The sequence below is a fragment of the Clarias gariepinus genome, chromosome 12, assembly GCF_024256425.1.
Source record: "Clarias gariepinus isolate MV-2021 ecotype Netherlands chromosome 12, CGAR_prim_01v2, whole genome shotgun sequence".
NCBI lineage: Eukaryota > Metazoa > Chordata > Actinopteri > Siluriformes > Clariidae > Clarias > Clarias gariepinus.
Window position 1 is genome coordinate 12,372,506 of NC_071111.1, and position 120,100 is coordinate 12,492,605.

A 120,100-nucleotide genomic window follows, 5' to 3' on the forward strand; every position below is an offset into this window, starting at 1 on the left:
AACTCTATTATACTTGCAGTCTCGGGCAGGGCTAATCTAGTAAACTCAGGATGGAGAGGTTGGCTTGCTCTCACATTGTCCAGCCTGTTCGGTGAGCCTTGGGGCATTCTTTTTCTAGTGCGCATTTCATCTTTACTTATTGGGGACTTAATGGTCGGAGAACTGTCTGACATGTCCCCACGGACGTCGCATCAGGAGCACTGACCTCTCCTCCTCATCTCACTTCACTAATGTGCCACAAGAGCAATCACTGACCTCCTGAGCTCCATGGATCTACAGACCTCTGGGTCTCATGGGCAAAATAATGAAAACTCTCAGGTCTTCTGAGGTCTGTCTCAGCTTCTAAGGTCTGCCCCATGTCTGCAGATGGAGAAAGATGTTGATCATCTGACTTGGAAGTGCAAATGTGTTTCTTCTTCTTGAAAGATGCCTAAGGGTATTTTTTAAATAATTGTTGCATTATAGAAACAAAATTTAACAAAGAGATATTCCAAACCTGGTGGCAGAAAGCTGAATGAATATGACCCTACATCAATGTACTCAATTAAAGCCATTGAAGTAATCTACTTTAAATAATAATTATTTAACATGTTTAAAGTAAAAAAGAAATAAATAATAATAATTTTAAAAAGTACAAAAAAAGGCAGCAACATCTTTAAATCTTTAATCTTATTAAAGTTCTAGGAACAAAAAATATACATTCATTAAGTTTTCTTGCAATTCCAACCCCAACTCTTTCTTCCAACACAGTCTTTGGATGTTTAAGGGCTCTTCTATTAAAAGGTAGTCTTTTTAGGAATTTGATGTACGATTCCACAGAACTCATAAGGGTGATGGATCTAATCAGTTTTTCAGTAGTGCCATTACACCATTCTATTACCAGTAGTGCGGCGCTGCACTATTACCCTATATTCACACTAGCAAGCCACAAACTGCATGTGTTGCTTGTAATTTGTCACTTGTGGAAGTGTAGTGACAACTTAAATGAAAAACCGAAGTAATGTAGGACTGCAAGCGGCATCCGTTTGGTCCAAGGCATAATTTCTGCCATGCATTTGCACTGGTGGCTTCCATACATTATTACTCAATAAGTAAATTGAATAATTGCAAAAAGTTCAATTTAAATATAGCTTGTGACATTATTTCTAAAACGTCACACATACATAGAAAATTAATAGTTGGCTGTCATTTCCTAATGTAAATTTAGCATGCAACAAACTTGTATTGTAGGTTCAGTTGTCTCTCATGTTTTGTCTAGTTAATGTTAATACAGCTCACATTTGTGTGTATTATAATATAAGTGTTTTGGTTTATTATTTAACCATAAAATAAGCGAATCTGGCAAATATTGTCTAGTGTAGCAAGAGAGATGTGCACTGGGTTAAATGTTTTAAATTATCAAGCTTCTTATTTATATACTGACCCACATATGGTGACCTTGTGGTCTTTGTGTCCACAACCTAACAAAATCTGCTGTTTGTCACACACAAGTGGTACTTTTTAATGAGGGCCACATCTATGGCTCTTTACCAGCTATGTCTGACCCAAGACCATGGGTGAACGTGGACCGCTATGGTTTTACTGCATCCCACAACTGATAACGTTATGTCAACACTTTGTCTCCTTAGTATCTGCTTCTAAGTCATTCCGAAACCTCTAAAACTGTCCATGTTGTGTTTCGATATTTTATTACTGATAGTTAACATGAGCATGAGCTTCCACCAACGTGCTGACAAGTTCATAAGTCGGCTCTGTTCACGCTTTGTTCACGGCTAACACGAGCTACGTGTAAATCTAGCTAGCTTCTAACACAATGTTAAATCCCAAATCCCTCTCTAAGCCCTGAACAAGGGCACTACTTGGTGTGTGGAACAAGGGATCCTACACCCTAAATAGCTTTCCCTTAGCTTTTACGCTATTTGGGGGAAGCACAGTTATTTCGCTGAGGCTATTATAAATTGGAGACATAAGGACAACCTTGAGATGAGATTTACGGGACTGTCATCCACCTCTACAGTATGTTTTATTCGCCTCACCTTCACCACACCCATGACATATTTATTTTTGTGATTCTTGTCATTAATGTTACTTTTAAGAAGCATTAAGGTAAGGGCTTATTTGAAGGATGTACAATTGCTGTTATACCATCAAGTAGAACTAATATTTTATTTAGTTTCAAAATAAGGTTGATAATGGAACTTATTTCAGTACAATATAATGTTTATATTTGACAGCATGATTTTGTTCCATGTTTAGTAATGACGGTAGAAGCTTTTGACTCAGTTCTAAAATTCATGAAACGTGAGCTAGCGACACTGCAAGGAACCCAATACAGCATCTTAGAATGTACTGAATGTATACACACTCACACCCTTGCAGAGTCCCACACCATATGATCTATATATGATTTTAATTCATGCCGGTGGTGAAAAAATCATATTGTGAAACGCATTGTCCCATCGGAAAATAATGTAAATGCAGATAATCTATTCCAGCCATCCAAACATATTACCAATGTTACCAATTTCCAACACTATAATCATATTTTTGCATATAAAAGCAATCAAAACATTTCAAAAAGACATGCAAATTAAGTACATCTATCCTACTCTAGAACTTCATACTCCAGTACATCTATCCTGAAAGGAAACTATGCTAATTCTTTCCACCTGTTCTTTATTTTTCTATTCATTCCGAGGCATTTGGAGATTGTGTCAGCTTCAATAGACTAAGGCCAACCCTGTGAGGATCCTGAGGCATCCAGAGAAGGACCAGCTCCAGCTGGATTCTGCTTCATGATGGTTGGAGCTACACATCCTGCTCCTTTGCTTCCAGTGATCCAGACCCAATCTGCCCTCTGCACCTGCTGACTCATCCCTGTGCTGAACTGGACTTCATGTTATTTTAAATAACATCTGTTATATTGAACTTTCAGCTGCATAACACACATGATGTTATATAATTTCTATCCTTTAATCACCCAAATGAGGATGGGTTGAGTCTGGTTCCTCTCAAGGTTTCTTCCTATTGCCATCTCAGGGAGTTTTTCCTTGTCACTGTCGCCGTCACCCTTGGCTTGCTCATCAGAGGCAATCTCATTATTATCTAGACACATTTTTCTCACACATACACACTTCCATAAAAATTTTTTTTATTTTTTATTTTTTTATTTTTGTGAAGCTGCTTTGAGACAATGACCATTGTTAAAAGCGCTATATAAATAAAATTGAATTGAAATTAAGATATGAAGTAAATGGACATTAAACCTCACTTAACCTTAATTTATGATTCATCTTGGCACTTGCTGTGCTTATTGACAACATTCTTGGGACCCATGGCGCCATGTCTACACTAAATCTTGCAAGAAATGCAAAATAAAAAATCCCCAAAATATGTAAGTTTGCTTTGATTGGCTTTACACTGACGAAAGTATGATTTGATCGGCTACTGGATGTGTGTCTGTCTTGGTCACTTGTATATCAGAAATGCTTCAAATGCTGGGGCAAATTCTTGCAAAATTTTTGTTCATAAGGCAGAAATTCGCAAGGTGGGATATGATTCGTATGCTGCGGTACCACTGTACCTTGATTATATTACCATTGTACAAACTTAATGGAGGACCTCACGGTTTACATTCAACACCGCTCACAATCTGACCCTAATCTCAATCTACATATTCAACTTTAACCCTTTACGTAATCCTTTAACCATTTATAAATCATTCTCGTGAGGGTCATTCAGTTATTTCTAGTTTAGCTAAAGGTGTCCCTTGTGAGAAGAGGATACTTTAGGATAGCCAAAGAGCTGCAATTCGTAAAAAAAAAACAAAAAAAAAAACATCCTACCTGTCTCAAGCTTTCCTAACCACACCCCACCTTATGAAAAATGAAATACAGCATTGAAATTCCACACTGGAGGAAAGAAAGAGAGGTGCTAAGACTTTGAAGCGCTGGCCTGTCAGTCTTTGTGTGTGTACATGTGGGAGAGAGGAGAGAGAAGATGAGTGATAGAGCTCTATTTTCTCCACCTCTCTCTCTCTCTCTCTCTCTCTCTCTCGCTCTTTCTCTATACTTCTCTACCACAGGCCCCTCTACTCTCTGCTGCTGCCTCTCCCAAGAGCCTGGGCAAAGCAGCAGCACAGGTTTGAAAAAAGTTAGGTTTGTGGACTTTGAAAAGAAAAACATCTCTCGCGCTTGAACTCACCAACAGCAAAAGCACACCTCACTCGCACCTCTGCTGTGTCTGAGGGAATCAACGCAAGTAGGAAGCGGAAGGGAAGAAGAAAAAAGCGAACACCGACATGCAGCATGGGCTTGAGTGAACATGTTTTTCCTGCTCACACCCTGTAATAAACATTTGAAATGTACAACATGATTCCCGAGGGGAAGGCCTTCTTTACTGTGCATCTCCATTTCCCCTTCTCGCTCAATATCTATTAATTTAATGCAATTTTATTTGTGTATCCCTTTTAACAGTGGGGAAAGTCACAAAGCAGCTTATATACTGTATATATAGTACTGTGCAAAAGTCTTAGGCCCCATATTATATAATATATGCATGGCTGTAAAGAAAAAAAAACAGACAAGTTTTCAGATGGAAACAAAAAAACCTAATGTGCACTCCTGGGATTTGCATAATAAAAGAAAGGAGCGGGTGTGACAAGTTACCAGAAGAAGTCATATTCTCCAGAAAGCTCAGTAAAACCTAACAGCTGTTTTCTTATAAAGCACAAATCTGTGTCTAAAACTCCTGATTTTAAACAATGAGTTTTCATTCCAAATATTGACTGTTTATTTTATTGCTCTTTATAAAAGTTTCTTTTATGTTTTCAAAATTATCTTTTGCTTATGCTATATTTTTGTATGTGCCCAAGACTTTTGCACAGTACTATAAGTAAAACAGCTGTTAGGTTTTACTGAGCTAGCTGGAGAATATGAGTTTTTCCGGTAGCTTTGTCACACTCGCTTTCTACTTTTATGCAATTTTTTTCTTTCCAGCCATGCATATATTCTCCTGTAATGATATTTATTTATTATTTTTAAGGCTGAAGGTTGTATATGAAAATACTGAATGATTTTGTACATAATTATGCAGACATGATGGACATATATAACTAAATTGGTACAGCATATAATATGGTGCCTAAGACTTTTATACTATATATATACAGTATATGATCGTTGTATATAATATTATCAGCTGTAATACGATTTGAAATAATTCCCTTCTATAGCTGGTCACTATGTAGTCAAAGAGTGCAGTTGTGTAACCAAGAAATTCATTATAGTTTAAACATGAAGTCTAATTTGTGAAGCTATAAACTGTTCACTGAAGGAGACTTGAGTGCAACACTGTTAGTGGTAATTGCAGTCCTAAAGCTACATGGCAATAAGCCATTGTAGCAAAACTCTTTATATCAATTGCCATCTTCCTGATTTCGAAGCGTATCTTTAGCCTGTCTATATGCCGCCATCCTCAGTAGCAGTGAGTGATTTCCAAATGACGCGTTCCAGAAGTAAGGCATCACGATGGATTGTTCAAGGCCGAGGGATCAGAATGGGTCATTTATTACAGTAACAGCAGAATAATGTAACAACATTATATGACTTGCTTTTAATGTAGCCTTACCATTGAGGATTGGTAAATAGAATGGAGAAGGAAAAAAAAAAGTTCTCTATCCTCTATCACTAAGCGAGAAGAGGCACCGAGGCTAGAAATCAGGCAGGCAGGGCAGGATAATGAGCCTCATCCTCTGCGTTCATTAGTGCACAGAGCTCCCCAACACCCTGGTGAGACACTTATTCCCATAGAGCCTGTCGCAGTTTTTAACAAGCATCGTCTTTGAACCTGCTTCAAATAAGGCACCTGATTTGATGAGTCCAACCCATGAGTGTATAATGATAAAATGAGAACGTGCCTAAGGTTAACCAGGTCTTCTATGATGCTGTGGACCCACTCCAATTCATACCACTTCGATTGTGTTTGCAAATCTTCCTATAAGCCTGCAGTTGAGTGGTGACTGCAAGGTTGTCTTGTCCTTTCTTCCATGTCTTGAATAGAATGTGAAGTCCCAGTGTGATTTGAGAGGTTCCTTCTAGTCTGTGGATTTACGCAGTAGACTCAGCATCTGCTTGGTCATGCTGATCAGTGGTTTTTCACTTTAGCAGCCAGCACTCTATGCAACAATGTCAGGTCATTACAGAAAAGACAGATGTACAGTACATGCTGGTTATACAGGACTAGAATTGAGAAGCGTGGACATATTAAGACAGATAGGTTTCATATTCATGATTTCAAGATTATCTAAGATGATCTCTCTCTCTCTCTCAGCTCCAGGTTCCTTGATCCTGACCTTGTTGTCACATCATGGGTGTACTCTTGCTCCATGTCAGGTGTTCCTGGGGCTTTAAGGACTTGCTAATCTTAAGGCTATAGTAATATGTATGTAGGAGTGTTTTTATCTAACATTTTCATAACACTAGTATTTCCATCCATCCATCTAGGTATCTCTGTAGTCCAACTAGGGACTGTGGAAGGCAGTGGTGACCATTGTATTTATTCCCATTTGTGCGACTGTGGCAGGACCTCCAGTCATTCACACACAATGCTATCCTTGGGTGATGAATACCCCCCACCCTGGAGATGTATCTTTTATTTCTATGATAGTTACTTAAGGGGTTGGGTTGGCAGTTTAACACCTGACATCATTCACAGACTATGGATAATTTGGATACACTAATTAGCCTAATCTGCATGTGTTTGGGAGGAAATTGGAAACCCACCAATCACAGGAAGAACATGCAAACCCCATGCACACAGACCTGATGCTGGAACCAAACCCAGGACCTGGTGGTGCAAGGCAACAGTGCTAACCACTAAGCTACTGTGCTGCCAAAACTAGTCTTTAAAAAAATTATAATAAAAACTTTACAGGAATCCACTTCATACAAGCTTACTGATTAAAGGTTTTAATTTGATAATGCAAAACCAAGAAGCCATTGGAAACCTTTGAATGAAAAGTTTCAATGTATACTAATGTGTATAATAACGTAAAATGTTTGCAACATTTGAAGACGCATTAGTTTTTGGTTTTTGTTTATTAAATTTAATGATGATTTAGCTTGCTTATATTATTTGCAAATTTTGTTTTGTCCATTCAATCTCATTCAGTGAAAGTATCTAAACTTTCCACCATCTAGCACCCTTAAAAGAACTGGTTAAATCTAGTGATAAAATTCATTACACACTGGTACCTCAGCATATGAACACCTTAAGAACTGAAATTTTGCAAGAAATTTGCCTCGGCAATCGAAGCATTTTCAGCATTCCAAGAACTGAGCTGTTGCGTGTAGGTCAGGGAGCCGTTCAAAACCTTTTCGAAAATTTCACTTACTTAATTCAATTAAATTCAATTTTATTTGTATAGCGCTTTTAAAAATAAAAAATATATATTTTTGCAAAGCAGCTTTACACAATCAAAAGAATTATTTACGTTTGTATGGAATTTGAATGTATATTAATCAAAAGGGTCAGATAGTCCCTGATTAGCAAGCCAAGGGCGACGTGGCAAGGTAAAACTCCCTGAGATGTCAATAGGAAGAAACCTTAAGAGGAACCAGACTCAACAGGGAACCCATCCTCATTTGGGTGAAACAGAAAGCAGGAATTGATTTGCATTCATACTGTGTGTTAGTTGGCAGGCGGTTCAGCATAACAGTTGATGGTAACTGATGTTAATATGGAGTCCAGGCAGTTATATACTTACTCCACATGTCTTTTCTAAATGTTTTAATTGTTTTTTTATATGCAAAAATATTATTATAGTGTTATATAGAAATTGCTGGAATACTGGTAATATATTACATACTGGTAATATATTGGGTGGCTGGAACCATGCATATGGTTCTTCAGTTTTTTCTCCTTTTTAAAAAAAATATTTTTGGAAATGCACATCTTGGGACCATACACACTGTAACAACAGAAAGTCCTGTTAAAGAGGGTTGCACATACTGTAAACCCACAGAATCTCTTAAGAAAACTAAGAACCCTTAAAATGTCCTTAGAACTATCAAAAAACCTTCATTTCTTTTATTTCCTTTGAAGTTATTTCATTTATGAAACTGTTTTGATTGATAACTGAGTAAACATGGGTTATATGTTTTTTCTCGGTCCAGAAGAGAAGCTTTAATGCTCATTAGTTGCTTCTCTTTGAGGAACATCCGTTACTAATCTCTCAGAAATTCCCTGTCTTTCCTACCTGCAGGCCTGTCAGGCTGTAAATGAAAAGGAATTAAGAAGAAATCCATACGTTTCAAACCCCCTGCAGCCCTACCCCCTGTTCTGCGTTTCCCAGTCTGCATATGCCAGACCAGTGTATATCATTAGAGAAGCAAATTAAACATTAGCTCTTCGGCTGCCAGTAGTTTGGGCTAATTGCTAATCAGCAGTAAAAGTTGCCTGGCACGGAATATTGCTTACCATAAGCTAAAGGTAATTTGCAGCTCGAGACGAACTAGGCCGGCTCGTCTGTTGTTGTCCAGAGTCCATTCCTAATTACTGCCGCAGGGTGATGACAGTCATTCAGTGGAGAGATTAAGACCGAGGTGGAAAAAATGGAAATGCACCAAAATGCAAGAATGAGCTAGAAGTGCTTCAGTCTGCTATTCTTTAATACCTCTCTCTCTCTCACACACACACACATTTCTTTTGCCTCCTGCATGCAGTTTATTACTGAGAAGGATAGATTCTCAAATGTCTAGTCAACAGCAGGGGTGGCAAATTGAGTGATATGAAAAGCTGCATCATACGTTGAGCTTAAGATGGTGAAAAGATGGATTGAGCCTCTCCTAACTAACTCAGCCCCTAGGCCTTGTCAGCTTGTGTCTGTACGGATACACACCATTTTATAACAGATCTTCTAGGGTTTTTTTTTTTTTTTTTTTTTTTTCAAAGTTTTTTAACATTGATTAAACTACACAAGCCTTAACAGTGTTGTAGAATTTGCATATGATTTTCTGATCGCCTACTGATATGATATTAATATCATCTTCTTTGGTTTTGTTCTGATCAAATGTCTATCATCTGGACACTGGGCTTGGAGCAGTAATACACACTAGGTGGGATGCGAGCGCATCGCAGCGCACCAGGTAATCACGCATTCGCACACTTCTGGGTAATGTAGCATAGCCAATACTTTTGGACAGTGTGAGAAAAAAAAACACACGACCCAGAGGAACCCCAAACGGACACATAGCAAAGATGCAAAACGCCACACGGACAATAGCCAAGCCCAGGACTGAAGCACGGACCCTAGAGCAAGCACCCTTCTGTGCCACAATGCCTCCAAGCATCTAATATGGTTCCGCTTTTATGAAATGTGACTTCTGTCATTGATTGTCCAGATTTCTCATGACCACATGTAGATAAAAACACAACGTTCATGCTGAGTTTTAATCAACTTTTTTTTTAGTCCTGTTGTTGTTCGCCCTTATGTCAGCAAACCCGGATATTCTCACGTCCTGCAGGCTTTCAACTGCAGGATTAAATCAGCACCTCCAGTTATCATAATTAATAATCACCCACCTACAGGGTCCTCTGTCTAACCTTCAAAATCCAATCCAGCTTCTCTTCTGATCCCCTTTATTGATAGATGTGCATGTAACCAGGAATATGCACTGTAAATATGTATGTACGTGTTAACTCAAACAACATTGGTGTCTTTCATCTACAGGTTTGCAGTACACAGGGAGATGAATGCACGCAGACACACATACTTTTATCTAATGTCAGACATCAAAATGTCATCCCTTGGAAGAAAGAGAGAGAGAGAGAGAGAGCGGAGAGGAGAGGAGAGAAAGGGAGGAGCCGTGGGTGTCTTACACCTCCTGGTCGAATCCCAGTACAGTTGAATCAATACGTCGTTATAGATCTTAATCACGTGAAGCGTATAATCGCCTAAAACCTATCAATTATAGAGAGAGAGATAGCTAGGCAGCCAAATCCTGGCCCGCAGCCCCCTTCCTCCTTGGATTAGGATCTGAGATTGGGTCAGGATCATAGGAGGTGCACCCTGCCCGGCCAGATAGCACATTAATGACCACTCCAGGGGCAGCTGTCTCTCCGGCTGCATGCCGGCAAAATAAATAATTAATCATTTAGGCTGGAGCTGACATAATTACCAACTAAGGAGTTCAGCGTAGGCCAGCAAGGCCAGTAACAATAGCAGCTAGAGGATGATAGTCAGAACCCTCTACAGCGATTAGCTCGGCTTTCTAAAGCCTCTGCCTTTTTTTTTTTTTTCATTTTCTTTGACCGTTTTCTATCCCTCTCACCCTGCTTTAAGTCTTCTTTACTTATTGCTCCCAGAGAAACATTCCGCACCAATAAGAAAATGAAATACGTCAAAAACTCATCCCCGGCCAGGCTTTTTTTTTTCTTTTCAAACATAAACATGTGAATGAATGCCTTTAACTCTGTAAGGTGGGCTACAATAATGAAAGCAATTTCTCGCTTCCCTGTTGAGAGAATTGTAATTAATTAGAGGTTATGGCCTACTTACTGTATCAGTGGCAAAATGTACTACCGGCAGGGGAGACGTGTTGCATGGTAGATTCAAGAATGGCATATTGACCCAGCCTGCATTTTAACTGTCTGTAACCCCCCCCCCTCCGCCATGTTCAGACACCTTGTTGCCAGTGGCGATGCAATTAAAGAGATGGAGAACACATTTCGCATGCGCGTGTCCTCCGCAGTGCTCACCAATGAGAGGCCTCCCGTGTTTGAAGTAATTTCGCGGACCTGCCTCTATTTGTTCTCCGGTCACCGAGAAAAGGATAAAAGATGGCGTACGAGTGAGAAAGGACAGGTCCTAGAAACAAACATGTCCATATTTTTTATGTACCTTTACCTCTACCTAACTGTTCGGTCCTGTGCCTCTTCCTCCAAGTCTCCTCACTGCTCTGTCCAAATTCAAATTCAGAAATATTTTCTAAGCGGATTTTCTCAATTTAACCATACTTTTAATCTTTGGCAAAAATGAGTGATGACTTCTTTTAATGGAAAAAAAAAAAACCCTGACAGGCTTAGAACGCACACCAACGGATTAGTTTCCCGTGGAGATGAGGTTTTCCTTTGTGCCGGCTCGTGTCTGTTTGATGGGGGTTTAACAGTAAGCGTTCACGCTGAAATTGGATGCAGACAGGGATAGTGCCGAGATGGCCAGGCTTCGATACAGACCCCATGCGGTAATTCTGTCCTAACAGAGCCTCATCTCCTTCTCCCTCAGGTCTGTCAGGCCTGCAGGTTTAACACCATGTGGATGAAATAGCTCAAATCACATACTACACAAGCACACTGCCATCCCATTCGAGGCTACTCTTATGCTCACAACCCGACTTGGCTCCGGAGGAATTTTCAAACACATATTTCTTGCTTGTTAGTGTATTAGATTCCACATGTGTCATTGCTTGGCCTGTTTTTACACAACCAGAGACAGCCTGAGAATAAATACCAAGGATAACTGGTGGATAGGAGCCTGGTAATGCATAAGATGAATATGGGGGCTTGTTGCGTAGAAACAGGCAGACTTCCACGATTAGCACAATGAAGGAAAGTGATGGAAGAAAATGTAGCTTGATTGCAGCACTGAGGAAATCAGGTAGCTCAAAGCCATGCCATTATACGCAGTTGGGTAATCATACTGTAAAATCAGAACCTTTGTTAAAATAAGAACCTTTATTCACAGAGTACACACAGTACACAGAACCTGGTGCAGGTGCCAACATAAAGTCCAACGGCATAAAGGGGAAACTGTAGGGCAACTGTAAAGAAAAGGTTTTTCAAGCGTCCCAGGTTTGTTAAACTCTTCTCCAATTTCACAGCGGCCATTTTAAAAAGTATGGAAGTGTTTATCATATGTATATATTATATAGGCTGTTTCTCAGGAAATATGTGAGCAGATGTACTGTATATACAGTACATTGCAAAATGAGACACATCCAAAAGAAGCCAATCACATTGTTTCTTACTGTCATATGATCTTGGCTTTGGCTGCCAAGAGTGAAATAAACGTGTTTAATGGACTTTATGAAAAACGTTGAAGCCAAGGAAAAGGATGGTTGCAGTGTGTTACTGCCATCGCAGTTACCCTGACCAACAGGATAAGGTGCTGTTGACACTGATAGATGGAATTTTACTATTGTTGAAACCAAACCTCAACACTGTTCCAAATTGTTGCCATGACTGTCTACAAAAACACAAAAAAGTCTGACTTTGCTATGCATTTCTTAATTAACCTCCACCTACATGTTATTGATACTAAATTGTATATTTACATGGCAAAAAAAACACAGTTGCAGGCAAATTTATCCATAGTGACAAACCAGTGGGAGGTGGATTTATAGCATTTTGCAAAATCCTGACATGACCAAAACAAAATTTGGACATTTGTCTTTTAAAATTTTTGCCATCTGTGCTGTTTAACATCTTTGTAACTTTAAGAATCCATTCACAAAATAGTCTTCATCAGTTTATAATACTTGAATAATAATTCATGTCAAAAGTAATAATGATGATAATTCTCATGCACAGGTCTTTTAGTAATATGGCTGTATAGAGATTGATTGTCTGGATACAGTAAGATGAAAAGATGTCCGATTTCATATACTTCAAGCAGACAAGGCACACATTCAAATACTATTTCAAATTATTCACGTTAGTATGTCATTTATATAAGTACTGTGACACTTAATAACACAACATAATCACAATACAGCTTAAATTAAAATGAAGTATACTGTATGTACAGTACACACCATGCACACAAAACATCAGCTACAAATCTAGAACTTATAATCAAATCAAAGTCCGTAGCTAGTAAAGACTAGTTAGCACATAGCATACTGTAGCTTGCATAGTAACGTGCATAAAAAAGCTACAGGGTTTAATTGCAGCTACAAACATTTTAATGTCCTAAAAACGGGTAAAGTGCTTGTCGTTAAAGGCGTAAGCCTGGACAATACTGAAAACTCTTGTCCTGAGATCTCTATGCAAGAAGTATCTTACAAACACACAAAGGTGTTTCATTTTTTGGAACAGCTTCGGCAGGTTGCTGGGGAAAAAAAAAAAACTTTGCAAAAAATATTTGCATAAATTGCACAAAAAGTTCCCAACCCTGAATTGCAGCCCTAAAAGATGATGATGATGATGATGATGATTTAAATTGTTAAATACAGGGGGCAAAACTATAATCACTCTAGTCCTTTTTAATACCTTTAACATTATGGTCACAAAGTTTCACTGTCACACTTTTAATATTCACACAGAAATGTAATCAGATTTTGTAACTCAGCTATAAGAGCTCTGGTGATTTTCCTAGCCACACTCAAAAAAATCTTTTTATATCATTTTGTTCTGTCAAGCAGATGGTGTTTCCTCTTGCTTGTGAGGATAGCACTGGTAAAAATAAAATAAAATAAAAAAAACGCTCAACCTGAGAGCTCTCCTAATTAATAACTAACAGCAACGATGGTGCAAGGTGCAGTAATATCTTGAGGATGGAGCTGAAAAAAATGCTAGTTCCTCAAATACATCAAGACAGAACCAACAAAACTGGGTTCAAGTGCATTAAACATTGACAGTGCTTTGGTATTTATGAAATCTATCTGGTAGACCTAAATACTGAAGGAAATTTCAAATTCAAGCAAGCAAATCCCAACACAGGCATGGTTCTCATGGTCAGTGCTTGCATAAACAACTTGGTCATTCCATTTGAGCATTTCTAGGGATCATTTCAGGTGCTACAGGTCTAAAAAAAAAATGTTCCTCCTGTAGCCTTGAACTTAAGTGCTTGGTGGAGGTGGACTCCCGTGATGTATTTAGAAGTTGGTGCAAAAGCAGACATTCAGGGTGTCTGCTAGTAACCTCAGCACATACTGTAAGATATTTGAAGACACCTGAAATGCACTATGAAACTGTCTCCTGGAGGATTTTGCATGCTGGGTGCTTTCTCACCTGTCAGTGCATTTGTCTAGTCCAAATCAGAGTGAAATTGATTTTTTTTTTTTTTTTTTGCCTAATTGGTCAGATTCAGTTTCACACTGCATCTGAATTAAATGGACTAGGAAAAAGAAAACACTGACTGAGAGACAAGTAGGAAGGAGGAGAAAGAGAGAGGCGGGGGAAGTCTTCAGTCAATATGTAAATAAGAAATATGAAGCAACATAAATAAATAATGTATTCAATATTTTTTTTGTAACCTATGTTCAGCATTCAGTTTTTGTCTTTAATAACTAGAAATCAGAAAACATTGCACTTCTGACCCACAACATGTTCGGTAAGCTTCTGTCGGTTGGGTCAAATCAGGCATTCTGCAAAGTAATCTTATTCCAGTGTTGTTTTTTGCACACTTTGGAATACATACACTACTATGCAAAAGTCTTAAGCCACTCGTCATTGCTTTAAATTAAATAGAATAAAAGTATAGTGCAACAGCAGCGACAGCTTAAATATTACTTGTTGATGTAACAACCTCAGCAGCAACCTCATTTCCCCTCTCGTCTGTTTCAACCATTCAGCATCACCAGTATACCAATCACCGGCCTGATCGTCTGTCATCATCTGCACGCATCTGTTTCAATTCAATATAATTCAATTTTATTTTATTTGTTTAAAGCAAAGCAGCTTTACACAATCAAAAGAATTATTTAAGTTTGTATAAAATGTGAATGTGTATGAATCAAAATGTTTCTCACTGGTTCGTGCCATACGTTAGATCTTTATGCTTGATGATTAATAGACCCCTGTGTGGTTGAACAAGCAAAAAACGTCCATCTGAAAGTGCTGAGGTACAGGGACTGGCCTGAAAATGAAATGAGAAATGAGGGACAAAAAGTTCTTCAGGACGCCTTTAGAAATATTCCCCAAGAATCCTTTAAAAATACAAGAAAATTTGGCCCTTTGAAAGCAAAATATGAAGTAGAAATGCCCAAGACTTTTACACATATCCTATATTTAAGTTATAGCATATTATAGATTTTAGATCTGTGTTTTTTTCGGTGTTTTAAAATGAATATTTCTGTTCATTTTGCTGAGCCTAAAAGTGAAGTACTGCAGGACAGAACTGGTTCGTCCGCCTGAACATGCTACTCATCCATGGCTGGAAATCCAAAAGAGCAGAACTGGTTGTACTATCCGGACGGGAGAAACGGTGTTCCTTTCTTCCTTGTCAATCAGAGCTCCAGTAGCAAACTGTGGCCATCTATGAGCTCATGTATTGGATATGAAAACTCAGCAGTCTGAAGCTTGTGCCCAGAAAACTGTGTAAAATGTATTAGAGGTTCCATGAACCTTAGGTATCTATGGCCGAGAGTAGTTTCTACTTAACTTAAGTACCATTTATGTTCTACGTATGTAAATCTTGTTTGGCTACACGTAAGTCATGTCATAATCAAAGCTGACCAGGATTGTAAACACGACATAAGCTCTCACTTTCCTAATTTCTACATGAACGTTCAAGAGAAGAATGTTTGATTCAGGTGAATTATCCGTACTTTGTATACAAACGTACTTTGTATACGTAGCTAATTATGGAACGCCTAAATGTATAATTTTAGAACCCTGTGAGCAATTGAACTCCTCCTTTATGACTTAAGCTGTGTCTCAACCAACAATAGCCCAAAAGTGTATCCAAAATAACATGCTTCACTAGCATCCTTTGATGTTCACGTGCATTTAACTGGAGCCGCTGCTGAGTTAGGAGCGTGATAAACCGCTGGGCTGAGTTGCTACTCTGCAGGTTTTTTTTAAAGGCATCAGAGGAGCAGAGAGAAGAGGTGTATTGGCTGTGCCTTTTAAATCCCTCGCTCTTGACCTACTTTTTCATTAATGGGGAGTCTGGGTGCGAAGACGAGCTGTTTATCAGGTGATGAAAAGCGTAAGGACATCATTCATTCATTCAAGGCCAGCACATGGGCCAGATAGTCTAAAAAGGACCTTCTCTTTATTTTTTCAAGAGAACTCAAAGTAAATCAAAATCCTCTTTTCAAGCAGCTTTCATATATTGGTTGTCTCGCTGAGACACAGCTGGAGATCAACACATTACAGTAGATTCATGTATAGGGAATATGGATAATGAGATCCTTATGGCAGGTGGCACGATCATCAGAAGATGATTCAGGTTCAGGTTTGTTCATGATCAAAGCAACACTTAGCATTCACACCGAGATGTGTAATGACGAATGCACTGATCATTGTGTTAGTGATATACTGTAGAAGCTTCTTCAGCGTCCATGCAGATACAGATTTGTGGATCCACAGCAAGCCAAAGTGAGGAACCGGTTGGTGAGAAGTTGGTATTGCAACCAGAGTTCGGAGCTCCTCTCCCAGAGACGTGTGTCCGTGCAGGACCCTGGCGAGTGGAACAGGTGGAACAGGAGAGAGGAGGTGAGTTTCATCTTCTCGGGCAGCAGGGAGCGGCCACGTGCTGAGTGCCAGCAATTAGAGCAGGTCCTGCTTGGCGAGGTGTGCCTCACTTCAAAGAGAATTATTCAGCTCTTCTCTTTATTTGATTACGGCCAGTCCCCTGACCTCCCCTTCTCCTGTGAACCACAATGAATTCGGCCAATTAGCGCCAGCACCTGGACGCAATTGATATGTTGTCAGAGAGCCGGGCTTGGTGTGGAATGCTTAACAGTTGCATCTCAATCCACAAATTATTCGCTAAAGGATATAAATATTTGATTTCTGTACCTTGCAGCTGCATATTGGATTTTTTTTCCCTTTTACCCCAAGGCCTGTGCATGGGCTGTTTTTTACTCCCATAAAAACACAGATGTTTTATATAAATATTTTAGATCAGTCTCTCTCTCTCTCTCGTTCTGCCCCTCATTTACTATTTGAAGCAACTATTAGTATTTTAACACCACAGGAAAGCGGCTTCATTGAAATGCAATGAAAACTGCATAGAAAAGGCAAAGTTAACTAATGGGCTCAAATTTTCAAACGAATGCAAGATTAAAGTCAATTGAATCTCCCATTGGGTTTTGACTGAAACTCTTTGAAAAGAAGCCCCACAGTGGGTTTCAGAAATGAAAAATAGGCCTTGTTCTAAAATATTAATAACATTTTATACTCTCATTATAGCAAAGCAATATGGTTTCTTGAGAAACTTATTTTAGTCCTTACCTCCCAGTGATTTGCATGCTCTCTGCATCGGGCAGGTGCTAATACACATAGCCCTATTCACACCTTAACAGCCTCAAACACCACTCTCCAGATGTATCCCACTCACACATCAGAAGGGGAAGATATCATTTAAAATACGCCATGTTCATATTTTATCTGCTTCTCCCCATCCCAACCGGCTTGCACAGATTTCTTGAGCTGAGTGGGAATTGTGAAACAGACACCGTTCTCCGTGTCTGTGAAGGAAGTCAGAATTTGTATATTATAATACCTTAGGTAATATGAATGTGTAAGTGTACTGTACCTCATGAGCTTTCCAGGACAGAGAAATTCAATTCCTTCTGAGCACATTATATTATTGTTTAAAAACAAAGACGTCTAGCATCAACTATCCCGGACTATTTTTTTTTTCCAACAAGGCGCCATGAATTAAACACATTACACAACACGTGCGCTGGGATGCATAAATGTGATGCGGATGACAAAACGAGCTCCAAAAGGGGATTGAGTAAAAAAAGTTGACTTTACCGCTCAACTTTTCCTTCCTCAAGCCCTTGGAGTCTTCTTCTCTTTAGTGAGTCTCGATGTGTCAGAAATCACGCAAAGAGCATCAAGTGCATGCATACGCACATGTAAACACACACACACCCACACAACCGGGAAAGAAGATTCAGAGCTCGTCTCTCATTCTCGCCAATGTGCGCTCCGCCCGTAATGGGGTAGAAGTCATTAAAAACATCACTGCAGGCCTAATTAAGACGGGACATCTGGTCTCTCCTCACAGAATGGATCGCAGCTGAGTACAAATAACTCCTCCATGACAAGTTGAGAGGTGTCATACATCTCAGTGATCGTCAATCAACAGGGGACTTGGGCAACTCTTTCATCATTAACGAGCGAATGCTTTGTTTCCCTTTTATATGGGAAAACATTTCGACAAATTTCAAAAGGGGGTTGGGACACAGCATGACTTCTGTCATTTTTCAATTCCCCCTTTTATGTTGCTGCCAATTAGTTGGTATATACTTTAAGTTGCCTTTGACAATGATGACTTTTGCATAGCAAGTGCCTTCTGCAGGCCTGCATTGCAAGAGCTTGGCTGAGGGCAAATGAAGACGGACTTTCGATTTCTTTTTCCAGAACAAATTGACACAATTACGGAAACGTCTAACCTAATAGCAAGCCTCATCTCCATTTCTACTGCTTTTCTGTAGATCGTACTGCTTATCCACAGGCAACAGGCAGCCTTAAACAGTGCTGATGCAGTCAGTGCATTAATATCTAATGTCTCATTATTCCATGTCAACAAGGCTGATTTTTAGCCTTTATGTAGAATTATGTACTTAGAATCATGAGGGCTCTGGCTCAGAATATCCAAAAGGCCCTTCTAGGGTATTAGCTCAGAATGCCCCAAAGGAAATGGTTCTTATTAAAAAGAGATCAAACATATATTCAATAATGCAATAAATAATTCTCATGATTTCAGTGTTTGACGCACAATGGTTGCACTGTGTAAGAAAAGGCAGAAAAGGTGAAGGATAATAAGATGATGAAACACAAAACCATTCCTCACGAAAAAAATAGGCCCCGTCAGTTGCAGTAGGATACAATGCATGAAAATAATTGGAGCCCAAGGGGTGATATTTGTTCTCCTGAAATAATAATTACTCTTCTGGACTTTGCTGCACAAACATTCTAGCACTAAGTGCGAACAAAATCCACCATTAGGTTTCTATCAATAAGGGATTATGTGGTCTTGTTTTGTTATGTTTCACCGTTATCGCACCATTATCGGCCTTGTGGTTTCACAGATTAAAACACCTTGCATTTTTAATTAACCACCTAATGACAACATTAGGCATTGAACTTGTGAAATGCTTTGTTCAGAAAAGGTGCTCTTCAGCGCTGATTGTGTGCAATTCCAATCAGAACCATATCATCTTATAGAAAGGAGACAGAGAGGTAGATAATAATGTATAAAGTAAAGGTCCATATCAAATCTAAAATAAGGCAATTTCTATGTAAATCGTCAATAAAGCAGAACTTTCGCGATTGCTTAGGGCTTCTTCCATTACCGACATGCGGTTTATTCAGAAATCGTTTAACTGCTTGATAGTGGCCATACTATCTCACCAGATATTTGCTCACCTTTCCTCTTCCATTAATGTTCCCAGCAATATTAAGCCCTCTTCCCAGCACATGAATATCTGTGCTTGGTGACCACTCAGGTTTTAGCATCTGATTATGGCGTCCAATAATTCCATCACGCGCCAGATCCGAACTACGGCTGCCCGCGATATTAAGTGTTTTATGAAGAATCACTATTGCGCTCAAATTGAGCTCTGGGATCCATTATTGATTGTCCCAGCAGTGGCCCATAGGAATATGACACAAGACGTCAGTGAATAGCATAGTCATGGTTAAAAGTGGGTACAATTCTTCGGGAGTGAAAGATTATCCTTTGTTTGCATTACTTTACTTTCTGGCTTAAGTTTAGACTTTGGATGATTAAAGAAATCTGGTGTCAGCAGTTCTGTTCTTTGACCGGGCCCGATCCACCCACGGGCTTCCTCGAGGCGTTATCATTATAAATTAACTCGTTTGATGTCATTATATCACGATATCTTTAAAAAGAACAGCTCATGGGAAATGAAACCTAAACTTGATCATTCTTATAATAGTGACAATCCAATATCAGCCTGCCCTGCCTGTGTTTTGTTTACACCATAGCGATTTTGCCAATGTAAACAGTTTGTTTAGTAATATTTAGTGCTTTTTCTGTAGTGCCATTCAATTTTGTAGTATTTTGTGTGTTTTATGACTTTCATTATGGATTCTCTAAACAATCATTACATCATTTTTATTTAAAGTTAAAATAGCAAGTTAAAGAGCTCTTACGAAGTTACAAAGTGCTGACACTAGAGACTCCTTCCATAAATGTCATAAATATCTTTTTTACATTAAGTTTTAAATATATGGTGGTATTTCATGGCGGCACGGTGGTGTAGTGGTTAGCACTGTCATCTTGCACTTCCAGGGTCTGGGTTCGATTCCCGTCTCTGTGTGTATGGAGTTTGCATGTTCTCCCTGTGCTTGGTGGGTTTTCTCCGGGTACCCCAGTTTTCTCCCACAGTTCAAAGACATGCAGGTTAGATCAATTGGCCCTTCCAAATTGCCCATAGTGTGTGAGTGTGTGTGTGCCCTGCGATGTATTGGCACCCTGCCTTGTGCCCTAAGCCTCCTGGAATAGGCTCCAGGCCCCCTGCGACCCTGAATACAGGATAAAGAGGTATAGAAGATAAGTGAGTGGTATTTTATATATACAGTGGTGGCCAAAAGTATAGGGCCAAAGTCCAATTCGATGATTTAATGGCATTCTCATTTATTCGTCTTCTATACCAGTTATACTGTGTGCAGGATCACGGGGGCCTGGAGCCTATCCCAGAAGATTTAGGGCATGAAGCAGGGTCCTAAAACGCAGGGCACACACATAAACTGGGCAATTTGGGAACGCCATTGGCCTAATCTCTATGGATTTGGACTGTGGAAGGAAACCAGGGTACCCAGAGGAATCCCACCAAGCCTTGGGAGAACATGCAGACTCCATGCAATTTAAACCCTCGACCCTGGAAGTGTGGGGCCACAGTGCTAACTATTACGCCATCGTGCCACCTAATGACATTTTTCTATTGAGTTTCGACCTGGAGATGGCCCAGGCCATGGATCCAGAAGCTGAATATCATTCTCAAATAGCCGGTTTCCACTAGTTTTTCAATTAATTATCAAAAATCTTCAGCCAGATAGGCTAGACCTAATTAGTGACATCACCTGTTTTGTGCACTGGAAGAACTAATACATGGCATATGTTCTCTTAATACCTAAATAAATACATATATAGTTAGAACAGCTGTCAGAATATCTGACATTTAAAAAAACGCATTGATTATAAGACATAATATATACAGTAACCTTTGTTTGTTTTTGTGGAAATCTGTTACGATAACGAGCAATGAAGGCTAACGATCAAGAACTCCATCTTCGCACATGCTCCATCTCATACAGCTTGCATGTACACCTTCGTACCTGCCTATAAATAGCGCCTTAAGCCTTAAATTTTCGTGTTAAATCTTTTGAGTGAGGGCTTGAAAAAGTTCAAGGTGGCAGTGGCGTGTAAACAGCTGTTCTTAATTCAAAGTGGGATTGCCGAGCCTTGCTGCTGGGTGTTGGGCTTGAGTTTCATTTGTGCCACTCACAAGTGTTAACTCTCTTATTTAAAAGTGCTGACAGCTTGAATCAAACAGAACACATTTCGGGTGCTATTGCAGAGATGTAAATTTAACAGTCGCTGTTGGTTTAATAACCACATTTTAACTACTAGGCCTGAGGGCTGGATAAATATGTGTTGCTGCTATACTTCGGAGTTTCTCATCACAGTAGAAAGCCCAAACTCAGCATATCAACAAAACTGCCCCCGCCCCACCCTAAAGAGATTAGATTCCTCTAATAAAAAGTCGCTACCAAATTAAAAAGTAGAAATTAACGTGAAAGTGTTAGACTAGTGGAACAGATTCGATTTCTAACAAAATGTTCAGTCTGTATGGGCTGTTTACTGTAACTTTTCTCAATATTTTGCCATCAGCCAAACTCACATCCCTTGCATCTTGTTGTGGGATGCTGATTTATTCATATCGCTTCCTTTAAATATTCACATGGTGGTGAACCAGGGAGATCCATTGACTGTCTCGTAAGCGCTGTTAGGAGTGATACAAAGCTGAATGAGATGGACCGGCTGTGGTTAATTATTAAAAATATCCCAATAATCGCCGTGAAGCCGTGCTAGCCTCGGAGCTGCTCTATAACCGAGACACGCTGAGCACGTCAGAGGCACGTGATGGCACACACTTAGAGCAACTAAGAAAAAATACAGAGCTTTTTAAGTACCTGGATAAAAGCACCATGCATGATGAGTGAAATGTGACCTCCATCCAAGTGACATGTGTCACCGATGAAAAGCACTTTTACCTCGATTTATACCGCTTTGTGAGCCAGGCAGACCTCATTTGGAACTCAAGGCTGCCGTAAAAAGCGTGAATAGAGAAAATATGGAATCTTAATAAAATTCAGAGGATACAAAGGCTTTTAGTGATAAATGTGCAATTACTCCACTGGAGAGTCAGGACTTGTTTAGCTTCGTGATCAAGCATTTCTTGCAAACCTGTCTATTTCATATTTGGAGGATTATACCTTTTGTAAGGATGTGATGTTTAATTTAAAGCAGACTTTTCTGTAAAGTTATTTGCTTATGTTTGCTTTTAATGCATAACCCTGATTTACTGTATGTAACAAGATAGTGGATTTTACTATCACAGAATAGAAAGAAAGCACATGTTTTAATGCGGTTTAAATGTCTAATTCAGATGACGTTCCTGTGAAATAAGTGAGTGTGAAAAGAGAACTGGTTCTTGTTATAGTAAATCCAGTTAGATATCTTGTTCAAGAGCATCCCTTGAAAGCAAAACTAATGGAATTCTGTGTGGCAGGCTGTCTGGCGTATTCTGATCACTAGAAGATTGCACTATTGACCAAATGTCAGGCACAGAGCGATGCGATGATTGAATAAAAGAGTATACATAATCGAAACCGAGAACTCTGCCAGGGCTGCCTTCTGTTGCCTCTCTAACTACACCCTGGGAAACTCTAAAAAATCATTACCCCCTTCCACCCTCCTGCTTCTGCCACACACACACACACGCACACACACAGTGTGAGAGAAACATTGACACACATGCACTAAACCAATTTTACTCCTAATGAAATGCTATTTATTTTTCACATTAAAAGATTTCATTCTCAATTTTACACTGAGCTCAATGGTCAAAAGATTGTGTTGCAGCATTCACAAAGGAAAAGCTAATTAAGTGTTTTTGGACTAAAATAAATGTTACATGAAAAAAATTAATTAAAATAGAGAGACAACGATGACAAGTGCGCCTCTTAACAAAATGTTATTTGGCATGAAATTTCGGGTTGGCCAGGTCTACAACTTGACAGGAGAATTGGTAAATTGTGACTTGAATGTTTTGCCTACATAAATTTAATTAGGGGTCCAGGCATTGGAATTTCAATGAAAATTCTTATTTATTTTGATTCAGTGGCAGAAGCCATTAAAAACATTTTTTTTACGCTATTCAATCAAATTAATTATTATTTGCATAAAATGACAAAACAAACTGTGCAATAGAGTCCCTTGGACTGTTAGCGTATCTCCACAAAACTGATGTCAGAATATTTAGTAGAGTCTAAAACTCAATTAAAACTAATTTTATATATATTTACTGTATGTAGCCAGCTATAACATGAATGAATGGAATAATGTTGATTATCAATTATACTGTATAACGGTAAACTGCTGACAAGATCATGGCTACCCAAGGCTCATCTATGCTCGCGGGGACCAAATGCCAACCTGCCCAGCCTGGTCTCATAGAAACGCCAATGCACCACAAATCACCAAAAAAAAACAAAAAAAAAAGACAACACTTTCTATGACAGAATAACATCAGGACACCCAGGTCATCACAGGCATGCCTCATAGCATGGAGCTTAGCAGGCAAAAAGTTCAAGGTTGTTGACCCGACCTCCAAACTCTTCTAGATCCCACTCCGACTGAGCACCCATGAGATGTGCTGAACAAACCTGTCCAATCCACAGATCCATATACAGTATGTACACCGTACTGTATATGGATAGCAGCACAACTACTTGCTTAAAAATGTCCTGCACTACAAGCAGATGTACAACTTCAATTTGGATAACTTTCAGCATTAGTGAATTCTGTGGATAAAGAAGACACGCCTTACACCAGTGCAAGTAGTCGCTCTGCTGTGTTTGTAGTTTTATTTCAAAGGAGCTGTGGCTTTTTAGACGCTAAAAATGAACCGCTAATTAACTTTAAAAAAAAAAAAAAAAGATTTTAGCTCATAGTCAGTGATGTAGTCGTTGGCAATGTGTCTTAAAATTTTATTTATTTATTTGTTTTCAAAAAATAAGATTAAACTAATAGAAAGCTGGAGCCCTTGGACATGATACCATGACTCGTTGATAGTGACAAGATTTGACATTAATTCAATGAATTGCAAGCAGCATTGTTAGAGTCTTTAATTAATTTGGTAGTTAAACTACCTAATGGCTATCATTGCTAACCTGTTTAAGTCAAGTACTCCATGCAATTAAACATGGGTATACTGCATAACATACAGAACACAATAAGGTTAAATGAATTGCCCAAATATTATAAAATTGTTATAAAAGCTTTGTTGTAATTGACATGTAAACCAACTATTTTGCTGAGTATGTTAGTTAGTTAGTTAGTTAGTTAGGTAACTTCTAACCATACCGTAACCGTTGCACCTGTTCAAGAGCCAGAAGAATCAGCAGGCCAGGGACCAAGTGGGCAGCATCCATTGCCCAGGTAACTGTCCATCACTACACCAATCTGTGCTTTTATCAAGACCGCCAGTCATTTCTGTAAACTAGGATTGGTGGAATTGTTTTGTTGCTGTGCTTCCCACATGGGGTGGCTTAGGTCATAGTACGCTTATGTTTAGATTAAAAAAAACAAAACAATGCACTTTTCTGTAATCAACAGCTAAATAGTAACAAGCGACTTTTTAAAAGTAAAATTAAAGGTTTTTCCATCATAAAATGTGATGAGTTGAAGTAAAAAGTATCACATACAGAAAATACATGAAAAATATTTTTTGTATTGTTTAATAACCTTTATAATCAAAAAGGTTCTGTGTAACAAAACTCAGTAGCTTTTTTTATCCTTGCTCCAGTTTGATGGCAGTGACAGGAGTTAGTTTATGATACTATATGTTCATATTTTACACTTTATTTTAATATTTAATAATATTTTCATAATAATGATACTAACTTGCACATGTACATTGACACGAACACAACGGCAAGCTGATTTACTAATTGTGACAAAACTGTTGAATGTGGAACGAAGCATTTTGTAAGATAATTTTTTTTTAAATCACACAGATTAACCAAAAAATAACATACGACATAATATTTTGACCCCATTGTGACTCAAGGAAAACATGCACAGAATATTCCCTATTAGTGAGATTTTTTTCTTTTCTCAAAGCAATGAGAAAATAATCTATTATATATGGGTGTTTTTTTTGTTTATATTTAAGCAGATAAAAGCAGATAAAAGTGTGCAATAATGAAAGTGATTGTATAAATGACAGTAGTTACATTGTATGGTTGTTTTACATCAGGTAACAAATGTATTAATTCTCTTTGGCTTTCTTTATATCTATGTATCTATTTATGTCTCTCTCTCTCTCTCTCTCTCTCTCTCTTTCTGTTGTCAAACGATTTATAATGTTACAGACAATATTACATTAAAAAAACACCAGATGGTTTTTAAAACAATTTGTTATAAAGTGTACAGTAGTCTGTATCTTGTGTAAATGACAATATAACGGTCAGAGTTTTAAAGGTTTGGGTTGACCACCAGACTGGTTTTATTCACCATGAGGCCAACTAATAGGCTAGCTTTGACTGTTCATGGAATTCTTCTGTCAAGCAAACCTGCTGAAGATATTTAGACCAATATTGGCTTTTAGTTCCTTATTAGAGGAGGAGTGTGCTGGGTTGAGCCCAGAGGAGCGATCCTTTCAACGATAACTCACACACTCAAGGAGGTTCAGGGAAAGATGAAATTCTGATTGAGGAGTAGAGAACCCAAAGGAATTTACAGTCAGATGACAAGTGTGTGAGTGATGTTTTACCAGTTTGACACCTTTGTGAACATGCTAACGATTCAGCTACATTTATAAATACATCAAAAAAAAGCGACATGAAAAATGAGATTCCTGCATTTTCCCATAGCGCTGGGCTATAGGAAAATGCAATGTGTATTTCCATTTAAAGTAATGTGTTTCCCATTTAAACAAGTACCGACATCTTCAAACCTATAAACCCTATAACCTAGTTTGCAATAATTATCTATTTAAACGATATTAATAAAATGAATAAATAGTTCTGAAGTCCTTTTCTTAATTGTGATGCCAGTATTTTTGCACCATTAAAGCATTTCTCCTTGCACCTGTGTAATTGTGGGAATGACAACATGCACCCACGAGCAATTACATCCAAATGTACTGAACAGGGGGCATTTACATTTTGTGAGCCGTGACATAACCAGAGAGGTTACAATCCCCTCTTTTGTTAGAAAAGCTCAGGTAAAGGTAAAATCTCAGGATCAATTTGCTGAATTCTCATTTACAGCTGTGAGAGGATGGCCCCATCTGTTACATGGCAGGATCCCTTCCAGCAATCTTTCATATCACTGAACACTATTAGCCAAGCAAGACGCTGGCCTAATGGACCTTCAACAGCTCATTTGTTTGAAGCAATTATTTGGAGGCTACGCGTATTTTGGATTTGAGAATTGCCTTCACCAAATAGTGGTATATTCGTTATGCAGGGAGAAGGCATCTGTGAGTGAAGGCCACAGGGAACAGCACTATAACCACAAGAACAACTCAAATGTAACAGTTGCAGATTTGCCTATAATCGATATCATAAAAGTCAGGACTCTAGAATATAAACCAGAGATTATGAACATGAAATACACACTAACATTTGACCCACAGAGATGCAAGCCCAAGACATGGAACATAAATCCCCAAACTAATCAGGAACTTACACACACCAGGTGAACATGATACATGCTGTAGTTCAGTGCCCCCATGGAGCTGCTTTGACATGGCCCCCCTCTCTAATACAGTCCTGGACGGTCGTTAGAAAATGGGGTGGTGGTCCGCTTAGAGTGGGGAGGCAGAACTATGTTCTCAGCAGTGTCGCAGGGACATCAGAGGCACAACAGGATGGCGGAGACACATCGACGTGGCAGAAACACGTCATTTGACACATCAGCACATCAATGGTGCAGTAGGAAGATGGGGTGACGCCCCCAGAGCGTTGGATAACACAGCAAAATCTGATGTGGTGCATGCGGATGGTGATATCCATCAGCCACAATACTGTCCTCAGTGTGGACAGATGGGTAGGCAAATACCTCCTCATGAAATTCAGGCACTGAATCAGCGGGATTGACACAAAAGGACTTCTTCTATTCTTTTAGCTTCTACATTAATGACACAACTCTAATAGCTCCACTGGACACACTGCCATCCCTGCCCTGGGACTTGGAGGAGCCCCACCATGGGTTAGTCCCACTGGGCACAGAGCTGGGTGACCCCTATCTAGTATATCATGACCGGGTCCTTTTGGAACCACAGACACACATCCATCTACCTCAGCTGCTGCCACATCTGGTTGATCAGAAGCCGATATTCTACATGAATCTTTCGATCTTAACATTCTGTTAAAGAAGAATCGATATAGGCTGCAGGTGCAGAAATGACTTTAATTACTCTGTAAAAGCAAACTTAACAAACACTCTCAAACTATGAACAGGGATAAAGAACATGTGAACCATGTGAACTCCATGCACACAGAGGCAGGAATCGAACCTGAACCCTGGAGATGCAAGGTGACAGTGCTAACCACTACACCACCATGCCGTCCAGACAACATATTATTATATTATATTGATTATCAGGATTACCCTAAGGAAACCCACCCAGGACGGGGGAATGGAAGACGGGTTCTGGAGGTGCGAGGCAATAGTGCTAACCACACATACATACATACACACATAAATACACACATACATACATACATACTGTACATATGTACATACATACACACTTCAATTTTCAATATCAAAGAATGTATATCATTGTACAGTATATAAGAGTGTAAAAAGGGTACATGCCTAACAAATAAAAAAAAATAAATAAATAAATAAACATTCTGTTGAAAAATGGACAGAAAGATCAGATTTACACCATCTGGTCTATTTCCAATTTTAAACCGTGCAGTTTCTCTGAACCTTTACCCACTGTAGCCTCAGATTCCTGTTCTTGGCTGATAACAGTAGACGTGCGGTGTTCCTCTGTTCGCCACAAAGTTTAGCGTATACTGAGACGTGTTTTGGGATGATTTTATACTCAGCGCAGTTGTAAAAAATATTTCAGTTATTGTGCATTCCTGTCAGCTTAAACCACCTGCAGGAGTCTGACCATTCTTTTCGGTCCTATCCCAGAGAAAAATTCCCAGAGCAGCAATTTTTTAAATACTTGGACCAGTCTGTCTGACATCTATAACCATGCCACAGTCCAAGTCACTGAGATCTTTTTTTTTTCTTAAGCTTTTAAACTTTTATGCATTGTGTTGTTGCCACGTGATTGGCCGATTAGATAATCACATGAATGAATAAGCTGGTGTACATATATATATACTGGTTTTATATACATTCTGTCACAATACTGGAAAATAAAGCTTTTCAAGTTAGTACTTTATTTTCAGTTTCAGGGTTTCTAAAAGAGCTAAGAGAATTGATTTACCTCCACAGCAGACTGTAGTGAATCCCAGTTTAATGAAATCTCTCCTTATTATGAGTCACTCTCACATGGGGCTTATAGTACTGTATGTCTCATGCACAAAATCATAAAAGGACAAGTAAAAATGTACAAGTGTTAGAGGGCAAAGTCAAACCTCTGTAAATATACTATTAGGAACGGAAAGAGGTGAGTTTTACCTCTACAAGTAGTACATGTTTAATAGCGCTGAACAAAATGGAAGTTTTACCTTGGCAGCAAGCTTACTAGTTTTGCATCCATACCAGAACCGAAGGATTTCAGTCCAGGACTCCACACACTGGCATCAAGAATTAATGAGTTCGCGATTTATGTCGAGACTATTTGCCTTCGCTCTTACACCTTCAGGTCAGTTCTTCAGTTTCAAACTGAGAAACACTGTATTGCAAGCGGCCCTGATTCGTCTGAAAAAAAAAATCTGATTTAGACTTTTCACAAATGTGTACCTGGGCTGATTAGTCCTATTTTCTGACAGGGAAAAAAATATATGACTGTTGTGACAAGCATCACGAGCCTTTCACATATACTCTGTGGGTCCTTGTCACATGTTCAATATTTCACAGAGTGTGTTGTTTATGAGGCACTCACAGCAGCTTTTGACTTGTTTTCCGAGTCGGTCTCTCACTGATCACAGACGTCTTTTTTCCCCTTCACTGATGACTTGAGTGCTTTTGAGAATATCACTTATCTGAGCCATAAGAGTGCCGAGGCACAGAGAACATCAAAATGGCTGCCTTGGATGACAGCCCCAAAGTGAACCGATTAGCGAGGTCTTTTATGGTTACACCTTTTTTTTTTTTTTTTTTTGCCAAATGTATATCTTAAATAATAACTGGAGCTAGCATTTTGCAATGAATGGAAAAAGTTCCTTTATTCTCTACTACATTAAGGTAACACAGGAAGGTTGTAAAGTTAAAGATGGGTAGATGGTTTTTTTTCCACATACTATTTTCCTGTTATTTTTCCTCCATATCTGCAGTCTGAGGTTAGACAATGAGCAAGTGATGTAAAAACACAGCCTGGCAGATTCAGTAATGCAGTCAATGGTATAAGTCCTACTCCAATTTCAAAACCGTTTATCTGAGCTGAATCGAAATGGGAAATTGCTCCCAGTTTTCTTCATAAGCGCTTTGCCTAGGATGTGTTCATCTCTGCACAGACACTCTATTCACTAATATATATATATATATATATATATATATATATATATATATCCATCCATCTAGGAACCTGTGTAGTCCAACATGGTGATATATTGGGGTAAAACCTTATAGGGTGGTAGGACCTCTGCTCAACATTCGCACACACATTTACATACTACAGGCCTAATCTGCATGTATTTGGACCATGAGAGGAAACCAGAGTACCCCTGAGAAAACCCACCAAGCACGAGGAGAACATTCAAGCTCCATGTACACAGACCCTAGGGCGGGAATCGAACCCGGACTATGGAGGTGCAAGGCGACAGTGTTAGCCACTTAGCCACCATGCCGCCATAAAGACTTGTTGGCCAACTTAATAGGAATACCTGTATATTCAATTTTATTTTTATAGCGCTTTTAACAATTGTCATTGTCGCAAACACAATCAAAAGAATTATTTAAGTTCGTATGAAATGTGAATTTGTATGAATCAAAATGGTCAGTTTGTCCCTGGTGAGCAAGCCGAGGGCGACAGTGGCGAGGAAAAACTCCCTGAGATGGTAGTAGGAAGAAACCTTAAGAGGAACCAGACTCAACAGGGAACCCATCCTCATTTGGGTGAAACAGAAAGCAGAAATTAATCTGCAGTCATATTGTGTGTTAGGTGGCAGGCAGTACAGCATACAGTAACAGTTGATGTTAACTGATGTTAATATGGAGTCCAGGCAGTTATTGGAGGCTCAGGTAGACTTGTAGGAAATTCCAGTCTTGAACTATCGAGCGACTGCAGTATACTGTATATCTGCGTAGCCAATTATGCAATCAATCAATAATGTGGCAGCATTTTAATGTATAATATTATGCAGATATGGGCAAAGAGCTTCAATTCAACTTCACATCAAATATGATATCATGTGATAGCAGTGATTTTGTCATAGTTGTTGGTGCCAGATAGGCTGGGGTGGATCATCCAAGCAGCAGGTCTACTTGGTCAGAGGTCTACTTGCAGCTCACCAGCCTCAATGTGGCTGTTCAATAACTCAATAACTTTTCACACTTAGATCTGTTGCCCATGGGATGTTTCCAGCCTGTCATCCCACAGGCATGGATAAAAGTAGGCCAGTATAGTCTTTCAGTGGTATACTGTATGAATAAGGAGAGACAAGCTACCTGCCAAACCCACAAAAACACATCCACCAATGTTATGTCATCATAAACAACACCTGTCTTCTTATTTACTGCTTTTAAAGTCATTCTGAATTGTGCCTGAAATGTACATGTTGTGTTTTGATCTTCTGTTGGTCCTAATTAATTTAACTCTTTTGTTAATTATTCACTCTTTTGTTCATCATGGCTACAAAGCTAAGTAGGTTCTAACACAAGGCTGAATCCCAAATCCGTCTCAAACCCCCGAACAAGGGCACTAAATATGCGGCATAAGGGATTCTACACCCTTCAAAGCACAATAGCTTTCTATATTTCTATTTGGGATTCAGTTCCAGAACTGCTATTCAGCTGAAGTGGAATAAGTGGTGACATAAAAAGAAACCTATGAGGTTTATAAGACCTTTGAATTACAGTACCTCCATGTTTATCCTTCTCACCATTTGGTTAAATAATGTTGGTAACATTAATTACGGCTCTACAGCCAATCAGAGGTGTCTATGAGCTCACGCAAGCAGAAGGAGCAGATAGCGCTGTCCTCCGAGTGTGTTACACCTCCCTCAACAGTGCGTGAGCGAGCAGTTCGAAAAGATGCGGTCGGCTGGCATCGCGTGGTTCGGTGGAAAGTCTTCGGCCCTCCCACCTGAGTGGTAGTAGTAGCCTTAATGTGGGAGCCCCCGAGTGACGGGGAAGAATTGGACATGACCAAATTAGGGAGAAAATCATGGGGGGAAAAAACCTACAGTACTTTCAACCTTACTCACACCAACAACCATGCCAAAGTCAAAGTCTCAATGAGATCAGATTCTTCCACTCTGATATTTCGATGCAAACTTTGTCTGAAGCTTATCTGCATGATTTTATATATTTATGCTTGCCCGATTGGATAATTGCATAAAGTAGCAGGTGTACAGGTGTTCCTAATAAAATTGTTGGTGAGTTTAAATATCTCAGGGTTAATACACTGGAACAGTTTTACCGCATTTCAATATTATGACAACCCATTATGTCTGAGGAGTGTATGAACAAACCATAGCCTCATATTGAAAGATTACACGGCTTTTTGTGGACTTGTAAAATCTTCTAACGGAACCAATAAATCTTGGTACACTGTTTCTTACTTTGGCACATTGTTGCTTTTACCTTGTAAGAAAACTTAAAACTCAGATGTTATTGAAAGGTGCAGTTCTTGATCAGAGTGAAGCTGTCCAAAAAGTGTGTGGGGTATTATACATTTCTTTCTCATTTGCATACTTCGGGAAAAAGTGCTTCCTACCTTTATGTTTAAGGTTGGTTACTGTGGAAATGGCATCTAAATTATCACAACCAAGGGTACAATAGGGTGTGATGTGAGAAGCGGGTGCCTGGTGTCCCTGGTCTCCTGAGAACACGATCTGATGTGATCATCACAGGAGGATTAGCTAACTATTCCGCTGGGACCTAACAAGCAAAGTGAGCAGCCAATTAAAACATGAATGAGCAGACTCTGTCACTTCTACACAAAGTAGGGTGGGTGGGATGATAGTGGGGGCATAAAGGCAGGGGTGAGATGTGAGGATTCACATTTTGAATGTGTATCGGCGCTATTTTTCTCCGCTGTGTTTTCTTCGCTTTTGTTTTATTTGTGTCTTAAACGACTTTGAAGCTCTAAGGAGCGAGAACCTCGTGCCTAATTTGCAGTTTTGCACAGGCACGCGAGAGGGTATGACATGAGACACTAAACGTGATTAACAAATCACTTCTTCTTAATGTTTATTCATTTGCTTATCTATTTGCTGCCCACAGCCTGACTGGTTGGCAAGACTTTACTATGTATGAGGCTAGTCACCTTAACGTGGCTAATTCTCATTATGTGCTGACATGACGCTTTGCATTTTTTTACAGCACTGAGGCTAACATGCTAATGAGGAACTGAACACCACAGTTGAGTCTGAATCAGTTCCTTGCATACCATGTTCTCAGTGGACGATGGTATTAACTGGATAATTTACTACATTATCACCTGTACAACATTTTATATCCAGTGTAACATCAACACAGTGCTACAGCAAAAAAAGTAACACGATGCACAGTGATTCTTTTTTTTAAGCTTGAACTTGATTTTAACATATTGTAGCGTTTTTACGCCGGGAAGAATGCTGGAGAGACGAGTGAGCTTATTTGCTACCCAATGCAATGGCTGAGAGTACTTTATTAAGCACACAGCATGAGCAGCACCTTCACTCAGGAGCCTACATCCAATTCAGCACTAGCTTGAACTGGAGCACATTTCACACGTCACACACTTCAACACACACACAACAGGGCCGAAGTCACTAACCCAAACACCTTTCCCCATCATGTTGAACACACCGACATTTCCGCAAAGCATGCTGGTCGTCAGCCGCCGCCCCGCCCACGCCACACTGCCCCCACCCGAGCTGTGACCGTCCCTGGTCACCATGAAGAACTTTGTTTCGGAAGCGTGGAGGCGGTCGGCGCTGGCGGTGGGAACGCCGGCGTCCTTTGGCAGGTGAGAGATGAACGCAAACGTAGTCCTGAGGCGGTCCGGCCTCCACAGAGTTCAATGTTTCCCCGGCGTGCGGCTGGCAAGGCGCAAGACGGTCCCGGTGGAGCAAAACTCGTGCCCGCCCCGCCATCCGCACCCGGTAGATGACATCGGAGAGCCGAGCTATTACCGTACAGGGGCCCACCCAGTGAGACACACGCCCGGCCGAGAGCCCCCTCCTTCTCCTTCCGGAGGAACACACCCACACCTGCTCGCCAGCAGCAAAATCTCGCCCCTGGCTGTGAGTGTCCACGCCCATTCGCCCCATAGGTGCCCCCACCCGAAAGTCTTGCAGCGGTGCCCGCGAGCGCTGGGTGGGGCCCTTCTGCCTGGCGATGAGCGGTTCACAGTTCAGCTGTGAGACCGGCGGAGCGACTGCGGGTGACGCAGTAAGACGGCTGCATGCTGGCTTGGACGGCTGATCACCACCGGAGGGTCTGGAGGGCTGCACAGGGGAAACGTCCTGCGTCGAGGGTTCTACGTCGGCTACCGGGAGTTCCATTTCCCGGTGTGCTGCTAACCTGTCCGGCTGTGGTTCGGGTCCAAGCAACCTGGCTACCCCGAAGTTACCACGCAGAGTTCCGCTGGACAAGTTAAGCACCGCACCCCATCTATGCAAAATGTCCAACCCCAAAACGCAGTCCTCCTCGACACTCCCCACTAAGAACTCGTGTGCGGAAGTTCGACCACCCACCTGGACTCGCACCGTGCGACACGCCCGTACCTTGACGCAGCCCCCAGCAACGGTGCGGATGCTGAAGGCAGGATCAGGCCGTCGGCGAACACGCTTGCTTTGCCCCAGTACTCCAGAGCGCAGCAGCGAAACAGTGGAGCCGGTGTCCACGAGCGCCCGCAGTAAGACGCCGTCCGGCACACAGTCGATGTAAAGCCCCGCGGGGCTCCCCAATCGTCCACCCGGCGCTAGTTTAGCGGCTGCTGGTGTACGCTGTCCCTCAGGCCTGAGGACGTTGAAGCGGTAGTCCGGCTGTCCCTCAGGCCTGAGAACGTTGCAGTGGTAGTCCGGCGGTCCCTGGCCTCGGCGTCGTCGCAGAATCTCGGAAGCGGTGTCGAGGCCTAGCCGCGACGGGTAGCCCTGTCCCCGGCTAGGTTCACGAACCGAGCGCCACTGAGCTGCGGGCGGTCGCTCAGCTCTTCCGCCGCGATGTGCCGCCGATATGGGCTCAGCAGGCTCAGCGCGCTCAGCCTCGCGCAGCAGCAGGACGCTTTGCCGGCTAACGGCGCACGGAGCTGTATCTTGCTCCGGCGCTTGCGCAGCGCCAGCCTCCGCCCCGAGATCCAGCGCCGGGATTTTCTGCTTCCCGCTCCGCGTTGGTTGACGTGATGTGCTCGCGCTAGCTCCGCCAGGAAAGCGCTTCTTCTGCGCGAGTAGTCGCTCCGCTACTCGGCGGCCCGCTTGGATTTTTAGAAGGTCCTCCTTTGTGCGCTCGAACCCGTTATTCTCCATCCCACTTCTGACACCAATGTAGCGTTTTTACGCCGGGAAGAATGCTGGAGAGACGAGTGAGCTTATTTGCTACCCAATGCAATGGCTGGGAGTACTTTATTAAGCACACAGCATGAGCAGCACCTTCACTCAGGAGCCTACATCCAATTCAGCACTAGCTTGAACTGGAGCACATTTCACACGTCACACACTTCAACACACACACAACAGGGCCGAAGTCACTAACCCAAACACCTTTCCCCATCATGGTGAACACACCGACATTTCCGCAAAGCATGCTGGTCGTTAACCGCCGCCCCGCCCACGCCACAATATACTAGTACTGTTTAATTATAATTGCATAATAAAAACTACAATTCATATTTAATTATATTTTAATATATTTTTAAATCAATTTTAAGCTGAAAAAATCACTGTACACCTTGGACAGGGTACCAATCCATCGCAAGGCACACTGCCACTCTCATTCACACACCTGGGCGATTTGGGAACATCAATTAGCCTAAGCTGCATGTCTTTGGACTGTGGGAGGAAACCAGAGAACCTGGAAGAAACCCACAAAGCCCAGGGAGACGTGTAAGCTCCATGCAGACAGACCCTGAGGCAGAAATTAAGTCCAAACCCTGGAGGTGCAAGGCAACAGTGCCACTAAGCCACTGTGCCGCCATATACACTTTCTTTGCCAACTTAATAGGAATACCTGTATATCTGCTTAGCCAATTAGCCAATTAAGAATGTGGCAGCAGTTCAATGTATATTATCATAGAGAGCTTCACATCAAATATGATATGGGTCACTCGACTTTTCTTTATTCTTACAGTACAGTTTCACTTTCCAGGTACAGGGTGGATAAAAAGTAATTAGGCATTAAAAATGGATGAGAGTCCATATTTGTAATACAAGTTTATTAAAACATGACTACTTTATAAGGTAATTAACAGTCCATTTCACATACTTTATTACATAGTATGTCATTTCAAATTTCAAAGTAGGCACTGGTGGCGTCAACCGGTTTCCTCAAATGGCTGGGTATGGAATGCACAGTCTCCTAAAGGAAGTCGTTTGTGATATTGCTGATAATCTCCTGAATCTGTGGCTCTAAGTCCTCCAGTGTGCGAGGCTTGGACATGGAGTGAGATCTGGACGTCTTGGAGGCCATTCATGAGGTCGGCATTGTCCCAGCCAATGTCCTGTAAAATGCTGGTCCAACCACGCACGTGCAATAAGAGGGAAATGGGATGGTGCACCATGGGGTGGTGCACCGGTAATACTAGAAATTCTATAGCCATTAAATATTGCCTAGTAAATTTTCACCCACCCTGTATTTACCAAATAATTTTCATACTTCTATATGTCCTGTGGTTGTTTACATAGGCCACACATAGGGGGTTTAAGGAGTCCCAGTTATTCCGGCTTGTGTGAAAGTAGTTCTCCTAATTAACTGTTGTCTTCAGCATTGTCACTTTCTTCAAAATTAAAAGTTCTCCAGGATCGATCAGTTATCACATCTTCGCGAAAGGTTGAGAGGCTTTTCAAGGACACTGTCACTAGCCTTAAACAGCCAGTATGGTCTGCACTTAAACCAAACGAAAAAATCTACAAAAGCACTTCAGCTAATTTTTCATTTAAATCCTATTAATATGGTCTTGCCTTAATGGCACTTAACAGAGTAATAAATAAACCCTGTTCCTTAAGTTTTATCTGTCGAATTCCAGCATCAGAAACCTATGCTTCTCAGGATCTGTCATCTTCACAAGCCTCAGTGACTATTAAGATTAATAGTGTTCATTCAGTGCAAAGCGCTTCATGTATTTATAGCATAACCTTCTGAGCTGCAGGAGCTCCTAAATGCATGTTTTGTCAACTTAATCCTATCCCCTTTCGTTTTTTTTTTTAGCCATGGTCAAAGTAGAGCTCTCTGTTCACACATTTTCGTCACCCTGTTCCCTACCATATTGTAATGAAGCCAATGTGTCATGTCTGTACCTTTATCACATGTGGAGCACCTCACAATCCATGCGTGTATGAGTCAATTATTGAACAGTGAGAATGAGAATAGGCTGAAGGTTAATAGTATTAATGAGAGAGAAGGTGTCCTTCTGTGCAGAGTTGGTTGCTCTAGTAATGTCACAGCAGAGCAAGCGGGGGTAGATGGGAGGGGAACACTTAAAGTCATTAACCTTTTTACTTTCTTCAAGCAACAACCTGCGATCATTATATAAACCATTATATATGTCTAAACAAAGAGACTTTCATAAAAAAAAATAATATTAATTAATTAATTAATTAATTAATAACGTAAAAACTTATGCTTATAGACTTACTTAAGTTTATTCTGAAACCCTGACATGCATTAAACTAAATTCTGTGTGCATGAACAGGCAGTATTTAAAACATGAACAGACTGTTTATCCAGGTCCAAAGAACGAGTCAAGACAGTATCAACTGTAATATGAGGCTAAGACGTGGCAAGACCTACAGTAGTACAGGTGTACATACTATGAGTTATAACCCAAAGCTATTTGGCAGAATATAATTCTGGCCAATTCTTACTCTTAACATGCATGGAGGAACACATTATCTCTGGTAGGGAATTCATATCTCATGCCCGGAAAGCAATAATGTTAACATCAATGTCAGTCTCTCATCTGGTTACTGTACTCAAGCAAAAAAAAAAAAAAGAAAAAAAAAAAGTAGAACATCTGAATCAAGATTCCTCGGATCCTATTGCTACAATAACTCGCATGACCTCCTGTGGTCAGATGTGCAGATATGGGTTTTGACATTCTGCTCAAACCATTTTATAACAGTGGATGTCTGCATGACAAGGTGGTGGTAATTCAAATAGGAGATGACAGGTGTCTTGTGAACTGGAATAATGGTGGGCCACATGATGCACAAAGGAACGACTTGACAGATTTAGGGACAGTAGTCACCTCTGTGACTACTCTTGCCACAGACTTGCAGCATCCAATCCTTTAGTGTGAGCTGTCCAGCAACTTTCAAAAAGCTTGTATTTTCATGTATGTTTGATATTTTCAGAGATTATTTGCATATTGTAAATATATATAGCACTTCTGCTGCTAGTAGTAAGAACATAAGAACAGCACCAATAAACAACCAATGGGAGTCCAAGAGAAAACTGAATTCCCCTGCTATCCAGCAGATCCCTTAATTTAGTTTATCATTCATAGATGTTTTGGAGGGCAAAAGGCAAACTGTAAGCACTATAATAATGCTTCTACTCTATATTGAATCATCTAAAAAGAACAGTTGTAAAGAACAGTAAAAAATGAAAACAATCATGCCATGATTTCTGGTGGTGCATAAGAGAACAGAACGCCCTCACTCCCCAACTAACATGTCCCCCACATTTTTCTTTTATTTTCCTGTTCTTTTATTAAACTACATGTTGTGTGGATGATTTCACTTATATAATGGCCACTAAAATTGATGACTTTTGATTAAAGCTTTTTTGGACTGGTCTCTGTAGTTTCTTTTGGTGTATTAGAGCACCAAATTTGTAGATAAGAAGCTTGTTTTAGAGATCCAGATCCCAGTGAAAAGTCTTCCAAACATCTTCCAAACTTCCGGACTGACCTACACTGCCGAAAGTATTCGCTCGTTTGCCTTTACATGCATATAGATTTGCATAACATCCAGTTCTTAATCCATAGGGTTTAATAAGATGTTGGCCCACCCTTTGCAGCTATAACAGCATCAACTTTTTTGGGAAGGCTTTCCACAAGGTTTAGGAGTGTGTTTATCGTTCTATCATTTGAGGTCAGGAGACTGACCTCAAACTGGTGCAGGCCAGTCAATTTCTTCCACACCAAACTTGCTCATCCATGTCTTTATGGACCTTGCTTTGTGCACTGGTGCGCAGTCGTTTTAAAACTGGTATGGGGTTGTTGTTTTTTTAGGAATTGGAAAACAGCCCCTTACTTCCAGTGTAAGGAACCCTTAATGCTTCAGCATACCCAAACATTTTGGACAGTTTCATGCTCCCAACTTTGTGGGAACAGTTTGGGGATGGCCTCTTATTGTTCCAAAACAAACCAAGGTTCATAAACACATGGATGAGCAAGTTTGGTGTGGAAGAACTTCACTGGCCTGCACAGAGTCCTGACCTAAATTCCCATAAACAAACTTCTTAAACTTGTGGAAAGCCTTCTCAGAATAGTTGAAGATGTATATAACTTGATAGAGCTGCAAAGGGTGGGTCAACAGCATATCAAGTAATAATTGTAATCTCTGTGCTGATAATATATGGTTAATCCTGTCAGTGTCATGCCATTGGGTACCAATGTGTAGCCATTTCTCTTTGAGTGCAAAAACACAAACAGATTTTCCCCCTGACTTTATCAGTTCCATTGTCCAGTGTTTTACAGAGAATATCAGCCAAATTGACCACTCGTCCTTTTCCATCCCATTTAATCCTGACAACATGTTGCTAAACAGTGCAGCTCAAGTATGTGACCTACTGCAGTAGTTGGTATTCCAGTGAATTGAGTATTTAGTGATGAATGAATATAAAGAACTGTTTATCGCTCATACTGTTTAAATGTTAAGTTGATACAGTCATACACTAATTACTCTAATAACAAGAGGAGCAGTGTTGTAGCATTCTTTGACAGTTTAAAAAGTCTGATGCTGAGTCATTAGATTTTTGCCATTTGGACTTGCACTTGGTTGGTCATGTGAGATGGTTGGTCATGTAACTGAAGCCTTGGATTAATCTTCAATAAAACTGCAACCCTTGAGAACCTCGTGTGAAAAAAAACAAACAAACAAACAAACAAAAAAACACCTGCAGTCAATCGAAACTCACGTTTCTCTTGTTTAACAAAGAGATTGAAGAGAAGTGGAAGGACCAGCCATTTAGGTTCTTGTGTTCCATGAAGGGTAATATGGAGATGTCATTGATGTAAACTGTCAGAAAACTATAAAACAGTAGGCACTTTATAACCAGATATTCCTAGTACTAGGATGTTTGCCCTGATCTGGATTGAATTATATGCATATATATGGGTTTTGTAGAGGTATGGGTAGCAGATACCTGTCATAGTGCTGATGGAGTAATAGCAATGAAACACCAGCTACCAATGCAAAGGTCCTTGTAATTAGATTAGATTAGATTCAACTTTATTGTCACTGCACATGTAGGTACAAGGCCATGAAATACAGTTAGCATCTAACCAGAAGTGCATTTTCAAAGTGCAGAATAATTTGCATATTTAAATAGTATATAGAGAGGTAGATTAAATACAATGGAAGCAAATGATTACAGGTGGTATAGTAAGGAAGTGTAGTGGTAGTGTATACCATGCTAAAGAAGTTTGCATATGTAAACATTATACAGTGAGGAAGGTAATATAATGAGTGCAAATGAGCAAATGAATTATAAGTGGGTGCAATAGGAAGGTGTTATATACAGAGGAAGAGTTATGCACAAAGAGTGCAATGATTTTGATGTATCCAGTGTAAAGATATTGTATACTTATAATAAATATAATAAAGGGTTATAAGTAACCCTTTTCTCCTTTTAACCCTTTCTTCTCCAAATATTTCTTCACACAGGTTTCAGAAACTGGGAATGAGTACAGTAGACATGATTGTGGTGATATTGCTGGTAGACAGTCTATGGGACAATCCAATGGATGATATAATGATAACTCACAATCTTTAACTTTGCTAAAAACTAGAAATTGGTACAGAGGTCTGAACCTTCCTATTTATTTTAGAGCTATGTATTTAGATTTTTCTGCAGGTTGAGGAGATTTAGGTACTTACAGTATATTTTGTGCTCCATCCACACAATTCCCCATCAATTCTCCATCACTCCAGGAGATAAAAGGGATGTGAACAGAAAACCAGGTGATGCCTAGTACCATGTGAAGCTGCGGGGACATGGTAATGAAGTAGGAAATGTACTCAGTATGTGGGAGCCCTGAGCGAATGATTAGCAGGATAGGGACTGCATTACTCTTCCTTCTCCCAGGAGGTTTCCATCAAGATAACACATGGTAGGAGGCAACGTCTTTTTGTAACAACTTAGATTGAGATTGACGATCAATGTGACATAAAGCGTTGTGTTTTGACATATATAAAACCATGCACTGGAGATACAGGAAGTTTTTTGTTTTTTTAATGAGTTTGGTGAAGTATAGACTTTATTCATCCAAACAATCTTAACATGGCTAAACATTAAAGCTAACTGATTTCAAGCTCACTTATAGTATTTGCTTTGATTTCTATTAGCACTGCTTAGCTTATAAAAAAAAATCTCTGGGCCTTTTTTTTTTTTGGTTGCGTCAGATGTATTATAGACACGGACTTCAGATACCAGTGCTTTTTGATCAACTGGTAACTTGGTACTAGTTAGAATTAAAAACAAATTGCAGTTTTATATTCAGGGCTGTTATATAGCCAGCGAGATAAAAAAGAAGCCTTCTCTTTTCTATCATATGTTGTGCACAAAATGTTTCGCTAATTGGATGTGGATTTTGACAGGGAATTTACTGGATGGCTGCTCATTTTGCACTGACGGTTCTGTCTGAAATCACAAATGATTATTGATTGGTATTCAGATGAGCACTGAGGTGGAAAAAAAAATGCACCTTGCAAGATATGGCGTTTTATGTGAAATAGATAGTCAAGAGAGAGAGAGAGGACACTGCAAATATGACACCTCGAAAACCTCTCATTTTATAGCAAGAGCCTGAATAGTATATTCACTACGCAATATTCGTACATACAACAGAATTCAATTAAAAAAATGCATTTATGAAAGTGAAATATTAATGATGCATTACCAAGAGATATGGTTCACTTGGTGAATTAAGCATTAGAAAATCATATAGATTGTTTCACACAGTACATGGACCTTAAGACCTAGGGTATATGCTAGAAAAAAAGTTAATCATATAAAAAGGACCTTTTATGTTGCCCATATGCAGAGGTTTCCATTGCAAAGTTCAATTTTATTGTCAACTTACATTCTGCACTGCAATCAAGGACTGTCTGTAAGAGATTAAAAGATATTTTCCTCTTCAGGCGGAGTAAATTGGTTTTGGATTAAGGCTGATTGATTGCCGTGGAGGTAGGTATACAGCAGTCGAAATGCTCAGTTCTGAGTGCACAAGTAATTTCAGCCAAACTACTCAAGGAAAGCATGCTGCATGGAATCGATTGATATTTTGTAGCAGTTGCCAGTATCACATTGCATTGCTTAAGGTTATCATTAAAGGCTGAAAGTGATAATATTCAAGGTTCATCTTCTTGCTGGTTTCAGGCAAATCTGTTGCAAATGTGCTATGTGTTTCTTCATATGCGAAGGTCGCCCTTTATTGACGCTATAAGTCAACGCTATTATAGATATAATGATAGACGATGTATTGGAAATGTAAATAATGCTAAGATTGCTAAAGCTAAAGCCTTAAAACTTTTGGTTCAACCCCAAGGATAACATTTACATCAGACAATCTTTTTACTCACAAATGCTTCAAATCTGAGAGTTTAATATATTAAACACCTCGACACTCATTGTACAGTATACTGGAGTGTTAGTATGGTTTTAGGAATCCTGTACAACAACCTTGTGTACATGCACATGCTGACATTTTCTTACAAGGTCATGCAGTCACTATAATGCAGCATTTGCAAGAAATAGTCATCATGCAGCATTCGCTGACCAGTGCAGGTTCTGAATAAAACCCTGGTGATTATCTAAGGTTAATAAAAACATTCTAGTTCACCCTTTCTACAAATACCGACAATGTCATGTGGAACTTACGACTGTACTGAAAGGTGCTCACTACATTTGCGCCACTGCAAGGTGTGTTAAAATTGTATAACTTGCATATAAGGTGGAGAAAGAGCATGGACACATGGAGACCAGCCATGTGCCCCATAGGTAAGGGGTAAGACATTATCAGCAGGCTGTGCCTCAAACAGGAATAATTACTCCTAGCATTATTAACACTGGAGGAAAGGTCCAGCAATACCACATTACACTTTTCCTAAATCTGGGCTACCCTCTGTGGGTGCAGATGCCACTCTAATGAATATGGACACCATCACAACCTTTTGCCATACTGATAATCAATATAATATGATAATATGTTGTCTGGGCGGCACTGTGGCGTAGTGATTAGCACTGTCGCCTTGCACCTCCAGGGTCCGGGTTCAATTTTCACCAGGTTCGATTCCCACATGGAGTTTGCATGCTCTTCCTACAGTTGGTGGGTTACCTCTTTGTACTCCGGTTTCCTCCCACAGTCCAAAGACATGCAGATTAGGCTAATTGGCATTCCCAAATTGTCCATAGTGTGTGAATAAGTGTGTGAATGTGTGTACAGTATGTATGTGCCCTGCAAGGAACTTGCATCATGTCCATGGTGTGCCCCTCCTCATGCCCTAAGTCTCCAGGGATAGGCTCCCTAAATACAGGATTAAGCGGTATAGACGATGAGTGAGAGTGAGAGAATATGTTGTCTGAGTGAAGCATGTGGCAACTTCTGCGAACTTGGCAATAATCAGGTCACCACTCCAATTTCTGCAGGAGAATATAGTGCCTGTGTGTGCACAACATAATGCATCACCTGGCTATAGTACATCATCTGGGGAAAAAACAAAGGACATGAGAGTCAAACACAGTGCTGTCGATATATAGTCGATTTGGAGACAACGAGCACATATGTAGATGATGTACATCAGGGATCTTCAACTTCAACTCCAGTCCTGGAGGCTCTGTTTCCAACACAGTTTGCTGTTTCTTCTGTTCAAACACAGCTGATTCAATTAATCTGTTAATTACAGCAGGTGTGTTTAAGTGTTGGTTAATTACTAACTGTGGCACTCCAGGACTGGAGTTAAAGCTCCTTGGTGTGCATGCTCACCTTCCAAAGATTTCAAAATTGACTATATGAGCTGAAGTCATGTATTTGTGGCAAAGCACTCTGTATAACAGGATGCATAACGGGTGATCATCCTAATGCGTTTTTTTTAAAACTATATAAGTTTTAAATTAAAGCTTATATAAGTTTTAATAAGCTCATACTTTACAGAGATATAGCCTCAATGCTGGCACAATGTAACAAGAGTTTGATTACTGCTGAAGAAAATCTCTTATGTAGGTCAGTGATAAAACCCAATACAATGTGTTGATCTTAGAATGGGCAATGATCTTTAAAGAAAATAATAAATAGTTCATCAGTGTTTCAATTTAAGGAGGCGCTGTATATGACTTTTTATTTTATGGTAACAGTGTAAGTTGGGGTGGCACGATGGCTTAGTGTTCAGCACTGTCGCCTTGCACCTCCAGGGTCTGGGTTTGATTCAGCCTTCAGGTCTTTGTGAATGGAGCTTGCATGTTCTACCCGTGCTTGCTGGGTTTCCTTCAGGTAATCTGGTTTCCTTCCATAGTCCAAAGACATGCAGATTAGGCTTTTTGGTGTGCACAGGTTGCCTGTAGTGTGTGAGTGTGCCCCGTGATAGATTGGGACCCCGTCCAGGGTGTACACTGCCTCATACCCTAAGGCTCCTGGGAGAGGCTTTAGGGCCCCCCCATAACCCTGTATACATGATAAAGCGATATAGACAATGAGTGCGTAGGTTGTGTAGGTTGGTAAGATTAGATATAGGCTGCTTAATATGTGAAATATAACAAAGTTTTTTTTACACTGAAAGAAATGCTAAATGTTTAAGCATGGACCATGTAAAACTATAATTATTTAGGCTAAACAGTATTTTCTTCCCAAATTTTGCCATATCCTTCTTTGCTTGCCTACTTGCCCAAAGGTATACACAAACACGATTTTTTCACTGCCTCATTCTGCCTAGATATTCTCACACTTGGACTAGCCTTTGCTTGTTTTGAACAAATGAATTGGCAGTTGAATTAAGTAATCTCCATCGATTCCTCCTGGTGTAATAGCGGGACCCAATTTCCTGTGCTCTGGATATTTTTTAAATCCAAAGGGCTCCCTTTAGGCCCATTACTAAAGGTGATCCTTCAGACTTTGTCAAAGACAGTCTCCGTAACTCACAGTAGTCTCCTTTCTGCCAAAAGCTAAATTTGGTCAGCGGGGTGGAAAGTGAGAGAAAGAGAGAGAGAGAGAGAGAGAGAGAGAGAGGAAGAAAGAAAAGCAAACTGTGAGAGAAGGATGACATTAAAAGCTATGCATCCCTTGCCCCTACTTGAGGGTCACCTACCTGAAGCAATTATCAAATGTAGCTCTGAGGAAAGGCTCTGCTGATCATTAGAGCAAAGTCACACTTGTCCCCCTGAGCCTTCTGGTGGGGGGGAGAAAAAAGTCAGGAAGAGCGAATAGTATGTGTAGACTATGTGTTGGGGTAGAGTTCATCTGTGGAAGCCTTCGTTTGCAGATATTTAAAGTACAACATATGTTATGACTGGAACACAGGACAGGCTCCTGTGGCTTTTTTTTTAAATGCCAGTGAGCCTCAGCAGAGGGCCTCAGTCAGCAGGAGAGGGATATAAATCAACACAATAAAACAACACATGGCATCACACCTGGATACTAACACCCAGAGTCTCTTGGCAAGTGAAATAGCATGCATGCACCTCACTCTATTCACTAGACAGTCTCTGCATAGGCACGTTTAAGTCCAAGTTAAATAAATGCTAAAAATAATAATTCGGTGGACTTAACTGAGCCCTTAAAAATAATGCAGCAAAGAAAGTCTATGTAAGTCCAGTTTTTTAAACTTGACCCATCGCTTATGTAGCAAATCTTCTTTTACTGTTTGTCCAATCACGTGCAGGGTTTGAGAGATTAGCTGCATCGGAAACGTTTTCATAGATTTATTATTTACTCTTTAATTCCTCTGATTAGTGATGTGATCATGCTTGTTCCAAGATAAATAAAGAAAGTTTGAATAAAGTTGACATTGTGCTTTGTTCCAGGTGGCACCACACCACACCTTTCAGTGTTGATTATTTTCCTATAACAGCGTGCCATGTCACATTTCATCCCTTGCTTATAAATTAAACTGAAACTCTAGAAATGGAAGAGCATTTCAGAGTAAAAGAGTTTTGTTTTTGCATTATAAAGGATTATTCATGATAAATAATTTTAGCAGAACAGTGCAATCTAGAAGCAAACATCACTACCTCCCCTTTTTACCTCTGCTATTTCATAGTCTAATGCCACAACGATATTGCAAAAACCTTAACAAAATAATTGGGATAGTTTTTACTGTATTGCCTTAACTTTTAAAAACCTAAGCAACATCTTTAGTAAAAACAGTCTTATGTTTCTATGACCTTTAGTTAGTATGTAATGATTGGAGTTTTGCGTTTTCTTCCTACGGTTAATATTTTATCTATGTTTATTTGTGAAATTCAGCAATTGCCCTTAGGCTTCCATTATAAATATCTTTCTGGTAAACTGGTAAAAATTTCTCTTCATTATATTTACACATACACTACATGCTAGGAATATACCTGAAATATTCCTTTGACAGGTATGTTATACTGTGTATGTACAGTATGTCGAGTGCTTTAAACTTGGACGTAATTAAAGTCAATTTGTGTTGCTGTTCTTGAATCTCACCGTTTTGCATTCGACAAACAGATGTTAAGATGTATGGCTTGCTGTTTTTGAATGTTGACTGCTTACAGTCAGATATGTTGTGTGTATGTGTGCGTTTGTGTGCGTGTGTGTGTGTGTGTGTGTGTCAGATTTGAAATGCAAAAATTGCACACAAACCTGTGCTCTAGGAAAGAAAGAAAAAAAAACTGCCTGGTTATGATTGGCATCAAGTGCATCTGCAGTGCTTCTATGTGACGAAGCTGTCTCGCCTTTTAAGTGAAAAAAGTGTAACATTGCAATTCCCTTAAGTGCTCCAGGTTTTAGCATGCTGCTAATTAGACAAGTAATGCGAGAGGCTCTGATTGGCATTTTAAACGCTCCGCCATCACTTCACACCGTTCACACCACCCGCCTCTCTTTTTGCATCCACCCTCAAAGTTGCCATCAGAGGAATCATTAAAAGATGAAATGACATTACAAAAAAAAGACCCTCCCCTGACAGAAGTTATCATTACCACCTTTAATCAAAAGTAAAACTCTCTCTCTCGTTCTCTCTCCTTCCTCTTGGCCTCCTTTCATCCCTTTCTGTCTTTTCTGTAGGCCTACATCTCATGCATCATCCTTCGTGCTTTCCCAGGGTTTTTCAGAGGGGAGAAGAAAGTGAGTGAAAGAGAAAGAAAACGGGAGAAAAACGAGAGATGTAGGGAGACAGGGAGAAAAAGAAGACTAAGCTCTGTCAATTGGAGTGAGTGCACTACTAAGTTTGGCTTCACTACAAAGGTTAGCAGATCTGACTGTCAATACTGTCAGAGGAATGGAGTCTTTGGGAGGGGAGGCAGTGGGAGGAGGAGGAGGAGGATACACGGAGGTGAGGAGGAGGAGGAGGTGGTGGTGGTGGTGGTGGTGATGGGGGTGGAAGGCAGGAGGGTTTGCTTTGAGAGAAAGAGATACTTTGATATTTCGGAATGTTAGAAGGGTGAATACGGAGAGCTGGAGGTTGGGGATCTAATTACCGGGCCATAATTGGGGGCTGGGGAATAGGCCGCCGTCCTCTCAACTCGCTGCAGATCAATTATGTTAAGAGAACATCTGTAAGTAGAGCTTAATGAGGTCCATTAGAGCAACATGCGCTGCCTCTCCCTAACCGGGCTTGTCAGCTCCTTGGATGAGCCGGAGAGCGCTGCTAACTGGGGACCTGCTGGAGGTGCTTAAATAGGAGAGGAGGGGAGGGAGCGAGGGAAGGAAGAAGGCAGAGAAAGGAAGCGCGCTCAGGTCGGTTGCTGCCAGCGGAAGATACGAGCCTGTTCTCGCGCATGGAGCTGGACGAAGGGGGGCTCTGAGCTCGAGCGTGATCCAGAGAGCGAGCCGCGGGAACCGAGGAGTTTGATCCGAAGCGCACGAGCTCGTCACACGCACGCGGCAACTTTCCCTCGGTACGGTACGCTTTCCTAAAGGCGCGCGGACGCACGAGTAGTACTGCTCACTGTCTATCTGTCTCTAGAACGTGTGCATATACATAATGACCTGTCTGTGCGGCTCTAGGGGGGTTCAGAGACGCTCGTCGAGATGCTACATTTGTTTTATTTTATATAGCCTATATATTTTGAGAAATATTGCGAGTGCGCAGCATCGTCTAGTGCTTGAAGCAGCACGAGCGTTAAGAAGCAGGGGATCCCGTGAAAATGCATGATACTGAGAGAAAGAAGGCTTGTGCTCTGAAACATTTCTGTTTGCTCCGGAAATGCCTCTGCTCGCTCTTTCGAGAGAAAAAAAAAAAGAAAGACTTTTTTTTGTGTCGTTTGCTTTCAGCAGGGATCCTCGCACTTTGCGTCCTTATGCATGGAGTGTTGTGGAGTGGATGGAGTGAGTGTTTGGATGGAGCGATAACATCCTCCTACCGGCTGTGTAATCAGTATGTTTGGGAAGAGAGAGAGAGAGAGAGAGAGAGAGGTGTGTGTAGTGTTATGAACAAATGCTCCGTCGTTATTACAGCTTCATATGCTGAATATAGTCATTTATCTCCATAGACATTTATCCATTTATTTTAAGTGTGAAGATTAGAAATTGTATTAATTGCTCTATTTTAATAACATATTATTCCGACTTTATATTTTTGAATAATTTGGATTATGGATGTACTGTTGGGAGAAAAAAAAACAGTGTTACTATCAGTGGAGTATGATTATCTCTATAACATTTGATTTAATTATTTTTGAAATCCACTGGTGCATCTGAACGCAGGTGATGTATAGGCACCTCAGATGCACCAGTGGATCACTGAAGATGAACGTACATGGTGTGAATTTTGCTTCTAACACACCTCTGACATTTTGCAGAGCTTGGCAATAGAAAATTGTACTTGAGTTGGCTTGCTTATTGTAAAAATTTCAGTAATGTAACAGTTTGAAGTTCAAATATTTTGTTGAAAATAAAACAGAAGGGACACCCTACATCCTTATGTGCTTATCACCGGGGAAAGAAATCTGAACGATTGAGATTCATCAGGATGATCGCATAAACAAATTAATAAAACAGATCAGTGATTTGTTGGAAATCTCTGTTGTACAATATGTCAAATCAATCCTTCTGCATTATTGTAATCATGTTTGATAATTGATGTTATAATGATTGATAAGGGTTGTATTGTATAACTGTATAATCACTTCATTGGCTGGAGTGTTTTACACACATTCCCTGTGCATGGTGTGACGATGGCACCCTCTCTAGCTCATCACTCTCAATAATTCAGATATCTTTGGTGAGTAATTGACATGATAACATGCTATATAAAAAGGAGGTAGGGTTTTATAAAAAGTTAGAGCCCCCCCACAACCCCTTTCCTATTTTCTCTCTCTCTCTCTCTCTCTCTCTCTCTCTTTCTCTCTCTCTCTTTTTCTCCTTTACACAAATGGCATGATTACGCAGATAGCTCCGCTCTGAAATAATTCAATCCATGACAAAAACCTAATTACTGGCAGGTCATATACCCTGTCAGCTTTAATGCATCTCATCAGTCATAATGGTGGTGAGGAGCATTTTTATGACCCATCTCATTACCGCTGCATTTTAGGCACAGTGATTGGCAAGAGGCCGCAATGCTAACAATCGAATACACCAAGTCTGACACCATCTCTCCCACTTCTTTTCTTTTCGCATTTCTCCCTGCTCTCTTTTTGAAGGATTTCACACTGAGACTGAGAAAAGTTTTAGTCCATTGTCAACAGCAAAAAAAAGCTAATTGTGTGTGTGTATGTGTGTGTGTGTGCACTATGAATGAGCAGGAGGCCTTATGCATCATTCTCCTTGGCAACCTGGGCATCAATAGGCGCTAATTAGAGTGTGCAGGTGTAACCAATGGGTGAGGAATAAGTAGAGTTACTTTGCACAGGGGATCAGAGGAAAGATTTAGCCCTTTGCATGACAACACTGGGACTCCACTTAGTGAAAAAAGAATCAGTAATTACTGTAGTAGAGGATGCTACAACTGAGAAATGAGAATAAAGATACTGACCCAATCAGTGGTTGCAATGATATTATTGAGACTGCTCATACACATACACACTGTACACACTCACTGCCTGACCTCTAAGGTCAGTGTGGGTGGAACGGACATGGTTTCATCTGGTCTAAGTGGTTAGATTATGGCTTGACTTGCTAATGATAAGTTCTTCACTGATACCTTGAGACAGAAAATGTTTGTTCGGTTACACGGAAAAATTTTGTTTACAATATGCATACAGCTTTTCTTTGCCTTTCAGAAATAAAGTTGCTGAACTGTGCTTTCCGTTGCTGCTTAATTAATCCACAATGAATCAATAGTACATCATCGGCACCCTTAGTATGCATTTTCTACCTGAAAATGTGAATATGGTGTATATATAGAAATAATTTAATGGACATAATTGGACCTTAAGGACCACTGATGTACCATTAAAGCTTTGCACTTTCTCAAGAAATGTTACATAAGTTTAGTATGGGTATAAATGGTGCAGGAGTGACATGGAAAAGTACACTTTGGTACCCTTATTTCTGAAAAATGCATGGTGTAAAGGTGATAGACCAGTGTTCAGTTCAACAGGTTCTACTGGAAAAAAATACTCACTAAAAGTGTGCTTTTTGTGATGTCTCCATGATTGGGATTGAAAACCCACTGCATATCAGATGGTTCTTAATAATTATGTTTGTAGTGAAATTGTGACAAAGCAGATGTTGGGTCACGACTCCACAGGTTCCTTAGTCGTTCCTGCTAATGATCGTGCGTGAACCAGTTCATGTTGATTGGCATGTCAAAACTACAGCACGCCTCTTAGGAAGAAAAACTGCACGTATACACCAAAGCAGAGCTCACGTGCACGCGCGCCAGCGCAAAGTTTCTCTAGGGAGCGCGCGCCGTCACTCCGGCTGTCTCTTATTAAGCTAACGACCTGTTTTTTTTTTTCTTTTGCTCGTCGTCTAGTTGTCTTACTGGTGAGGGATTGGCTCTGCACGATAAAACCAGCATTCGCTATTCTTCGAGACTCATTCGCTGCTGAGTTGCAAGTTGGTCTGAGCTTTCCGCTATGCTTAATCAGTGATCACTCAGGCGAAAACACCTGTAGCTTGTGTATGTGAGTGTATGTGAGTGTAAGAGTGTGTGTGCGTATGTGTCCGTGCACGCGATCCACACGGACCTCGTTATTTCCGAGCGGAAGGTAACCGTGATCTGCAGTCCGAGGTCTCGAGGTTTCGTGAACTTTTGATTATCTTGCTCTAAGGAATATAGAGTGGGAGTGTGCACCGGTGCAGATACTGAACTTCACTCTTCTGCATAAGTTGGACAAGAAGGTGAGTGAGTTGGCGAGTGGAACCAAGCTTTGTGGGGGTTTTAATTCGTGTTAAGTGTTAATGCGATAAGCATGCATTTGCTACGAATGCAATGCTGGTGTTTCATATACAGTAGTATGGTTAGAGTTTAGATGCATCACCTAAATTGGTAATAATAATAATAATAATAATAATAATATAGTTCGGATATTAAGCTTTGGTGTGTGTTTTTGACATTTTTTTTTTAGGTATGGGATTTTGCATTATTTTGTCTTTGCACATTAAGCTGTCCTTTTGCATGAAATACATTAACGTATGAAGCGCGAGCGGTTTAGTGTCATTGAGCAGTTCCTGCGCGCGCACCCCGACTCGCGCCATGCGATGTAGGGATGACGGCACGCGGAGGGGTGAAGAGAAGAGAGGAGAAGAGTGAACGCCTTTGTCGTCCACTGTCATTATGCTCTCTCTCCTCTGCCACGGCGGCTGCTGCTCCTGCTGCTGTTACTAGGGTTAATTTCATAGTCGCGCGCTGAGCTCGAGACCCGTTTTTTTTCTCCTCCAACCTCCTTGGTGTGTGTGTGTGTGTGTGTGTGTGCGTGCGCGCGCCTTTGTTTGCCGTTTTCGCGTTTCCTTTTTTCTTTCTTTCTCGCGAGGCGAAACAGGATTGTTAGCTGTAACAAAAGCGAGCCGCCCCCCATCCAGCTGCTCACTTCACGGAGAGGAGAAGGGGAAGCCCTCTCGTCGCATGGTGCTGTTTGTTGTCAGGCGCCGGAGCGGCTCGACAAATGCAGAAAAGTGAGAAAAGTTTCGGTAAGGTCTCAGCGTCTGCGGTGGTTTTTTATTTTATTTTTTTAATTATTATTATTTCAGATCGGAATCTTATTATTACCGCGAGTGAGCTGCTCGGATCTGCGCAAAATCCCATTATATACGTGTGTGTGTGTTTGTATATATATATATATATATATATATATATATATATGTATGAATGAACGACTGTATGTGTAGTTTAAACGCACAGAGACAGCGTTTCAATCTAATTTTGTGTTTTTAAACACTGTTTTTATAATTCGTGCTTTGCTTCTCATGTGTGTCGTGATTCTGCGTGTCCGAGTTTGGTGGTCGTGCCTCGAAAATTGGGCTCCCTGTAATAACGACCGACGTTATTGGCCTTTTCCGAGCGCTTAGCTGCCATGGCAACAGTAATTAAACTGATAAGCGGGTGAAATGTCAGCACCGCCGGCTCGCGCAGCTGCTCCGCGCTCGCGCTCTGACCGAAAGCTGAAGGTCCCGCGCTTGTATTTCATCACAAGGACAGTTGCACCACTTTGCGGATTCTGTACGAAACAAACAAACAAAAAAAAAAAAAAGGGCAAAAAGGACACACTTCAGCTCGGACGTGGTTTATACTGTATGTGTACAAAGACAGTATCGGTAACTCTAACACCATCGTGATTCCGTTCAGTGCTTCGAGCCTGAGGAAGACTGAAATCGGTGGTGTGCAATCACTCGAAACTTTACCTCTCTCTCTCTCTCTCTCTGGTAATGACCGCGGTGTGAAGCGGTGCGGATGAGCGCCGCTGATCGGGAACGGAGTTGCTAATCAGCGCGCGCGCCTCACGCCGTCCCACCCGGGCAGATTAAAAGGTCAAGAGTTTAAATGCAGATCAGCAAAAACAGGCTGCACAAACATCATGTCATATCATACCAGCCCATCCACGGCATCGTTTTTATAATTTTTTTTTATTCAGCACGATTTACTTTAAGCGAGTCACATTTATTTACCTTTTTGCATTAAAATGACATCTAGCCTACAAGCTGGTTGTTCTTCAAAACACTTGCATGCACTTAACATGTCTGTTTTATTTTATTTTTGCAAACACTCCAACTTTCAACACATTGTAGTCCTGTACAGTTCATAGTACACCAAAGCCTTGTTAGTTTGGAAGATTTTGGTTTGACATGTATGCGATGCTTTTAAGAATCGCAATGCAATACAGTTAACAACTGTTGCTTCGTACCAATCGCATGTACACTTTCTGTACAGAAATAAGGAACTTTGTAATGCTCCCTCCTAATTTAAAGTTTACTAACACGAATGCTGTCTTTCTCCTGGCGTGTTTACGAGGTGAGTGTGAGGAGGGGTGAAGCGGATCGTCCCAGTGTCAACACAAGAGGCACGGATCAGGCACGCTTCTAATGGAGGACAAAAACTATTAGGACAGGACAAAAGGGGAACCGGGAGTGCAGGCGCCGGGTAGAGCTCACTCTTGGCTGTATGGAAGGAGAATACTAATTACAGGCCGTCTGCATGAGCCTGCATTGTAGCCTCTCTACCCAACAAAGCCCTTTCACAGCCTAAATGGGGGTTACACAATGGCTGCACTGGGGGCAAAGCTTTTCCTGGCCCCCCTCTTATGGAGAGAGAGAGAGAAGAAAGAATGAGAGAGAAAGGAGAAAAGCGAGCAAGAGATGGGAAGAACTGTGCAGCTGTTGTTTGATATTTCTTGTTGTTGTTGGATTAAGTGTTTGCATACCAAGTTTCAAGTTAAAAAGTGATAGTCTTGCTTATTCTTTTGGGATTTTTGGTAGCCATATTTCAATAAAGTGTCACTTTTCTTTGTATTGTTTGTAAAAGCCACTGCTCTATCAGAAATTATTGTGTTCTTAAATCGGTCTCTTCTGATCTTATTCTGTTCGGCAGGTATACAAATGCTTTCCGTCCAGCCGGACACCAAGCCAAAGGGCTGTGCCGGCTGCAACCGGAAGATCAAGGACCGCTACCTGCTGAAGGCCCTGGACAAATACTGGCACGAGGACTGCCTAAAGTGTGCATGCTGTGACTGCCGCCTTGGCGAGGTGGGCTCCACGCTGTATACCAAGGCCAACCTCATCCTCTGCCGACGGGACTACCTCCGGTAAGACCCTCCACCAAACTCAAAACAACAATTAGCACCCATTTGCGCTGGTTTCTAGATAAGAGCAGTATGCAATGGGCTAATGCCTTTGGCCTATGTGTTCAAAGAAAGACAATTTTAGGACATGTACTTTCTTCTCTTTCTCTCGCTCTCTTTCTTTTAAAAGGTTTATATTTGACTTGGGATATAGATTGGTGAAAGACATAGGAACCATAACCTAAAAAAAAAAAAAAAAAAAAGAAAAGAAAATAAGGTCTACATTGATCAAGACATTTCTTTATCTTTAATAGTGGGATTTTTACTTGATTGATGCCTAAAATCAATTTCAAAGCCACATCGGTCTTCATGGCTGCATTGACAACATTCAAAAGCAGTCTTTTCGGTTCTTTTTCCAAACACAGTGTGAAAGCAAATGCCTAAGAGCCTTGATTACTCCCCACATTGAGATTCCGAGTATTCTCCCGTGCCTTTACATATGCTGTTCTCTTAATCGAAAAAGACGGATCTTTATGAGCCAATAAACCGCTAGAGTTTCTCCTTCGGTTTGAAGGAACTCACTTGTTGGATCCAATTAGTGTGCTGGACCACAGAGACTGGAGCATTGAGTTTAAGACCACCCCAGATCCTGCTCATTTTCCTCCCACTAAAAGAAGGCTGAGTGTCCAGTCTAGCGAGCACTACTGTGCTTTTCACACTATTGTACCACTCAAGACTGACATGCTTTCATTTGTTTGCACACTTTTCATTAAAGTTTGGCTTAGCTGTATGCACACCGAGCTGCACTGATGCTGGCCCAATTTCGGTTCCACTGGGACAGCTTGGGAATGTTAATAAACCTTTTGGAATCGTGAAACTATTTACATTGATTTAAATGTTGAAAGTATTTATAAAATAAAAAAAATTAAACAGTCTGAAGTAATGTCTGCATGATTTAACCATTTTCTAAGGAGTGTAGACTCCAGAAATATAGGGGGAAAAACGCTGAAAAAACTGAGTATTCTAAAACCATTCATAGTCAGAAATAATTTGGAATTCATCCATGTTAGGTTTGTTTGCTTGTATTATAACATTGCTTTAATGGTAGTAATCATGACATGATAGTAAAAGGAACATTTTGCAGTGGTAGTCCATGCCAACGTACAGTATGCTCATAAACTACGACTCCATTTCAGTTATTTCACCAGCTACCTTTTTAACATGGAGCAGAAAGGCACTCTTTAATGGACCAGGTCTAGTTACTTATGTGTCTATTAACCGACACATGTCTATATAAGCTCACCGCACCGCTTCGGGAATGCAGGGCCATTTTTTGAACATCGCAGGAGCCGCTACAGCAGTTCGGTACTTTTGCAAAGGCACAGTTCGTTTAATTTGGGCAGAAGGAATGAGAGTCTCCATTAGGCACGACACAGACGAAGAGACTTTTGTGGAGATGAGATGGATACGCGGCCAGAGGCTGAGGCTATGCTCAGATTACTTTCCTACAGTAAGCCTCATTTGCTGCATCCTCCTAAAGCGCGTCTCTATTCATGACAACATGCCTGTGTGCTTTAAAACAACAGCTCAGGAAGAGAAAAAAAATAAATTTGAGCCATGGATGATAGCATTGTTTCCTTTTTTGTTGTTGATAAAATATAAAACCCAGTTCTCTGGTAATGCATTTTAGCAGATGTAAGGCACAAGGGCAATATGCAGTTTATGTTAAACTGATGGATTTTAAAAGTGAAGTTCATTCTCTGTCTGGTTGTGTAGCACAGTAGTGTTTTTTTTTTTTTTTTTCTTCCGTTAGTCGGTAATTGCCCGAGATCTTTTTATTCTTGTCAGCATTTGGGAGGATATAAGCACTGCTTGCTTGCTTCTTCTTTTTCTTCTTCATCATCAAAAGTTCAAGGTGACTGAATTGATTTTGCTGTAGCTATCACGCACACCTTTCCTGCCTGTCCCTGCTGCTTGGCATCTGCTTGCTGGCTCTTACAGAACAGCAAACATGGCAGAGGCCTGGCTCCTCACATCGCATTTGCAGCCCCTCTAACAAAAACCGCTCTCCATTTCCGAGATAATCAGCAGCTACTCTTACAAAAGCACTGCCCCTGGACGCCTGATCATTCCCTTATTTACTTTTCGTAGGTTAGCACTGCAGTCGGTCACAGAGATAAAGAGCGACTGGAATTCCCCTCACCCCTCTCTCTATTTGTTCCATTTCTGTTTTCTATTTAAAAGTGAATTATGCTTGGATTTATTATACACGGCCACCCAGCCCCCATCACACAGAATCAATCCAGTCCTGTTTAGCAGTGTGGCATGTTATTAAGGCTGACATAACCAGGGTTAATAGAATTCTTCAGGGGTCTACAACCATGAGCAACCAAGAGCAATGTGGTCCCACCATCTGAGAAATAATCCCTATCTCAACACGCACACAAAAATAAATGAAATAAGAAAAAAAAGGTTTGTTTTCGAAAGACCAATTTTACTGGCTGTTTAATTTTCAGTTGGTCTGAAGGTGTTATTATATTTCTGTAACACAACAGAGCCGGGTATAATTCATATTCTAATGTGTTATAATTCATATAGTAATAACATATTCACAGGTACTAGTACAGCTCTATGTAATGTAATTATAAAATGGTAAGAATAGTAAATATTATAGTAAATATAATATAGTAGATATTATCAAAATAAAAGTGTGATGTTTAGTTTGTTTAGAATGTATGAAATAGTGAAATATAACGTTAGACGTTGAACAAGAGAAATGAAAAGCGCAAGATGTGCTGTTAGAGGAAAACAATCATGGCCTGTTGTTGTTTAATTTCTTCTGAGGACATAATATTAACCGATTCATGCAGGCAAAGTATGGATATGTGGCGTCAGACAATTTTATCACCAAAACGATTCTTTTGATACTGTGGCCGGTGTCTCTATTAGCGATAAAACCTAACAGCAATAACCGTGTTTATACCAGTGCTTTTGCATTTCAAGGCAAAGCTTGATAAGGTTAAAAAGCCCAGACAAAAAAAAGCGAGCGACACATTTAAGTTGGGAAGGTGGCGGAAATAAACTGCTGCAGCCCACAGAGAGTAGCCACAGACATGGAAGCAATCCGCCAAGGCCAGGATGCAAGCAGGGGGGAAAAGCTGTTAGGCATCAGTTAATGGAAAACTGTAAATTTCAGGCATCCATTTTAAAGACAGCACAGGGGGACCACTTATTTATTTATCTATCTATTCATTCATTTTTTTTAATCCAACTTCAATTTTCCTCTACAGTGGTTTTACTAAGATTGTAAATGCAAGCAAACTCACAGAAGTCGTCGACATGACTGGATTTATTACCATTTTGGAAAGCAGGCTATCAGTGAAAGATAACCAACATGTGTTGCATGGTTTAGTCGTAATAACTTCTAGTCTTCCTCACTCATTCAGAAGCAACTTGCTGGACCACATCCACCGTGTCCTGTATAAACTCATGGAAATGAACCCTGAAAATGTATCTCAGACATTTCTAAAAGAAAAATATTTACATCTGTCATATCGTAGGCAGGGGAGAATTTATGCGTCTTAAAGTCCGTACTACAAGTCTGTACAAAAGATCGGCAAAGTGTGACAGGTTTGCCTTATCTGGATAAAGTTGGCAACTGGAGTAAGTTGTCTTCAATATCTTGTAGATATGTTGGCAACATTCATCTTGTTTCTTTTTAACTCAAGCAGCATTAATGATATGATGCGTCTCTTCAAACATCATACATTCAGTGTAAAGTCAGCATTGTAGCAGAAAATTATAACCTCAAACAGGATCACTACATGAAAATTGACATGTTATTGGAAAGATTTTTTTTTTTTTACATGTTTTTCTAAGCAGCTCCTCTATTAAAATATGTCTGGAAAATAGTTAATAATGAGAAACGGAATCGGGCCACAGTTATTTTATTATTATTATTTTTTTAATAATATACTTTGACATTTCATCTATAATGCTAATAATCAAGACTGTACTAAATTTAAATTATTTGAAAGAATGCATCATTCTGCAAAAAAAGAATATATTAATAGAAAAAAAAATCAAAGTTTTTGAGTATATATATATATATATATATATATATATATATATGGTAGAAAATGTCAAAATTTCCTAGACTGTGACACAAATTTTCCCAACGGTGTAGGTGTTCATTTGTGCCCCTATAATCAGAATTGGTTTAGCTTTTTTTTTTTCCCCGTAGAACAACTATGTAGAAACCTCGGTCAGAAAGTTTCTAAATCACACATTTATCTCAGTGATGAATGAATCACTATAATAATTCATGTCAGCTCATTAGTAGTTTGCTGATGACACAGTGCAGCTGTGTCATCTGAGAAAGGTTAGCTGGTCTCTCCATTGGGGATTGGAGCAGTGCACTTCCTCTGAGACTAGCTGAAAGATTGAGGCCAGCTCTCCTCCTAATGACCAGCGCATATGGAGTTCTCTCTCTGCACTTCACTACTGTGGAGCATCAAGCATGACTCCTTGGTCAGCTTCTTTCTCTAAACAATCTGGCCACCTTTATAAAACAAGCCTACAAAGAGTATTCTCAGCCTGCAGAAGGTGTATGTGTGTGTGTGTGTGTGTGTGTGTGTGCACCCATGGCCTGGTGTACAGCATATACTACAGCTGGGTAATAAATTAAAGGGAAAAAAACAGCATAAGGTGCCTTAGCGAGGTGTTGGGCCACCATGAGCTACCAGAAAAGCATCTGTGTGCCTTGGCAGAGAATTCTACAAGTCTCTGGACGTGTCGTGGGAGGAAGAGCACCATTCTTCCAAAAGAAAATCATTTTCTTGCTGTTCTGCTGAATGGTTTTAGTGAAAACGTTCTATAGTGAACCTAAGTCGAATGTTAAATTTGATGCGATCAATCTGCAGACACCAAAAATTGATGGGAGTCACATTTGGCTTAGATTCAAGTCCATAAATATATTTTTTTGTAGAGATGTTATCAGTAGAACTGCTGGTAATTGCTCATCCATATCAGTTTGTTCTTAATGCATAAGGAATGATCTTTGTATATTATTATTATGATTACAAATTCTTAGTATGAGACTGCTTTATTGTTTTTATATTTCAAGGTCAGTGCGTTATTTTCTAAAGTTTTTTAGGCATCAAAAGTACCAACATTTTCTTTATATTCAGCTTAGTGCTTTTTAATTTTCTCTGACTTCGTATTCAAATTCTGTTTGTTTAATATTTTTTATAATTAAGTAATAATTGCACTATTTAAAAAATGCATTAACAAGATTTTACTTGAGTTTTTAATGAATTCTTTGAGATTGCAGATATCATCGGCAACAACAAAAGGCATGTTGGAACATTTTATTCATTATTTCTTGCTACTAGTTCATGGAAACCAGAATGAATTACAGTTAATTTGCAGATATGAAGTCGTTGAAGCAGTTGAATTAGTCTGGGAGCAGTGTGCGGTTCATGGAATGGTTTTACCTCGAACAAACGAACATGCTGTTATTCTAATTCTTATTTCTGTTGTGCTTATTTAGCTGTGAGCAGTGCATAATGAATACATTTAGTTATCACAGCCTTAAGAAATGCAATCAATAAAAATGAAATATTATTTAATGCAATACGATTTAATAGGTGCTCATTGCATTTTGGTGTCATAGCAGTTTTTTTTTATTATTATTATTATTCCATTACTCATTTTGTTTTTTCACTTTATAGTGCCAAAAACAAAAATACATTTGAAGTGTGAAGTGTTCTGGAAGATTTAAATTTAGTTTTCAAGGTAAATGAATTAGCTGCCTTCCTTAAACTCACCAAGAATAATAATTAATTTTTTTTGCTATATTTAAAACAATCTCTTTCTCTCTCTCTCACACACACACACACACACACACGTAATATTGAGTAGGTCCTCTTTGCCAACAAAACAGCCCTGACCAGGTCTAGGCATGATGGACTCCACTATAACCTCAGAAGGTGTGTTGTGGTTTATGACATCAAGCTGTCATCAGCAGATCTTTTACGCCTGTGTTTCCAGCACATCGCACAGATACTCGATTGGACTAAGACCTGGAGAATCAGTAGGCCAAGCCAACACCTCGAACTCATTATGTTCTTCAAACCATTCTTGAACTATTTTTGCAGTGCAGCAGGGTACATTATTCTGCTAAAAGAAGCCAGTGTCATCGCTAAATACTGTTTCCATGAAGGGGTGTACTTGTTCAGCAACAGTGTTTAGGTAGGTGATGCGTGTCAAAGCAACACCCACATGAATGGTAGAACACAAGGTTTCCCTGCAGAACATTGCCTAAAGCATCACACTGCCTCTGCCTGCTTGCCTTCGTCCCGTAGTGCATTCTGGTGCTGTCTCTTTCTTCAGTTAAACGACACCTGGCCATCCACAGGATGTAAAAAAAAAACATGATTCATCAGACCATTGATCCATGGTCCAGTCTCGCTGCTCACGTGCCCATTGTAGGTGCTTTTGGCTGTGGACACCCTAACTGGTCTGAGGGGACGAAGCCGCATTATACAGCACACTGCGAAGCACTGTATATTCTGTCACCTTTTTGTTAGAACCAGCATAATTTTTTTCAGAAATTACAGTTACAATGGCTCTTCGATTGAATTAGACTCCACGGACCTACCTTCACTACCCAGGTGCATCAGTGCGCCATAGCCATTGCTCCACTTTTGGTAGGTTCTGACCACTGCAGACTGGGAACTTCTCACAAGAGCTGTGGTTTTGGATTGCTCTCACCCAGTCGTCCAGACATTACAATTTGGCCCTTGTCAGGGTCGCTTAAATCCTTATACTTGCTTATGTTCCTTAAACTTCAGGAACAAAATGTTCACTTACTTCCAGGTGCCTTTGTAATGTTATTTACTTCATCCGTCATTAGTGGTCATAATGTTGTGGCTGATCAGTGTAGCAATATACTATAAAGAGCTCTAAATATTTAACAGATGCTTTCGGATAAACATGTAGTAATTTTTTTTTTATGTCATATCGTGGTATATAACTCTTATTAAATATTTAATTATTATAATACCTCTTTTAGTTCTAGCAGATAATGTGGGTTGTATTGCTGGAGCATTTTTATTTTACTCTCATATAAATATAACCCAGGGTGAAGACTGCAGTAGTGAGCAGACGGAAAGAAACAAGTGCTTGCTTGCTTATGTATTTATTTACTGTATGTATTGAGTAATTTATTTATGAAAGTGGTTTATACTAAATATGCATGGTTTCTTCAGATTGACTCTGAACCGAACTCATTAAGCCAGATGAATTTATGCTGCCGCTCTCTAGGTGTCATCTTCTTATTGTAGGACTTCAGTGGCACATGTACATAACACTTGTGTGCACCTGTACATTTTAATATTTTGTATATCTGAATTCATACAGAAATATAACTATTCTTATGTTTCTGTATTGTATATCATTTACTTCAAATTATTTCATGATTGTTAATAATTATTTTCTAAATTACTTCTCTACATTGTTTTCAAAATTTTCAAGTTAATATTATTGTTTATAAATTCCCCAAATGCCATTACATTGCCTGATAACTTTTGGATTATCAGGGTATTACTAAAAGCACATTATTTGATCCGTATGAGATATATTTATGGTATGTTATGTGGGTAGCGGCAGCACATCAGAGAGTTTTTGTACTCGTTACAAGGCCTCAGGCCTCCTGTTCAGATATGAACACAACTGAAGTGTGGTCTAATATTCAAGCTCTAAGTCAGATTAGAAAGCATCCAGCTTGTTTGTTAAAGCATTGATTAAGTCTCCAGTATCACGGCACAGACTAATAAGGTCTGGTTTGAAAAGATGGAGTTTCTATGACTCTTAAGGAGCAAATCCTTCTGGAGAGCATGCTCTATTAGGAGCTGCCTTTAGTCCAGCGGTATCAGGAGCACTTGAGGTGTGGATACAGCCCTGGATAACCTTGTGTCTCTGTGGTACTTGTTACAACAGAGCACTCTGTGTGTACAAAAGGACCTCTTCTGGTCAAGATTTAAATGGGCCTGCAGCAACAGACAGCACCCCCCCCCCCCCCCCCCATCCGCTCAGTCTCATTAGATAGCCCCTTCTGTCCCTTTCTACTGATCCCATGTCCTCACTAGTACCCCTAAGGGCCCTTGTGGACGCAAGTTTTTCTTTATCAGTCTTGTTTATGTCATCATGGTGTTATAAACAGCAAATTTGTCTTGTACTTAAAGGGTAACTGGCTACCATTTACAAAAATGATGAACATGTTTCGTGAGAGGAATAGGACAGTTTTTTTTGTTGTTGTTGTTTTTCTCAGCAAAAGCGGCTGACTTTGGTAAAATAATTCACTCAAGCCAGTCGTGAGGGAGCGTTTCTAAAAAGAGAAGCCTGGAAGCCATCTTTGAATGGGCACAAGGAATAGCGTGATAAAATACATATCTCTGTGCAACTACTGAAAGGAAAGGTTTGGGGTCAAAGATAGAAAAGATGTGGGTGGTAGCTATAAAGGCAAAGGCTGGGCTTAAAGAATAATTAAAGAATATTTAAAGCGGGGCGGGGGGGGGGTAGCTATATGTAGAAGGGATGGCTTGAAACAGTTCTAATAGACTAAGTATTCTGACAGATTAGCGATAGCCTAAAGGCAAATATTAGGCAATATCTTTGAATGTTAGAAAGACATGGAGATTTATAGTCTGGCCTATAAACTCTAAAAGGTGATTTAATCGCACTAAACTGGCAGTGTAGTAGCAGAGCTTGGATGTTAAAACCAGTCATCCATGTGACTGAATTCTGTCCATATAAGTGACTATATACTGTATGTACAGTATCATTAAGTAAATAACATGCAAAATAGGCATGGTGTAAATTTATTCTGGAAAAAAAGAAAAATCCACCCCTAAACCTCTGAATGTCCCAAAGGTTTCTGTGATCAAGACTATAAAGTAGTGGTCTTCATACTGCTGTATAATCTTGTTCACGGAAACTTTTGCGACGCCGTGTAAATTGGAGGATGGGGGGGTGAGTGTGAACGGTATATAGCATGCCTAAATTGTCAAGATTATTCAATAATCAAATACACAGATAGATTAGATGAACACACAAAATATTGCTGTTAAATCAAGATATTAGATCGCACCAGAAAGTGCTTGAAAACCTTTTTTTTTTTTTTACAAGGTTTTAGGTGTCAGCAAAAAAAAAAATTTTTTAATACTTTTTAAAAGTGAGAAATTAAGAGCTTTAAGAGCTGTACAGAAACTTCTAGAAGTTTCGATCCCGCTCATCGACGACTGTATTATTTTTTTCCCTGTGGTTTGTTGTATGATTCCTGCCTCTGGAGACTCTCAGGCCGGCCTGCGAGCCGCAACGGCCTCTCCATTGCCACAAGGTGAACTATTCCCCACTGTGCGTTATTATTAATAACTGTCAGCCAGAGGGGGTCACCCACGACAACTCCTTGAAAAGAACCCAGGGCGAGGCAAGTAGGCCGCAGCTGGGTGCCTTGTAAAACAATACCCCCCTACTCCTCTTCTTCCTACCCCCACATCCCCAGACATTCAGTGCTTAAGGCAGGAATAATGCATGGGGGCGATTGGGGACCAGCACACGGCCATGTTTGCAGCCGTGAAAAATTAAGATGTCACCACCTGGCACTGTTAAGCTTACCTTTTGCTCCGTATTAGAATGGAGCAGGGCAAAGGAAAAGTCTTTTCTCATGCGTTCTGTCTTTTCCAGATTTGTTTTAAATTTACTCTATTTAAATTTATTTTGGATACTGAAGATGAGTTGTAAATTTATAATGGTTGAATTAACGAAAGGTGTATAATATATTAATTACTTATTAATTTTTTTTGAGTGGTCAACAATTTTAAAGTAATGTTTTTTTTTTAAATGTTTTTTGACATCTCCGACAATCCTAATTCACAGTATTTTTCACAGTATTTTTAATTTAACTAAATGTTATTACTGACATGTGGTTGTACCAGCATGTACATTCGGTGGAGCCTGGGTAGCGACAGCAATTTATTCGTTCTAATATCCCTTCTTGTATACTTGCTCTTTGAATGCATTACAAATCCCGCTTTAATTTTCTCTGCAAAAGCACATAGACATGCAGCTACATCACTGCAATCTCTACAAATGAAATTGGTTTCAGAGGGGTCAGAGTTCGCCGAGTCGGTCTGTGTTATGATTTCCATCTAATCTGAGAGAGGAATATAAAAGGATAATCTTCCCTACCTTTTCCAGGCACGGTTACATTCTCATGGCAGCCTAGTGGAGTCATAGAAAAGTGGCGGTGTTGTAATGGTGGGGAGTGAAAGGAAGGGATGCGGGGAGCCACACTTTTTCTCTTCCTATTTGTTTTGTGGATTTATGAGAAGCGAAATGTCGAACGGCTCTGACTGTGCTGTGCGTGGACAGACTCCATGAGTCTGTGGCTAGATTAAATGTCAACTTTGACCCTGCTGCTGATCAGAAAGGGCCACCCAGGGGCTGGAGATGGGGTTGATTTGGTCCGGAGGAGGAAACAGAGTGGCTGTGGATTTATTGCAGACGACTGCTGCTGTTGCGTTGAATTCCCTCACTAGCACATTTTTCATCGTAGCCTCATGATAGAAGGCAAATGTCCGTTTCCGAATTCAATTTAAACACAGTTCTTACTCCTAATAGAATAAAAGTTTTTTGCCTTTTTCATCTTTTCCCCTTGATTTCACAGTGGTCCATATAGTAATTCTAACTCACTTGAATCTGTTTTGAATCTGAAACTTATAATGTATCGTTCTTGTCTTTTACAGCTTATGTTGTCTGGATATTGCACAGTCAAGAGTCTATAAAAATTACTATTTACTTAGAAATGGCAAGGTGTGGAGGAAAGATATCAGTTTGGATTCATTGCAGTGAGCTAGAACGGTCCCAACCACGGCTTGGTGAATGCGAACCAGCAGCATTGTAGCAGAAGAGCACAGTCAGACACCTGCTGAGTGCAATATTATCTTTTATCATCCCAGCAGTGGGAGAAGCTGTTTGTCCGCAGCTTACCGCTCCTTGTTGTTTTTGTTGTATCGATTCCTGCCATTATGTTGCCATTACTTGCTATGTAGTGATGCAATTCTCAAAGGTTTGATTTGTATTGACAGAGCAAAGCCTATGAACAAGAGCAGCGCTATTAAATATATTCATTACCTCCTCGTGTACTGTATTTGCCACTAGCCGCTGCATATAATACAATGTACAATTGTTTGTACAGCCTGGTTTTTATGTACTGCATGTGTTCACAAGGTGCCCGAATTCTCAAGCAGTGTTATAATGAAATTGTTAGGATTCTGTAGCTTTCTCGTCTTAAGGATAGGACCACAGCAGTATAAAGCATGTCGTACATTTAGGCGATATTTTAGGTAGATTCATAGCAATAATAATTCTGATGTAATGAATAACTTTTTTACATTTATGATACAGTGGTGGCCAAAGTATAGAGAGAAAAAAAGCCCTTTATTCTTCAAAGCCTGCTAGATCAAGCTGGGCATAGAGTCAAAAAGACGTCTGCGGTGTCACTCGCTGAGTCCATGCCTGCTTGATTGCTTCTTGAAGATCATGTGGAGAACATGGTCTCTTGACTGCTATGCCTTCACCACAGTCCAACAGTTTTCTATCGGTTTGCCCCAGGCTATACCATCAGCATATAGCCAGTTTTTCACTAGATTTCCAGTTAATTAGCACAACTTCAGCCAAATATGCTAGAACTAATTAGTGAAATCACCTGTTTTGAACACAGAAAGAACATGGGATATGTTTTCTTAAATCTTTAAAAAAAAAAAATTCCCTCTCTGTGTACAGACATAAATTTTCAGGAACTGCGACAATCTTAATGAGGAAATGAAATCAAGCACCTGCTAACTACACTCAGAGGGGAGATCATGTTCGCTCTGCACCACACCAAATGTAATTTTTACCAGCAGACGTTCTTGACAATTTCTTTTCCTTGCCCTCCAAACCACTTGATATTCTTACTCCTCTGAGATTAACCTTTATGCCCCTCATTGACATCAAAGATTGTGGACAGCCTTCTGGGAAGAGGGTCTCCGAGCTTTCAGAACGTGCTAGGCCCCAGATTCCCTTCACGAAGAGTGCCAATCTGAGCCAAACCTAAATTGCACTCTTCTTTGTCTTATTAATTAAACTTGAGCACAGTTTGGGCGCTGTTTGACCTCTCTTTGTGTGGATTGCCTCAGGTCATTTCCTTTTACATATTACGAAGAGTTTGGTCTAATCCAAAGTATCTTGAAGATTAACAGCCCTCCCTTTTTTTTGGCAAGTGATTGATGCTTCAAAGAAAATGGAGTCACTTTTGTGCTATAAAAGGAGTCCAATTCTGCCTTTATCAAATAGCATGTACATTTCGGTTCCTTGATGCGTACAGTGTCACAGTTATGGCTCCAGAGGTCTTCTGCCTCGCACATACTAATTGAAGATCAGTGGCTGTTATTTCATGGCCTTGTGGAAGCTCCACTAGCTTTGTAGGGGGGTGATGCGGTGCTGTTGCATACTTGGCTGGCGTCTCTCCTCTGCCAGCATGTGAGAGTGTGATAACCAGCCTTGCCGTTTGACACGTGCAGACATGCAGGCCCCCCGCTGCCTCCAGAGCTTTGGCAGACACCGATCGGCTTTTGTTTCTGGACTCCGAGCTTTGGAATCCTGCCGTCATCCTGGCTCGAGACAGCAGCACCATCCAAAAAGCTTGCAGCTTAGCCTCCAACTGGCACCATCCCTCCAAAACCTACTAGCCTCTCACCTGAGATAAAGCAACACCAGCAAAGGAGTAAATGCTCAGGGGGTGTGGTGCCGTGCTCACAAAGGAAGGACCCTCCTTAGAGGTTTGTGCAAGGAACAAAAGCGCTGTCTCACTGCCTTCTAGCTTCTTGGTTTGCCCTTTGCCTAGCAGTATGTGAAAGCACAAGCCAGGCTGTGGGATTTTGGTCATATCAGCATGAAGAACACCTGCTTTCTTCAAAAGACATTATTATAGATACCCAGTGAAGCATGTTTATTATTTCGCTGCAAGTTAAGCATTGTTGCAGCTAAATGCCCAGCATTAGAAGTAAATGCTTTGCTTTGGCAATATGGTAATGGGTGCGGCAGTGGTGCAGAGGTCTAACTGTGCTACCTCACAGCTCAAGGTTTGATTCTTATCTCAAGTTACTGTTTCCTTCCACCTCCCTAAAAACATGCTGGCAGATGGATTCTAAATTGCTCCTTGGTGTGAACGAGCGTACATGGAATATGTGCATGTGTGCATGGCATGCTATGATGGATTAGAATCCCATCCAGGGTGTTTTCCCATCTTGTGCCCTGTATTCCCAACATAGGCTCTGGTTCCACCCAACCTAGGCCAAGATTAAAAAAAAACTCATGAATAAATAAATAAAAAAAATCATGTCACAGATGCCACAGGACAAATATACTGTGTGATGTAAATGCAATAATGAGATGTCACAAGATTATTTTCAGAAAATATGAAATTTAGTAAGATTCATACATCCATCATTGCTGAATGTAATAGGCAGCTGATTTATTGTTCAATTAGTTGCTACCATTTTGTGGAAATGTCTTCAAGCACTACGGCATGATATTTTTGACAAACAGTTTCACCTGGAAGAAGCAGGTCTAGCTTCATCATGCATGTTTGATTAATCGCCCTCCCTCTCACTAATGAACCTCAATCTAGAATTCTAAACCTAAAAGCTTCGCTGCATTTCTCTGATATGACTGCTGTTTGATGCACTTAATAAGCACTCTACTGCCCATTAGCCTGTGCTACAAGAGAGGGCTGTTCTCCATTCTGTGGCACCACCCCCTGCTTAACAATCCTTTTATGAAGATGAACTAGGTGGTTGATTGAAAAGCGAAAGGCCTCCGCTCTTCCCAGCGTGCTGGGAGAGAGAAACCTTCAGATGGTGATCGGTCCATGTCAGGCCCATTTTACGAGAGCTTGATTTGGATAGGGACTGAAGGGCAACCTTCCCCCTCCCTAAACTGAAACCCCTGAGTGACTTCTCAATTAGTGTGCGGCCTAGCGGAACTGCGAGACATTGCTAGATGCTCCAAGCGGCGTCCACCCCTGAGATCTCCTTCAACCACGTGGTCAAGGTTATTTTACTGTGGATATAGCATCAGTACACATACTTATATCGAGCCAGACCTGGCTGTGGAGATAAAAGCTGCTGTATATATATATATATTTTTTGTAACAATGGTTGCTAGCATGCCGCAATAAATAAACAAAAAAGAAAAAATAAGGCACTTCTGGGCTATCGTATCTTTACGAATGACTTTTGATATCTGAACCTATAAGATTCCGCCTTGTTCTATTAAGTGCACATGAAAGAATCTGAGGATTTCTTTTCTCTCAACCTGCCTAAGTGAGCACCATCTAGTCCAGTCACTCAGCTGTACTTTTGTAAAATGAGATGTAAATGCAGCCATTTAACAGCTTGATTTATTCATGAGCGAGCCAAAAGAGAGAGAGGAATGCAAATGAGCTGCACTGGTTTTGCCCTTGGCCCGGGCGCAGCCACAAACAAGCCCGTCTCACTGAAGGAATTAACAGCTTTATTACATTACCTGACAGTATGGGCTGCACATGACAGCTAGTACGGCTTCCTGCGCGAATGCTGATGTCATCATACTGAGCTGTGTGTAGCCCGGTTGACGTGCGCAGTGCAGAGTGAATGTCAGAATTCCCTTCTAGTTAATGTTGTCACAATTTTTGCAAGACGAACACCGTATTGTTATTCCTCATGCTTCTTCTTCTTCTTCTTAGTATCCCAACAGTTTTCAAAAATTAATTCAACGTGTTTAGACTCCCTGTTTAACCAAGCGTCAGAAAGGAAATATTTACATCTTTAAATTGACCGACTTTGAATCCAGGATGTTCTTCCAGCTCATGCCCAGAGTGAAAATGTAGGTTTTTCTTATTGACTGATTGTATATTAGCAGGGCTGTAGGGGTTAAAAAAAAGGTGTGTAAACTGTTAATTAGGTGATGAAGGTACTCTGGAAAAAAAGTTGATAATTTTTCTTGGATAAAACATGCAAATTGTTTAATAAGAGAAATTAATGAACATATCTGAAGTCCTTGAAGGTTTTTAATCACCATTAGGCATATAAAACAATGAAAAGCAGAATGAAAGATTTTTTCCTTTTTTTAAACCTACTTTCAAAGAACTGAGCAATCCAGCATGCATTTCAGTGAGTAAAAAAGTTGAATATTATACAAAGCATATTAGAAATCACATCACTACCTGGCAACCCATAGAATAATATTCACAACAAAGTTTTATTTTGTTGATTTTCTTTCTCGCTTTTTGTAATTGAAGTCTTTCAGCAGGACAAGGGTTGCCATTCCCACGCTTCAGAAATCCTCACATATCCCTGATGTCAGACTTTATCTGATCGACTGGCTGACACGATGTGTATATTCACAAGTAGACAGTCGGGACCGTAAATGCTGATTTTAAAGCTGAGTTAACGCTAGTCAGCTGATATTTCAGAAATTTAAGAGGTGCGTCCTCGCTATTTACATGCATTTAGCTTTCATTACAGTACTGGTCACAAGGGGATTTCCCAGCAGCCAACTCATCTGCATGTGGACCGTTAACCCCCATCCCCCCCCCCCCCTCCTTAATACTTTCTCCTCTCTCTCCTCATTTAAACATCCCTCTTTTTTTCTCCTATTTTGTGCCTTCCTTCTGTATTTTCCTCTCATGCTCTGTCTTTCTTTTTTATATGTATTCCTGCATTTCTCACACTTCTTCCTGCTCTCGGTAACAGTGTTAATTCTCTCTTTAATTCCGCTCTCACAGTCAGACCTGTTCACCCGTGTGCTCTCTGATGTGTGTTGTGGGGGAGGGCAGTGCTGTAGAGCTGTAAGTAATCAATGCAGTCCTCAAATCACATCCTGGCTCTTCATTAAATACCTATCTGAGTGTGGGGAAATAAGGGCACCGGATTAATCCAGGTGTGTGTGTGAGAGAGAGAGAGAGAGAGAGAGAGAGAGCTGTGGCAGTTGCGGGTGGTTGTGTATTGATTGTGCTGAATCTCCGCCGCTTTTCCATACAGTTTTAATCTCTCTGAAATGCTAAAGAGGCAATCAAAAGGAATCACCAGTGTGCACTTGTGTGTGTGTGTGTGTGTGTGTGTGTGTGCGTGTGTGTGTGTATGTGTGTGTGTGTGTGTGTGTCAGGCCGGTGATTTCTCAGCCCAGCTCATCTGCATTGGGTCTGCACACCCCACACACACACACACACACACACACACACACACACACACACACACACACACCAGCCTGCATCCATCCTGGTTGCAGAGGAGTTGTTGTACTGCGACTAAGCTACACGATGTCCACCGTTTGCATGAATACCAGCTACAAGGATAAAGCTATTACTATTCTACTGATGTGTTTCGACTGAAGATGTGTCCTTTAATCTCGACTACTTCCATTCAACATCTCTATCTACATATGACACATTTATCTTCAGTCACCTACAAGTAACAGTTTAGATAACTGCATAACCGCATAATTCATAAGCGTCTGTAATTATTTCAAGTTGAAAGAAGTTCCTTTGCTGAAGGGGAAAAGGTATGCCATAATGAAACAGTTAAGCTTTTTTCCTTCTTCTGTCAGAATTACCCCAGCGCTGTTCGTGCTCACATTCTAACAGCTCCAGATATTTGGATTTGATCAGGCCTAAGGCTTTTGTGTGCTCTCATTAAAATAATTGGCTGCTCTTGGTCCATTCATTAGAGACTCCTCTATTGTTAGGCATGGGTAGCGAGATCATTTGCCCTGATTCTTTCCTCCCTGCCACACATTGGAATAATAAAGAGACATCACACTCGGGGAAGTGGAGCCGCTGCACTCGGTAACGCATTACTCTGATACCCATATGTCCCTGGCACAAAACAGAGGAGGCTTTTGATACGGAAAGGAGGCGCAGATAATTAATTTGATTTTTTCAAATGGCAGAGGGAGGGGAAAGCGTATTGATCACGAGTTCATTTGGCTTTATCTTTATTCAACTAATTACTTTTAGTCTGAAGAACATTAAGGTGGATTTTCATTTTAACCAAGAGTGGGAATTTTTCACAGAGAGAGGGGGAAAAAATCCCCATCTGTATTTTAGCGGTGATTAAAACATTTCAATCATTATGTCTACAAAAAGTCCCCTCATGCTGATTGTGGGGAAGCCATTTAGAGCTTTCATCTAATTAAAAACCTATATTAAGTATTTTTTAACTTCTTTTTGTTTGTAAGATAAAAAGGGAGAGTTAATCAGGTAGGTATTGAAGTCTTTTTTTTTTCTTTTTTTTTGCTGACATTTTTTTCCTTGGCTATAGTCTACGTGTTCTGGTGATGAAGTTTGATCGAGCAATTCTAATTACATTAATTCCAGATTTTCTTCTCATTTTTTTTTGTATAACACAATTGTTCTGTTCATTGCAATTATTTCGAAACATCTTAACAGAGATAGACAGGTTTGTCTGTTTTGACAGGAATCACTTTTAAAAGCTAAAGAATGTGAACATATTAGCACGTCAGGGAAATGTGAAACACCGTGCGTTCAGCCATGACTACAAACAACACTATGTTTAAGGTTAATGTAGCATGATTCCATTTATATTTCTGATTTAGGTTTTCCTCAGACGCCTTTTTGCAACAGCTTATTCCAAATGCAAAAAGATAAGTAAATAATCATTTTAAAATAATAATAATAATAATAATAATAATAATAATAACACAAAGAAATATGTTTATGCCTATTCTGTTTTTAAAGCACCGTCTAATTGCAGTGTTTGTGCTTGAGGGTGAAAAAAGAAGCTTGACCACCATTAACCTCTCCGTGCTACAATTTAGTCTAGGCATTAAGGCTCATTCTTGCAAATGTGTGTGTTCTTCACTTCCTGTAATTAAATAGAGCTTTTCACATGTGATCTGTAAATGCAGAGAGGTCAGAACGAGCACCTTTAGTTGAATCTAAAATAACGGCACAATTACCGAATCATGTTTTCCTTCAGAGCTAATTGTCATGATTTGAAGGGTCAGCGTTTTAGCCGATGGTTCAAGGGTAGGACGGCATTGTTTTCATTTTTTCGGCCTTGACAAGCAAGTAATAAAATGACACATTCACAACGAGCCTTTTAATGTTTTAGCATGTATGTTTAAAAGAGAAGCTCCTTTTTTCGCTTCTTTAGTGTAGCCTAGCTTGAGCCTAAGAAATACTCAGAGAAGATTAAATTTCCAAGCAACGCATCAATAAGAAAATTGGGAACATTAAAGGTTAAAAGGCACCTTGGAACATTCTGTGCAATCATAAGTTAAAATAAATGTAGTTTTTTTCCAGAACTTTCACTAATTTCCCGTCATGGTTCGGGTTCTTGTTAAAGACGTCAGGGCTGTGTTCAATTTCTACACGTTCTGATCGCAATTACGATTCGCAATATGGGAAAACAAACAGAAAGGTTCTTCATTCTATTTTACCAAAATGTATTTATTACATTGGATCATTATTTAAAACATCCAGCTAAAAAATCTGATGCATCTATAATCAGAATGCCCACAGAAGCCAGACAATAATAAATTTAAGATGGAGTATTATAGGCTGCCGTGATCCCATTATTATAAAATAAAATGTCACGATTACGATAAATAATATGCAATGTAGCCCTATCTGGTATTGCCTTGATATCAGACATGTGCAGCAAAACATGTCTGTTTTTTGACCTAGACACATCATGAACAATAGCCACTGTATCCATTGTAAGAGCTCTTCACAACCACATTGTCCCTCTCCATCATTTTGCTTCTAACAGCTAAAGATCACACCAGCAGAATTTCCATTTAAAAATGCTTCTAAATGGTTTTCGAGAATCAGTCGACTGGACGCATTATGTTTTTGGATGGTCCCCCTCCAGTTGAGATTAGCTTAATTAGCTGTGAAGAGCACTGACTCGTGAGACCACGCGTGTTTGGTGCAGATAATTGCAGGCCTAGTGTGGTGCACCCTGGCACTCAGCTTGTGACTGCAGGTGGGTTGGCACTATCGAAGTGCACATCTGGGCCCTGCGGGGGTTCAAAACTTTCATTACACCCTCTTCAAAATGCCCTCCCAGTCCCCACACAGTGCTGCCAAATTTCAGCGCTGAAAGGCCTTTGGTTGTATTTAGCAAGGGCATAATTATTTTTTCTTTGTTTCACTGTGATTTTCTGTTGAAAAGAGGCACAAAATGGAAGCCCGTACAGTGGCGTTTTTGATTCTGGCACTGCCTGAACATGCAAATGCGAATGTTTGGCTTTTCTTATTCCTTTGTAGGCAATTTGAGTCACTGTCTTATCTGTTATTTGTTCATCTACGTAATCATATTCTGAACTCATTTTCTTCTTACAAAACTGTTTACAATGAATTATCTTGTCGTGGCAAACAGAGGCAGTAACCTTAGCTGTCAGGAAACAGTTACCCTCCTAAGGAAGCATGTGTCTCCATAGTAAATGTCCTGACTTACAGGACTACTGTACCAGTAACCGCGAAAGAGACAGAGAGTGAAAGAACTAGAGGACATAAACCCTCATCAGTGAGAGATGCTCATGAGACACAGAGGGGTCTAAAACAGTATTTCTTGTTGATTAGCTCGAATCCTCTGCACCACAAATGGACTGACACGAGAGCGGAAAGCCGTCTGTACTGCGGCAGCAACAGGAAGAGAAGAGAGGCGCATAATTCATCATTAGGATATCAGAGTCCAGGTGCAGATTAGAAGTGATCCAGCCAGCAGCCAGGCAAAGCAGGGCACTCAAGGAGGAAAATCTTATCCCACAGCCAATTCCCAGAGCATGGCTGCCCTTAATTGAAATAATTTTGCCCCAAGAGTTGTTTAATCTTCAGAAATCGCGCACACAGGAGGGTATAAATTGAAGAAAGCAGACGTCTGATCGCATTGCCATCCTTGTCCACTCTCCATCAAGCAACCCGCCCTTCTCCTTCTCCTCTCCCTTTCCCCTGCTCACACACTCTGAATCTCTTCCCTTACTAAACCCTGGCGTCTTAAAGCTCACGCCAGCGTGGGCCACGGAGCCGGAGCCGCATGCTGGCGTGGGGCGCCTGCTGCTCGAGACGCAACAAATCATTTGTCTGTTATTAACCCTGAGCCTGTAATTATGCAGATTGCCATAGATTTTCCCTGGGTGCCGGGAAGTGAGATCCAGGGGTTGCTCTCAGCGTGGCAGGCGGACGAGAGAACGGCCGTGCATTACTGAACTTGCCACATTCATCATGTTGACTGATGGCACGCGGAGCTGGTCCCCGGGTCCCGGTGGTTAATGTAGTGGGTAATTAACTGTCATTTGCCTGGTAATAGGCCGATGATCAATGGTTTGTGAGGAAACAAATTCTAATTCGGCAGCTGATGAATGCACGCCGAGGCCAGAGCAATTGAAGTGGCGGGGGTGGCAGAGGGGAAGGGGAGGAAGGAAAAAGAGGGAGCCGCTGTCAGAATTTCAAATGGCTCTGGAGGTGGCGGTGTTATTCTCTTTTTTTTTTTTTATTTAAAGAGAAAAAAAAATAATGATTGGCCCTGAAAGAATGTATGCTTAATTTGTTGTCCTTGATGTTTAGCGAATACTCAAATGGTAGAAGAGAGGGGGAATAAAGCACAAGATAAACTCATAAAGGTGCTTTGAGCCTTCTTGCTTTTACTTCAGTTTGTTTCCGCATATGATAATAATAAAATGTTCTCATTCGAGTGTGACAGCCAGTAAATTATATGAATTGTACAACTTGGTGAGCATGTTGAGGTGACATCGCTTGCGCTTTTTCCAACAGGCCGTTGTCTAATCATCACAGGCGAGCTGAGTGCCTGGGTTTCGCTCCTGCACCCACTGGGCTAAAGCCTTGTGGAATAATTTAATTGGTATCTGTTTTTCTCTCATCAAATAGATACCGTTCAGCCATGAAGTACTGCTGTGCACCTTTTCTCTCCCGTAAGGTGCTGCCGAAATCGACGGCGCTATGAATGCTAATTCTAATTCTAATAAGTGTTGCCTCTTTCAGCCTTTTTAAACATATTTGCTGTTTTGTCAAGCTTGGAGTGGAAGTGAAAATGATTTCCTCTGTAACAGGCTTCCCACCAGGCTCCTGACCAGACGTAAAAGTAAACCGCGCCTCAAGCTAATCCGCCAACCCGAAAAACCAAGAGAGTTTGTGTACGTTATCACCCAGTGTCGTATTGAGCACATCAAGGTTTATACGCCGCTCCTTTTAGAGACCACATTTTTAGAACATGTGCCCTTTGAATTCATTACTAGCCAAGCACACTTAATTTGCTGCCTCCCCAGAGAACCATTAGCGTCTATGGCATCAAACTGACGGAGCAAGGAAAGACAAGTGGCAGGTAGAGCTTCATCCATCGGCTGCTCCCTCCTTCCTCTCCTGCATGGTGCGGACTCGGGTCTTTCTCAGGAGACTTCGGGATTTGGCGCACCGTCACTATCTGTAATAACTCTAACCACCAGACTTTTGATAGAGTGCATAGTAGTAGAGTGTTCGACATGTGACATGACGGATGTATTTCATTTTGATCATCTTACCTGTGTTTCTTTTAAACCACTGACCATATTCAGAACATTATAACAAAAAAAAATAAATAGCCATATTATACCATGATATTAATATGAATGGTTTCTCTCAGGTGTAGCCAACATAGAATCTGTAGTATGTAATGTCTTAAATTTTAATGCCTTATAGAACAAAGATGAAAAGAAGAGTTTCTATTAGGACACGTGCCTCCTCCTTTATTCATAAGCTTTCTGAAACTCAAGTTGTCAGGCTGAGGAACAAAAGACGAACCAAATTCAAAAGTGCTTTTTGCTTGAAAACAAGTTGGAAATATATTCCCAAAATACCTGCGCTCATTTTCCCCTCATTGTTCCTCGAACATCTAAGGAAAGGAACATCTTTTTTTGGACATTCATCGCTTTCGCTTACGCGATCAAATCCCTGCATTTCCTTTGTACACTTTTTCAGTGTGTGTTCTTATGGGACACAGGTGCGTTTGCCGCGTGTAAGCAGAATATTAAATAAAGTTTAGATCTGAATAAGACTTCTGGAAGATTAAACTAAAACATGCCACAACTATTTATAATTTTGTGCCAAGCTGGTGTTTCACAAAATCGCTCAAAAAACAATATGAACACGATATTAAGAGTAAATACATGAACGTGCATGAAGTTTGTGTAAATAAAATCTCGATTGCAGTTGTATCCACAGTTCAAGAAAATGAAAAATATCTAATATTAAAGTAAAAAAAAAGAAAATCCTTATTAATAATCGCAAACCTAGACTGTCAGGAGAGGTCGGATCCAAAATCAGGCTTACTGAAAGATCCCAAAAGTCAGAATGCAAATGTCACATGACCATTCAGACTAAGAGAGAGTCTTAAACTATATAGTACTAAGTCAAATCAAAATGCCATTAGACTCAAAACCGGCCAAGTGTAAGACTTGAAATTGTCTGAAATTGTCAGGAATATGTTATGTGGCCTTTAAGATGACTTCTGAAGAATCCTTCAATTCTGGAATTTCCTTCGGGATCAATAAGGTACCCACTGTATCTATCTGTTTTAGATTAAGTTGTTTAAAAAATCATTTGAGAAAAGATGAAACTGTTCCCAGTAACTACATTTTAGAGAATATATTGCTGCAGAAAAATTCTTTTATAAAAAAAAAAAAGCTTGCATATTAGAAACATAACACCTGCGTTTTGGTCATGTTTGTTAACAGGTGCTTATTTAATTATTAGTTTTTTTATTGACTATTAATTGGCCTATTTATTACAGAAAAATAATGAACTCATGCAAAAGAGGGAATCGTATGTAGACCCTAAATTAAGCTGGCACGAATAAACCTTGAGTAAAGTATGAACTTGCTGTTTAATTGCTCATTTATCAGGTTTATAATCTTATATATTTTTATTTTGGTGTTGACTAGAGATGTTGACTAGAGATACTAGAGATACTGTTGCTCTGTGTGTATGTGAAATCCACTAGCAGTCAGGGCAGCAGTGTTCAGAGTAAGCAGTTGTGTTCCAGTTCCTGCAGGGCGTTCAGGATCCAGACGTTTCTTTGGCCTTGCTCTGACCATCTGATCTTTACGACAAGTTTTCTACACAAAATGGCAGTAAATACAGAACTATAATGGACATGGCACTCTGTCATAGCTTTTTTTTTATTTTATTTTTTTTTACTGTCACAGTGTTGGTGGGTGTAGGAGTCCCAGCGAGTGTGTTGTCTAATGGCCTGTTAGCAGTTTGGCCCAGGGATAGTGCTGTAGCGAGTTTTCTGAGGGATATCACCTGTGCACTTGTGTAAAGCACATTATACTAGGAATATATCTGTCTGAAATGCACTACAGGTTTGGACAGTCCCAAAGCATACAGCACAAATTCAAAAGGGTTAGATGAAGATATTTTATTAAAAAAAGCACACAGGTGTAGACAGATATATAAATAATAAATATAATATAATATTTTTATAAATTATAATATAATAAATAATTGGCCCTAAAAATTAGTAACAATTTAACAAGTACACTCAGATAAACTGATATTTTGTCTATGGTCTTTGCACTAGTATTTATTTATTTATTTATTTTCAGCGGTACTGAAACTCGTATTCTTTGGATGCATACACTTCTTTGGATCTCATACAATCTTTTTTACACCCAGTCATCAGTGCCACAGTCCATGTTGTCCTATGTTGTTAAAACTGATAAAGCCGCCCAGCTGTTGATTTCCCCCAGTCATAGACTTTTGGGGTGAGGCTTAGAGACAGCAGACAGATAAAGGCAGGTTTATTCCTCACTTAGGGGGACAAGCAAAGCTTTTTGTATTTGAAAGGCCCACAGCTCTGCACCCACTCACTCAAATGAAAATAGCGTGACAAGTCCATTTAAAGGCACAGGCCACTTTAAATTTGCAAGAGATGGGAAGTCGAAGGAGACAGATCGTGTGAGTGGGGCAAAAAAAAAAAATCCAATGCCATTTTGATTTGACCCGACAACAAGAAAAAGCTGTAGGCGTCACTTTTTCATGCGGGGATCGTCTGTCATTCATCAGGTGAATGTTTTTCCTGCCTTTCCCTACACAAAGCAGGGTGTAATCATAACGTGTTTTGGAGACAAACACGCATATGTCCGACCGCATTCCTATTTTAATTTTGCATGATCGTATGAAAGTACATCTCCTGGCTGTTTAAGGATACATTTTATCGCACCGTAAATCCAAGGCGCAAAATTTACATTCATATTTAGATGTTTTAGATCCAAGGCTTCGTACAAGGACAGATGTATCATTCCATCTATTTCATATTAAGCCCTTCTGGCATTTGGAGAGAAATGAGTAGGATGCAAGAGATAACACAAATGTAGCTATATTTAGACAGCTCAAAAGGAGAGACTACTTGTTTTAATCATTTCACCACTGAACTAACAGCTGAAGCCTCCGTCTGCTCTACCTTAACCGGCCTGACGTCTACAGACCATGTCCTCTTTGGTCCCATGGTGTGTTGAGGGTATCCCTTAATTCTGTAGGTATTCATAAGAGTGCAGTCTAATCTGCTGTGTTCTTTGCCTGTGGAGAACATGCTTTTTTCCCCCGAAGGTTAATAAACAACCCTGCATATCGCAGACCTGGAGATCATTTATCAGATTGCGATCTCTTACAGGCTTTGAGAGTGGCATGCAGTTTTATCATTTTAACAACGATGGCTAAAAGTGCCTGGAGAAGCCTGCCTAATAGGTTATTTTGTTATATGATTTTGTTATCAGATCGCTCTCTCTCTCTCTCTCTTTCTCTTTTTCTTTCCCCTTTTTACTCCGACTAGGTTGCAGCACAGTCCCAGCTATGAATCTCTAATGAATCCTCTCTCTGTCTCTCTCTCTCTCTGTCTCTCTCTTTCTCTGTTCTGAGGACACCCTCTCAAATAATAAGATTTTCCCTGGGCCAAGTCCCTGCTCGGCCTCTGTGGTGCTAACCTTGTCGAGTCCGTGTCAGCAGCACTAGTCATTGCCATGATATTTCCAGTGCACTTGAACTGTCGCTTTTGCCTTTAGGGCACCTTCGAAGCCATTATTATTATGATTGTTTAACCCATCACACTGAAACGTAATGAGGAGCTGTGGGGAGAAGAGGCAAACCAAAGAAGCAACCCTCTGCAATCTATTGCATTGTGTTATTGAGCCTTGGTTATCTAGTGATGGTCTTTCAAAATACTCGATTCTTCCTGTGTTTTGGCAGGTTGTTTGGCGTGACGGGGAACTGTGCAGCCTGCAGCAAGCTCATCCCAGCCTTCGAGATGGTCATGCGAGCCAAGGAGAATGTCTATCACCTGGACTGCTTTGCCTGCCAACTCTGTAACCAGAGGTGAGCGCGGACTATCTGCGGCCTGTCTGTCTCTACCCATCCTCACAAGCTTTGATCTGGTGCACCGTGTTTGCTGATATTTTTCATCAAACCCTGAAGTGCCGAAGCACGTGTTCAGGAAAAGCTGCAAGGAGTAAAGACTCACTTAGATATAGATGACGTTTATCAGTTATATTTTTACATCCTGATCATTAGTGAGGATTTAAACACAGATCACACCAATACGGCACAATCCAACTGCCCTAATGAGTCCAATGGAAAGGCATCCAGCAGAACTGTAACAATTTAAATCGTAACAATTGAACAAAAACGTCAGTGCAATAGAACTGTATTAGCAATAAATGTTCCACCCATACTCAAATATCCCAATATCTTTGAATGTACCATCAATTAGTTTCTCTTTCACTTAGTCACAGCTCACTAATCCACTAATCAACTGTTAAGTATCTAAACTACCCATGCCTTGCATAAATGTGTTTGCCGATATTTGAAGGCTCTTTGCAACCTCTTGCTTTCCCAAATTACTTACGGCTTCCAAAAAGCATCATGAAAATGTTCTTTTTTTTTTTTCTTCTGGCAATTGATCAGCCGCTAATGTTCCGCTCTCATCCACAATTAAGAGGTCGGTGATATATTGACAGTAAATTCGGAACAACACACACACACACTCTTCAAAACTGCTGTTTCAATATGTGTGACAGCCGAGCATAATTTAAGAGTAGAATTTTTTTAAAGTTCTGAGAAGAAAAAAAAGTTTATGATCTCTGTGTGTCTGTTGGGGTTTCGTTCAGTGCTCTAATTTACTCCCATGTCCCAAAAACATAACAGTATGTGGCTTAGTATTAGGGACGGACCTATGTGGAAGGGCGGATACTATATTATCATGATGCCCAGGTGTGTTGTGTTTCTGTTACTAACACATTTTTATAAAATATCCCAATTCAATGTGATTTTTTAAAATCATTCTAAACACTTCAAATAATTCACTCCTACCTCTCTAGGCGCTGTTCTGCCTGCCAGCATGTAAATAGTTTAGAGTGTGCCACCTGTAGGATTATAGAGGAACAGCACCTCAAATTCTCACATATGTAAATAAAAAATGTATTTTAAAAAAAATCAATAAATGATGAATTTTTTTGGTATGACTGTGACACATGTCTCTGACCAAGATAAAATGGTTACAAAATATAAAATAAACAAAGGAAGGAGAAAATACAAAACATAAAAGCAGTACCTTACTGGAGGGACAAGGCCAACCACGAAGCCCTGTTAGCGCAGAACTTAAGTGGGAATGTTATTTTAGTCATGAAAAATGTATTAAAAACATTGCGTTTATGAACTACGCAACCATTAGGATCTTCTGTCACATTCTGTAGCGTAACTCGCTCTAAAATTCCCTCTCACTCGTGTGTCTTGTGAACGTGAGGAGTGCTGCTTGCTTAGTTCAGCTAGTCAGACACCTACAGAGAGCAGACATGGTGTAAACAATGACAGAGGGATGCGACACCACAACTTTTTTCTCACTAAAAACAACACTTTAACTCGGCAGTGTGGGAGCATTTTGGATATCTAAAAATGATCAGGGTGTCATCCAAGATGAAGGATATCCAATTTGCAAACAAATGTGCATCTCTAAAGTTGGCTCAACATTAGCATGACTGTCGTTTAAACGTTGTTTCTTTCTTTGGTTCAGAATGACAACTCATAAAGGTTTATGCACTTTGGGTCCGCGTCTATGTGATCACTGTTCCTCAACACACAAATCACAATAAATGCAGTAGGAAAAAAAAACACGAGACACATAGGAGAAACATTACATTTCATTTTTAACACCTTTTTACTGACAAAAACATAAGAAATAGTTCTTAACCCAAATATATCAGTAATATATACGCTCACTTCTATAGGTACACATTGTTAGTAATGGCTTTGTCCACTTTTGCCTTAGTTAAGGCACTACAGGGCTCAAAGTGTGCCAAGAATATCTCCCCCACACCATTTCCCCACCAGCACCAGCCTGAACCGTTACAAGGCAGGATGGATCCATGCTTTCATCATGTTTAGGCAAAATTCTGACCCTACCAACCATATGAATGTCACAGCAGAAATCAAGACTAATCTGACTGGACAACTTTTTTCATTCTCCTATTGTCTGATTTTGGTGAGGCCACACGAATCCTAGCCTCAGTTTTCGACAGGAGTGCCAGCTAAGAGTCTACCTTGCTTTAAGTTTCAACGTGTTGTGCGCTCAGTGATGCTCTTAGACATGCCTCGGTTGCACAGTAGATGTTATTTCAGTCACTCTTGCCGTTGTATCAGTTCGACCCAGTCTGGCCATTCTCCTCTGACCTCTGGCATCAACAAGCCATTTTTACCTGGAGAACTGCCTCTCGCTGGATATTTTCTCTCTATCAGACTATTCTCTGGTAAACCCTAGAGATGGTTGTGTGTGAAAATCCCAGTAGATCAGCAGTTTCAGGAAATACTCACACTAGCCCGTCTGGCACTTACATTCATGCCACGTTCAAAGTCACATAAAATCAGCTTTCTTGCCCATTCTGATGCTCATTTTGAACTTAACCATGCCTACATCGAGTGGCTTGCATGTGATTGGCTGATTAGAAATTTGTAGTAACAAGCAGTCAAACAGGTGTACCTAATGAAGTGGCCTGTGAGTGTAGACGATATATTTTGTTATATAATAAAGAAAAATAGATAGGTAACCGTGATTATTCCTTACAAAATTTTAAACCTCCAGTAGTTTCCCTGCTGGTGTTTTAGGGCATAAGCAGTACTGCACCAGCACACTTTCCTTTTTTATATATTTATTTATTTAATGATCATTTCTTGATGTCAGTCCAACTTTACTGGTTACCATAGACAACTGAAAGCATCAATCTTCTTCATACTTCAAGACTCGGTGGAGTGGATACCTCTGCTTCTCTCTCTCTCTCTCTCTCTCTCTCTCTTCCCCCCACCCACACACACACACTCTCACACACACACCCTAAGTGCAGTGCACATCAGATGGGCAGATTGCAGGTTCTGGTTACGCACAATTAGCACCGGGTTATTGTCTTGCCACTTCACTTGTCTGCACGAGACACACTCTCCTAATGCAAGGAGTCAGCTAATCTTCATCAGCGAGAGCCTAGCCTGGTCCACTGGCCTTCCCGGCATTAAAACCCATTTAGAACCAGGCAAATCTTTCTTTTTACATTAGGGCAGCCAATCAAGTGTTTAATTAAATCGACGTCAGGAATGCACACTCACTGCTGAGGCCTCTCTGCGCTGCCACGCCTGCCCATCACAATTTCACCCGCCCTCACAACAAGATTTATGGCGCGGTGTCCGCACTAATTGCTGCTGTTTCTCACCCAGAGGCTAGACTTTTTTCCTGCAGTGTCTTGACACTTGGAGACTTGGGTATTTATAAGAATTTTTAAAGGAGGGTCTTGGTGTCACATGCTACTTCAGATACGTTCGTATTTGTGAAATGGCTGAAGTCTGTTGGACTCCAGAATTCCGAAAGTACTGATGTAAAAATCATGACTTATAATTAAACGCAAGGTGACAATGCACCTGCGGAGAAACACAAGCAGAGCTTCAAACACACATCCTTTCAATGCTGAGAGTTCCAGATTTGCAGATTTAGCTGTCAGTTCATCGCATATTGGCGAGACCTTCTTTCTTTGTGAGCCGAAACCACCGGAGAATGGAGCATCAACAGTGTGATATATAAATCCACCTCATTTGCCTGTACGCCGATTCATTTGTCAGCAACTTGACAAGGTATTATCTCTACAGACATACATAGACATGTCATCTGACACGCCTACGCGGCTTTGTTGTTCATCGTTTTTCATGAAAAGCACCTCACAAAACTTCACGCACTTCTCTGAATGGAAAACAGAAGGATAAATGGCAAGCCTCTCCATTACAGTTCTGTCAGGTCTGCAACCTTGTATCAGCTTACCAGCACGCTGATGTTCCTGGATAAACATCAGTAAGGCCATACAGACTCTGTCAACTGCCTGCGATGGCAATAGATATTAAAAAAAGAGAGAGAGAGAGGATTTGAGGTGGACACACTCCCATCGCTTTCAATTGGCACTTGTGCTGAATTGGGTTTGAATGCTGATTTGCTTATCAGGAGCTTCCAGTGCTCTGCACTCTGGGCCTGCTTTCCACATTTAGTTCAAAGTACAAAAGAACCAAAATGGGGAAATCACAAGCGTGAAAATGAACTGACTTTTTTTTAAATAGAAAAATAAATAACAACCGCCAACTAGAACACCCCCTAAAAGCCCAGTTTAGCAGGAGATAAACCCTGTTTGGCATCTAAGAACATAATCGGCCATGTTTCCTTTTGGAGACTCGGGTATGTATTGAGAAGGATGTGCCAAGTTACACTTAATATTATACATGAAATTTAAAAAAAAATAATTAAGCTGGTAAAAATAACTGAAAAATAGAAAGCTTTGCATTTCTATATGTTTTGCTTATTTAACTAACTCTGCATAACGCCCATCTCCATCTGGAACCTCTGCTTTTTCATTACACTGCTTCAAACCCAACATAACAAAACGCCTTGGCCTTTCATAAAGACATCTAATCTATCTAACAAAATGGCTACATTGGTCTAACGGTGAGCTTGTGATGCACGTAGACGGCTGTTTGAGGTTAGCAGGGTTCACAGCACGTAATTATTCTCCATCTAAAGGGTCAACCGTGGCCCAGCATTGCCATTCTGTGGTTAAAAGGATACAATCAGACTTGTACACACACTTCAGTCCCCCCCACTCCCCCTCCCACCCCGTCCCCCATGCGCACACATTTACACAACCATCATCTCCTTTTAGCAGCTTTATTAGTCACCGCAGCCCACACAAAAGCACAGCTGAGAGGAGAAAATGTTACATACTGCCAGCGATTATCCCGATTTCATCGCACTGAACTGCACTGCATTCCAGGCCCAGGAAGCCATTTAGAGAGACATTTTAGAAAGAAATATAAAGCTAAGCTTTTGTTTGTATCTGAATTTATTCCTCTGCTGTGAGATGGACAAAATGTGAATTGGTTGCACAGAATAACATGTTTCAGATATGATTTACGTGAATCCATTCAAGCAAGGAGATAATCATTCCCGGTCACTGTATTTCAGGATATATCACAATACCAAGCTCTAGCAGAAGCCTAGTCTGGTTTTTAAGGGTTACACCAGAGTTTTACAACCCGACAAACTCTGTAGATATTTCAGCTTAGTTAATGGGCACTGACCTGTCAGTGTGTGCGCGCGAGTGTGTGCGTGTTTGAGATTTTGAGTGACTCGAGCGACCCATTAGACACAGATTAGAGCTAGGGGAACAGTTAATCGATGAGTCTGTCGTCCACTCTGGCCTCATCAGGCCGCTATAGACGGCTTGGCTTGTGCTGATGAGGCTGGCCACTGCTGCCCAGAAGCCCTCTAGGGACTGCTACAGGCACTCAGGTCACAGGTACAAGGCTGTAGGTGGTCACCGTCATGGGTCACAGTGAGCCAGGGAGCTTTCCAAAGCCAAATTGGGCTGTACGCTGCTATGGGGACTGAACTTCTACAGTCTGTGTGCTGGTTAACTACTATCACATCATATCAAATGTTACTTCTAGGAAACAAAGAACTTGCATAAAGGAGTTGCTTCAATTTTATTCCGCTCTTTTCTGATTTCTGTTCTTTCCAGCTGCTTCATGTTCTCCCCTCTTCTCTCTATCCCTCATTTAGCAGCTGCCTGTTATTTTGTCCTGGAGATGTTACTACTATAGTTAACATGGACCTCCGAGGCAAATCGCAGTAGTAGTCATACATCATTAGGTGCTGCCTTGGAATCTTTTCTTCAGCTAGATGGGTCTCAATAGACATATTCATCACAACTGTCAGACCTGAGGGGGGCAAGTAGAAGGAAAATGGGGGGGGGCGGGGGTTGAAAGGAAGGAAGGAAGTAAAGTGGAGAAGGAGAAACAAACAAAACGACATGAGAAGGGGAACGAAACTAAATAAAATTTAAAAAATAAATAAATAGAAAGAAAAAAGTTATAAAAATTAGCAAATTAGAAAGGAGGAAACAAAAATTGGGGTAGAAACAGAAAATGAATTGAAAAAAGATAAACCAAGAAGTAAGGAAGGAAAAAACACAAGAAAGAAGTAAATTAAATAGGTAGGAGGAAATAAATGAAATTTGTAAATGTAGGAAGATGAAGGAATTAAACAAGGAAAAAAAAAGAAAAACAAGTTTAAACTAAGAGTAAATGAAGGAAGTTTAAAAAAAAATAACACTCACTCTAAGGAACAAACAAAGTACATTAAAAGAGTAAATGGAAGAAACATACCAAGAAGGGAAAAGGAAGTAAACATAGGAAATAGAGCTGCTGTCAGCCTAAATTCATACATGTCCAAAAAGTAAAGGTACCGAGACAGCAGTTGAAGCGGGTGAGAAAGTGTTATTGGGGGCTTCACACACAAAGCTGAGGTTTTAATGCTGGCGGTTGGAACATGTGGAGATCTGTAATGACTGCAAGAACTGCAAGATGGAGGGCAGCACAAGGGCATTTATTACTGCTACCTCTGATGGGCTGCCTGCAATATCCTCGTCATAATTGGCGCTCAGATGTCACCAGCACTGTTGACATTTCACCAAGCAGAAACAATTTGGAGCTGTGAAACAGGGCGGTGACGGGACAAAAAGGCAGCAGAAAACACAGGCTTTAAATAAACACAGAAGGTTCCTGTTAGCACGAGAAACGAGATAGAGAGGGATGGAGGTACGAGGAGGAGGAGGAGGAGAAGGAGGAGGAGAGGGTCCCGGGTGTCAAACAAGATGGACACTAATGGATTCCTGGGAAGAATGTGTCATTTAAACAGGACGTTTTTATTGGCGCCAACGACACCATTACATTAAGCACACCTCTGCTTTGTGTTAATCACCATGTCAACAAGCACGATTAATGGATATTACTTGTTGATACTTGATCCTGCCTAATGGCTGCGGCTGCCGGCTGACACTGTCACCTGTGACTAATACAATCTTTTACAAACTTTCACGGGGAAAGAGTTTGCGATTAGAAGCGGTTTATGCAGGGCTGTCTCAGCTGCTTGTTAGGTTGCTAGATAGATGGAAAGGTTAACGTATCTCTGTTCAATTGATCTTTTTATTCCCTAAAACAATGCAGTGTGGTCAGCAGAGCACGTTTAAGAGCTCTTGATTGGAGGCAAATGGGCTCGCAGGGGGATTGAAGCCTGCTGAGTTTGTTTGCGCTCCTGTTCCAGCCTCAAGCTGAGAAGTGAACTAGTCTTTTAATCTTCTAGCTAAAATGGTGATGGGGGAGTTTCAGGTACACACACATACTGCGAGGAAGAAGGAGGGGAAGCACACTGGTAAACAGAATTGCGCACTTGTAGTCTGACCTTGTCGAACTCGCTGTGAGCAAGATAAGCAGCCCTTAGGACAACCCGGCACACAGAGGAACTCTCTCTCTCTCTCTTTCTCTGTCTCTCTCTTTCTCTCGCCTTTTTTTTATCTTTCCCACTGTATTTCTCTTCCTCTTCACTCTCTCCATTTCTGTTTTTCTGCCTCCCTATGTATCACATATCATTACCCTTCTCACACACTTTCTCTCTCCTCGCTAACATAATCTCCTCTCTAAAAGGTCAAGTGAGACAGTGGCCCATTGGGCAGAGTGAGTGCAGGCCAGGCTGTGATTTATTCATGTTGCAGGTGGAGAAGCGGCTACACACTACCGATACACTCCAGAGATACACACTGTAAACACAGCACCTTCCCTCAGGTTGGGCCCTTTTATGCACTTCAGAGTTAGGGGTCAGGTTAGTGTTCATTGCCTCAAATTCCCTCATCTCAGTCCCAGAGCCAGGATATAAGTCCTTTTTTTGTGTTTGAGAGCGGTACCATTGGGTTTCAGTTTGAGGAGTTTATTAACTTTACTGTTATGAGCTTTACAAGCTATTTGTCTGTCGAGTCAAATGCTTTAGCAACAATACCCAGCACTAATACAGTATACTATTAAGACCAGTGTGTTATATTGCTTTGAGTAACGCCACACCTAGCACTTGTTCCACTTTCCAGGGTTAACCTTTTCCTTCATGACCAGCACCCCTAGCTCCCTCCATGCCACATCCTCCCTCCTAGGACTCCCAGACATAATCCAGGAAAACATACTTGTACACTGTTACTATGCTTTACATGAGCAGCCAAGGAGCCTGTCAAGAACCTCTGTTTTCTGACAAAGTAATAACAACTGTGAAAGCTTTTACATCCTGCACTTCAAGCTTTGAGAACATATTTTACCAACCAGTGTCAATACAAAAATGCTTCCTTATAGGTTTCTTAGTTAGTTAGTAAGTTGCAACACAGCACTTTTGAGCTACCTCTATAATCTAGTGTTCATAATTAGTTTGCTGAAATTAGTGGCTTGAAACAAGGAATTAGCATTAGTACGAGTAAGAACACTTTGCCAAGTGGACAAGCACACAGCTGATCCTTTAAAGGTTCCTCTATATTAATTGATTCTCCTTGGAATCCTTTGTGTACGAGGGAACCCTAGGTTGTAACTTTCTTCTCACAAGATTTAAGGGTTTCCCCAGACAAATAACTCAGAGAATGCGTTAGGATGCCAAATGGAATCCACCTACGACTATCTCACATTGAATAAACTCGTTTCTCTTTGTCTTTCTTCTCTCTTTCTCTTCTCATTTTTTTAGGTTTTGCGTGGGGGACAAATTCTTCCTAAAGAACAACATGATCCTGTGCCAGACAGACTACGAAGAGGGGCTGATGAAGGAAGGCTATGCCCCGCAGGTCCGCTGACCTCTACGTGACACTTTTGCTTGTGGGGAGAGAGCTAGGAGAGGACCTGAAAGGGGACATGCAGTCAAATACCAAAAGCACTACCATCCTCTCCAGTCCTTATCCTTGATAATGTACATAAGAAACGCCCACTATGGGGCACTGCTGTACAGAATAGCCATAGAGACTTGTTGTGAGTGGGGAGGGGGGTTTCTCAGATTCCCCTGAGCAAAGTGGCACTGGTCTTGGATATTGCTGTGGCTCTTTTAAAATGACCCTTCTTCTCCCCTAACCCTAAGACCCACGGCCTCATGGAGACAATCCACCCCAAGGTCTGACAACTCGCACACCTAAACATAAATCAAACCCTGCAACAACAAAAAAATAATAATAATAATGCAAGCATACTTTTAGACCCCTCTCCACTGACCCCCATTTCACTCTCAGGCTAAGGACCATAATGGAAAAAGGGAAAACAATCATTGAGTGATGAAAAAGTATAAATGTAGTCCTGTCAGCTGGGAGCGAGGGAGCCATGTCAATATAAGATCTCAGGTTGAGGGGATTTCCTTATTTCTATTACTTTGCTTCTCTTTTCATTTATGAGAAAAAGCCGTGTCCAGCTGAGCACAACTCAGCGCTTTTTTCTTGCCTCTTTCCTATTGGTTCAGCAGATCTGCTGGAATCGCTACACTGACGCAACTTTATTACTACGATTATTCATGTTCTGCTTGCTTTGTATGTAAAAAACAGCCTCCAGAGATCAATGTATGGACACTGTAGGGATATGGCACACAAGTCAGTTTGTTATGTGGGGGGGGGGGGGGGGTGTATGGTGTCTGATTTACTTCTTTTATATAATGTATTTATTTGAAAACCTTTGGGGTTTTTTTCTTTTGTTGTTGTTGAGCATCATACTGAGGCTTTGTCCTTGACATGTTTATACTTGACTTGGATCACTGTTCAGTTTGCTGAGCCTTTCGTCCAGACATCAAGTCTGGCTTCATTACCGCACATTGACAAACAATTGGAGTCACATAGTCAGGTCACATAAACCAGAGGTGTGTAACCTCCGATTTACTGGCTTTGACAAGTTTGTCGATGTGCATGTTAACGCTACTGTACCACGTTTAAACAGCATCCAACTGATACTTCAGTTACTTTATGAACATGTGGGCAAAGCCTCAAGAAAAGACACACTGATTTGTATATGGTGGTTGTAAATATAAAAAAAAATTAAAAGTATTCCTTTTGGCTTGCTAATAAATAATTTTTCTTTTAAGTGACACTCAGCATGAGATGTTTATTTTTAGGACACATGTACATACTGTATTGTAATCATTTTAAGCACAAATGTAATACAGTTTTATTGTGTTAACATTGCGTGCCAGGTGTAATTTCTTCCCACATTCTCAACACTCTAATCTAATCCTTGTAAAGCGAGCACTGATTTCGCCCATTTACTCCATTCATTTCCACCTTACGAGTGTTTACTGAAGCAATTTAGGCTACGTGCCTCACTGAAGGGCACAAGTGTTGATGCAAAGAATCCATCGAAGCCCTCTCCACTCACCACTCTATTAGCCTAGCCACCAGACCATGCTATGCTCTCTGCTCCATGATTGATAGTAAGTGCAATCATTTTTGTCAGCCATTTTGTTGTCATCACAACTCAAAAATTGCCACCCTCTTTTCTGCCTCTACTGAAAAGCCGGGAGTATAAGAGAATCTGTCAGCGCCAGAGTGCATTTAGGAGGATCAGCTGAGTAGAGGAGTATAGATAATCACCTTCTGTTGAAATGTTGGGGCTTTTATGCATTGTAACAGCTATCAGCCGAGTTCATGCCATACTTACAGAAAGCTCTGCAGGTCATGACCGAGACCAACACTGGAACCATTTAAAGCCTGTTGTAGTTTGGCTTATAAGTGAAGCCAGAGCCATGCTCGACAATCCGGCTTACTGTACAAGTAAAACAGTGAGATTAAAGTCCTTTCTCTAATTAGGGAGGCAGTTTAAAGTAGCCTGTAAAGTTTGACAATAGGCGCACACTCATCTCATTATAGCCCATAATAAGGAGACCAATTAAACTAATTGAATTGCTTTAGCTTGAAACACAGAGGGAGAAAGTGTCTTTGATTAGACTCAAGCTGTTAAATCTCTCAATGGAGAGAGCGCGAGAAAGAGAGATTGGTCTGAAGCTACGCTAAGCCTTGAAGAACTTGTGGGAGAGAAAAATACTTTGGAAATGTACAACATAATGAGCAAATATATTGTCAAATTATACACTGTTAAACTGCACGTTTTTGGGATAGAGTTAAGACGCTCATTTATGTAGGCTGTGATTAAACTGGTGGTAATTTAACTGTATATAATAATAATAATCATAATAATCTTATAAGCTTGATAAGAAACAACAGCAACATTTCCTTTGCAGGTCGTCTGTATTATATTCAGCATATACAGTACATAAAGTTGGTTGCCACAATTTCCCAGAGCTTGAACTCTACTCAACATTTGAGAACATTTGTAAAAACAGATCATGCTCACCTGATATAAACCTTGTTTTGGAATAAAGAAAAATGTGTTTTTATCAGTTGTAAAAGAAACTGTGAGGGTGACATGGTGGCACAGCAGGTGGCATTGCCGCCTCATAGCTCTTGGTTCGACAGTTCGAGTTTTGGTTACTCGCTGTGCAGTGTTTAATGTGTTCACCCCATGTCTGCATGATGGTAACTTTTTGGGTTTCTGTCCTGTTTCAGTCTAAAAAAAAATATGAAAATATGAAAAATATGTACATTGGCCACAATGCATTTCCCCAAGGTGATGAGAAGTGTCTGTATTGAGCCTTGTGAAAGACAGAGTACCATCCGGGGTGTATTCTGCTTTGAACCTAGTGCTCATGATATCCACTCCACCCTAATCAGAATTTTGAAGCGGGAATTGAATTGAATAGGGATGAACGAGGCAGATTTTTTGTTAAAGCACTTTCCTCCCTGACTTGCATCGGAACATCTTGACTACTGATTGTATTCTGAGGCACATAATACGGAGCAAATATAATATTCAAACTCATTCATGAAAATAGAGTTAAATTGAACCTACAGTATGTTTGCGTCCTTATTGTCATGATGTCATATATATATATATATTCGTACAAATCAAAAAGCTGGAAAAAGAAACATTTACCATTAAGGTTAAGATCTATATGTAATTGCTATTGTCACATTAAAAAATGAGCAAAAACAAATAATCTGCATGTTAACGTACACTTATTGGAACAATGTCATGTCGCCTTATGAACAGTAGCCGTGGTACAATTCATGATTCCGTGCAATAAGTGTTGCCTGCAGAAGCGACTGCAATAATCCAAACTTTGGTGTTTCGTGTTGTCACTTCCTAATTTTCTTACATCATGTCGATCTCAGCCTTTCTAACTCCACAGTTGCACGGTTTCTTTGAATCATCCAAGGTTATGAGACATAAAGCTGCTATTACTGTATTTGGTAAGAAAGTTCCAGTGCTCCCTGGTGCATTCCTCGCCTGCCTTCCAAACGTCTCACCTTATAACTTTTCCATCTCTGTGAACAAAGACATGTTTCATCACTTCTTTTTATTCTCTCAGAGACTTGCACTGATGAACAGCCAATGCACCGAGTACAGGCGGAGAGGCGGCGTGTACGGCGTCTTATTTAACCATGCTGTTGTTATTGTATCAGACCTTTTGCTACTCGCCTGGGCATTTGTTAAAGATCAGCAAGATAAAAATAGAAAAGAAAGATTAAAGATGGAAAAAAAAAAGAAGAAAAAAACACGACTCATCCCCCCACAGCAACAAATAGTCGATGAAGCACAGAGAAAGATGTTGAGGGGGGGTGGGAGAAAAAAAATCATGTAAGTTTCTTCCAGAAAATCATTAGGAACATTTAGAAAGTGCATTAACTTCCAGGCCATGTATCGTTAGCGGCCTCATCCCCATGCTGTCTCTGACCCCAGAGTGTGTGCATCAGGCCGCGCATCCGATAGCCCGACTCTCCTCGTTTGGCAAACGGCTCCAGGGGTGAAAATAATGATCTACATAGACATGCCAATGCTATCTGGACCAGATAACGCTGCTTTAATGACTCCTTATCCTTCAGCCCCTTTTGTAGAGATGGTGCCCTGGCAAATGTATTCCCACTGTTGGGTCATTATCTCTTTATTGCAGCGATAATAGAATTGGGTATTTTGGGTCAGATTTGTGTGGGAAAAGAAGATCCATTTGTGAGCCCCCAGTAACAGTGGTGCGGTGGTGAGCGTTATCGTGGATTCAGGGATCACTGATTGGCAATAAACATGCTTAAAACAGCTAATGATCGTGAGTGAATGATATTCCGAATGCGGTTTCTTTGAGATCGTGCCAATCCTTAGAAGTAGAGCAGAAATGTAAATCTTTCTGAATCAAGGAGTGCTGCCTACGTTCAGAGTCTGCCTTTTTTATGCTTGACAGATGAGATCAAATCTGGCTTTTTTTTTTTTTTTTTTTAGCTCAAGGAATTATCATCTTAAACTCGGATAAACCCAGCACATGGCATGAGACCAAAGCCTTTCAGTAATTTGGCAGCGATCAAATCGATCGAGATGATTGTCGTGACACTCATGCACCTGACCTCACACATGCACGTGCACGATGTCTCCATCCATATATATATATATATATATATATATATATATGAAAAAAATTTCAAATCAGTGTTAACTCTGCAGATTGACATAAGTGGCTCGTACGATAAACTGGAAGTCAGGAAAAAGGAGAGTTATTTCACCTAGAACGCACTCAAATGCCACTAGCAATTTCTTCCATAAGCCTACGTCTACTGATGTGTCATTTAAAGAATGTACAATGTGTTATCTGCGCCGAATGATCTACAAAGGCTGCCTGCCATTATCAGGAATGTGCTCCGGATAGCATAGCACGGGGCAAATGACTCAGGGAGATGGGATGTGCGAGATTCAGAGGCCATACGCTTCTCTGAAGTTTTCCCTTTGATGTGGCACACTAACCTATACCAGATGCACCAGGCACAGGCCACTAAGAAGTACTCATGCTGTATCAGTGGTTACATATTCACATTCTCTCTCTCACACACACACAGAAACAAAACGCACCTGCGAAATAACACCCGACATCTTCATCTTATATATTTTCTGGATTCGGCTTTGCGGAACTGCACAGCTGTTTTAATTAGTCTACTCTTGCAACTCATCTCCCCAGTAGTACGTGGCTGTTTTTAGGTGCCTTGGTGAACACACTTATTGCCACTTTCACAGCTAGAAACCCATCATTCCTTAGAGCAGGCATGTTTGTTTATTGCACACCATTTCCATTTAGTCTAATCTTGAATTGGAGAGATGATTGTATTCAGCAGGGCTGCGGAAACCACATTACTGCCAACTGTAACCTTCACAGAATCCTTCAAAGACGAGATACAAGGCAATTTCCTGTGTTTTTTTTTTTTTTTTTTTTTTTTGCGAAGACGAACACAAAGTTACTTCTCGCCCTCACTCAGCTCAGAAACCGGCACTGTCCTCAGAGGGCTATTGGAAGATGATGGGCTCGTTATCTCAGTCACAAACGCTGAAAAGTGGTGATGAACGAGATGGGCAGTGTGTGTATCTGCTCGGTATTAGCACATACCACCGCCTATTGTCTACCTATGGCCTTGAGAGTGAGCTCGAAGCTGTAGCAGTATGTCAGGCTGTATCCTCCAGCGGATAAGAGCTTTATGTCAGGTGGATAATTGGACTCCTGGCTTTTATGGTCTTATTTGCTGGGGTAGGGTGGGAGGATTGGGGTGGGGGGGGGATTCTTATGTATACAACAACAGCTGAAGGTTATGTTTGTGCCTGAGCATCTGTAGGAACAAACCAACAGTTTCTCCATCACAAAGTTGAGTAGACTTGCCGAGCATGATCCAAACATCAAAAAGCCCTGACCCCTCTCTGACCCTCACCTTTCGCTCGTGGGCTTGGATGTGCCTGCCGTTGGTGCGTTAGCTGAAATTCTTTCAAACCGAGTGCTGAGCATAATCATAAGAGCTCCTAATGGCCACTCAGGAGACCCAGAGCCGATAGATCCTGCCAGTCAGCGGTATCCTTTTCCGAAACAAAGATCGGCGCAATTACCACCTGCCATTGCACTTCACACGCATCACAGCAGGCCTCATCGCATCCCAGCGAAAAAAAACTTCTTAAAGCCAGCATTCCTACTCAATAACTATGAAGGAAGTTGCTGTCTGTTCTGGGTTTCCTGTTTGTTTTCTACTTTCTTTGTCAGTTAGCTATGTTTACATTAGTAAAGGTGAAGAAAGATATTCATTTTCCGCCTCGACTTGTGACCCGCGACTCCTTGGGAAAGCTCGCCCACACACATGCTGTGCATTGTGGATACAAACAGCTGCAGGTCAGATATGTGGGATGGATTATGTGTGTATGTGCGTGCTTGTTTGTGTATGTGTGTGTGTGTGTGTCTTTGTCTTTGCGCATGTCTTGCTTAACCTCCAAGCAAGTGCTGAAAAAATGAGTGAGTGTTTCTTAGGTGCTTGTATAAGAGGAGTCTAATATTAAACAATAAAAGGTTTTTCATATGAATAAATTATGGAGACGTTCTCAGGCAGCGTGAATAAATCAGCACTTTGACTTATTGATTATGCAAGCGTTCTATGAACAGCGTGTTCATAATGCATCGTAAACTCGTTTAAAATGTGTTATACTGTATATACCTTACAATGCATGTCATACACTTGTATATAATTGCTCATAATTTGTTCTGTTTGCATGCATAACACTTTATAGAAAATGGGCATATGACTGCAAAATGTTAGTACACAGCTTTAGACCATAAAGCTATTAGAATATGGTATATAGTGAATCTGTAACTGTGCAAAGGCTCACAGACAAAACATGGTGTTGGTACTAAAAGGTGTCTCACCTAGGTGAAAACGTAAATTTACAGATAAAATCATATAACACCATCTGTCATAATACTTAATGCTACTTATCTCCTGATCCATGCTCAGTGTTTTCTAAATATGCATGCACATTTAAATTGTTACCAGATAAAAAGCCACACATTTACTCAAAAATATTTTCCCCCTTTATGTAGTGTCCGTAACTTAAGACAGATCTTAACTGTCATTCAGATGAAACTTGGCCAATGTAGATTTCACATAAAAATACAAAAACCTGAAAAAGTGTATTATTCTAAAATGCTAAATAGTTAAGATATTGCATTTTGAATTTGACCTGGTTACAGACACTACAACAATGTTGCATGGAATTCTTTAATTTAAGCAACATTTTTCTTACCGTTCATGTGCTTCTAGGAGCTTAGACAAATTTTTAGTATCAATACTCATAAAGTGATATGTATTATTTGCTTTTTAAATTAATATTGTTTGAAGCAAGACAGTAAAACGCTCAAAAATGGTTATTTCTTATCTCTCCAAAACGACTGAAGTTAGAAATTTTAAATTTTTAGGGAAGCAAGATTTTCATGTGATTTTCATATTGCATAAACCTCAGAGGTAGCTCCTTTGCCACACACATTTTCTGTATTATATGTATAACATAAAAATACTGAAAACAAATACCCGAAAGCTTTGCTACGGTATGTTATGGAGGAACAAAAAACATACTAGAAAACTTCAAAATGTTCAAAATGTTAAATAAGCATCTGCTTAAAGAGAAAACTCATCATATTCAAAATTATAATATTAATATTAGTAGATTATTAGTAATATCACACAGGTTTCTGTGAACAATCTGTTATTCTAGAAACTATTCATGCACTTGCTTTACCTCATTAAAACGAGTGCATTAATATGAAAATCATGAAGCTATAGCTGGAACTACAGTCAGAGCTGCTGTTACATGGAAGCCCTTTGATGTGAGAATCCAACGTTGCTCTGGTATAAAATATATAATGCACTGAATGCTACACAATGTGTTACAAATGCATTCATATAAAGGATTTCTCATTCCTCATTGCTCAGTCCACATTCCGTTTATAACTGTGAATAAACCGATAATGAATCACCGGTGCAAATATAAAACATTCTGAGGAATATACAGTATAAGGAGATTGGAAGAAGGTTGCAGTTATGACTCCCAAATTGTTCCTTTTCTTACAACTTTATTCATGTACCATGACATGATGAGATCCTTCCTCTTTATATTATATGTATGCTAAATGATGTTTCGTAAGATACTAATGTCCTGCTCGCAAAATATTTGAAGTTAAAATTTGGGCTCAGCGAGAGCTAATTAGAGCTGTTTGGAACAAATGGCATGTACCAAATCAGCAGGCCACGACATTTATTACCCCTGCTAATTAAAAGAGAGGATGAACATCTGCTGGGCCTTATCCTCACCTACAATATGTTGCGTGTGCGCGTGTGCGCGCGCGCGTCTGCCTGTTTGTGTGCGTTTAGGGCTAAAGGTTATTCCGGACAATAAATAACTGGTATCCTGGCACCCAAACGGCACCCAATCAAAAAGGTCCTTCAGGGTCTATTTATTACAGCTGGCATTTAAGTTTCTCTCTCTCTCTCTCTCTCTCTCTCTTTCCCTCTTTCTCCACGGCTCTCCTCCCCAAACTTAATCAAGTGATGAGGTGGAAACAAGGCCCAGTAGATAAAAGTGTTGGAGATGGTAATGATGCCAAGTAATGATTTCCCCAGAGGAAATCTGATCTATTGCCACGGGGAAGAGATGGAGAAGAAAGACCTGAGGGAGAGAAAGAGAGAGGGAAACGAAGGGAGAGGAGAGGAGGGGGAATCCACATCAGCATTTCATAAGAGGCTCCTCAGCCATGAAAGTGAGCTAGAAAGGGAGGTGGGGGTTGTATTAGAAGGAGAACGGTTCTCATCACCCCTTGGGTGCCTCGTTTTCTCGTTCCCTCTTCGGCTGTTTTTGAGGGCGGGGGAGATATAAAGTGTTTGTGTACACTTGGGGGGCTGCAGGCAGAGGCGCTAGGTGAAATTAAACAGCTGAAAGGTATGATTTAACAATGCTCAAAACTCAATAAGTATAAGATAAGCAGCAAATTAGATGTGTCTGTGTCAGGGAGATGGGAGGGAGGTGAAAAAAATTTCTCCCTCGATCGATCGCATCGTCAAAAATTAATCTCCTGCCCTGTACCCTGGACTTGCTGCCAAGGTTGGTGAGAAGTAAAGAAATAAGCACACGGAATATAAGTACGCTCTCTCCCTCTCTTTCTCTCCCTCTCTTTCTCTCTCACTCTCTTCTCATTTCCTTCATGCCAAGTTCCTATTCTAGTTTGCAACAATAATTTCGAACACTTTTACATGGTTTTGCTCAACACACAGCCTTGAACGTGCAATATGTGGGTGATTCAGAGCGCCATTTTACCCCAACTTGTAAAAATGGGACTTAAAAAAATAACGTAACTTAATTAAAAAAAAAAAAAAAAAAGCATTAACCATTGTAGAACCTTCAATCTAATTTTTTTTTATTACAAGATTTACTTGCTGATAATTATTTTTTCTTACATGACAAACAGAGATGAGCATTTTAGACTAGAATTAGCACTTAGTACAGTAGCATCCATGCTAATGACACGAGGACATTTAATACAGTCGAATTATTTTAATTTTATTTATTTTTTGGGAAACAGGGCAGTGCTTTCAGAGACCTCGTCAGTCAATATGACAGAAAATACAGGTTAAAAAATGAGCAAGCCTACTTGTATTCTGGTCGTGATGCAACATGCTGTTAAACCCGCTCTGAATGTTTCATGACAGTGAATGAGTTCGCATAACAGGGTCGGGTGAATGTTGTAGTAAACTAAAATGTACATTTTTATACCCTATGAGGGATGCCTCATGGAAATGGATGTTTTGAGTGCGAGATGTTAAATGAGTTCACACAACAAAGCAAAAACGAGGATTTCAAAAATATATAAATAAATATAATTCAAGGTAAAATGTAGTTTTTGAGGACAGGGACAGGTAAAAAATCTTAAAAGTCCTTTTAAGATTGTAAGATTTAAGAGATTTACCCGAAATATGCATATTGATTGTGAATGGCAAATTACCAAGAAAATGTTATGTACATTTAAGTTAATTAGAACAGCTGACTTTTTAATACTTAAGAGATTTCTCTTCGGCAAACATAGATTTTTGAACATTTGGTTTCCTGCTCAAAAAAAATTACACAACACTTTTGATTTTGCAAACAATGGAGAGAGGGTTGTTACTCAATCTTGCAGCCATTGTCGATTATAAGCACTAAGAGAACAGGGTGCACGGAGGGAGAAAGGCATGCTGTGTCTGTCAGTGCATCAAGCCCAAAGGTGACAACGCACTCAAGCCCATTTGCACTGCATTAAGTCCAACTCACAGCTGAAAAGTGCCTTTCTGCATTTCACCCCTCTTTACCCTAAAATAATGGAGGCTTTCTCGCAGCTCCGGGAGGCTTTCGCAAGCTGTGCACTTAACAGCGTGTCATCATCACCTGCCTCTCTCCTTTCTGAGTACCTCCCAATTGATCTCCGGGAAGAAATTCTGGAATTGTTTGTGTCACGATTTGCACAGCTGGAGCCGGAGCATACTATTGCACTCGACTAAACCCAAGTCACCATTAAAGCAACCATTAGCCAAGCCGGTGGCGAGGATTTAAAAGGGGAAAAAAGGCTACAGAGGTCATTTATAAAAACATGACGTAGTACGGCCTAGGTGGCTACGATGTCCTGGATGTTTAAAAGCAAGGAATTTAAGAGTGTAAGTGACTTGTTTAAAGCCATGACTATGCAAATCAGTTCGGACACAAGTTAATGTGCAGGCCACTGAGATGTTCTGCTTGGTATTCAAGGAAATGAATTTCTTCTATGTTCCTGTGTGCTTGAAAAAAAAAAAACACTGTATGTTGGTGTGTGTGTGTGTGTGGAAGCTATTATCCTCGGTCTGTTCAATTATTGATTGTCAAGTGCCACAGGGTGAGGAAGAGCCCAGTATACACACACCAAATAAATCTCTGTTTGGACGTTCTGCACTGTGTCTCCATCTCCCTCCTTCCCCAATCTCAAAGTGAAGTTTCAAGTTTTTACAGATTCATCTTTTCAGCTATTTCAAGAATGCATCAAAATACGGCCATTTGGAGTCAGAGTTTGCATCCAGGCAGCGGTTATACTCTAATAGCTGTACTTATTAATGAATGCATTGAATACATAATAAAATGTATGGATGTAATTCCATGATCTAAATCTTATCATATCAAATAAAAACAGTGTAAAATTATATTTTATGTTCTAATATTTTTAATCTTTGAAAAATTGAAGCAACCATGCATTTACCCCCTCATACCTGGCATCAATTTTTACAACTTATTTTTGCTGACATTTTTCTGTACTTAGTTTTGTACAAAACGTGCCTAATTAATGTCCCTGCTAATGCCACGAACAGTAATGGTGTTCTAATGATTTGTTTAATTAAAAATATCATTATTTAAGTCTGTATTTTCATACCTACAATTTGAGTAACCCAGTTGCATATTCAGTGTGACCTTGTCAGTTAATATAATTTTCTTTATTGAAAAAAATAGAGAATGAGAGACTCCATTTTTTCCTCCCATGAATGCCATGAAATTCAGGTGCTATAACTTCCTGTTAAGCAAATACTTGTGAAAAAATATTAAATCAAACCAAATATTTCATAAGGAGTTAAAGAGTTTTTTTTTCCCCATAACATTTAATGATCAACTCATGCAAAAGGATATACATCAAGCATGCAATGATATACATTACTGTGCAAGTCTTGAGCCACCCCTTTATTTCTTCCTATTAAATTAAATAATTGAAATTAAATCTAGGAAATTGGGACAAATGTTTTATTGCAACAGGCTGCAAACTCAATTACAACTGTAACAACCTCAGCTTCGCCCTCATTTCCTCTCTCGTCTGTTCCAAACACTCAGCATTCAGCATCACCAGTCTACTAATCACCGGCCTGAACATCTGTCATCATCTGCACCTGTTTCTCACTGGATCATGCCTTAAGTCATTCATAGGTCACTGTGTGGTTTAACAAACACAACATATTCGTCTGAAACTGGTCAGGTACAGGGACAGGACTGAAAATGAGAGCCATAAAGTCCTTCAGGAAGCCTGGAGAACTATTCCTCAAGACTACATAAAAAATGCAAGAAAAAGTCTGGAACCTTTTGGAAGCAAAATATGAATAAATGAGAGGTGACTTTCACAGATTATTTCACCATATGTGTACAGCTAGGTTTTCTTTATATTGTGCATTTGTACAGCTAGGTTTTCTTATATTTTTTCTTATATATATTTTTCTTTCCTTAGCTAAAGTTATTGTCTATATTTTATTTCTTATTTTATTCCATATTTATTAAGCTCACAGGTGGTCGTTTAAGCATTTCACTGCATATCGTACTGTGTATGACTGTGTATGTGACAAATAAAATTTGAATTAATTTGAATTTGATTTATACAGTAGTGCAAAAACAATAATGTTTGAAATGATTACAATGATTATATTTTAAGAAAAGGTACGGTTAAAGTAGGACGGGACAACACTTTGTGAGTCCCGCTTTGTGGGATTTTTTTGTAAGGAATACTTTAAATCATTTAAATTGTCTTTTAAATCAAACATAGTTCAATTTCAAAATATAATTATAGTTATACTATTATATAGTTGTACATGTAAATGTAACAGCACTCCGATCATGGAGCTAACCCTGAGCAGAATACCTATCCTCCTGATTATGGCTAACTCCCTTCTGCTAACTGTCCCACCAGTGAGGAAGTGTAAGGATGGAGAGAGCCCATATTTCCACCATGATTGAAATCTCAGTCTGCTATACTCTTTATATTATCAGAGGTAGATTTTTATTTCATTCATAAAAGCAGGCAGATTTATCTATTATTAACTCTGCTACTCATAATGGCCACATTTCATGTACTGCTGAGACAGGGTTAAATGATTTGCAGTTAATTAGCTTGCCTCTTGGTTATTGATTTTCCTTCAGGACACAGTGGAGCTCCAAACAGCCGCACTGAACAGCTCCAGTTCACTCAGTGTGTGTGTGTGTGTGTGTGTGTGTGTGTAAAAAAAAAAAAAAAAAAACTGCTTGTCCAGTGACTTTCATTCACTTTTTTTAATGCAATGTGTATATTTTAATCTGTGTCTCTATTCATTTGAATATGTGAGTAAAAACTTATTTTTAGGATTTTTAAATTGTACGTTTTTTTTTTTTTTTATCAAATCACTAAATTAATGAAATGTTTAACTCAATGTAGCTACAGTCATCCACTTTTACACCTAGGCGTCCAAATGTTCATACACACACGTACACACACAATCAGCTTGTAGTGGGAACAAGGCTAAATCACACGGATCTTTAGACCTTTACTACACGACAAGGACTCGTGTGCGATGTAGTCAGGCCCAGTGGGCTCATGAAGCATGTTGATGTTGGTGTTGCAGCGGCAGCAGCGTATAGGCTTCCCCTGCACAGTGTGTTGACATGAATAAAATGGTGTAAAAACTAATTTGCTTGAATCGATAGAACAATATTGCCACTTAAATCACACATGTGCCACATGGTATTCTCTCTGGAAATCTTACAAGCGCTAATAAGGTAAGTTCAAGTGCAATTATGAACATATTCTGTACTAATGTAAAATACTGAAAACAAGATTGAAAAAAATGATGGTGATGATTAAGATTAAATAAATGATGATGCAATGACGTGTCAGTAATGCAGGGGTCTCGGAAATCAGACTTTTAGCTTTCACTAAAGAGTTTGGTCATTTTTAATCAACCCAAATGGCTCATATACTGTAGTTACATGAGGATTTCTTCTGATCTCCCTGAAAAATAAATGGATTGGCAACTCTAAATTACTCCTAGGTGTAAATGAGTGTGAGAAAGCTTTAGTGTGTGTGTGTTGTGGTCTGTAATGGTTTAGTGTCTCCCCAGCTCACACCTAGTATTCCCTGGATCCATCCTGAAAAATAAATGACTGCTTTTTTGAATGAATGAATGAATGAGGGTTTCTTATAGTCTGCATTATGCTTGACAAAAGGGCTTTACAAAAAGTTATGTATAAGTGGGCATACTCTTTTTTTTTTTTTTTAATTAACCGACACAGGTTGTTCAATTTGCACACGCTGGTAGAGTGAATCTTCCACTATACAAAGGCACTACTCAACATAGTCTCCATCACAAGCCATGCATTCGCACCATCGCTGAACCCAATTCCCGAATTCTCTTTGAAAATCCCCTTTGTCACTGTTGATAGTCTCGCACCACATGGTTTGTCTCCAATGCCTGTTTCCCCTTCTTTAATCTTCTTTGTCCATCTGTGCACATTGCTCGTGTCAATCTGTAAACAATCTGTAGTGCAGTTGGAGAGCATCAACTGCAACAAAGGGAATTTTCATAAAAGATTTGAGATTTGGGTTCAATGTTGGTGCTAATGCATGACTTGTGATCTTTGCATGGAGGAAGAGTTACTCTTTATTTCTTATTTAATTTAATGACTTTTAATTTAAAAAATATTATAATTTCTGTGCGAGTCCTCATAAAGTCCTTTAGAAAGCCTGGAGAACTATTCCTCAGGAGTATATACAAGAAATACAAGAAAGTCCAGACCATTAAAAACAAAATATGAAGAAAAGAAATGAGGTAGTGCACAAATAATAAGCTATGAATTCATTGTAATGATTATATTTCAAGGTAAATAACGGTTAAAGTGGGATGGGACAGCACTTTAGATTTTTTTTTAAAGTTCTCTTAAAAATTACAAATGACGTATTTTAAATAATACATTTTTGTGATTATATAATCCTATTTTCACCATGATTAATATCTCAATTTTGCATTACTTTCGGTACCGCCCTTATAATTTGTTTTGTTTGTTTTTTTGCCAAGTTAAAATTTCTCTGGTCATCACATCCTTCTGTCTCTTTTGTGTTTGGTGTTTAAGAGGAACAGTTGAATTATTAAGTGTACAGTATAACTCACAGCTTTTGTACTAGGGTGTGAATAATTCTGGTGTGCTGTGAGTTTACGAAATAGTAGTCTATCTATGGATAGAGTTTTAGGCGCTTAGTCCGGTAGTCTGGAGACAGGTGGTTCACAGCTGGCCTAAAATTATCCCGAGCTATTTCAGTGGTGGAAATCTCAGTAGCTTTGCATTAGCGACGTCTTCATGGTCAAATGGGCTTTTACTGAAAACCACCAATTAAAAAGCCTGTGATTAAGAGCATGAGAGAATCTCGGCAGTGCTGAAGAATTACAAGAATGTGTATCTAGCAGAAGAGCAAGTGCTGTTCACTGTTACCAGGCACCCAAATAGTGATGGCTGGCTCTCATTTGAGTCCATTCTCTCCCTCATCAATGTTTCAGGGTTGAGTAATGAAGTCGAATGTCTACTTCACATCTCATGACAGCTGTTATCTTGTCTGTTTCTCTCTCTTGCACACTTTCTCTCTCATGCGCTGTCTCTCTCTCTCTCTCTCTCTCTCTCTCTCACACACACACACACACACACTGAGAGGAAGGGATGAAATATGGTGTTGCCCCCCCACCCGACTTCTACCTAGGTGGGCTCCCTGACAAGCATAAATTATGTTAATAGAACCGAATAAAAAACACTTTATTCCAAAGGTTTTAGTACTTTGCAATGTCAGGATGATCTAGTGTGTTACCTGGAGAGAAGTCTAAAGCTAAGTCGGAGCGCTAAAATATTAAAACATGAAATTTGCACACTCTCTTGAGGAGCGTCAGAGAAAAATGAAGAATGCATCAACTTGCTTTCCCATGTGGACATTTTTCCACTCATTAATTGATCTGAGCACTAAATATAATTCAGCGTAATGGCACTGTCAGTGGATTCGCAGATAACGCAATGCATTTTTTGATGGACCTTTCATAAAAGGAAATGTCATTAGTGCTGTTTTTTGTCCTGTTTCCTACCTCACTATATTCGGTCAATGTTATCTAAATGCCAAATTATGACCATCAGCTAATTTGGGCCTTCGATTTAAAGAAAGCTGAGTTACGTTGAGGGTTATTACATTTGGGAGGAGTTATCTGGCCAGAGGTTCTGATGAAATAGTGTTTTCCTTAATTATTCTTGTCCAGATGAGTTACACCAAGGAGCAGTCCAACGGCTTCGTCCGTGCTTTTTTTAATGAAATGGGAGACTCGGACGTGACATGCAAATGAAAAGATTCTGAGGGGGAAAAAAATCTAATTTACACAAATTATCCACTTATCTTAAATGTATTTGATCAGTCAAGACATGTTTGGTGTCCAAATTGTGCTTTTGTGTAGTCAGCATGAGTAACAAGCAGTGGAAGCTTTGAGAATTATTATGCCAAATAAAGGCCAAAATCTTCATGCTGGTTTTAATACCATCTGTGGACTTGTATGTAAACCACGGTAGAATATATTGCACATAAACCTGTACAAAACCTTGCAATTGGTTTGGGGTCCTTCTAAAGAAACTATATAAAGATATTCAGCCATCCATCCATCCATCCATCTAGCCATTCTTCCAGGAACCTCTGTAGCCCAATTAGGAATTATTTCCATTTTACGACTGTCGTAGGATCTCCGGTCAACATTACAGGCTCATTTACACACTATGGGCAATTTGGGAATGCCAATTAGCCTAATCTGCATGTTTTTGGATTGTGGGGAAAAAAACAGAGTACCCGGAGAAAACCCACAAAGCACAAGGAGAACATGCAAACACCATGCACACAGACCCGAAGCGGGAATCAAACCCGGACCCTAGATATCCAAGTTGACAATGCTAACTACTAAGTCGACGTGCCACCTATATAAATCTATAATGCCTTCAAAAAGGATGACTTTATTTTAAAAAAATGCTTCTTTTAAATAGTTAGGGGACTTCCGCACATCCCTGACCTTTTATAATACAGCACAATGAAATGACCAGAATTGGAATTCTTGATCATTTTCAGTTGCTCGGTGGTTTTTGGTTCACACGCTGTACTTACAATAACAATGTAATCACTTATGACTTTGATACAAACCATCTACAAGTTTATACAATTTACTAACAACGTGCTACACCTCATGTTTTACTATGAAATGTCAAGGGTGTGACAAAGAACTCCTGTGACCTCTTACCTCTTGACCTGGATACTCGCTTTGGATACATGTGAATACAGAACCTACTGTATGAACCTGACACGAACATCCATAATAAATGTCAGTATACACAGTGTAGTATGTTGGAGCATACTATTTTGGTGCTGGTGGTTTTTGGTGTGCAGAGTTGGACTTGTGCAATTTAGTACTGGAGCTAAAGAGTGCTCCAGTAGTGACAGCTCCACAAATGTCCACATCAACGCTAAATAAGGAATACGGTGTATTTTGGGGGCTCTACAGTCCCTTATCGAGAGACATAAACCACATACTGTATAAACTGCTAGTATCCACTTTGAGTAAAGTATAAACTTTTTTTTTTAACGAAAGATTTTGAGAGGAATTTTGAAGATCCTGATGAACTTTCTGATGAAGGATCATAATCATCATAATCCTTTGCATTTAAAGTTGCGTGATCTTACAATGATTCACCATTTTAAAGGAAATGGGCATCCAGCCCATCACAGGGAACCATGCACGCCCAATCGCGCGCTCATACTGAACACCTGGGGCAGATTTACAGACTGTAGCTGATCCACTAACTGGCATGTTCTTGGGAGGTGGAAGAAAACCAGAAAACTGGGCAGAAAGTCACACAAAACAGCGAGAGCGTGTAATACTCCACACAAACAGCTGCAAGGCATAATGTATGTATGAAAGATGACATTTTTAACAATGTCTACAACATCTGCATAGCACTATACAGGCTTCAAAGGTACTCTAATGGCATTGATATCAGCAATTACAGCCCTAAATACCCTAATTAAGCTTGCTGCCAGGGTGTGGCTGTATCTATTCAGTTTTAATGATAATCTTGTGTAAGGCCTTAAAAACTGAATGTAGTTCCCTGTACAGTATTTATCGAATTACTGTTAATTATATTTTGATTATTTAAAAACATGAAAATATGTCACCTAAAACAGGTGAAACAAAGATACCCGTGTAGGAAAATGATTTCTAAAACAGGAACAGATGTACAGAACAGAAAGAGAGAGAGAGAGAGAGAGAGAGAGAGAGAGAGAGAGTGCATGAGAAAAGTGCGGAGAGGCTTGGTCTGGGTGTTCAATTACTGGAGCCGTGAGGTTAAATCAATACCATTTAAATTGCTTATGCTAATCACCCAAGTTCCAATCACTGCGATCAGCATAAGCAATCTGCTGACCCCAGCCAAGTTGAACGCAAGGATCGCAACAGCACTCCTAATCTCCACCAGAAACACACGAGCAGAGGTCACATCACTCTGATCCTATGGGGTTTTTACTAAAATACGTTTGGGTATAATACCATGTGTGCTGTGGGAACTGAGTTTCTGTGTTTTCCTGGAGAAAGATGTGGTTCTAAACCAGATGTGGGTTGACAGTCCACTTAGCATATGGCATTTTTCAATGTGACTGAGCAGCTGATTTCTGTCTGTCCAATTCAAATATTAATATTTGAAGTTTGTTTTTAATGGACTTTGCTGTTAAGAATGTTATGTCTTGATAAACTGCAAAGAAAAAAAACCTGACAAGGTTTTTTTTTTTTTTTTTACTGTTGATTGCACTGCCCGGGACTCAATCAACTAACCTGTCTAGTCGCTGGCTCATCATGGAGGAGAATGCCATTTTGCCCTTCTTTCAGCTAGCTGTGGATAGTGCATGACTAAATTGTGACCTAAACCTAGTTATCTGAACTTGAGAAAAATATTACCAGCTGTCACATGCTGTAATCGAGGCTTCTGGATGTCAACAAAGCCGAGCACAAAGAAGCAACACTATTCATAGCGAGGAAGCCCGAGTGAGGTGACATTTGCTGAATGTAGACTTGTATTAGGTACTGACTGAGCCAGAATAGCTTTGAACTGCTACTCCATCATACCCTCATTGAAAGCTAATAGGTTGTAGCAAGTGTGTGTGTGTCTGACTGTGACCATTATAGACTGGCCTCAGGTACATTGGGGCCTGTTTCATCATATCAGCCTGAGTTGGATGAAGCACCAGCAGTCCGCACATTACCTCAGAATCAGCCGCCGTGGAACCATCACCTGCAATCAGCTCGTGCCCTCGAATCGTCCGCACTGCGAGGTCCAGCAGGTAGCAGACAGCAAGGCTCAAACTCAAATTGATTTATAATGCAGAGTGTCGGCTCTAAGTCGGATCTCGGCTAAGCATTCATTAATTTTTCAGGAGCCGGGGAGCCATTGTGTGATATAAATCTCTGCCGCACCTCAGCACCAGCCTGCGCCACCACTTTGAAGTTCTGCCTAATTAAGCCCCTGTACAGTTAATAACCCGAACAATAAGGCAGCAGGCAGATCTGAGAAATATACGATGTCTGTTTAATACAGAGACAAAGAGCAAGGAAATGTTCTGACAGCCATGGAGGTGCACAGGCAGTCCATCTGTGTTCTCATCTGTACGTCTGAATGTCTCCCTGAATATTGATGTTACCATGAAGGTGCAGCTCGTTTTTCTTTTTCTGTTTTTTTTATTTAAGAAATGGGTAAAAATAATTTTAAAAAAAAAAGCTAATTTCTGTAAAATCAGGTACACCCAGTAGCATGTAGAGCTGAGCCCCTGTGCCACAGACAGAGAAGGAGGATAGATAACTATTGATCTTTGAGCAAGGTTTATGCGTTTCAACTGCCAGGACTGTAAAATGCTTCATTTGACTGAAGTATTATCCCGGATTTGGGCAAAACCACAAAATATGCACGGGCTTTTTCTTTTTTAACCTTGAAACCAAATAGCAGTGTTTAATTCGCTACAAAGAGAAGGCCATGAGGATCAGAGCCTTGGAACGTTTTATTATCTGCTGTTTAGACAGGAGCACATTTTTCATGGCAAATTTTGGAGACAAAGTTTTCCATGAAAAATGGCGATGAGTATACCAAGAAAAAAATGCTCCTCTGAACTTCTTCTGGTACACTTTACCTCGGAATAGCCATTATGTAGATTATTCACAGATTAGTGGAAATTTACTATGAAGCTTAAGGAGGGAAAAGTCTGAGTGAGAGAAGAAAAGATCAAATGCTTAGGCACATGTACATGTGTGGTTTTTTTTTTTTTTGTGTGTGTGTGTGTGTGTACCCTGATCAGTTAAAATCGATTGGGTTTTCAAACACCTCCCTCTAGTGGACACAGAACACATCAGTTATGTTAACCTGACTTCTTAATGACTAGTGGTTCTGGTAGGCTTAGATTTAAGTCGCATTGGACTCCAAAATCAGAAGGTAAGGATGAAAGAATCAGGAATTAGTACAAAGATTCGACTAATTATGTCTTTCTTTATAATGTGCTCTGTTCAAAAAGATGTACATTATCATGTAAAATTAACATACTAAATTTTTAGACCTTTCTAAAAATGTGGTTGTCTTCATGTGAACAGTTTTTTAATTTAGCATTGCTTCCACAGTTTAAGAAATCTCTTCATTACTGTATGATTTAAAAGTATACTACATGGAATAGCACTTACTGTTGTAAATATCTGTCATCAATTATCAATATATGATTTTATATTAGCTTTTTCTATCAGATTTTAAATATTTTTTTCTCATAATCCAACTTAAAGAATGAAAAGGTTAAGAATACTATATAACTGTATATAGTTATATATTTGTTCAGATATATTTTAATACCGTGCAAAAGTCATGTAATTTAATGTATTAAATTACATTACATGATGTAGATTCAATAAAAGAAACTGGAACAAATGTTTTACTACGAAATGTCTGCAGATAAAATTTTTAAAAAATTGTTTAGGTAACAATTTCATCAGCAATCTCATTTCCCCTCTCGTTTGTTCCAACCATTCAGCATTCATCATCACCACTAATTACCAATCTGATCATCTGTCATCATCTGCACCTGTTTCTCATCGGTTCATGCCTTGAATTAGATAATTAATTAATTTTTTATGATTCTTATCTTAGGTCACTTTGTGGCTTAACAAACAAAACACATTTCTCTGAACCTGTTCAGGTACAGGGACTGGACTGAAAATAAGAGCTGTCCTTCAGGAAGCCTGGAGAACTATTCCTCAAGACTACATTAAAAATACAAGAAAGTCTGGCTCTTTGGAAGCAAAACATAAAGAAATCAGGGATGGCTCAAGACTTTTGCACAGTACTGTACAGTATATCACACTTTAAAAAAAGATACAAACTCTCCTAGCTTTATATGAGGACTGGGAAACGGTTGTTTTGAAATTGCTTGACTAACTTGTAGACTTTTAAGAACACTATTACTTACAACATTTATGTTACATATTAAATCTCTAGCTACTCAAGATGTAAACTAAAATATTACACCACCACTACCCCCAACTTTTTCACATTTGTAAATGCATCTAAAGAAAAAACAGCACATAATAATGTATGGAGAAAAATTATTTGTGAATCCAACATTAAAGTTGTGCCAGCATAGATATTCACCCCCTTTGTTGATTCTCCACCTGTTAATATCTCCACACATTTACATATTGAAATTAGTTCTAATGGTTGTTTTATGCATAACTGCAACAACTGTCCTCTAAAATGGCTGGAGAAAATAGCAAATAAAATAAATTACTTCCATATCAATATGAAGTAAAAGAAATACTATCACAGAGCTTACACCTGAAATTTTGGTCTAAGATTTAATAATAAAAGACAACACATTTAATTTTAAAAAATACATTGATGCAGTTCTCCATTAAAGGTATTATATGGATAAGGCACATGTCTGATGATGTTCCCCATGGCATTCTCTCTACAGACGCAGTCTGGCGGCGAGCACATGGTAGGCCATGCAGACAGTAGAACTCAAGCCCACGAAAAAGGAAAGAGCTCTACTTGGCTGAGGCCATACCATCACATACGCTACTGAATGGACAAAACGTGACCCTACAAACAGGCGGAAGAGTAACAGAGCAGTGGAAAGCTCTGGTCCTGTCAGAGTGTAGAGGAAGCCAACCAACACAAAGGGAATAATGTTCTCAATGTCATTTTGATGGCATCTAAAGACAGAAAGCAAAGCTCATTGTCACACAATAGACATAATTTTAACAGTTTTCAATATTTTGATATTTGATACATTTAAAAGATGTTAGACCTTCGCACGCGTTCCACATCTTCATTAACTCGAAGCATCTTTTTTTTCTCCTCAGAAGTTTTGCCCATGTAAGTATCTTCTATGTTTGCAAATGCCTGTTTAAGTTAAAGAGAGAACATGTCCAGCCACGCCATCCAAACCTTTATATGTTAAAAACTTGATAATATTCATGTACAAAATATCTGTATATCAAGATGTTGGAGCCATATAGATTGTTTAAAAGATGTAAAAAATCACAAGCACTTTATCTATAGGTCAACAGATGCTGTTCACTATGATGCCTGTGGTAGATTAAATACAGCACACATTCTGCTTAGAAATTTTGTATTTATTTAAAAATGTAGTAGTAATTTCAGAAATATTTGACCCAGTCTAAGAAAACCAAGTCATTTTTTTGTGATTCTCTGTTTTCTACATAAAATCATTCTACATATGATTATGCTTATAATAAATAGACCTCAGCTGGGTTCATAATGGGTCATATATGTTCTGTCCACTCTATGTAACTTAAAATACTTTGATTTGACAAAAAATTATCACTTTGATTTGATAAAAATTCTTTATGTGTGTAAAATTAGATATAACTAAGGTACATTTAATTTAAAAGGAAAACTCCAACTTACAAAGCTTGCATAATAATCTTTATAATTAAAACCACTTTCAGTGGCCTCACTGGTTTATTCTGTAATGTTATTTTTCTAATTAACTTTAGTTAACAATTTCCTACATTACACAATGCCATTTGATTACACTCTGATAGTGGCACTGTAAAATTTAGCCTTCACTTTATCTCTATAAAAGAGGCTAATGCAGCAGCAGTGCTTTAGTCCTTTAGTCCATTCAGCTTTCACTTTTTCATCTGTAAACTCTGCTAAGGCTGGTTCTAAATCCTTAATTTTTATGCTAACATAATAATCAATGCCCTTTTTGTCTTCGTTTAAATACTAGTGTAACTGTGCTTACAAATTGACGTACAGTAGATGTAGCACAAAAACAAAATCAGCACTATAAAATACATCACAAAGCATGTCACAAATACCCCATATATTATTTAATGTGTTTCAGGGTAGAGTTTTCCTTTAATTTAAGTACTGAAATGCAAGTCATAAGGGTAATAAAAATAGAATTATGTTCTATATCTCCCAATGTTGTTAAAATACTCCACATACTGTTCTTAGCTAAGAGGCGCTTGATATGTATCGTATGTTACCTTTCTGGTGATTCTGAAGTATGCAGTTACAAGACTCATGCACATCATCTTGAGAATGACAATGGTGGCATAAGTGGAGAAAGCCAGGAAAACCTCACTGTCAGTAAAGTCGGCCATTGTCAAAGTTTCTCTATGAATTCCTGTCATGGAAGAAACGGTATTTGATGCATCCAAAGTCAATCAATCTCCCCTAATGACATTTGCAAATCTATTTCAATCTGTCATTTATTTTGACTGTGTGTCACCGCTCTGGGTGGCAAGGCTTCTTCGGCATCTCAGGACTTAATAATCGTAAGTTAAAACTTAATAATAATACCCCTTTATACTGTTTATACCTTGTCATACTGGATAATGTTTAACTTGACCTATTTCCTATTCACCAGAAAATTCCTGCTTTGTGCCTGTCCAGTGCAAAGGGCTATGCGCTCGAGTAAACATATCCACAGCACACTGAATTAACTATTCATACACGGTTTAAACTTATGTGGACTGTGGACCATTGCCTTACTAATTTTTGGAATTTGTTAAGCAGATTATTGTGATGAATCCTTTTGTATTAGGTCTAAGTGACATTTTTCAGCAATTTCATGTATAGTTTTATTGTGCGCAGCTAATGTTTGCTTGTTGTTTAGCCTTTACATAGCTCATGTATTTGCATTTCCGCTTCTAGCAGCTGCAGCATAAAACTGTAATATCTCTCCCATGTGGAAAAAAGCTGAAGTAGTTCAATAGTTGCAATACAGTAATACATGTTCTGACCTGAAGCTACTTAAAGCATGTGAAATGTGCCTAAAAACTGTGTTAAGAAAAATGTAACTTACCTCCACTGTGTAGCAAACTATGTGAACGATTAGTGTAAGTATATGCGGGCTTATCTGTGGGTGTTGGCTTACGATGAATTTGAGTTCATGGACCGCCTTCTTGAGATAAAGCCAAAAGTCTTGCCTCACCTTTGTCTCTTAAGGCTTTAGGAAATGTTGCAATTCTGAACTGCAGGAGACTAAACATGGTCCTAATATGTGCAATTGTGTGATTTCCTTGATGCAGATAAAAGTATTAAATAACTATAACTATATGATATGCCATTTTATGTTGGACACAAATGACAAACTCACAAAAAACATATTGATAATTAATTTGTTATATAGATGGTATTTAATAGTCTTAATGCAATTTGATTAGTGATAACTGCAAAAAAAATTAAATAAAAAGCTGATGATTTTGATGATTAGCTCATATAGCAATGTCATTCATTAAAAAAAAGCTTACACAGCATTGTACTGTTTAAAAGAAATTAGCCTTTCAGCAGTAGTTTTTTATAGCATATACAATACTTAATGCTACTGTAGCTAATTATATCATGTCATTAAAAACCAAGTGCTAGCTAGCAAGCAATCTAAAATTAGGCTAAATATGATGTAGCCAAGGTCTCTAACAAGCTAGCTAACATATTACACAAAACATAAACCATTATCAGGAGTAAGTTATAGCTATCATTATGCTAACTACTATATACATGTAATACAAACTAGAAATCGAGGGGCTAGTTAGCTAATGAATACACAGCATTGTGTAAAACAGCAGCACTAATACTAGGCTAGCTACTATTAGGCTAATTCTTATATTGTATAAATCCGTCTGATTTGAACACAGAGTTAGTTCTGTGTGCCTTAAAACGTTTTGGAGTCATACTGCAGTGTTTAGACAGCATTAGCTGAGACACTGTCAGCGATATCACAGATTAATTTGATTCCCTCCCTCGCTGTAAATCAATAGCTTCTTGAGAATGTTGTCCTATGTTTTCAGTTTTGCTGACTCACAGTGACAGTGCAAAGGAAACGCTTCTATGTAAAGCTGATTCTCCGTTCACTTGTTTTTTGTATTTTAAAGCAAGACGTTTAACAGAAAAAGACAAAAGTATTACATCACATACTTGTGTCAAAACATCCTTTGTTGCTAAAGAAATAAATTGCAACAAAGTAAAGTAAAGTAGTTATCACTGAAACATGGCTATCTAATGTAATTCCTTTACTTACCCTGAATCTGCTTGGCTGACTAAATGCTGTTTCAGCAAGATAGGTTGTCTAAGATGGAGGAGTGACAATTTTTGATAGCAGAAGACTCCCAAACAAAACTGTAGTATTAAGTTATCTAATAGTCCCTTGCCTGTAGCTTGATATTGTCACTTCCAGTCAGCCACTGCACACACTGTTAAGGTGTATAGTCTGCACTGGTTTAACTCAGTGATGTCTAAAGCCACTAAAGCAGTTTACATTACATCATCTTACACACTGCAGTACCTGATTTACAACATTTTTCGAAAAAACAAGTTTGGTTACTAATATTCGACAGGTTATTTTTCGAAGCTTCTGTTATTGGCCAAAACAACTCTTGCACTTGAGCTCATACAGCATCTCAGCCTAGTTGCAGCTTCCTTTTCTTCTATAGTCAAGTCAAAGTCAATTGTATTGTTGATTCTGCTACGTGTACAGTGCACACATATAAAGAAATGAAATTACGTTACTCTAAGTCCCCTTACAAACAACACTATAGCTTCACAACATAGTGTAATTAATTTCAATTTAGTAATTTTTTTTCAGTAAACAAATTTCTATCACTGCTGCATCACTGAAATAACAAAGAAATTACTTTTATAAAAACAGCTATGTTTGTTTAAATGGCCATGTCATAATCTCTTGAATATAATGGCTTATGACAAACTGTAAAATGCCAGCTGGCTTTGAAAAGCTAAATCTATTAAAAGAGATTATTAGCTGCCAAAAGTAACTGGTGTCCACCTTTGGTGGTGATTTAAAAACAAATCAAATGGTTATAAGTCTGTTTTCATTTATTTCAGTTTATTACTTATATCCATTTCTATACTTTAAAAGAGGTTTACCCAAAGATGTGCTACCATTACCTGCAAAAGAAGTGTGCGGTCAACTCACTGCCACTCCTCACGCTGCTCCAATATTTCGGCAGCCCCTACGTCTGCCTGTCCTTTGTACTGTCACTGTAGACACATCGCACATCGCTAATCTGGGGTTTCAATCACTATGAGCTGAAGTACCTGTTTTCGCCGATGTTGCTTACTTTTACAGTCAGTAAGAAACAGTTTTTACATCGGCGTAAAAAACACCAGCGGCAGGCCAAACAGATTTTCTGTTTTTTATAAAACCATAGATTGATATTTACAGAAGACATCAAGCACAGTACAGTGATGAGACTCTCAGCCGCAGTCAAATATTTAAACGGTGCAAATGTTTTAAAGAAGGCTGTATGTCCGTGAATGAAGATCCAGGCCGAGGTGGCTTGGCGCCCACTGCAGTTGTTCTTATGAACATCCAGTGAGTGGAACACCTGATCCTTGAAAAATGATGGATAACTTGTCACCACCTTGAGAAAGAGATGCATCTTTCTGTGGGAAATGTACACAGAAATCATTCAGGAACACCACCTACACATTACAGGAACTCGTCTGGGAGTTGTCACATCCGCCATACAGTCCTGACCTTGCTCCAAGACATTTCAACATGTTTGGGCCATTAAAGGAGTCTTTGGGAGGCCAGAGTTCCCAGTCCCAGTTTAACTTGAACGCCCCTCCTATTTAAACAATATTAGGTGGAGTTAGAAGAGTGAAGAGGAAAAAGTTCAAATTTTACTTTAAATCGTGAAAGCACGATTTTAAATCTTTGAATTAATATTTGAACTAATACAAAAATATGTCCCATTTTTGTAGTAAAAGTGGGCTTTTTGTCCATTATTTACCTTTTTTCTTTGCTGTTCTATTTAATCTCTTCGCATGACATGGTTGCTTCCCAGGTTGCCATTTTACGAACTTGTTTTTCTTGTTCACATTAAAGGTGAAAAAACGTATGTATGATATTGCAGTGCAGCTCACGGCTTCCAAATATTCATACATGAGATTGGACACTGTGCCATTTATACAAACTGGAATGACACCGGACATGGAGGTGATGGAGTAATTTCCATTTCCTGTTGTCCTAATACACTGGGCAACACAGCATGAGGATTTAGCCCCATCTCTGGCTGGCTGACAAAGAAAGTGTCCTGTCCCTCTTCACAATCACACCAGTGTCGGTTTAAACACCATGCATCAAGTTTGCCATTGTATTCATTTTCGAATGCATTCCAGGTGTAGGAACCATTCTTATCTCAGCTGGAACATATTTTCCTCTTTCCATATGTATGAGCTGCCAGAAGGAGACAGAACAGCAGAGAGAAATATCCGATAAAGAGTGCACGCTGGTTAGATACATTGCATGCGCTTGTACCTTTTGCTTTCCTATCTATTTAAGGTATTTTGCATGCTAGAGAGGGCTGGAAGAAGGAAGGGGGAGGCTAAGTTGTCAGAAGAACACTTGAGAGGCGTCAATCATAAACGGGACAGGAGAGTTGGAGGTGTCTCTATTTAGCCTGAGGGCCATGAGTGAGAGTGGGGGAAGTGAAGGTGACGTGTCGATGTGCTCACCATCACGTTGGTACTGTTAGGAGTCACAAAGGAACAGCGTTCGGTTTGATCAATAGTGCCACAAGAAAGATGAAAGCTAATAGTAGGTCTTGGTGTGACATATTTACATGAAGCTTTGTGTTAAGTTTCAGAGTCAGACAGAGATTTAAAATCCTCGATTGATTAAAAATATCCTAGCAGAATGAGAGGATGTTCAAGTTAATAAAATAAAAAATCCTATCAAGGTTCAACAGTAGCAAACCTAAACAAAGTCTCATATTCTGGTCACCATGTACGGTCATAACACTTAATGACATTCAGCAAAGCAACACTGCATGTAAGAAAGTGAGAGACCCCTAACACAAATAATGTGGTATGATTTCCCACCAGGACCTGTTAATGGCAACCACTTGCATTGATTTCTCACCACATTCACCAGTAATTGGGATGCTGGCTGCGGTGTCACTTTATTGATTTTTAACTGCTGGCCAGCTTGTGCTAGGGCTGTTAGGACAACGATGACTAAATAACAGCCGGCCCGATGATCCTAATGCCTGGAGCCAAGCGCAGCTATTGATTTCATTACTGAAAGCCTCCTTGGCTCCCAGCACATACATTTTTTTATCGACCCAAGGTGGCGCCCACATTTCTTCCTGCACTGTCACATGCCCCATGCCCAACCAATCAATGCGAGATAGCTGAGCATGCGTGGTATCACAGGTTAAGCTCAGGGGCCTGCTGTACATTTTCCATCATGCAAGCTTTAGAAATATTATACAGTAACACTCAGAACAGTGTGAAAATGAAGATTCACTAAAGATTGATTAAAGTATTCCATATAAACACAAGGATGGAAAATTTAAATGGCTTATTTTACAGACTTACAATGACTGCATATATCGAGATCTAAATCCTAACACAAACATGAAATTTGGACCAATAAAATTTAATTGACCAGACCTTTTAAATTCTTTATTCAGTACTACCTTGTACTAGAGGTTTCCCGCAGTTACCTGATGCCTGTGTGCTACCATTACCTGCAAATAGTCAACTCGCTGCCGCAGGACTGGTCAGGACTGTAAAGGGGATGTGGCATCAGGCATCAAGGATGCATGTTCACGCTCAACCCCTGAAAATTTCGAAACCATTTGGCAAGATTCGGCATGATGATTTTCGAGGAACAATCAACAACATTGCAGCAATTGTCGGTGTGTCATACGGAACAGTCCAGACAATCCTCGTGTATGATTTGAACATGCTCTGTGTTGTTGCCAAATTCGTCCCCAGACCGCTGACCTAGCAGCAGAAGGATCATCACGTCAAAGTCTTTCAATAACTCTCTTCGTTCATGTCGAGGATCATTACTGGTTACAAAACTTTGGTGTATGAGTATGACCCTGAGATAAAACAAGAGTCTTTACAATGGAAGAGCCCATAATCTCCATGACCAAAAAAGGTAAGGCAGATTAAAAGTAATACCTTTCACTAACTACAAAGGAGATAGCCCTCGACATTTTTGGGTTCTTTCACGCTATTGAGGCTAATAATTATGCAGGTTAAGAATATGAATATAAGTCATTATTAATAACAATTAGTGCGATTTTACTGTAAAAGTCAACATATAACATTTTTTTCATATTAATCCATTCCTAAGTATGTATTTTTTTCATGTTCAATAACCACTTTATTCTACTGTGGCAGGGGAGCACAGTGGCTAAGATCTTGGTCTACTGATTGGAAGGAACTGGGTTTAAACCCCAGCACCAGCAAGTTGCACTGTTAACCCTCAACTGCTCAGATGTATAATGAGATAAATGTGAGTTGCTCTGAATAAGGGCATCTTCCAAATATCATAAACATAAATAGTGGGTTTATAGCTTTTGCACCTTGCATGGGCCATAAATAGGGCCTGAGCATAGTTTGATAAACTGTGACGTGAAAAAATGTGGACACAACTGTTACAGAATATACTGTACAACCTAGATACGTTTTTAAAATTATTATTATTCTATTACTTATTTAAAATTTTTATTTTAATTTTATTTTAATTTTATTGGAATTTGAAGTTTTATGAATTAAAATTTCAAAAAAAACAATGATAAAATAAAAAACATAATGAAAGAGAGCTATGGACTATGTTTTATTCCCTAAAATGTATTAAAGGTGATGTGCACCACTGTAGAGGGGCTCTGTTAATTAGATTTGAAAGGAGTTATCAAGCTTTTCATGTTTCAATGGTGTTTCAAGGCAATTAATTGCAGTATAAATTTATAGTAAAAGAAAAAAGAAAGAAAAGTTATACACTGATCTAGAGGTCAGATAAATAAAACTGAAAGACATTACCATGAGATGTTGAAAAACTGTACCACACTAGTAATTTATATCTCAAGTGGTTATGAGTATGCACGGCTCACCTCTTGAGCACAGAGGACAGGTTGAAAGATAAAGAACAAACAGAACTTTCTCAAACAAGGAACCATCAGCATGGCATCTGGTTTCACTTTTCTCCTTTTCATGCGAATGCAACAGAGTGTCCTTGTGTCTTACCTTAGAGACAGTGTGATTTAAATTGTTGAGGGAATATAGAACTGTTTGAAAATAGGATTCATTTAAGTAAAGTATGTCCCCTTCTTCCTTGTCATGGTAAAGTTGGATAGAGTGAATTGTAAGCAGAAAGCTGTTTAATGAAAAAAATAAAATAAAATCACTGGTGTATAGATTGAAGAACAAATACCTGGAATTTAGAGTCAAACGTGTCAAATCATTTGCACTTGAATAAGTCAGTGAAATGTACTGTATAGAGCCAAAAGACAATTTATTTTCCGTTCCTATGTAAAAAGAAAAAAACAAGTCTGTGCGTTATGAATTTTACATTTCTAAAGAAACTAGTAGAGTTGGTGTGTTTAGACCAGTTTTTTTTTTTTTTTCAGATTGAGACGTTTTGAAAAGTGTAACAATTTCACTTTTTTTATTAGCTTAAATAAACAGTGCTCAGCATAAATGAGTACACCCCCTTTGAATAGTAAGATCTTAATTAACATCTCAATGAACACAAGAACAATTTCCAAAATTCTTGACAAAACTGAATTTAATAGAACATTTGTTTAGCGCATTACATGAAAGTACGTTTAATATTATAACTTGGATTACAAAATCTTTACTCACTCAAATTAGTTGGTGCACAAATTAACACACACCACAACAAACCTAAAGTATATTTTAGTACTTTTAAGTCTTATAGGCATTGAATAAACAAGTTGGCGACAAATTGCACCATTTATCTTTTTCCATTCTTCAAGAACGTACGCTTTTAGATGCCGAATGGAGAGTTGTCTCTTCAGAATTCCCCACAGGTGTTTGATTGGGGTTTAATCAGGAGAAATACTTGGCCATTGAATTACTTTTTACTATGTTCTTCTTCAGAAACGCAACAGTGGCCTTCGGAAAGCACATGGCCACCAAGGTCACGAAGTTATCTTTAATATAGAGCAGAACATCTTTGAATTCATGAAAGCATTAATGAAATGAAGTTCCCAGACACCAGCTGCACTCAT

The 120,100-nt window shown here is 39.8% G+C and overlaps 2 protein-coding genes across 4 annotated transcripts; one reads left to right on the top strand and one right to left on the bottom strand.

Annotated features, from left to right (window-relative positions):
• The first annotated feature begins 47,616 nt into the window (after window positions 1–47,616).
• lmo3 (LIM domain only 3) lies at window positions 47,617–89,882 on the top strand. 3 transcript variants are annotated; one of them, XM_053508102.1, is made up of 4 exons: window positions 47,617–48,016; window positions 54,091–54,304; window positions 79,632–79,757; window positions 88,510–89,882. In XM_053508102.1, the coding sequence occupies exons 2-4, from the start codon at window positions 54,099–54,101 to the stop codon at window positions 88,613–88,615; spliced, it is 438 nt and encodes a 145-aa protein (XP_053364077.1). In that variant the 5' UTR covers window positions 47,617–48,016; window positions 54,091–54,098; the 3' UTR covers window positions 88,616–89,882. The 3 variants fall into 3 exon arrangements, with proteins under 3 accessions (XP_053364077.1, XP_053364076.1, XP_053364075.1); XM_053508101.1 differs by lacking the exon at window positions 47,617–48,016 and adding an exon at window positions 50,966–51,407; XM_053508100.1 differs by lacking the exon at window positions 47,617–48,016 and adding an exon at window positions 51,903–52,196.
• Window positions 89,883–110,397: 20,515 nt separating this feature from the next.
• On the bottom strand, window positions 110,398–112,914 carry LOC128534322 (microsomal glutathione S-transferase 1-like). The gene is made up of 4 exons (XM_053508710.1): window positions 112,897–112,914; window positions 112,076–112,215; window positions 110,866–110,960; window positions 110,398–110,770 (listed from the first exon to the last, which is right to left on the bottom strand). Exons 2-4 carry the CDS (start codon window positions 112,190–112,192, stop codon window positions 110,524–110,526), a joined length of 459 nt encoding a protein of 152 aa, XP_053364685.1. The 5' UTR covers window positions 112,193–112,215; window positions 112,897–112,914; the 3' UTR covers window positions 110,398–110,523.
• Between the last annotated feature and the right edge of the window lie 7,186 nt (window positions 112,915–120,100).

Bases quoted from the DNA above. Each gene is read 5' to 3' on its own strand.
- lmo3 (XM_053508100.1), top strand. From the start codon at position 52,172: ATGCAGAAAAGTGAGAAAAGTTTCG. The intron at 52,197-54,090 runs GTAAGGTCTCAG...TCTGTTCGGCAG, and splicing joins GAAAAGTGAGAAAAGTTTCG to GTATACAAATGCTTTCCGTC. The intron at 54,305-79,631 runs GTAAGACCCTCC...GTGTTTTGGCAG, and splicing joins TGCCGACGGGACTACCTCCG to GTTGTTTGGCGTGACGGGGA.
- LOC128534322 (XM_053508710.1), bottom strand. From the start codon at position 112,192: ATGGCCGACTTTACTGACAGTGAGGTTTTCCTGGCTTTCTCCACTTAT. The intron at 110,961-112,075 runs GTAACATACGAT...TAACTTAAACAG, and splicing joins ACTTCAGAATCACCAGAAAG to GCATTTGCAAACATAGAAGA. The intron at 110,771-110,865 runs GTCTAACATCTT...TTCTGTCTTTAG, and splicing joins GATGTGGAACGCGTGCGAAG to ATGCCATCAAAATGACATTG.